This window comes from Staurois parvus, unplaced genomic scaffold (assembly GCF_062004578.1).
Source record: "Staurois parvus isolate SC_StPar_1 unplaced genomic scaffold, SC_StPar_1.0 ptg000390l, whole genome shotgun sequence".
NCBI classification, from domain to species: Eukaryota; Metazoa; Chordata; class Amphibia; order Anura; family Ranidae; genus Staurois; species Staurois parvus.
In genome coordinates, this window is record NW_028318186.1 from 9,426,538 (window position 1) to 9,561,768 (window position 135,231).

At 42.7% G+C, this 135,231-nt stretch overlaps 1 protein-coding gene across 1 annotated transcript; it reads right to left on the reverse strand.

Annotated features, from left to right (window-relative positions):
- Window positions 1–7,921: 7,921 nt before the first annotated feature.
- LOC149455668 (aminopeptidase NAALADL1-like) lies at window positions 7,922–91,436 on the reverse strand. The gene is made up of 19 exons (XM_089686068.1): window positions 91,193–91,436; window positions 81,122–81,294; window positions 77,753–77,874; window positions 61,075–61,194; window positions 57,111–57,300; window positions 48,844–48,937; window positions 45,132–45,230; window positions 42,518–42,606; window positions 37,538–37,657; window positions 35,784–35,869; window positions 33,884–33,947; window positions 28,553–28,620; window positions 25,033–25,121; window positions 24,804–24,894; window positions 21,924–22,005; window positions 20,148–20,318; window positions 15,568–15,655; window positions 12,278–12,370; window positions 7,922–9,314 (listed from the first exon to the last, which is right to left on the reverse strand). Exons 1-19 carry the CDS (start codon window positions 91,381–91,383, stop codon window positions 9,131–9,133), a joined length of 2,214 nt encoding a protein of 737 aa, XP_089542194.1. The 5' UTR covers window positions 91,384–91,436; the 3' UTR covers window positions 7,922–9,130.
- Window positions 91,437–135,231: the final 43,795 nt, after the last annotated feature.

Sequence of the window (135,231 nt, forward strand, 5' to 3'; positions counted from 1 at the left end):
TCCTGTACTGTGTCCGCAGTCTCTGGTCATCCCTGTACTGTGTCCGCAGTCTCTGGTCATCCCTGTACTGTGTCCGCAGTCTCTGGTCATCCCTGTACTGTGTCTGCAGTCTCTGGTCATCCCTGTACTATGTCTGCAGTCTCTGGTCATCCCCTGTACTATGTCTGCAGTCTCTGGTCATCCCTGTACTGTGTCTGCAGTCTCTGGTCATCCCTGTACTGTGTCCGCAGTCTCTGGTCATCTCCTGTACTATGTCCGCAGTCTCTGGTCATCTCCTGTACTGTGTCCGCAGTCTCTGGTCATCCCTGTACCGTGTCCGCAGTCTCTGGTCATCCCTGTACTGTGTCCGCAGTCTCTGGTCATCCCTGTACTGTGTCTGCAGTCTCTGGTCATCCCTGTACTGTGTCTGCAGTCTCTGGTCATCCCTGTACTGTGTCCGCAGTCTCTGGTCATCCCTGTACTGTCCGCAGTCTCTGGTCATCCCTGTACTGTTAATTAGTTTGCACTACTGTACGAGTTGTTTTTTCTAAACCAAAAGCTCGATATGTACTGTCCGCAGTCTCTGGTCAACCCTGTGCTTTCCGCAGTCTCTGGTCATCTCCTGTACTGTCCGCAGTCTCTGGTCATCCCTGTACTGTCCGCAGTCTCTGGTCATCCCCTGTACTGTCCGCAGTCTCTGGTCATCTCCTGTACTGTGTCTGCAGTCTCTGGTCATCTCCTGTACTGTGTCTGCAGTCTCTGGTCATCTCCTGTACTGTGTCCGCAGTCTCTGGTCATCTCCTGTACTGTGTCTGCAGTCTCTGGTCATCCCTGTACTGTGTCCGCAGTCTCTGGTCATCCCTGTACTGTGTCCGCAGTCTCTGGTCATCCCTGTACTGTGTCTGCAGTCTCTGGTCATCCCTGTACTGTGTCTGCAGTCTCTGGTCATCCCTGTACTGTGTCCGCAGTCTCTGGTCATCTCCTGTACTATGTCCGCAGTCTCTGGTCATCTCCTGTACTGTGTCCGCAGTCTCTGGTCATCCCTGTACTGTTAATTAGTTTGCACTACTGTACGAGTTGTTTTTTCTAAACCAAAAGCTCGATATTCAGGTTTCATTGCAGTGTTGGCACTTTGAAAGAAATAAGTTGGTTTTGGGTTGCAGTTTGGGCACTCGAGCTCAAAAAGGTTCGCCATCACTGCTCTATACGTATTTCCTTCCATGCTGGGGATTGTTTTATTTCTGCCACCAGAGGGCTCCCTTATTCCTCCTTCCACACTTTTAGCCTCAATGGATGGTTAGAGATGGTTTAGGTGGTATTTCCTCCTCCCAGTAAACCATGTAAAACAGAACCACAAATAGTGCCTTATCCTGTAGGATAAGGCACTACAGGATAAGGCACTATTTGTGGTTCTGTTTTACATGGTTTACTGGGAGGAGGAAATACCACCTAAACCATCTCTAACCATCCATTGAGGCTAAAAGTGTGGAAGGAGAAATAAGGGAGCCCTCTGGTGGCAGAAATAAAACAATCCCCAGCATGGAAGGAAATACGTATAGAGTGTGAAGATTTTTCCACCTTGTCCTGACAGGACAAAAAGTGTTTTTAGCCACTTAGTCTGGCTAATCAAGGAGGTGAGCGCACATCTATCTACAGAGCACGGGAAGTGTGGCACAAAATAACACCTCACTTGTCACTGAAAAAATTATAAAAGCACAAAGAGGACTGTTTATAAATTATTTAAAGTATTGGATTAGTATTATATTTAAAATAGCACTATATGTGGCACTGGTTTGAAGTAAATTTTATTTATATTCATTTTTACTTTTTCACGGTATCATTTATATTATCACTTATGAGTTTATATGTATATTGTGGAGCACAGCACGTATATATATATTTGTAAAAATATATATAATTCTTTTATATAGTGTTAGACAGTATTATTCTTACTGTATGGTTATGCGCTGTTATCATTCTGTTTACGTATGCTCAACTACATGATCACTATAACTGTTCAGTAAACGTAATTGTTTTAAAAGAACCACTGTCTGTGTCTGTGTGGCATCGTGTACCCTCTGAATCTGTGGGCCCAGCCCTCGGTCTTCTTTCACCAGCACCCATGGAGATCTAACCAGAGTCCCTTTAAAGAAGAGTCCAGCCAAAAAAACAAAAAACACTTATAAATATGTAGTGTATAGTAATATCTGATTAGGCATCTCTCCTTATTTATAGATGTAGCCCCTTACTATTCTATTTATTACCATTTATTATGTTATAATAAGACATCTTCAGTTATTTAATATAATATTTTAATTGTATTAATCATGTATTGCACCAATTTATTCTTAGAGAAGCAAATACCAAACTTTTTTCTTTCATATTCTCATGCATGGAAATTTTTACAAGAATCAATTTATTTTACAGTGGTCACCCAACCAGTACTCTATGCTTATTTTATTTTTGTTCTACTCTTATCTCATCTTTTTAGTTATCTATAACAGTGGCCTCCACACTGTGGCCCGTGGGCCAAATGCGTTCCTTTGCTAGCCTTTATCAGGCACTTGGGGCTCTATTCTTCCTACTGACACCTTCTACTAACCAAAGGTGCTCTATAATTTCTATACTCCCACTGACCACAAAGCCTAAGGCATTGTTTATTCCCACAAAATCCAGAATTTATACCCCCCACTGGCCAGAATCCAGCCCTCCTAAAGACTGAAGGACAGTTAACTGGCCCTTCATTCAAAAAGTATGGAGACCTCTGCTCTATAACATAAATAAGGAATTCTCATTGATTTGTTATTCTGAAGCCATCTTCTGTAATGCTGCAACTACCCTGTCTAATTTATTTTTCTGATATGGTACCCCAGGGGTTTAAAGCCCATATCTGGAAAAAAAAAGTCTTCCCATGCAGTGGGGCTATGCCCACAGTGTATGGGTTAGCTGCTTGTTTTTGTCTAGGGGGGAGGAGAAAGGAGATATAATTACCTAATCCTCTAAGCCTCCCAGCACAAGACTGGTCCGGCACTCCCCGCACTCCAGCAGTCTTGAGTTGTGGACTGTCCCTGATGTTTACAAGCCAAGAGCAGGCTCCATACACCAGGAACAGACCACAGCTGGACCATGGGGGACCGCCGTTTTCCAGTGGAAGGAAGACTTATGTGAGTATAAGCTTTTTCCTCACCCCTAGACAAAACAAGCAGTTGCCTGTGCAGTGTGGGCACAGCTCCACTGCATGTGAAAACATTTTTTTCCTTTTTTTTTTGCTTAGCATTGGGCTTTAAAGAAAAAATAGAGCTCAGGCTGCAGTGCTCACTTTCCTTTTCAGTGTTGTCCACCACAATAATCTCTGCCAGTTGCTAGATCATTAGTCCTGGGGGTTGAGTGTAGGGTGCCACGGTGTGCAGGATGCCAAGGACCCAATGTTGTCACAAGGCCCTGAACTCACAATGGAATGATGAGAGAGTCTGCTGGGTGTCAGTCAACCTGGAAGACTAAGGACATAAAGTAAGTGCAGGGTGTTATGGTTGCCACAGTGCCCAGCACTCACAGTGTAATGATGCAGCGCTGAAGTGCTGATGTCTCCATCATTAAAGTGGAGCTCCACCCAAAAGGGGAACTTTACGGCCTTGTCACCCATTTCCCATTAGGGATTGGCACCTTTGGGGAGTGGGTACCCGATTTTGACAGGTATCTACTCCCACTTCCACTGCGATCACATAGGCAATTTGAAGCGGATGTTGTCCCCCCCCCCCTCCCTCCCAGTAGTCTTCTGGGACACGTAACAGATCCCAAAAGACTACAGGACCATTCACAAGATGCAGCATTACTCGCAATTAGCATTACAAGCAATAAGCTGTCACAGCCGGGTGCCCACACTTAAGATGCGGCACCGGGGACATAGGACGGCGGGTAAACCCGGCTGCGGTGAGTACACCACTGGATCAAGGGACAGGTTAGTGTCTGCTTTTTAAAAGTCAGCAGCTACAGCATAAGCTTGAAGAGGAAGAGAATCCTGCAATGTCATGACTGAACTGGAGACATCTGGAAAAAATTGTTTAGAAAATAAAAAGGTAACATTTTTGTGGGGGGAAGGGGGAATAAGTGCAATTGAGAAAGGGGGAGGAGGGTTGAACCAAGAGTTGGTCTATGGTTTTCATGGTTTCTGTTACTGTACATTTTTCACCTTGTCACACAATGGTTGTACTATGCAGGGTCATTTCTGATCATTTTAGCTCCCTAGGCTAGGCATCTTATATGCCCCCCCCCTTCACCCATACCCAAAGCTACTATCACACATACAGTCAGGTCCATAAATATTGGGACATCGACACAATTCTAACATTTTTGGCTCTATACACCACCACATTACCACATTGGATATGAAATGAAATGAACAAGATGTGCTTTCACTGCAGACTGTCAGCTTTATTTGAGGGTATTTACATCCAAATCAGGTGAACGGTGTAGGAATTACAACAGTTTGCATATGTGCCTCCCACTTGTTAAGGGACCAAAAGTAATGGGACAGAATAATAATCATAAATCAAACTTTCACTTTTTAATACTTGGTTGCAAATCCTTTGCAGTCAATTACAGCCTGAAGTCTGGAATGCATAGACATCACCAGACACTGGGTTTCATCCCTGATGATGCTCTGCCAGGCCTCTACTGCAACTGTCTTCAGGTCCTGCTTGTTCTTGAGGCATTTTCCCTTCAGGTTTGTCTTCAGCAAGGGAAATGCATGCTCAATCGGATTCAGGTCAGGTGATTGACTTGGCCATTGCATAACATTCCACTTCTTTCCCTTAAAAAACTCTTTGGTTGCTTTTGCAGTATGCTTTGGGTCATTGTCCATCTGCACTGTGAAGCGGCGTCCAATGAGTTCTGAAGCATTTGGCTGAATATGAGCAGATAATATTGCCCGAAACACTTCAGAATTCATCCTGCTGCTTTTGTCAGCAGTCACATCATCAATAAATACAAGAGAACCAGTTCCATTGGCAGCCATACATGCCCACGCCATGACACTACCACCACTATGCTTCACTGATGAGGTGGTATGCTTAGGATTATGAGCAGTTCCTTTCCTTCTCCATACTCTTCTCTTCCCATCACTCTGGTACACGTTGATCTTGGTCTCATCTGTCCATAGGATGTTGTTCCAGAACTGTGAAGGCTTTTTTAGATGTCGTTTGGCAAACTCTAATCTGGCCTTCCTGTTTTTGAGGCTCACCAAAGGTTTACATCTTGTGGTGAACCCTCTGTATTCACTCTGGTGAAGTCGTCTCTTGATTGTTGACTTTGACACACATACACCTACCTCCTGAAGAGTGTTCTTGATCTGGCCAACTGTTGTGAAGGGTGTTTTCTTCACCAGGGAAAGAATTCTTCGGTCATCCACCACAGTTGTTTTCCGTGGTCTTCCGGGTCTTTTGGTGTTGCTGAGCTCACCGGTGCGTTCCTTCTTTTTCGGAATGTTCCAAACAGTTGTTTTGGCAACGCCTAATGTTTTTGCTATCTCTCTGATGGGTTTGTTTTGTTTTTTTCAGCCTAATGATGGCTTGCTTCACTGATAGTGACAGCTCTTTGGATCTCATCTTGAGAGTTGACAGCAACAGATTCCAAATGCAAATAGCACACTTGAAATGAACTCTGGACCTTTTATCTGCTCATTGTAATTGGGATAATGAGGGAATAACACACACCTGGCCATGGAACAGCTGAGAAGCCAATTGTCCCATTACTTTTGGTCCCTTAACAAGTGGGAGGCACATATGCAAACTGTTGTAATTGTTACACCGTTCACCTGATTTGAATGTAAATACCCTCAAATTAAAGCTGACAGTCTGCAGTTAAAGCACATCTTGTTCGTTTCATTTCAAATCCATTGTGGTGGTGTATGGAGCCAAAAATGTTAGAATTGTGTCGATGTCCCAATATTTATGGACCTGACTGTAATTACACCATAAATGCCATTAATATCTTCTAGTGCAGTAGTGCGTATAAAGAGTCACCCTCTCTCCCTTGCACACCTTCTAAGAAACCAATCACAGCTGTTATTTTTATGACTACATGATGCTTAGTACCCTGAAAGCCACAGAAATGGTGTCTGAATTCCATTTCTTTTTATTTAATTATTACATTTATTCATTAAAAAAAAAAAAATCTACCCTTAGAGTTATCAGTGAATCCCCTCTTATGCTACACGTGGTTGGTGTGGCATAAAATTATTACACATTGCTTAGTAAACAGCCATGCATTTCTCTTCCTCCCCTTTTGGAACAACTCAGACCTCCCTTCCTATTCTTAAGCAGTGGCACCTTGAAGGTCTTCACTATATCAAATTCTTAGTGGATGTCAACAATAAGCAACCACTTTCTTTAAATGTAGCCCTAGAGAAACTTACGTTTTTATCTAAAAATCCATTTTATATTTTTACAAACGAAATCATACATTGCCTCCATTCTTAGAAAACTTTCTCAGAAGCATTGGGGAAATTCTTTGAATACATTTCTAGGACATTTTAACCCAGGTAAAAAAGCAATTTCCATTCTATACAATTTTTTCAGATAGTCGCTGGACAATTCCTCTTTCCCAGCTGGTCTTAACAAATGGACCAAAAAATTCCCCCAGCTTTGATGCAACCCCCAGATTGATGCTCTTCTAAATATACTGCATTAGGCGTGGGGCACGATCGAGCCCACGGTGTACAAAGAAATGGTGCTTTGACTTTTCCATCACTCTTATATATCTCTGCATTATTCCTATCCTATGGGCCTAACCTCCTCTTCTTGCTTCTTCAAATGTGGACAATTAGATGCAGACCTTTTCCAGGATTTTGGGCCGTGCCCCGGGATTATTATTATTATTATACAGTATTTATATAGTGCCAACAGTTTGCTCAGTGCTTTACAATATAATCAAATGTTTCTGGAACTCTGTGGTACATTATGCTACTACATACTTAGTAAACTACTTACCTCTAATGTGCTCTTTGTGGCCTAATCAATTTCCCAGGCATTAAAATCTCAAGGGGCTGCAAGCCACTCCTTACTATAGTATACCTTGTGGCACGAAAACTATTTTAAATGGATCTACCTGGAACCCCCCACTATCTTTCTATTCATAGCTAAATTTTCCTACATTTTTCACATTGAATGGGTGGAGGCTTCCTTGCATAGGGAATTATTGGTTCAGAATTTCTTCAACATTTGGGAATCCTTCATTCAAACCTTGCCCATAGAAACTCAACACTCAGTGGTATCTACTCAGACTCTTAACTAATGATCCTCCAATTGACATTCCACACCCCCTCTTCCACTGAATTGCACTTTATAACTTACAAATTGAGGCCTCCCCTTCTTCACTTTACTCGCTACCTACCAGCCACCATCCATTCAAATATTTACACAATTAGACCCAGCATTGTTAGATCTCTCTCAGCTTATTACATTCTGTACATGTTAATGGAATTCTCACAATATAAAAATGTAAAAAAAATCTATTAATAAAGGGATTCTGTTGCTTCTGAGGTAATGAACGTGTCCCCCTGCACCAATAATCTTCATTCTCTTGAAGAACATCCTCTGCCTGAAAGATCATGTGCATCTGACACTTCCAGCAGGTTTCAGATTGGCTGCCCTTTCTGGAGGTTCTGGTTCTTCTTCCAATGCCCAAAGTCATACATTACAGGACACATTTTCAATACAAGGAAAGAAACACATCAGACACACCCAGAAGTAGCACTTTAAAAAAGCAAAGATGACAGTTGCCTAATCTGGCCAAGTAAACTGCTCATGTTCTGGAACCTGCTGGAAGACCATTTCACCATAATCTCCATGGTTTCATTAGACTTTCAGGGAAAAAAACTCTACATTTTGCTCATCCATATAAAAAATATCTAAAAACACAAAAAATATACAACTCACAGCATCAGTTCAGATGATTTGTGTAATAAAACCTTTAATGGAAGGATTAAAACAATTTTAGCACTAATTTAGCAAGTAAACCACGGAAATGAAAAGACTTCAAGCATTAGGCTTTTGTCGAATATTGTGAGTTAACTTGACTTGAGTCTTCTTTACTTTACAAGCTTCCAACTTTATTGCCTGATCATAGAAGCGGCATCCCGTTGCAATGTACAAGGCTGCTCTCCAGACCTCAACCCATGCAAGGAATTGCTGCACGTGGACACACTGATAAAATGTCATGTATGGGTGGAAATAATAGTGGACCCTTTGCAAAGATTAACCCTCACTTTCTGTGTGGACAGAAAGTGATGAGAAGTCTCTCATGTAAGGACAAAGACTACAACAAAAAACGTTTTTAGTAAAATAGGGAAGGATTAGAAACTCTTCTGGTTATGTCTTTCTGTATCAGTGATAAGCGCTGCTCTTATTTTTTTGTCCTTTTGTTGCAGGGACAGGAGGGGGAGGTATCAACTGAGAAAGCACATACAATAAGCATTTACTCCTTAAAAATTTACTCAAAACAAAAAAAAAAAAAAGGTAGGAGTTGGTCTTGGAAATTGTTGTTGCTCACTCCACTCTGGTGCTCATTTCAGCCCGTGGCACTCTACGCAGCTGCCTATTCCTAGAAATGGCCCTATTTTAGAGTATACATATTTAAAGGCACTCACTGTAAATATTAAAGTGATTTGATGTTTAAATATGATTGTTTTGAATGCAAAGTTTAGAAGAAAAAAAGAATACCAATAAATGAAGCAAATTCTTCGGTTGGGTCTGGGCATCACACCAGTCATTACATAAAGTGCAGCTTATCCAACATAGAATCACCTGCATCAGCATCCAATCATTACAATACTCTGTAAAGGGATTCGAAAACTTCATTGCAGGCTTTACTGCAGTTTACACTAATAAGAGAGTTCCCGCTGGTTGGCAGTTCGGCTAAACCTCCACAGTACACCGCCGGCGTTCCTGATTATTCTATTGTATCACCATTTTTGTAATATTACGCTGAATAGAGCAAAGGGTTCTTCGACATTTTTGTTTGCATTTGATTGATAGTCGTGTTTGGTTGACCTCTGTGGTGCTGAAATGCTTCTGGATGAAAGATGAAATAATTGAAGAAATTGTGCTGATGTGCTTCCAGTAATAAGAGCATTGCGCTACTATCAAGATCAGCTTCATATATTGGTGACTTCCTCCAGGGTTGAAGCTGCATTGTCCACAGCCTGAATGGCGATGGTTAGATGGTGATGGACAAGATTCCAGTCTTCTTTCAGATCGCTATTCGCTGCTGTCTGATAGGCATCTGCAAGACCTGGGAAAGTGGCCACGCTGGAGGTTCGGGAGGCCCAGAGAACATGGCTACACCAGACACAAAAGAGAAGAGTGTGAACATATGGAGTACCCAGATATTTTACTGCTTCTACCATGGTGAATGGAGTGAGGAGACATAAATGAAAATTAAAATGGACCCAGCGCCATGCTGGCCTCACTGAAACAACAGCCCTAAGTTGACCTGTACTGAAAAAGTGAAGATTTGCTATCTTTTAGGAAATATTTAAAAAATGCTAATTTATGCCTAAGAAGTACCATGAAAAATCAACCATTTGTCATCCTTGAAAATAGAAGTGCACTTCCTGACATGTGACAGTACCTATGCAATCCTGTGTTGTATCCTCATATACCTGCCAGTCCCCCATTGTATTATCACTGTCTGTATTGGTTTTAACTTGGTTCAATAAAGTGGATTGTTTGGAGTGCAGCCGATCGAACTTCCTTTGTTCTCATCTATGCTGCACATGAGCTGGGCTAGTACTTATAGGAGGAGTTGTGCTTGGAAATTGGGAGTCTCTCCACCTTGAGCAGTGGTAAACATAATTTGTATCCTCATAGCTGTATATCTGCAAAGTGAGATCATTGAAGGCTCTACTGCTTCTCACTGCTAGTCTTACAAAATTTTAAGTGAGAACTGGTGAAATCACTACTGCTGGAGGGCAACCTGTACCTGAGGACCTGTAGTTCAAGGATCTCCCTGTGGGGGATCTGTGTTTCCTGCACTGCTCTGACTGCTTCTTAGTCATTGTGCCACCAGTCACCAGATTACCAGTTATCATCTGAAAGTACAGAACATCAAAAGACAATAATGGGGAAAAGAACAACTGCAGGGAGACCAAAGGTCATACTGGTGACTAGTCCTTTGTCACAGATGTTAACAAAAACCCGACAGAGCTTTTAAACCTACCCCATGCTATGCACAGCGCTGAGCAAACCCTTTGGCGCTATATAAATACTGTATAATAATAATAATAATGCACAACAACATTTTGGCAGTGATAGTAATTAGTATTGTGAAATGCTGCAGTCAGTTCTGTTTTCTGTTCATCTTAGAATGGATATATAAAGCAAACCTTGCACTGATAACAGTGTCTGCTTATTTACTAAAGGCCTACATCAAAAACCGCTGCACAAAATGGGGCCTGGGAACCATCCTTCCAACAACATCTTGGGGAATGCTGAGTACCCTAAATCTTGTGAAATGCCTGTACTGCACAGGGTATAAGTGTCTTTTTGTGACATTTTGGCAACTTGGCATGTATAAGGATCTTGCTGGAATCAAATGTAGTAATCATGTAATGGTGGGATTATATTGTGTTATGTTCCTTGGGAAGAAGAGGTTTAGTTATACCTGAACAGAGGAAATATTTCCAATGGTGACCTCTCTTTCAGGAAATACCAGTTCTCTGGTTGTCATGCTGATCTCATGGCTTCAATACTTTCTGAATGACTGACCTAGAACAGGTTTGAATATTGAGAGTTCTTTTCTGGTCTTTATACTTGTTCTGGTTCAGTGACCAACCTCCTTTTCAGGAGGCGAGGTCAGCAATTAACAGCCTCTGGATTTCTACAGGTGTCTTTTTATGCATGACATTTGTGTGCTTTCTTGGCTCATATCTAGTCATTATAAGCAGCTGGGGTTGATTTACTAAAACCTGGAGAGTGCAAAATCTGGTGCAGCTGTGCGTGGCAGCCAATCAGCTTCTAACTTTACCTTGTTCAATTAGGCTTTGGCAATAAAACCTGGAAGCTGATTGGTTTTTATGCAGAGCTGAACCAGATTTTACATTTAGTTAATCAACCCCATCATCTAATGAAGAATTAAAGCCAGAGACAGACAGACAACTATCATTTTTAGAAGGGGCACCTATAATGAATGTTAGCCAGAAAAGTGTCATCTGTGTGCCCCTCTGATACTGATTTCACTTGACTTCAGGGCTAAGTCCTAGCTTCCAATCTCCTTCCAATAAGAATGTCTTCAATAATCACTGAGGAATTCTCATTGGACAGTGGGATAACGATGACTGGGGTATAATTTGCGTATCGTAACTGCTGCTTTAGATCTGGATATTCACTTTACAATTAGATTGCACAATCTCCATCAGATCTACCAATACCATTTAATATATGAGTACCTATCGTAAAGTGGTTCTAAAGTCTAAACATTTTCCACCTTAATGCATTCTCTGCATTAAAGTAAAAAAACACCCCATTACCTGTCCTGTACCCCCCCCCCCCACTTACCTGGCTTTATGTCACTGCCCCAATGGTGTTTCTGGCTCCAGCACAGATCCTCCCACTTCCTGGTGGCTGCAGAGCCATAGGCTCCTCCTGTTGTCAGTACCCACCTGCAAGGAGGGAGTGGGGGCGAGGCTTACCAGTACTGTGTGTATCTATGGACGCACATAGCCTGGTTCAGGAGCGCACACACACGGGTGTCTCCTTAGCACCCTTGGCACAGAAGGCACCCAAAGAAGAGAGGAGCAGACAGCGACAGCAGGGACTGCCAAAGAGGAGGTAAGTGACCTTTCTGTGTAATATTTTAGCACAGTGCAGGTAAATAAAACCTATTTTGTATTTAAAAAAAAAAAAGACTATAGTAACATTTTAAGGCCCCATACACTCTGGGATGCATTGGGCTCCTGTGTTCATCTGTCACACTGCCAGAGGATGACAGCTGCTGCGGCTGGACAGGGCTGGGTAGTGCACTCAGATGTACTTCTGTTTAGGGCAGTATGTGCCCATTGAAGAATGCCCGAAATGAAGACTTTTGTCCTCTCATAGAGTATGACAGGCTTCCGGCAGATAGACACCAGAGCCCCCTGTACTGTGGGCTAAACACCCAATTTGCATGGGGGCCTAACAGTCCAATCAATTTGTATCTAATCATATCCAATCATATGCATAACATTTTGTAGTTTTATGAAGGACAGGTTTGTTTTAAGCACGGTTCATTAAGACAAAAAAACAAAACAAACAAAAACACATACCTGAAATACAACTTGTCTGGAAAAGCCAGATGATTAATAAAAGCTCGTTCCAGGAACATAAGCTGGTCATTAATCTTTCGAATGTTAAAAGGCCTGAAAATAACAGCAGACATTTTGTTAAATCCAAGAGCTCGCAAATTCATTAATACTTATGAGGCGTGTGCATTCTTTCATGCAGGCTCTTTCACACATACCGAAAAGAGTCGTAATATTTAAATAGGTTTAAGAAACTGATTCAGGTCCACCCATGCCCCAACTACTATCCTGAAAGTGATCTTTCTCTGCTGCAGTTTCACTTGCACTTACAGCTCTTTGCCCCACCTCCTGCCTGTAGCTAAATAGTGAAAGCAGAAGCAGTATACTGATGAGTTAATTTCTGTGTCACTCTGCTCTCTTCTCCAGTCTCCATGTACCTCATCTGCACATGAACTGATTGCCTCATTGTGCTGCTTTTCCCTTGCCCAGACTGAGCTCTGCTGTGCAGACACTGCAAGAGGCTAATATGTCAAATTCAGGTACTTACACTACTTGCATTAAAAATGATTCATTCATGAGTACATCATTACATTACTGATCTGCATTACTGTACATTTATATGTGCTCAGAGTTCAACTTTCAAAAAAGGAAATGATGTCTAAATGCTTCAGCCTTGTGTAGGTCTACAATCTTGTCCCTGACATCCTTGGACAGCTCTTTGGTCTTTGCCATGGTGGAGAGTTTGGAATCTGATTGTTTGATTGCTCCTGTGGACAGGTGTCTTTTATACAGGTAACAAAATGAGATTAGCAGCACTCCCTTTAAGAGACTGCTTCTAATCTCAGCTTGTTACCTGTATGAAAGACACCTGGTAGCCAGAAATCCTGCTGAATGATAGGGGATCAAATACTTATTTCCCTCATGAACATGCAAATCAGTGCATCATGTGTTAGACATGCATTTCTTTTTTTGTTTACAAACGATTTTATTGAATATAAGTAGACAGTAAAACAAAAGCACATTTTCAAATAATATTTACAGCAAAAACAAGGCACTTTTGTAAAGTACAATTCAGAAAAGTATATTATAGTAAGAAAGAGAAGAAACAGAAGAAAAGTAGATTGCAAGTACATGAAATACGTTAATGATAAGATAAGTTGAATGATACATCTGTCAACAGTATTTGTCAGTCATTTTTCACTGGAAACGTTGTTAATCATGCAATAAATGTCTATAATCCCTCCATGACTCCCATTTTTTTATCAAATAAGTGCATCTTATCCAGCAGAGTATAATGAATGTGTTCCATGAGCATTACAGTATCAATTCTGTGTAGGATGGAGGCCAAAGGTACAACATTGGACCTCCAGTGTAAGGCAATAGACCATAAAGTGGCAATACATATACAGTGGGGATCGAAAGTTTGGGCACCCCAGCTAAAAATTTGTATTAATGTGCATAAAGAAACCAAGGAAAGATGGAAAAATCTCCAAAAGGCATCAAATTACAGATTAGACATTCTTATAATATGTCAACAAAAGTTAGATTTTATTTCCATCATTTACACTTTCAAAATAACAGAAAACAAAAAAATGGTGTCTGCAAAAGTTTGGGCACCCTGTAGAGTTAATATCTTGTACTGCCCCCTTTGGCAAGTATCACAGCTTGTAAACGCTTTTTGTAGCCAGCCAAGAGTCTTTCAATTCTTGTTTGAGGTATCTTTGCCCATTCTTCCTTACAAAAGTCTTCCAGTTCTTTGAGATTTCTGGGCTGTCTGTCACGCACTGCTCTTTTAAGGTCTATCCATAGATTTTCAATTATGTTGAGGTCAGGATGTCTCTTGATGTAATCCCCCGTGGATTTTGAGGTGTGTTTAGGATCATTATCCATTTGTAGAAGCCATCCTCTCTTTAACTTCAGCTTTTTCACAGATGGCATCAAGTTACCATCCAAAATTTGATGAAATTTTATTGAATCCATTTTTCCTTCTACTCGTGAGATGTTCCCTGTGCCACTGGCTGCAACACAACCCCAAAGCATGATTGATCCAACCCCATGCTTAACAGTTGGACAGAGGTTATTTTCATTAAATTCTGTGACCCTTCTTCTCCAAACATACCTTTGCTCATTCCGGCCAAAAAGTTCAATTTTAACCTCATCGGTCCACAGAACTTGTTTCCAAAATGCATCAGGCTTGTCTATATGTTCATTTGCAAAGTTCAAACGATGATTTTTGTGGTGAGGACGTAGAAAAGGTTTTCTTCTGATGACTCTTCTATGAAGACCATATTTGTACAAGTATCTCTTTATAGTGGAATAGTGTACCACAACTCCAGTGTCTGCCAGATCTTTCTGGAGGGATTGTGCAGTCAAACGTGGGTTTTGAATTGTTTTTCTCACAATCCTGCGAGCTGTTCTGTCTGATATTTTTCTTGGTCTTCCAGATCTTGCTTTAACTTCCACTGTTCCTGATGACTGCCATTTCTTAATTACATTCCAAAAAGAGGATATTGACATCTGAAAACGCTTTGCTATCTTCTTATAGCCTTCTCCAGCTTTGTGAGCGTCAACTATTTTCAGTTTCAGTTTTCTAGACAACTGCTTAGAAGAACCCATGGTGCTGATTGTTGGGGCAAGGTCAGATGAGTCTGGGCATTTAAAACCTTTGAGATTGACATCACCTGGTCTTCCCAGACGATGATTGAGAACAATCCATGACACTGGCAGGTCTCAGCTTTGCCAAGGGGGCAGTGCATGCTATAAATTCTGCAGGGTGCCCAAACTTTTGCAGACACCATTTTTTTGTTTTCTGTTATTTTGAAAGTGTAAATGATGGAAATAAAATCTAACTTTTGTTGACATATTATAAGAATGTCTAATCTGTAATTTGATGCCTTTTGGAGATTTTTCCATCTTTCCTTGGCTTCTTTATGCACACTAATACAAATGTTTAGCTGGGGTGCCCAAACTTTCGATCCCCACTGTAGAGACATGCATTTCTTTTGAATGTTTTGTTGCTATTCTGTCTCTCGGTGTTACAATTCGATTTTTAGACTGATCATTTCTTTGTGAGTGGGCAAACATTCAAAATCAGCAGGGGATCAAATACTTATTTCCTTCACTGTAAAATATGAATGCTAGTAGGAGTTTGTTCAGATAATGCAGATAATGTACATTTTACTAACATTTTTGGGTAAAATGGATGTTTAATTTGTCCCTTTGAAATTTTGAAACACTGAGGACTACACTAAGACCCATTTCTTGTGAATATTACACCATAACCACATTTGCCTAGATATTCATCATGTACTTACGTCTTATCTGAATTCTTCATATTCCTAATCTTTTCTTCCAAATCATCAGCTGCCTTTTTGTATCTGTTAATAGCTGTCCTCAATGGTTCTACAACACAAAGATATCTGTATAAACAGTTGCTAAGAAAAAATTGTATCCTTCTGGATCATATTAGGATGTACAAGTTTGTTTCAGTAGTAATTGAAAATCTTCCAGTATTTGTAATCCACTGATACCAATGATGGGGCAGTGTTCTTTTCACTGATATCAGTGATAAGGCACCATTCCTTCCACTGACACCAAAGATGGAGCACTAATCTTCCACTGATACCAATGATGGGGCACTATTCCTTCCACTAGCACCAAAGATGTAGCACTAATCTTCCACTTATACCAACGATGGGGCACAATTCCTTCCACTGACACCAAAGATGGAGCCCTAATCTTCCACTGATACCAATGATGGGACACTATTCCTTCCACTGACACCAAAGATGGAGCCCTAATCTTCCACTGATGCCAGCAATGGGGCACTATTCCTTCCACTGACACCAAAGATGGAGCCCTAATCTTCCACTGATACCAACGATGGGGCACTATTCCTTCCACTGACACCAAAGATGGAGCCCTAATCTTCCACTGATACCAACGATGGGGCACTATTCCTTCCACTGACACCAAAGATGGAGTCCTAATCTTCCACTGATACCAACGATGGGGCACTATTCCTTCCACTGACACCAAAGATGGAGCCCTAATCTTCCACTGATACCAACGATGGGCCACTATTCCTTCCACTAACACCAAAGATGGAACCCTAATCTTCCACTGATACCAATGATGGGACACTATTCCTTCCACTGGCATCAAAGATGGAGCCCTAATCTTCCACTGATACCAATGATGGGGCACTGTTCCTTCCACTGACACCAATAATGGAGCCCTAATCTTCCACTGATACGAACGATGGGGCACTATTCCTTCCACTTACAGCTATTATGGGGCACTATTCCTTCACTGATACCAATGATGGGGCCCTATTCTTCCCAATGACACCAGTGATTGTTGACCAGGGCATTTTAAACTCCCATTGGTCAGTCTGACCCCCATTAAGTCTGAACCAAAGTAAACTGGCCCTTTGGAAAGTTTGGAGACCCCTGACACAGACTATCCAAATAGTTTTAGCACTTTGTTACGCACAACTTCCAAAGTCTTTTTTCTTGAGGACCTTACCATCACTTCTCTGCAACTGGAAGCTGCCAACCAAAAAATATCTATCCATTCACTACCATAGCCACATTGCGATCTTTGGTGCACTCCAAACCTTGGAAATTTACTTTTTCTCCTGAGGCTTCATATTTGAAATAAGTACCACAGCTGCACTGGCCACCCGACAAACTGTTACCAATAAATAGGAATACCAATCTAAACCAAGGGTCCAACATAGTTACATAGTTAGTCTGGCTGAAAAAAGACAAACGTCCATCCAGTTCAACCATTAAAAAAAAAAAAAAATCCTATACCCACAGTTGATTCAGAGGAAGGCAAACTTCATCACTCCACCACTTTGTTTTTCTATGTAGTTTTTACTGTTCTTTGTGATCCTTGTTGCTGTTCTAGCGACCATTGTCCAATCTGAGATTTTTACCCTCACTTCTTAGCCACCAGGACAGGATGTAAGGGGAATGCTCTCCAGCAGAAATAAAGGCAACAATAAAAACTTGCCAGTGGTTCTAACCTTCCATTTTTTACTCCACCCAAAGAAATAAATAACAGTTTTGGCTACCTATAGGATGGAGCTGTGCCTTGTATATTTTGGTGTTGACAAATTTCCCACTACAAATCCTGGAAAGCAGGTTCCACACATCTATTAATATTTATGTCATCTCATATTTTTTGAGACTACTTCATTTAAAGGATTTGAACAGGCATTATCCAAATATTCACCATAGTTCTATTCCCATGACCCAACATTATTTTCTTTTTTTACCTAGTTCCTGCAGTGAACAACTGCTGTTATTGCTTCATGTGAAGTCGGCACCAGACTTGCAAACATTCTTGAAGGGAACACAGCATGTGGGCAGGCTCCTGGGAAGTCAAGGTTGATGGGAAAGAAATCAGTCTATGCACATACAGTTGCAAGAAAAAGTATGTGAACCCCTTGGGATTACATGGAGTTTTGCATGAATTGGGCATAAAATGTGCTCTGAACGTCATCTAAGTCACAACAATAGAAGAACACAGTCTGCTGAACATAATACTACACAAACATTAGATGTTGCCATGGTTTAATTGCACATAACATGTAAACATTCACAGTGCAGGGAGGAAAAAGTATGTGAACCTTTGGACTTAATAACTGGTTGACCCTCCTTTGGCAGCAATAACCTCAACCAAACGTTTACTGTAGTTGCAGATCAGACCTGCACAACGATCTGGAGTAATTTTGGACCACTCCTCTTCACAAAACTGTTTCAGTGTAGCAATATTCTTGGGATGTCTGGTGTGAATCGCTCTCTTAAGGTCATGCCACAGCATTTCAATCGGGTTGAGGTCAGGACTCTGACTGGGCCACTCCAGAAGGCGTATTCTGTGCTGTTATAGCCATTGTTTTGTTGAATTACTTGTATGCTTTGGGTCATTGTCCTGTTGCATCACCCATCCTCTGCGGAGCTTCAGTTGGTGGACAGATGGTCGTACGTTTTCCTGCAAAATGTCTTGATAAACTCTGGAATTCATTTTCCCATCAATGACAACAATCCGTCCAGGCCCTGAGGCAGCAAAGCAGCCCCAAACCATGATGCTCCCTCCGCCATGTTTTACAGTGGGGATGAGGTTTTGATGTTGGTGTGCTGTGCCTTTTTTTCTCCACACATAGTGTTGTGTGTTCTTCCCAAACAACTCAATCTTGGTTTCATCTGTCCACAGTATATTTTGCCAGTAGTGCTGTGGAACATCCAGGTGCTCTTTTGCAAACTTCAAACGTGCTGCAATATTCTTTTTGGACAGCAATGGCTTCCTCCGTGGTGTCCTCCCATGTACTCCATTCTTGTTTAATGTTTTCCTTATTGTAGATGTGTCAACAAAAATGTTAGCATGTGCCAGAGATTTCTGTAGGTCTTTAGCTGACACTCTGGGATTCTTCTTTACCTCATGCAGCATTCTGCGCTGTGCTCTTGCAGTCATTTTTACAGGACGACCGCGCCTAGGGAGAGTAGCAACAGTGGTAAACTTTCTCCATTTGTAGACAGTCTGTCTTACCGTGGACACATGAACATCAAGGCTTTTAGAGATACTTTTGTAACCCTTTCCAGCTTCATGCAAGTTAACAATTCTTGATCGTAGGTCTTCTGAGAGCTCTTTTCTGCGAGGCATGGTTCACATCAGACAGTGCTTCTTGAAATCAGTAAACCCAAAACAGGTGTGTGTTTTTTAAGGGCAGGACAGCTGTCAGCAACACATCCAATATCATCACAGTGATTGGAGTCAAGGTTGGCTCACTCCTGGCTCCAATTAGCTCTGGGAGAAGTCATTAAGCTAGGGCCTCACATACTTCTTCCTCCCTGCACTGTGAATGTTTACATGTTATGTGCAACATCTAATGTTTGTGTAGTATTATGTTCAGCAGACTGTGTTCTTCTATTGTTGTGACTTAGATGACGTTCAGAGAACATTTTATGCCCAATTCATGCAAAACTCCACGTAATCCAAAGGGGTTCACATACTTTTTCTTGCAACTGTAGAGGCAAAAATGGTCAGAGAAAGATGGAAGTCTGCAGTTCAGCTGACAACACTGCTTTGGATTTTAGTGTAGCAGAGGCAGTGTTGTCACTGCTCACTACAGGAAGTTAGGAGCTCTGCCAAAAAAATTGCATTTGAAAAAACACTGTGCAAATACCATGTGGCATAAACTGCATCACCCACTATTTCATTCTCTAGGGTCTCTGCTTAAAAAAAAATGTAATGTTTCGGGGGTTTAAGTAATTTTTTGGCAAAAAAATTCTGATGTTATGTGAGAAGTGTCGGAATTGGCCTGGTCCTAAAGTGATTAATGCAGGGAATGCATTAAAGTGTTACAAAACCCCGGACCCTGCATTCACTATAACTGGTCTTCCACAGTACACACAAAATGGAAATGCAATTATTTTAGTAAATATAAACTGCTAAATACCTTTTCTTATCAGCAGTTATCCTTCTGCTCTAGGAGGATGCAGAACCCCTGACCTCTGTCTGGACAGTGCTGATTGGCCCTGTGCTGATCACATGCACTCTTCCAAGAAAAAAAAATATCTCTAACAATACACACCAAACTGAGCATGTGCATGAGGCTGCGGGTTCAGTCTGTCTTATCAGGTGGACATTTGAAGAAGAAGAGGAGGGGCAGAGAAGACAGGATCAAATGGCCATTTTACACAAAGCAGAGAATTAACCACTTAGGTTCCACAGTGAGTATAACAAGCATGCTTTAATGCATACACAGACTGATTTTACTGTTGTGGGTTTAGTAACTCTAAGGTAAAAATATCCAGGCTTTAGAACCACTTTATAGCACAGTTTAGAGGTGTTTAGCATTTCCGGCTCTGGTACGTTGCCCACCTACCCAGTGAGATATTGTACTTTTTGAGGTTTGCCTGAAAGTTCTCTGCTTGGCTATAGTAATCCTCCAGGGTTTCCACGTAGTCTCTTACTCCTAGCGGCAGGATGAGGCTGTCTGAGAGTCTCAGTAGAACATTCCCAGCTGTGCGTGCCACTGTCTGATGGCTGACAAAACCTACAAAAACAGTGAGGAGCACAAATTGGATGAACTTCACATTACTGCAGCATTATGTGACCTACATCAAAATACTCATACTATTTATAAAGCATTCATTACACGAATGTCAGAAACATTCATGCAAACTGAACAGAACTTCACCTCATTTATTTCAGTAGATTCATTCCTTTATCGTCAGCTCCATCCAGTGGCCAAAATGTGGTATAGTTTTTTGAAATACCTCAAAGAGAAAATATACTGCATTTTGGCCACTAGATGGAGCTGATGATACAGGAATGACTCTATTAGAAAAATTAAAGGAAAATTTCCTTCAGCTTGCATGAATGCATTTGGCATAAGACAACCCTCACCTGATGTTTGTTTCTTTGGAGGATGACCTGATTTATGGCTTGAGAGCAGCATATTATATGTTTCTGCTTCAAAAAAACAAACCTGACAGGGTTTTCAACATATCCCCACTCAAAACTGAATAACGGAAAATTGAATGACAGATACCTACCATAATTTTCCTTTCCTGACAAGCTCCATGTCAGTACAGCTTGGAGCAGGGCCCATACCCAGATGTGCTGGCATGGAGCCATCAAGAAAAACAGGTTGTCTTTCAAACTTTCACCTCTTCAGCCACCGTTATAATCTCTTCAGAATTTAGTTTTTTTGTACCTGTACTATTGAAATTATGGCTTTTTAACACTTACCTAATGGCAGGACATCAGGGACCAGTAAGAGTTATTTATCAAAGCCTCTGAAACAACTGTCTACTTTGTGCTGTCCTACTCATTCCAGTTAGGCTCGGTTCAAAACGCTGTGTCCCCAAAGTCTTGCGCAGGGGCGGACTGACAACTCATGGGGCCCCTAGGCAATAGGCGATCATGGGGCCCCTGTGTCCTTGCCCAAACTCAAAAAAGCCTATGAAAAAAGTAGCAGAGGCATCTCATGGGGCCCCCTACTGACCCCGGGCCCTCGGGCACTGCCCGAGTTTCCAAATGATCAGTCCACCCCTGGTCGTGCAACTTCCAGTGTGACTTTGTATTGCGATTTGATGCAACTTTCATGCGATTTTGGCCAATCATAACAATACAGAGTGTGACACATATTATTGAACTCACAAAACCCTCCGAAGTTGCAGCCAAAGTGGCAAAGACAAAAAAAATTACTTCCTTGCAACTTTTTGTGATTTTAACATTGCAGTCTATGGCACTCATGCCACAAGGAAGAAGCAGAAAAGTAGTGCAGGAACTTTTTTTTCTGTCATTGTGACTTGAGTCGCAGCATTTAAAATGGTACCCATGGAAATTAATGTGTTTTGACTTATCAGGTGACTTTCTGTGTTGCACATCACAGCAGGTTTGCACGGGAAGTCGCAGCAGTGTGAACCAGGGCTAATATTCACACTTTCATGTTCCAATTGTCAGATCCAGTTGGGCCTCTTTACAGCAGCACAAGCAGTTTACATTTCAAAGACATTGATAAATGAGGCTCAGTAGATTTTCAAAGCATCTGGCTGAACTAGCAGGTATATACAGAATGGGGTACTGTACTCAGATTTTTGGAGGTATTATATGAATGACACCATTATAATATACACCAAACTGTCTGGTTTACCTGGATCAATATATTTAGCAGTATAATCAAATGTGTCAAAGCCTGTATGGTAGGCAGGGTATATTCGAGCTGACGTCACTCTCTGGGGGGTTAAAAACAAAAAACAAAATGAGGGTCTGAAATAATAAATGAACCTTATACAATTGGCACTAAAATGAACTTGTATGGATTCAAATACAGAAACTGACATTGGTGACCATCTTAAAGCTGAAGTCTAGCCGTCCCTTCAGTCTTTCACAGTTGTACCGGCTCCTCTTCTGTACTGATATTGCTTACTCTGATTTCACTGCACACTGTGAGCTTCATAAAATGTACATGAGAAGCTGCAACAAGTCACATACATCCTACCTCATTTCCTGGCTGGAGAACATCCAGCCTCATCCCCTTTCATCCCCGACCTGACTGTCCCTGGCCCACCCCTTTCATTCACTGGATTTCAGTTCTATCAATCATGGAGATCCAGCATCACACGTGGATGCTATATATGGTGATCTGCATAAAAATACAGTCTCTCTAAGACAACCTTTCTGAACCTTGAAATAATTTTCAGGTCTCTGGGAAACCCTACTAAAACCAAATAATTGGAGGTTAATGAGAGGAATGCTCCTTACATAGGTGCCCTTGGGAAGAATGTCCCTGACAGTGGTTGTCAATGGGAAGAATGCTGCTTACATAGGTGGCCAGTGGAAAGAATGTCCCTGACAGTGGTGGTCAGTGGGAAGAATGTGTTCAAATGAATGCTGAAACTCCTGCGCTGGACGATGAGCTCCACAATGTCAGTAACCCCACATGGAGTACTTTTTGGGAATGCAAGCCTTGCTGCCCTCAACGGACCAGGGAAATCCAAAGAAGCTGTGTGCAAAGAAACAAACAGAGGGCGCATGGGCCTAGCGCATTACCTTCTAAAATTGAGATTTATTGAATAAAAAGTAGTATACTCACAAAGGAATAAAATCAAAGGCACATCACAAAAAACACAGCATGGTCCAATCTCCCTAGACAGTGGCTGTTGGGGGACTGTAGGCCTCCAAATTACTGATGCGTTTCGAGGCAGAACCTCTTCCTCAAAGCCAGCTAAAAAGGCGTCAGCCATTTGGAGGCCTACAGTCCCCCAATAGCCACCATCTAGGGAGATTGGACCATGCTGTCTTTTTTGTGATGTGCCTTTGATTATATTCCTTTGTGAGTATACTACTTTTTATTCAATAAATCTCAATTTTAGAAGGTAATGAGCTAGGCCCATGCGCCCTCTGTTTGTTTCTTTGCACACAGCTTCTTTGGATTTCCCTGGTCCGTCGAGGGCAGCAAGGCTTGCATTCCCAAAAAGTACTCCATGTGGGGTTACTGACATTGTGGAGCTCATCGTCCAGCGCAGGAGTTTCAGCATTCATTTGCTCATGCTTTTTATATTAGTGGGAAGAAAGTCCCTGACAGTGGTGGTCAGAATGCCACTCTTACAGACAACCAAAAAAGATCATTAGTGTCATGCTACTGGCTCTACCACGTGGTGTTGGCTCTAGAATTGACACCATCAAATAAAGGTCAATCAGCCACAGCTCAACAAGCTCCTCTCAACCCTAGAGGAACTTTAGTGCCGAGAATAGCTGTCTGGGCACTCCCACTTCTCCGCTGACATCCACCTGTAGGGTAGGTGTCTCTTGTAGTTCCTCTGGTAGACAACTAGAGCCACTATAGCTTGAGCATATGATTTGGCTTAGAAGTTGTTTAAGTTAGGTGCCAACCCTGGGTAAGGATATATTAACCCCTTCATGATGGAGTGTAAAAAAACCTTAACGTCCAGATGCAATTTTGCAACTTTGACATGTGTAAACCTGTATGATTGTTCAGGACAAACTGGGCTTTCATTTGGTGGTAAATGGTAATGGATATCTCCTGATTTTTTTATTAGCAAAGGAAAACGGTTTCAAAGGGGGTCCATTCTTCATCAGAGCTCATGAAGCCAATGGAAAAGGGACCCCCTTCGAAACGCATCAGCCTCACTTTGAGAGTCTACCCTCGTGATGTTACTCGCACTGGTTCTACTCTCCCAAGTTCCTTTGAAGACCTTTAATGCTTGTTATACTTCTTTATAAATATTATTCTTTATTCGATAAAATCACAGTTTTACTGAGGTAATGCGCAAGGCTGGTGCACTCTCTTTTTGTTTCACTTTACAGTATCGGTCGGGCTTCCCCAGCCTTGTTCTAGAGCTGCACAACCTTCCATGGATTAGTGGTCACAATTTCTCAAACTATCTCAAGGTTCCCTTCCATCCTTCCACCCCTATTCTGAGTCCTAGAGCGCAGGAGGTGTTGTTTCTGTTTCCACTGGGGTTCTTGATCAGTACCCGAGTCATCAGATCACTGTTGATCAGGGGGGCAGCTCTGACATGGAGAAGTAAAGCCCTGCCTCTACCAAGATGTCTGTCCCACACAGTGCATAGTGCACAGTACAAAAGCATGGTAAGTCAGCAAAGGGGAAAAGATCAGCTGCAAGCAGACATCAGGTAATAATAGCGACCAGGGACGGACTGACCATTTGGAAACTCGGGCACTGCCCGAGGGCCCGGGGTCAGTAGGGGGCCCCATGAGATGCCCCTGGTACCTTTTTCATAGGCTTTTTTGAGTTTGGGCAAGGACACAGGGGCCCTGTGATCCCCTATTGCCCGGAGGCCCCATGAGTTGTCAGTCAGCCCCTGATAGCGACTATTCCTTAGCCCTGATTGCCTTTTTGGACACAGATTCCACAGTATAAGTCATCTTTTAAAGCTTTGCCTTTGGTGACATATACTGATTTTACATTTAAAAGTGTAATGATTTTATTCTGTCATCTAAAACAGCAACATGAGAATTCTGCAAACGTTTTAGGAAGGGAACTTACCCTGTCATATGTGTATGCCAAGTCCATGCATGTAATTCCCAGGTAGTGTAAAAAGGGAGCATAATCACTTCCAATTCCCAGAGTTCCAATTCTACAAGTACAAAAAGCACAGGTAAGACGATGCAGTGCAGTCACCAATAGGAAGTTCTAGCTATAGATAAGGTCCTACAGGGCAGATATAGCACCCCTGGATCCTACAGCAAGTTGATGCTCAAAATAAAGCACATACTGAGGGATGAGGCCGTACTGCGGGCTGGTGCGATTTGAATGACTCTTCCAGTTATCATACACAGTAAGAGAATTTGATGGAGTTTTCACCTGTGTAAACAAAATATGAGAAAGTTACGTTTCACACTACGGTGCTGCGGTTTGGCCGCAACATGGGTTTACCCCTACTTTTCATAAAGATAACCTGCGATTTCCCATGGACTTTCTATTAGGTCATGTATTTTTGGCACATTTTCTGAAGGCCCACCAAAAATGCAGCATGCAGGACTATAAGTGCGTGTTCAGAAAATGCGGCAAAAAAGTGTGACCTAATAGAAAGTATATAGAAAGCTGCGAATTAACTGCAAGAAAACTGTGGGTACACCCGCGACGGAACCAAACCGCAGTGCGGCACTGAACTGGCCTAAACGTTGATTAGCTTTGAATCTTCCATGAGGATGACTTCATGAGGCAATATGGGCTTTGTGACATGCTCCACTTTTCTTAAAGTGCTAAGAATGAAAGCGTAAATAAACCCAAACACAAACATTTTATATATTGTAGCTCACCAATCATTAGATGTGGTGGCTGCATTACTTTTATTTTTTCCAAGCTTTTATTCCTTTATTTTCACCTGGTTATCCAGCCAATAACACACCTTCTGTGTGAGGATGACTTCATGAGGCAATATGGGCTTTCTGACATGCTCCACTTTTCTTAAAGTGCTAAGAATGAAAGCTTAAATAAACCCAAAAACAAGCATTTTATATATTGTAGCTCACCAATCTTTGGATATGATGGCTGCATTACTTTTGTTTTTACAAGCTTTTATTCCTTTATTTTCACCTGGTTATCCAGCCAGTAACACACCTTCCGTCTTAGAGTGGCTACAGTCAGGGCTGCTGTTAGAAACCACGGAGTTTCTAACAGCAGCCCTGACTGTAGCCAATACAGCCAACCTGACATGGCCCCCCCCTAAAGAAAAACACACACACAGTTTACTATGCTTCAGTTATGAATGAACACAGTGAGTGTTCGGTATAAATCATTGTGTTCATTCAGAAAAGGAAGGGGCTGGTAAATGTGACATATTTACCGGACCCTTCCCCCATTCTCCATTCTGAAGGATCCTATTGTGCACTTGCAGCTGCTAGTGAGAAGGAGAGGAGGGTAGCCGGCAGCACTGTGGGGGGGAATGACACTGGGGGACCTGGGCAGCAGGGGGAAATGTATGTTACACAGGGAGGGTGATAGGTGCACCAGAGGGGCAATTACTGGAACTGATCCCCTGTATGGCTCCTGCTGCAGCAGTTAAAAGATAGCAAGAGGGAGAGGAGAAGAAGCCAGCTTTCAGTTGCTGCAGAGAAAGCCACGCAGGGGATTGGTTCCAGTAATTGCCCCCCCCCATGCCGATCACCCTCCCTGCCCACATCCTATTCACCCAGCTGCCTGGCCCCCCCTGCTGGCCTGGGCCCAGTACAGGAGGACTGGTGGTACCCCTTTATCCACAGCCCTGGCTACAGTCACTCCTGCACTGTATCTATGGAGGAACAATGTAGCCATCCTTGGGCAGCAGCATTTCAGTCATTGTAGGTGGTAGTATTAGATGGACTAGTAGATTTAGATGGACTTCATGTAAGTAGTTAAATTAAAGAAAAACTCCAGTTAAAGTGGTCGTAAACTCTCATTTATATTTTTACCTGCAGTAATAAAGCTTACCTGTAGGTATAATGAATATCTCCTGAATGTACACCGTTTAGGAGATATTCTACAGAGCTGCAGCACATGCGTTCTGAAGGAACGGCATACTCGTACCATTCCTTCAGAGCTGTGTGCCGTGGCCGAAACTCCTGCGTGCATGCACGGGAGTGACGTCATCGTCAGCTCAGCCATTCAAGCAGCTGCAGCCCGGGAACCCAGGAAGAGGAACGGGTGAAGATGGAAGCCCTGTCAATGGTGACAACGGGCCACTGGAGGGCTTCATTTTAAAGTACGTTTCACATAATGTGCTAGTATGCAGGGACTTCATGTATGCTCTGAACCCATCCATCACAAGGTGTTGGAGTGGTGGCGGAGTATGGGAATGGGGGAATCATGTGTTCAGGGGCAGTGTTCTTCCAAAAGACTCTTTCACTTTCCTATAAATAGGCCAATGAGCAAATTTCCAGAATATATTTATGGAAGGTGACCCGGTCATCCCACATGTAAAAAGCTTTGTGAATTCTGACATTCAATGCCAAGTGTAAAGTTTGGTGAAGGCGGGATTATGGTGTGGGGTTGTTTTGCAGGGGTTGAGCTTGGCCCCTTAGTTCCAGTGAAGGGAACTCTTAAGGCATCAGAATACCAAGATATTTTGGACAATTTCATGCTCCTAATTTTGTGGGAAGAGTTTGGGGATGGCCCCTTCCTGTTCCAACATGACTGCACACCAGTGCACAAAGCAAGGTCCATAAAGACATGGATGAGCCAGTTTGGGGTGCAGGAACTTGATTGGCTTGCATAGAGTCCTGACCTCAACCCGATAGAACATCTTTGGGATGAATTAGAGCAGAGACTGCGAGCCAAGCCTCCTCCCCTGACATCAGTGCCTGACCTCACAAATGTGCTTCTGGAAGAATGGTCAAACATTCCCATAGACACCCTCCTAAACCTTGTGGACAGCCTTCCCAGAAGAGTTGAAGCTGCTATAGCTGCAAAGGGCGGGGCCAACTCAATATTGAACCCTACGAACTAAGACTGGGATGCCATTAAAGTTCATGTGCGTGTAACGGCAGGCGTCCCAATACTTTTGGCAATATAGTGTATGTATACACACATACAAACATTTTGCTTTCTATTTCTTTTTTAAACTGAATGGCTTGTTCACATATACTTTAAGTGATATTATGCAGCAGGGGCGGACTGACCATTTGGAAACTCGGGCGCTGCCCGAGGGCCCGGGGTCAGTAGGGGGCCCCATGAGATGTCCCTGGTACCTTTTTCATAGGTAGGCTTTTTTGAGTTTGGGCAAGGACACAAGGGCCCCATGATCCCCTATTGCCTGGGGGCCCCATGAGTTGTCAGTCCATCCCTGTTATGCAGCTTCTTCATTTTGTAAGCCTAGCCTATGTTGTACTTTAAACTGTTGCTATGACTGCTGCCCAAGGTTTCCTGGTTCAAAGTGGCTCTTTTCTCTTGCAGTATCTTTTGGAGTCACACTTGCATGCAGGGACTAGAGTCATGTCTCCATATACCTACAGACATCATTAGAAATGCACAATACAAATACACGTTCTAGGATGGCAAGGTACTGATCTTTCCTTCTCCCCCTCCCTTCTCCATGCTAATAGACTGACTCAAGACTTCACTGTCAACTGGTAACTCTTTTCTGTATTAAAAAAAAAAAAAAGTTCAGGGAAGTAGCACTAAGGGAGCATCAACCAACAGTATTGAAAATTGGTAATTTTACTGTGCGCAATGTGTTATACTAAAAATGTTGAGGATTTAACACTACCTTAAGAAACAAGTTTTAGCTGAACTTGGGTTTTAAGTTTTTAAGTTACCTGTTTAGATGCAGCAAAAACAACATTTTGTGCAGGAGGTGTTCCTTGTACCCTCAAAGTTGCATTAGCTAAACAGAAAAATGGTGAAAGGACAAAGCATTAAAAAGGGGATACTATATGTAAGTCTTATCTGAACAAAGCAAGCAAGCAATAAACATAGCAAGAAACTACTCTGCTGCTCATTGTTCATTTTGAGTGGCATAAGACTCCAATAAAAATAGATCCTTCATTTAACCATAACCTAATCTGATTGATTAAAATGTTGCAACAGGTTTGGTGGGAAGGAAATCCTGGCTGGCTCATGCATATAATAAGGGTTAATGCGCCCTTCAAGCAGCACCTGATGGAAATATGTCAGTGGAGGATGTCCTTGTGTACAGGGGGAAAACTGATCCAGAATACAGTAGGAAACAGGGCTCTGGAGAGGAGTAAGAACTCATCTGTATGAAACATGGGTGCTCGTGTAAAGGCATATAGGTGAATCATCAGAGATGTTCTAGGAGGCTCAAATAAGACTCTAGAGCAGTGATGGCGAACCGCTGGCACGCAGAGCCATCTCAGTGGGCACGCCAGGAAGAAGAGGAAGATGAGCGCACACAGACCACGCACACTGACCGGCCATCCAGATCTCGTCCACACTGGACCCCCATCAAACTACATCTCCCACATGTCTCTGGGGCCAGGGTGGGTGTGGACGAGAGGAAACGGCTCCTATGTGGATCTGGCATCAAGGGTGATGTAGCCGGGGATGGGTGTGGAAGAGAGGAAGAGGCTCCCACACTGCTCCGGGGCCAGGGGCAACGTGTTCAGCATGGATGGGAATGAGCTGCTGGGTTGGAAGCCACACCGACACTGCCAGAAGTGAGATTAACTGCTTGCCAACCATGCTATAGCCAAAAGATGGCTACAGCATGGTTGTCTAGTTCTGGGAGGGCGTCCCAGAACGCAAACCCAGTGGCACACACCCTGCGCTGCCAGTGATCACTGTGTCCTACGGATACAGCTGATCACGTGATAAGGTAAAAGGCCAATCACAGTGTTGGCACTTTGAAATAAAAAAGTTGGTTTTGTGTTGCAGTTTTGGGCACTCGGGCTCAAAAAGGTTCACCATCACTGCTCTAGAGGAAAATTCTCTGGAGTGAAGCTCTGGAGTGAAGAACTGAGGCTCTAGAGAAAAGAACATTTCAGTGTGTGCAAAGGTTCTGAGAGGCAGACCTGAGACAATAGAGGAAGATACATTGTATGTGTTAGTCTTTGGAAACATTCTGGAAAGAGTAGCTGAAGTGCTACAAAAGCTGTTGTACACGTGTGGGTCTGTGGGGAAGTTCTGGAAGGAAGAACCAAGGATCAAGAGGAAGACATGTGTAGCACCCTCCTAGATAGGTGCTAAATTAGGTAAATTTAGTTCTTGCTCACTATAATCAGGGCAGCTGCATGTGATTAAGTAGGTCTGTTCTGTGTTTCACTGGCTGCAGGGTTGATTCTTATGACTGTCTGGCTGGAAATATTCTAGTAAATAGAGAGCTGGAAAAGTCAAATTGGCAGCTGAATATTTATGCATCCTTGGCCAATCCCTGGGGAGAGTTGCCCAAAATGGTGGCTGGGAGTGTGTATAAATACTCTTTTGAGATCTGTAACATAGGTGTCCTGTCCCTGAGGAGGAGATCACAGCCTAGGGGGGCTATTTGCCCCATAAGCAACTCTGCCATTGTCACGTAGCTTGGTTGGAAGCCAAGCTGACAGGAGGGCTTCCCTTGTAGCTTTGGTCTGAGCACCCCTGAATGTGATAACAGAGGGTGCTGGTAGCTTGGTAGCAGGTGACTGCCAGGGTCAGAGCTGTAGTCAGGATGAGCTAGGGTCACACACGATGGGGCAGATATGTGGTCAGGTAGCAGGCCAAGGTCAGTATCTAGGAAGCAGGCAGAGCAAGGTCTAGTAACAGGCGGAGGTCAGCACACAGGGAAGTAGGCAGAGAATAGTTAAAGACAAGTCAATGTCAGTATCCAAAATCCACAGAGCAAGTTCAGGAACTAGCTGGGTCAGCAATGGGAAATCAGTCAACATAAGCAGGGACACAGTAACTCAGATCACGGGGAAGCAGGGGCGGGCTGACCATTTGGAAACTCGGGCACTGTCCAAGGGCCCGGGGTCAGTAGGGGGCCCCATGAGATGCCCCTGGTACCTTTTTCATAGGCTTTTTTGAGTTTGGGCAAGGACACAGGGGCCCTATGATCCCCTATTGCCTGCGGGGAAGCTGAAGAACATCCAATGATTAGCACACACTCCCCTTTAAATAGACAGCTTGGCGCCAATGCTTGTGGATGTACACGCTGGCTGACAGAAATGTACCTACATGTCAATGCATGCTGGATATTAGTCTGTGCTCATCTGTGTGGTGGAACATGTGCACTAGCATTAGCTGCAAAGGAATGAGCATTTGCCGCGCAGGAATGATCTTTAGTTGTAACATTATTATTAGCATTAGCTGTGTGAATATTTTTCCATGACAGTTTGCACTTCATCAAGGCCCCAGCTGGGCTAGCTGGAGGGCCTAGTGTGCTGAAAGTTGGTGGAGCTTACTGAAGGGCTTTTCATCTGAGGATCTAGTTTGGTGTCACTGGGAGAAAGTGTCTGGAAGATGTTGGAAGGAGGCAACAAACTATCTAAGGACATTAGTGAGTACAGACGGGTGTGAGAGATCCTAGAGACTTTGTGCTGTTTCCACCCCTTTGGTGTTATAAAGTCAGCTGTGTGTAAAGAGGGCATTGTGTCTGGTGTACTGAAGAGCTCGCTTTATTTAATTCCTAAAGAAAGGGTTCTGCTCAGATTTCTAAGAGAAAGATTATTATCCTCAAGTTGATACTACTAAGCTTAGTCCACCATGTACTTGTGCAAGGATTTGGCTTATAGTTCTGAAGAAGAATGTTTAGTGTCCTCAAATTGCTACTAAAGGTTGCTGGTGTATTGCTCAGTTAGCCTATACACACTATAGTTCAAGTTCTACAATAAAGCATCAGAAAAGAATATCCCTAGTCTGTTCATTGAGCCAAATAAGTGATTGTGACTGTGTGTCTGGCTGCAGGGCAATTCCAGGAAAAGACCTAAGTGACTTTTAATACTGCAGGCACCTATGGGGGTACCACTACACATGCATGTGAGGTTGTAGGAAGGCTCTGGAAGGAAGAGCTGAGTCACCCATGTAAGATACATGTGTGTCTTTGGGGAGGTACTGGAAGGAAAAGCTAAGGCTCTAAAGAAAAGCACATAGGGGTGGCTCTTTATGGAAGAACTGAGGCTGTAAAGATAGACATACAGTATGTGATGTGTGAATGAGTGGGGAGAGTCTAGATGGAAGATCTGGGGTGCTACCAGAAGACAGATTTGTAAGTAGCGAAGGTTTGGAAGGAAGAGCTGAGCCAATAGGAGGAACAGGGGATTCTTTAGAGGTCAGGGTTTGGAAGAATGAACCTTACCACTAGAGGAAAACACATGTCAGTCTGTGGGGAGGCTTTTGCAAGGAAAGTTGATAAACAATTGTAAGACCCATGTGTAGGTGTGTGGGAAGGCTCTGGGAGGAACAGTTAAGCCACTAGAGGAAAACACATCATTTATGAGTCTGAAGGGAGGTTTAAAGAGGATAAACTGAGCTACTAGAGTAGAGGAAGACCCATGTGTGCATGTGTGTTGAGGTTCTGGGAGGGAATGTTTAGGTACTCGATTAGGATATGTGCATCTGTGGGAAGGCTTTGGGAGGAGTCACTAAAGAAAGACATATGTGTGAGTGGGTTGAGAGGCTCTGGGAACTAATGCTGAGGTTCTAGACCAGTGGTCTCCAAACTGAGGCCGGATGCGACCCTTTGCTTGCCTTTATCCAGAATTTGAGGCATTATTCCTGCCACTGACACCAACGATGGGGTATAATTCCTTCCACTGAAACCAATTATTTCTCCCCCTAATACCAAAGATCGGGCATTGTTTACTTCCAATAGGAACAGTCCAGCCCCTCTGAAGTCTGAAGGACAGTAAAGAAATAAAGTTTGGAGTCTCCTGTTCTAGACGAAGAAGTGTGTGGGAAAGCTCTGGGAGGTAATACTGAGGTACTAGAGGAAGACCCATGAGCGAGTCTGTGGGAAGGCTCTGGGAGGGAATGCCGAGGTCCAACAGTAGGGCCTGTATGTAAATGTGTGGAAATGCTCTGGAAGGACAAGGTGAGTCACTAGAGAAAGACACATGTGTAAGTGTGGGGAGGCTCTAGTAGGAAGGGTTGAGTCACTAGAAGACACAAATGTGAGCTTTTATGCAATTCTCAGAAGTAGAGCTGACATATTAGGAGGATCAGGGCCTCAGACTGGACATTCCTAGAGGTACAGGTTGCAACCTATCCTCCCTGAAGAAAGCAGATAAGACATTCCAACACTGCCAAAAACTTGGCAATTTGGTGGTCATTTGGTGACTTTCAATCTGCTTTAAAACAAATGATTCTTTCTGATCACTACTTCCTTTTGCAGCAGCCAACTTATCAAAAACTGGGTGGAAATCAATGGATCTCCAAAATGTCACACAAGGTATTTTCGGATTTTATTCAGTTTTTATCACACAATCACCTGAAATGTTAGATAGAAAGCTGACTGGAAATAACAAAATTATTTTGTGTATGACCAAAAGAATAGTGAGCAAAGTAATACCTATTCTCAAATCAAACTTAGAAAGCTCCAAAGGCTCTGCCTGTACAGTTTCTACTCTTCATTGAAATGATTCAGTGCAGCTCAGACTATACCAATTGATATGCATTCCCTGTCTTCAGTAAAAACTGTCAATATCTAAAGTAAAACTATAGGCAATGCTTTATTTTCATTTTAGATAGAATAAGGGAGGGTTATAACCCCTGTCAGTTTTTTTCCCATCTGTGTCCCATTGGGGAGATTTAGCTTTTCTTCCTGTCCCATAATCAAAACAGGAAGTGAAAGAAAATCCCTGCAAATTAGAGAATTCCTTGGGGCCCCCAGATCACACCCCCATTGGAAGATTTCCCCTCTATTATATTTCTGGGGACAGCCCACAATTTGGGAGTGTCTTTTACTTTCACCTTCAATGGTAATGGTAAACTGAAAAATTAGAGAAAGTGACTCTCCCTAACGTGAGCACAGAGCAATAAAAACCTGACAAGTGTTCTAATAAAAGTGCAAATTACATGCACTTTATTTCCCTGCAGTTTCTTAATATGAAACGCCAAGAGGCCATGGCCTGTCTATGTACATATAAACGCCTGAGGATTAGATAGCATTTTACCATACAGACACAATTTTGTTAGAAAGTTTAGCTATTTCTCACCAAACACAGAGATATCCACATTAATGTAGGCTACAGTCCTGTCTCTTAATTTGCTGTAGTAGTCCTAAAATAAATAAAGAAATGTGCAGTCACACAGCAATGCATGAAATGCCATTCAAAATAAATATAGTAATTTAGGAAATATTAATCAAAAGGTCACTTTTTCTGTTGATGGAGCAAAATGTTTGTGGACACTTGACCATCACGCCTACCTACAAGTATGTATTTATTTCTCCAAACTGAGTTCTAGTGTGTAAAGGATGCTGCTATTGCTATAGCATACTAAGACATTTTAGACATTTCTATGCCTTCAACCCCTTGAAGGCCTTTTTCTGTTCCAGCATAGCTTTCAGAAGTTAAGCACAAAGCCAGCTCCATAAAGACATGGCTTGATGAGTTTGGTGTGGAGGAACTCAAGTGGCCTGCACAGAGCCTTGACCTCTGTCTTGCTGAACTGTGCTGAACCCTATTAGTAATACCCCTATCAGTTGTAACCCTATCAGTATCTATTAACCCTATCACTAGTAACCTTACCCTATCAACTCTACTGAACCCTACCTTAACACTACTGAACTGAACTTTGGTATGAATTGGAATACTGAGCCCCGTCTTCTTGTACCTGACCTCACACATGCTCTTTTTGCTGAATGAGCCCAAATTCTCATAGTCACACCCTTGTGGAAAGCCTTCCCGGAAGAATGGAGGCTGTAATAGTTAAAACAAGGGGTCCAACTCCATATTTTAGCTCGGTTTGAGAATGGGTTATTGAACAAGCTCATAGAGGTGAGATGGTCAGATGTCCACAACACTTTTGGCAATAACATGTACACTTACTGGCCACTTTATTAGGTACACCTTGCTAGGTTGGACCCCCTTTTGCCTTCAGAACTGCCTTAATTCTTCGAGGCATATATACAACAAGGTATTGGAAACATTCCTCAGAGATTTTGGTCCATATTGACACGAGTTACTGTTGCCTTTCTATCATCTCAAACCAGTCTGCCCATTCTCCTCTGACCTCTGACATCAACAAGGCATTTTCGTCCACATAACTCCCAGGTACCTGTCAAAATCGGGTACCCGCTCCCCAATGGTGCCAATTCTTAATGGGGAACGGGGGATGAAGCATTAAAGCGGAACTTCCCCTGTTGGGTGGAACTCCGCTTTAAGTTCCTCTCAACTTCCTCCCCATCTGCATTGACGCTGCAGTGAAGCATACAAACTGCACCTACCTTTAAGTTGGGAACGTTTATAAAAAGTGACCGTTCACCACTCATTCACTTATCTAGTCCTCTGTCATTCACGTTTATTATATTAGTGGTGCTCTGCAAATAAGGGTTTTGTTTTTCCATGAAAACCTAAAGAATAAACACAACTAGATAATGCAACAAAGGTCAACCCACCTCCAATTCAGAATTTGTTGAACAGGAGCAGCGGTTTTACCTCTTCCCTTCACTTTCTCTGTTAGTCCTGGCGACTATTGTGAGAGAATATCCATAATTGTGAGTTGGTACCAGAACAATAATAGAGGGGATATCTTCCAATGGGGACACATTTCCCAGTGACAACTGTCTAAGAGGGGATTTCTTGATTTGGATACATCCTCCTAGATTGTAAGCTCTAACGAGCAGGGCTCTCTGTTTCCTCTTGTACCAAATTGTATTTTAACTGTAATGTCTACCTTCATTTTGTAAAGCGCCGCGCAAACTGTTGGCACTATATAAATCTTGTATAATAATAATAATAATTTCCTCATATTTCCTGTTGTGTCTACAGGCAAAATAAATCTCCCCAATATGGTGAAAGAAAACATAAAAATCTTTCCCTACTTCATCTAAAAGAAAATAATCTAACCCTTCCCTACTTCATCTAAAAGCAATAATGTTGCTGAAAAACTTACCTCAGCAAACTCAGTTGAACCAATGAGTCCAAATTCTTCCGCACCCCAGCTGCCAAAAATGATGGATCTTCGAGGACGCCACTTTCCTACAAAAATACCATTCATGAAGAACAAGACTGTAATCGCCCCTGACAACGTGACCCTGAAGGCCACCACCACTGTTCATGTACTTTTTTTGGCTTTATATGGCGCCATTCTGTCAGTTGGCCACTAATGGTTTGCCATATATTTTGACATGATGTACATTAGTTCACACACATAATACCATTGTTAAAGCCCAAGCCTAGATAAAAATGTTCAGTTTTGAGAACAGAGGGAAAGGCTTAGTCTTTGGCAATTTTTATTGCTGTCTGTTGGGGAGATTTACAATTGTATCTTGTCAGGCACACTCTGTAAGGTACAAGTGAAACCTAGCGGGGGGGTGTTTCCACACGTTTCTGTGCATTTTTCGCACATTCCCACACACCTCATGTAAGGCAGCTCATTCAATGGGCTCCCCTACACGCAGAAAACGTGAAGAAGTCCTTGACTCTTTTCTGAAAATGTGCTACACCAAACCGCATGCGTGGGGGTGTCATTAACAAGTAACCACTTCATAAGTGGACACTTTCACCCCCTTACTGTCAAAGCCAATTGTCAGCTTTCAGTGCTGTTACACTTTGAATGACAATTGTGTGTTCATGCAAAACTGCACCCATATGTAATTTTTATCATTTTTTTTTAGAGAGATAGATTTTTTTGGTGGTATTTAATCACCACTTGGTTTTTTGCTAAACAAACGAAAAACGACAGAAAATATTGAAAAGAGCCCCAAAAACGTTTTTCTTAGTCTGTTATAAAATGAACGCAGGTCACCACACATGTGGGGGAAAGGGCAGATTCATATGAGATCTGGGCTACACAAAATTCTCCAAGATCTGGCCAGAAGCAATTTGACCTCCTTAGCCTAGGTGCTGTGGTAGTAAGCGGGCTGCTCTTAGAAACCACGGGGCCCCATACAGCCAATGAAAACAGTGACTGATCAGTACTGATCACTCATTGTGTTCATCCAAGAAAGAAAAGAGCTGGTAACATATGACATATTTACCGCACCCTTCCACCACTCTCCATCCTGAAGGACCCTTTTGTGTGCTTGCAGCTGCTGGTAGGAAGGAGGGGAGGCTAGCTCGCTGCACTGTCGGGGGTGGGGGTACACAGGGGGCCTGAGCAGCATGGGGAAACATATGGAGCACAGGGAGGGTGATGGGTGCGAAACGGGGGCAATTACTGGAACCAATCCCGTGTATAGCTCTGTATGCAGCAGCTGAAACCCAGTGGGAGGGAGAAGAGAAGAAGCCAGATTACAGCTGCTGCAGAGAGAGCTATACAGGGGATCGGTTCCAGTAATTGCACCCCCACCGTGCTGATCACCCTCCCTGCCCACATCTGATTCACCCAGCTGCCTGGGCCCCTCTGCTGGCCTGGGCCCCGTACAGGAGGACTGGTGGTACCCCCTTATCCATGGCCCTGGTAGTAAGTCAGGGAAAGGTAGGTATATTTTTTCAACTATATTTCCCCCTACAGGTACATTTATTCAGTGGTTTACAGGAGTTGGAGGGGGGGGGGCTTGAATAAGCAAACCTTGCCATGGAGACCCACTGCCACCGTTTAGTATAAACAATGGAGAGGCAAGATCCCAGAGTGGACAGGAACATTCGAAGCTCCATGGTGGACAGGAAAAGGGGTAGGAGGTACAGCTGGTGTATCGTCATTACCTTGTTTTAATTTGGTGCCCAGAATTCTTGTTATCTCCAGCATTACGGTGGTGCCACTGCTTGGATCAATGGCTCCATGTACCCAGCTGTCCCTGTGGTTGCCGTACAACACATACCTGTCTAATAATACAGAATACAAGAGGGGTGAGTACAAACAAACAAATATCTACACATACATAAAGGGTCATGTACTCCATGCTGCTGTACAAAGCATCCATAGACAGCACATGGAGATTGGATGATTAACTGCTTCAAGAGCTTTCTCCAAGTATAGATGGTTATGGCTATGGAGCAATACAAATTTCCAGGACTTGATAGTCTACTAAAGGTTGTCTGGAGCCCCAAAGTCCCAACAGATAAAATATAATTCCCTGATATGGCCACAATTGGTAACAGGCAATGATCACCTTACATCTATAGACACCTTAGCAACTTAAAAGGTTGTTCTGACAGCGTCCAGGAGAACCATTTCCATGCATTAGCTTTCTACTACGCCTCCTACATGATCGGAATTGGTGAAGGTTATAGCAGAGATTAGAAGAATGGAGTACCTCACTGCTTTGCATGCTAACTCTGTCCCCAACTTTGAGCCAGCTTGGGAACCGTGGGATCTTTCCATTACTGATCTGCCTACTCAATTGTCTGTAACTGATGACTAATTCACTGTTATGTACTGACACTGTATGTACCTACAGTTGTGTTCAAAATAATAGCAGTCAGACATCACTAACCTGATCAATCACTGTTTTTGGTAGAAATGATATTTCTACATGGCAAATAATTTACTAGCAGGTGAAGTAGAGTAATAGAAATCCAACAGACCCAACAGTCATGACATGCATGCTGCTGATTCTGTGTAATTGAATCACTAATTGAAAGGGGCATGTTCAAAATAATAGCAGTGCGGAGTTCTATTAGTGAGGCCATTCATTCTTTGAAAAACAGGTGGCAATTATTGCCCTTATTTAAGGAAGGAAGGCAGCAAATGTTGTACATGCTGGTTACAGTGCATTTCTCTCTGAAATTCTGAGGAAAATGGGTCGTTTCAGACATTGTTCAGAAGAACAGCGTACCTTGATTAAAAAGTTGATTGGAGAGGGGAAAACATATAAAGAAGTGCAGAAAATGATAGGCTGCTCAGCTAAAAGGATCGCAAATGCTTTAAAATGGCAACCAAAACCTGAAAGACGTGGAAGAAAGCGAAAAACTACCATTCGAATGGATAGAAGAATAGCCAAAATGGCAAGGACTCAGCCAACAATCAGCTCCAGGAAGATCAAAGAAGGTGTAAAGTTCCCTGTGAGGACTGTTACAATTAGAAGACGCCTATGTGAAGCCAAGCTATCTGCAAGAAGCCCCCGCAAAGTCCCACTGTTGAAAAAAAGACATGTGCTGAAGAGGTTGCAATTTGCCAAAGAGCACATTGACTGGCCTAAAGAGAAATGGCGCAACATTTTGTGGACTGATGAAAGTAAGATTGTTCTTTTTGGGTCTAGTGGCTGGAGACAGTTTGTCAGACGACCCCCAAACACTGAATTCAAGCCACAGTACACTGTGAAGACAGTGAAGCATGGTGGTGCAAGCATCATGATATGGGGATGTTTCTCATACTACGGTGTTGGGCCTATTTATCGCATACCAGGGATCATGGATCAGTTTGAATACATCAGAATACTTGAAAAGGTCATGCTGCCTTATGCTGAAGAGGAAATGCCCTTAAAATGGGTGTTCCAACAAGACAACGACCCCAAACACACCAGTAAACGTGCAACATCTTGGTTCCAGACCAACAAGACTGACGTTATGGAGTGGCCAGCCCAATCCCCAGATATTAATCCAATAGAAAACTTGTGGGGTGACATCAAAAATGCAGTTTCTGAGGCAAAACCAAGAAATAGAGAAGAACTGTGGAATGTAGTCCAATCATCCTGGGCTGGAATACCTGTTCACAGGTGCCAGAAGTTGGGTGACTCCGTACAACACAGATGTACAGCAGTTCTCAGAAACAGTGCTTATACAACTAAATATTCATTAAGTGATTCAAAGGAAAGCAAAATCTTCAAACATTTTTCAGTTTATATAGTGAATGTTTGAGTTTGTAAAGAAGAATACAAACACTGCTATTTTTTTGAACAGTCTAATATTCACGTTTCTTAATTTTTTTTTAGAGGAACAACACAAATTTGATCTATTTTTCTTCATGTTTTGATTTGGAATAGAATGTGTCGTGTTCCCAATGCATTTGTGTGTATGGAAAAAAAAGCTATTAGAAGGATTTTGAGCTTTATTCACTTTTTTCAACACACTGCTATTATTTTGAACACAACTGTATATGCCTCTCATCGATGAGCCTATCTCTTTGTTCTTTCATTGCTTTGTGATTGTTATTTCAAGATCCTATGCAACTGTTTCTTGTAAGCGTTTTAAAAATAATAAAAAAGTAAATTATATTTAAAAAAGGTTGTTCTGCAAAAATATTAAAGTATAGCTAAAGGCAAGACTTTTTTTTTTTCGTTTTGGATAGAGTGGAGAAGAATTTAAATGCCTCCCACAATTTTTTATCACTGTTTGTGTCCCCGTAAGGGTGATTCCCCCTCTCTATTTGCATATTTACCATTATCACTGCGATTGAAAATGTAAGAAAATCACAAATTTCGAGTTGTCACTAGAACAGGAATAAAGCGGAAATCTTCCAATGGGGACACTCGTTTTGGTAACAACCAGGGATTTTCTCACGTTGGGGGGATTTCTTCTAATTTCCTCTTTTGGCTATGGAACAGGAAGTGAAGTGAAATCTCTCCAATGGGACACGGATGGCAAAACCAAAACTGACAAGGATTATAATCCTCCCTTACGCTGTGCAAAATGAAAAAAAAAGTTCTGCCTTTACTTTTACTTTAAGATGTATTGGAACTGGTGATTTCACAGCAGCTCGTGACTTCTTTTAAAAATGCTAGTTGCCTGGCTGTTAAGGTGATCCAAAGGCTTCCATACTTTTTGGGTCACTGACCCAGAACACAAGCAGTCCAGGAGTTCTGTGTTTCCTGACCTGAACCAGACACTTGCTGCATGTTTGATTGAAGCAATGGCTCAAGAGTTAAGGACATCAAGGCACCATTTAGAAGGTCCGCAAAAGCATGCTCTGGATTGCCCTCACATATATGCGGCCGTGCGGGCCGCGTTTTGCGCGGGCACGAGAGACCATTTGTTTGAATGGACTCCCGTGCCCCGTGACACGCAGAGAAGAAGTCCCTGTACTTCTTCCAAAAACACAGCCCACACGGGAACCTCGGTTCCCAGTACAGTTGCACTTTCCAGTGCAGGTGGCGCGCCATTAGAACTATTGTCACCCGCCCGCTGGTCCGCATTTCTCTGTGCGGGTGGTGCGGATGCATGGATTTTCATGCGGATCCGCAGCGGCACCACCCGCACATATGTGAACCTAGCCTAAAGGTTTCCTATCTTGTTTTAAAGTGGAGTTTTACAAGTCTGTATAAATGCTTTATAAAGCAACAGTATCAATTTTTTTAAAAGCCACACTTTTTTTTTTTTTATCAAAAACCACTCCAGTCCTGCAACTTTGCCTAGGTTAAAATGATAGCATCCGTTTACTGCAGGGAGAAGGAAGCATTTCCTCAGTCTCCTTTCCCCCAATGATCACACTACAACTTTGTAGCAAGTCACTAGGTGGGAGTCTGCAGCAGATGGCTGATTTGTGTCAGACATTTGTGAACACAGCTAAAAACTGCACAGACACCAGAATTAAAAATGTTTTATAAAGCAACAGTATCAATTTTTTTAAAAGCCACACTTTTTTTTTTTTTACCAAAAACCACTCCAGTTCTGCAACTTTGCCTAGGTTGAGATGACAGCATCAGTTTACTGCAGGGAGAAGGAAGCATTTCCTCAGTCTCCTTACCCCCAATGATCAGACTACAACTTTGTAGCAAGTCACTAGGTGAAAGTCTGCAGCAGAGGGCTGATTTGTGTCAGACATTTGTGAATACAGCTAAAAACTGCACAGACACCAGAATTAAAATGAGTAATTTCTAACCTGGCATCTTAGTCCAGGAAGGGGATCTTGACCCTGGATAATGGCTGAATAAAGATGGAGCTACAGTATACTGCTAGAGAGAAAAGTAGATGACGATATTGGGGGAGATTTACTAAAACTGGGCAGCACAGTGGCTAAATGGTTAGCACTTCCACCGGTCAGTACTAGGGTCGTTGGTTCACATCCCAGCCACGGCACCTCCTGCCTGGAGTTTGCATGTTCTCCCTGTGCCTGCGTGGTTTTCCTCCAGGTACTCTGGTTTCCTCCCACACTCCAAAGACATGCCGGTAGGTGAATTGGCTCCTGTCTATATTGGCCCTAGTATGTGTATGTATGAATGTAAGTTAGGGACCTTAGATTGTACGCCCCTTGAGGGTTAGGGACTGATGTGAATGTACAATATATATGTGTAAAGTGCTGCATAAATTGATGGCGCTATATAAGTACCGGAAATAAATAAATAAAACTGGAGCACTCAGAATCTGGTGCAGCTGTGTAACCAATCAGCTTCTAACTTCACCTTGTTCAATTAAGCTTTTGGCAATAAAACTTGGAAGCTGATTGGTTTTTATGCAGAGTTGCACCAGATTTTGCAATTTTAGAAAATCAACCCCCCTTGTCAGCAGAAGTACTGTGATCTGTGTGAAAGGTTTTAAATACCTCTAAGCATTACACCTACACATCACCTCGAATATTGTACATGCATTTCTTGGGGAAAATATATCTGATGCTAGGTCCACTTTCAAGAATATAAATAAAAGGTATTTGACAGTCATTGAAGAATGGCATTATGTGACAACCACATTATCCATGAATACTAGTGACACAGCAGTGGTTGCTGCATGCATACAAACATGACTTATAATGATAGCAAGATATGTTATCTTCATATATGGTGACAACAGAACAAGCCAAAGGTGACTCACCAGGTTCTACAGCTCCTCTGATAATCCCCATAACATTCGCCGATGATTTTATTGTTCGTTTATTGTAAATATTAACCTGGACATCATCACTTGGAAAGGAAGAAAAAACTGTTATCTTGGTTATATGATTGTTATGAAACATACACAGACTCTTATGCACATACATGCACACACAGAAAGTGTCATGTATAGTCACCCAACCATCACACATACAGTATATGAACTTGTTGGACTTGTCGAACTTGTTGCAAAGTCTTACAGTTTGCTTTCTTTTGAAAGTAGCCACAGCCTGAGTAGAAGAGCCTGTTTGCTGCCTACAAGAAGTACCCTTGCTCCCTGTGTGGAAGCAGTGATCTCTCTGCATAGGCCCACCATGCTCACTGCTGATTGGAGTTTGGACTGAGCAGTAGACATGTCAGGCAGGGGTGTATTTACCACAAGTCAAAGAAGGCATTTGCCTAGGGTGGCATTCTTCAGGGAGGAGCAGCACTGCCCCACAGAAGAAAGGACAGAAGAAGGGACACACCTGGCATGGGGACCTGGTGGGTTCTGAGAGAGGCTACGGGTTTCATGATGGTGTATGCACAGCCCGACTGTCAGGGTCCTGTCCACAGCAGAAGTTCTGGAAGATCTGGCACTTCTGCCAATACTCTGCATGGCCGCAGAAGTACACATCAGCCTCAGTCTGATGCCAGACGGCCTTTATAAGGAGGCTCATCACTTCCTCTGGTTGCTGGATGATCTCTAGCTCCCCATGCCCTGTTCCTGGTTCCTGTTTCCTGTGTTCTGACTTGTGATCTCCTGTTACTGACTCGGCTTGCTCCTGGACCTGTCTACTCTGATTTACCCCTGACCTGACCTCGGCTTGGCTTACGGATACCCTCTCTCTATCTCTCGCTCCTCTGTGAATGACCTCAGCTTTCCTATCTGACTACATCTGCTCTGATTCCCACCTGGTACCTGACCTTGGCTTGAACCGACTATCCAGTCAACATCCAAATCCCAGAAGGGCTTGCATATCACGCACAGGCGCCTCCTGTCTGCAGACCTATCTTCGTGCACCAGCTGTGCTTCTGAGTGGACCACCAACCAACACTCCTACAGGCGACCTGTGCAACTTTGAGTCTGACTCCCGCTGTCCGACTCTCAGGGGAGTCCGGAACTTAGCTGCAAGGGAAGCCCTCTCTCCATTGGCCTCCATCACCAGGTACGTGATACCGATTCTCCTTCCCGGGGATGTCCAGAGCTGTGAAGATGAGTGTCTTTCTCTCTCTCGCCATGGGGGATGGTGGCTGGTGTATGGAGGGCAGTTGTAGTGGAAGGCTTTCTTAGGTGGGAGGCAGGGGTGTTGTTGGTCAGTGTCAGGCTCTCTTTGTGGGGGGGCGCCGATTTTTGTGTTGCCTAGGGTTAGCACAAAACCTAAATACACTACTGAAGTCAGGTATCTGCAGAGGGTCCCCTGCTGCTGTCACACTGAGACTGTAAGGCACAGAAAAGGCTTTCTACTCAGACTGTGGTTGCTTTCTAAAGAAAACATAATGCAAGGGTTTGGCAACCTTTTGTTTTGATGCGCTTGCAATGGATTTAGCTGATTTAAAGTGACATTTCAGTTGGGCTTTAATATGCTCCATTGCAACTACTATATCCTTTACTTTTATGGGAAGACTTTCCCCAAGGGTATGTGTGTCTATGGGAATTTGTACCTAGGCAGTAAAAAGAGCATAGGTGAGGTCAGGTACTGATTTTGGAGAAGACCTGGTGCTCAAATGATGTTCCATCTCATCCCAAAGGATTTCAGTAGGGTTGAGGTCAGGATTCAGTGAAAGCTACTTGAGTTCCTCCACAGAAAACTCATCAAACCATGTCTTCATGGAGCTGGAGTTCTACAAAGGACACACTCATGCTGGAACAGCAAAGTGCCTTCACCAAACTGCTACCATGGTGTTGAAGGCAAACTATTGTCTAAAATATCTTTGCATGCTGCAACATTCAAGTGGACCTTCCATTGCAGATGAAAGGTCTGATTTATTTTGCTGGCCACTGGCCCCCTGCTCCCCGAACATTTAAAAAGAAAATTGCTTGACCCCCACCTTTCCCCCAGCAAAAAAAAAAAAACCCTCAGCCCTGGCCTCCTGTGGATGACGCCTCCCCGCAGGGCTGGGGACTTGAGATCTAACAAGAATGCCCTTCAGCCCATTGTAAGAATATTCCCACAGGAATTCAAGCTCCCGGTTCTGCTGAGAAGAATAGTGACATCACCTGTGCCCCCTGGATGCACCAGAGGTTAGGGTCGACTTTTCTTTTTTCTTGGGCTTAATGGTCTGTTTGAAAATGGCCTTTAGAAATCGTACTGTTCTCTATGGAAGGTCCGCTTTAATAGTACCCTCCACTCAATCATTTTAGGGAAGTCCAACATGGTCATAGAAGTGTGGTGGTCATAAGTTCATATGCTTCTGCTCATATAGTGTACTTTTTATTTTACATTTTGGGGGTGCATTATTCCTTATATTGCACATAGTATAATTTTAAATAATTTTTGTTAATCAGTCCCAGTGAGACAAGTCCTCAGATCTGATATCACACACAAAAGGAGATTTTATGTTCTGCAGATTACCTCTTACTGAATTTGTTCTGTCTGAATCCAGGTCCTATGTTATAAGGACAACCCAGAGACCCTTGCCAGTTATCTGGAGCTTTAGGTTCATCCAGCTCACTGTGAATAAACAGAATATGATTTTATAAGACCTTCATTAAATTATTTTTAATATATGTGATTGAAATGGATAGCGCCCTCTGGTAAGTAATGACTGAACATCAATGCTGGGGAGGTCAGTGTTCATCCCACTGGTACCCATGATACCTCTACCTCTGGGAGTCTTGCCTATGGATGTCAGAGTCTTGCAAGACCTCATGGGACTAGCAGTTCCTCAAAACCTATTTGGAGACCCTTTCTTTAGATGGAAAAGAGTCAGAAAAGCATATAGTTCATCTTCTAAAATGGATCCTTTAGCTCATCCACACCATCATGTAAAACTATCGGGGATAGATGACATGTTCCCATCACCTTCCCGGCGCTTCTCACATCATATCATGTCCAAAATGCAAGAGTGTTCACAAATGACATGAAAAGGAAACACACTGAACTTTATATCCGATGTTGGAAGTGACATAGTCCTGGCTCCTGTATTCTGCAAGCTACCGTATGATGTACATTACATATCCTGGGTCAAAGGGGTGATTATCCTAACAATTACTAGCTAACAAGTAGTCTCCATTTGTCTTCTTTAAGCCCCTTTCACACGGGAAGCATGATCAGGTCTGCCTCTCAGTTTTTCAGGCAGAGCTGATAGTAAGGCTAAGGGCAGGCGGATGTACATGGACATGGTCCTGTTTACACCTGATCACCACTGCCTCCGTCCAGAAAAGTTAAAATCTACATCCTTTCTCAGTTTTTCTAAACTAAACGTGATGGATTGTTGGAGGTAGTCCTTGTATGCAAGTTGATTTTCAGCCAGCTCCCCATGGATCCAACATGGGTCCAGAAAGCCCTGGTTTGTAAATGCAAAAAAAAAATTGAGTGGGTCTAGATGTCACATAGCATCACATGGTGTGAAAGTGGAACTAAACTCAGAAAGTGAAGATTTGCTATGATGTAGGGAACATTTAAAAGTGTTAACTGTGCCTAAAAGGTACCCTCAAAAATCCAGAATAAAGCAGTGCATTACCTACTATGTGAGGGTGACTAGGCACTCCTGTGCCTACATCCTTATCTGCAGTGAGAGATCAAAAGCCGGCCATAGATGGAGTGATTTTATTTCTTGCCACCACCTTTTGCAGGAATGAAAATTGCTTGATTCCCCCATCAACACAGTCAGGGTTGATAGGGGAATCCCTCCCATAGAGCCATTGTGTTCTCCCAGCAGAAGGATGGGGAAGCCGCCCCTGCCAAGAGAACACAGTGATTGCTGGCAGCTATATTAGCTCTAAAATTCTTATTACTATACAGGATTTATATAGGGCCAACAGTTTGCACAGTGCTTTACAGCATGAGGGCAGACAGAACAGTTACAATACAATTCAATACAGGAGGGATCAGAGGGCCCTGGTCGTTGGAGCTTACAATCTAAGATCAGACTGGTTGGTTGTACCCAAGTTGATTCTGCCTGCTCATACATGTTTTGAATCTTGTCCAGTCCCTGTTGAACTGGCCGAATTTTAAAGCGCCTATGGACGGATTTAGGCACTGCTACCTCTGAGTGCTAGTCTCAGGAGATTTGGAGTGAGATTTTGTAATGTAACTATTGTATTGCTCACTGATCTCCTTGCTGGAGGAGATGCATGAAGCTATAAAACCTTCTGTGTGCTGCTCCCCATGCAGCCCCCCCTTAAACTCACCTGAGCCCCCTCTTGATCCAGCATTGTGCATGAGAGCCTTGGCTGTCCCAGGTCTCTCTCCTCATTGGTGGAGACACAGTAGCAGGAGCCATTGGCTTCTACTGCTGTCAATCATAGCCAGTGAGATAATGAGGGGTGGGAGCGAGCCACAGCTTTATGGATGCATAGAGCGGAGCTCAGAAGGAAGCACACACCATTTCCCCCATATCAAGTGACTTGCTATTGGGGGCACTGGTCAAGAGGGAGGGGACCTGAGAAGAAGAGGAGTGGATCTGTTCTGTGCAAAACCATTGCACAGAGAAGGTAAGTATAACATTTTTTTCTTTTTTTTTTTTTTAAAGTCAAACCTTTAATATAATTTTAAAAGCAAACTATACTTGGAAGCACTTTCAATGTCCTAGCAACAAGGCAGAATGGGATGATGCCATTTCTGGGAGTTTTCTGGCCAGGCTTCAGGAGGCATGTACATTGCCTACACCTATAACAGGGGCATTATTTAACTTTTGTCAGATCTGCACAGTTTTTTTTAATCTACAATCCTTACTTGCATAGGCAGTTTTTTTTCGGTCAAGGTGATTGTGACGAATTGTCCCTGTGTGATCACATTTTGCCCTTTCTGTTCCAGTTTCATCCCCTTTGTAAAGCTGGACATGTTTCACAGACATTCTACACTGTTTGTTTAGGGAAATGTGACCTGGTAGTCTTTCACTTCTAATAGAGTTCATACTGTATTGTTAGTTGTAGGGTTTGTTGTGGGTGGGGAAAACCCGGTGCCAGGCTGTCTGGTGGGGGTGGGGTTGAAGCTGTATATACTGAGATGTGTTTAATAAAGAGTCAGTCATTATTCACCCTACACGAAGTTCCGACTCGTGGTTTTGGGTAGAGCAAAAGGGAGGGTTTCTTAGCTATAATATCTGCCTTGGGAGAGTGCTGGAAGACTTGCTGGAAAAGAGGACCATTGGGTGTGACACATAGCTCCGCACGAGGAAGCCCAGGCGGAACGGTTCCGCCACAGTGATCTAACCATATAAAGCTATACCAACTAACCATGTGCTCCATAGACCTGACTTTTTACTTTAGATTTAGGCCCCATGTACTCCATACTTTTTACATTTGATTTAGGCCCCATGTACTCCATAGACCTGACTTTTTACTTTAGATTTAGGTCCCATGTACTCCAAAGACCTGACATTTTACATTTGATTTAGGCCCCATGTACTCCATAGACCTGACTTTTTACTTTAGATTTAGGTCCCATGTATTCCATAGACCTGACTTTTTTATATTTGATTTAGGCCCCATGTACTCCATAGACCTGACTTTTTACATTGGATTTAGGCCCCATGTACTCCATAGACCTGACTTTTTACATTGGATTTAGGCGACATGTGCTCCATAGACCTGACTTTTTACTTTAGATTTAGGCCCCATGTACTCCATACTTTTTACATTTGATTTAGGCCCCATGTACTCCATAGACCTGACTTTTTACTTTAGATTTAGGTCCCATGTACTCCAAAGACCTGACATTTTACATTTGATTTAGGCCCCATGTACTCCATAGACCTGACTTTTTACTTTAGATTTAGGCCCCATGTATTCCATAGACCTGACTTTTTTATATTTGATTTAGGCCCCATGTACTCCATAGACCTGAAATTTTACATTTGATTTAGGTCCCATGTATTCCATAGACCTGACTTTTTACATTTGATTTAGGCCCCATGTACTCCATAGACCTAACTTTTTACATTTGATTTAGGCCCCATGTACTCCATAGACCTGACTTTTTTATATTTGATTTAGGAGACCGGCCAGGATCCCTCAAAAGTGCAGATCAATTGGAGTCTAGCTCCCCCTAGCTGATTAGGAGGGTGCTACGTTTATTTAAAAAAAAAACAACATTTATTTAGAGGACTTGAGTTAGTTACCATATTAATGTTCGGGCATCCTGGAAACCTATGGGCTGTGCTGGTATGTGAGAAATACCTTTGATCTCAGATTCAGGAATTCTATAAGTGAACTCTGCAGAATAAGTGAAGCAAAGTCAATATCCTGGTAGAATGGAGGCAATGTTAGCAGAAATCTATATACACAAACTGGAACAAAATGAAGAAGATGTGAGAAATGAGGATAGCATATAGGATTCTAATACAAATAACTTGATTAGAGAGCAAAACAGGGTACATGTTATAATGAGTAGGACAAAACATGGGGAGCAATAAAGCGAGCCAGCCAGAAAGGACTCTGAGGCTCCATTCACAGCTGAGCGTAGCGTTTTTCTGTGTTTTTGGATGCATTTTGTCACGTGCCTTTTTGCACGTTTTCATACAGCGTTTTTAGGTGTTTTTGGACTTTGGCACTTTATTAGCCAGTAGAGAAAAATATCTGTTGCATCATTTGTTGCTATAGGTTTTTCTTTTTTTTAGTTTTTCCATCAGCATGAGCTTTTATTATTATTATTTTTTTTTTTAATTATTATTTTGTTTTTGGTTAGGGTAAGGGGTTAGAGTTAAGGTTAGGCTAGGGTTAGGATTAGGGTTTAGGTTGGAATTAGTATTTTAGTTATTATTTTCTTATTATTTTATTTATAATATTTTACTTATAATTTTCTCAGTATTTATTTATTGTTAGGGTAATAATAATAATAATAATACAATGAATAAATAAATGTAAAATAAATACACAAGTAAAAAAAAATAATCATAAATAAATACTAGGTAAGTAAATAATAATTAAACCCTAACCCTCTAACCCTTACAAAATATATATATAAACAACTTATTATTAATAATAATAAACACCTAAACATCTAAACCTGAACAAAAATACATCATTATTATTATTATCCTCTTTTTTTTAGAGGGGAGCACGGTGTGTTACCACAGTTTTTGGTCTGTTTACCACACTTAGGGTGCCTTTGACATGTAATGACAACATAAACACGATGCACATTTGCAGCGTGTTTCTGAAACTCATGGCAAAGTGCGCATTTTCTGTGCAGATTGCCATGCATTCGGAAACACACAGATGTGAATGCAGCCTCATTTTTCTGTATAAACGCACCAATTTCACTTTCAGGCTCCATTCACACCAAAAGTAGAGAGAGCGCATGTGTTTTCAATGGGCTGCGCTACATGTGGCAAAGTAGCTCATGGGACATTTTGGCGTGGTCTCGCATTTTTTTCTGCACGTATTGCTGCATTTGTCATCCCGTTTTTTTCATGTGGCAAAATGTGTGCTTGTTTCTGTGTTTGGTGTTCCGGTAACAATTAATGACACTGAAAAAGCAACTACGTAATTTTAGGTGTATAAATGTGGCCATACACTATACAATCTGATTGTACAATCTCTGTACAATCTCCATTAGATTTACCAAAACTATATAATAGGAGGACACGCCATCTATCCAATCACTTTATATCCAATCAAGCAGGCCCTTGCAATACATCATGGGTGCATGTGGCCCCAGGGAGTCTAGCATGCGGCCTGGGCCCATCTGTAGAGATGTAGAGATGCTGGGGTAGCCAGGTAAATGCAAGTGGGGAAAGATCCCAGGGATGCTCTGAATAAATAGTTGATGAGTGAAGGGTGTGTACTAATGAGATAAGAGCAGGATGTGTGTGCTAATTTGATCAGCTGGTAATCGGCTTCCGGGGTCCTACTGGTTCCTCTGTCCTCTCTCTACATTCCAGGAAGTGAAAAAGCTTTCTAAGAAATTTAAAGTGCTAAGGTAAGGCCTGTTCTCCAGATCAAAGAGGGCTTGTATATTTATGCAACTGAGGTACATTAACCTCTTCCCGTCCGGCCCATGTCAATAAACAGCCAGATAGGAGCACTGCTGATGTTTCCATTGCCTGTGCGTGCTCCCTAGGAGTTCCCGATTCACGTGATCACTGATTGGCCAATCAGTGATCACATGAATAGTAGTAAACAAGATGTCACTTGCTGACATCATTGTTTACTACTAGTGAATCTGTGAATAATCAGAGGTCACATGGTACAAGGCTATTCACAACAGCCTTGTATCATGTGATAAGCTGTGACTAATCACAGCTCATACAGTATTTCTCAATGGCTGCAGGAATGCAGCCAGAGAAAAGGAGCAATGATTGCTTTTACAGCCTTTATGGGTCAAATCATTATCCCCCACAAGTAGTACAGTGTCACTATGGTAACATTGTACTGCTAGGGTGACAGTATGCTTAAAAAAAAAAAAAAAACATAAATAATAATATAAAAAAATAAAATAAAAATGTAAAAACACTTTTGAAAAATTATAATTTTTGGTTATAAACTAATTTGGGTTATTTTTTTTTACTAAAAAGATAGATGAATACATTTTGGCCAAGATTTTTGAAGAAAGATTATTTATTTGCAAAATTTTATAAGAAAAACACTTTTTTTCAAAATGTTTGGACTTTTTCATTTATATAGCAAAAACAAATCCCAGTGGTGAATAAATACCACCAAAATAAAGTTTTATATGTCGCAAAAAAATACTAAAAAATTCATATGGGTACAGTGTTGCAAGACCGCGTCATTGTCATTCAAAGTGTGATAGCACTGAAAGCTGAAAATTGGCCTGGACTGGAAGTCGGTGAAAGTGTGCAGACGTGAAGTGGTTAATGGTATATTGGTGCATAGGGGAGCAGGATTTTAGGGGAAAAAAATGTGAACTTAGCCTTTAAAATAATAAGAGAGTAAGATTTGGTATGTGGAATAATATTATCATAAAATGTTGATAAAGGGGAACAGTGAGAGAGGAAGATATGGCAAATAAGAGAGCAAAACATAGGAACAATAATACAGAAGGACATATGGAACAGTAAGAGAGCAGGACAAGGAAATATTGAAATAGAATGATATGGAAATTCATAACAGAGCTGAACATGGGAAATAATAAAATAGAAAGGGGGAATAATAAAAAAGCAGGGAATTATTAGAGAAAAGTATATGGAGAATAATAATCATAACACAGCCGGTTATAGGAAACAATACAAATGTAGAATATTGGGAATAATAAGAGAGCAAAGTATGGGATAAATTAAAACAAGAGGACATGGTAACCACTTGAGATGGGTAATAATAATATGTGGAATAATATAATATTAAGAGAGCAAGATATATGGAATATTATTATAATAAGAAGCAGGATGTGGGGACCAATCAGAGAGAGAAGGGCGTAGCAAATAACAGAGCAAAACATAGGAGCGATGATAGAGCAGGATATTTGGAACAATAAGAGAGCAGGGCATGGGAAATAATAAGACATCGGGATATGGAAAATAATAAGAGAGAAGGACATGAGGAATAATTAAAGAGCAGGACATGGGAAGTAACGAGACATCAAGATATGGGAAATAAGAGAGCAGGACATGGGAAATAACGAGACATCAAGATATGGAAAATAAGAGAGCAGGACATGGAGAATGATAAGAGACCAGGACATAGGGAGTAATAAGACAGCTAGATATGGGGAATAATAAAAAAGCAGGACATGGGGAAAAATATGAGAGCGCGGTGCATGGGGAATAATAAGAGAGCAGGACATGGGAAATAATAATAGAGCGGGACATGGGGAATATTAAGAGAACGGGACATGGGGAATAATAATAGAGCGGGACATGGGGAATAATAAGAGAGTGGGACATTGGGAATAATAAGAGAGCGGGACATGGGGAATAATAAGAGAGCGGGACATGGGGAATAATAAGAGAGCAGGACATGGGGAATAATAATAGAGTGGGACATGGGGAATAATAAGAGAGCAGGACATGGAAAATAATAAAAGAGCGGGACATGGGGAATAATAATAGAGCGGGACATGGGGAATAATAATAGAGCAGGACATGGGGAATAATAATAGAGCGGGACATTGCGAATAATAAAAGAGCGGGACATGGGGAATAATAAGAGAGCGGGACATGGGGAATAATAAGAGAGCAGGACATGGGAAATAATAATAGAGCGGGACATGGGGAATATTAAGAGAACGGGACATGGGGAATAATAAGAGAGCGGGACATGGGGAATAATAATAGAGCGGGGCATGGGGAATATTAAGAGAACGGGACATGGGGAATAATAATAGAGCGGGACATGGGGAATAATAAGAGAGTGGGACATTGGGAATAATAAGAGAGCGGGACATGGGGAATAATAAGAGAGCGGGACATGAGGAATAATAAGAGAGCGGGACATGGGGAATAATTAGAGAATGGGACATGGGGAATAATAAGAGAGCGGGACATGGGGAATAATAAGAGAGCGGGTACATGGGGCATAATAAGAGAGCGGGACATGGGGAATAATAAGAGAGCGGGACATGGGGAATAATAAGAGAGCGGGACATGGGGAATAATAAGAGAGCGGGACATGGGGAATAATAAGAGAGCGGGACATGGGGAATAATAAGAGAGCGGGACATGGGGAATAATAAGAGAGTGGGACATGGGGAATAATAAGAGAGCGATATACGGGGTATAACATGAGAGCAGGACATGGGGAATAATAAGGCAGTGAGATGTGGGGAATAATATGAGACTAGGATATTGGAATAATAGGAGAGCAGAATACAGAAAGAATTAAGGAGCAGTATATGGAGAATAATAAGGAAGCCTGGACATAGGGAAGAATAATTGAGCAGCATATGGGAAATAAGAAGAGAACAGAATATACTGAATATTTACAGAGCAGGATATGGAAGATAAAAAAAGAACAGGCTATAGGAATAATAGGAGGGCAGGAAAAGAGGGCATAAAAGGTAATAGGAGACTAGTATATGGGGAATAATAAGAGAGCATATTGGAATGATAAGAAAGCTTAGGATAATGGATTATAAGACAACAGGCTAGAGGGAACAATAGCATAGTAGAAAATAAGGAATAAAAAGAGTGGGGCATAAGGAGGAATAGGAAAGTAGGATACAGGGAATAATAAGAGAGCAGCATATTGGAATAATAGGAAAGCTGAACATAAGGAATAATATGAGAGCAGGCTAGAGTGAGTAATTATACAGCAGAAAATGTGGCATAAAAAGAAAGTGAGCAGAAGAAATGATAAGACAGTAGAACCTGGGGAATAATAGGAGAGCAGCAAATACAGGAATAAAAAGAGAGCAGGACATAAAGAATATTAAGAGATAGGCCATTGAGGAAAATAAGAGAGTTGGATATGGGGAATAATAAGAGTGTAGAATATAGGGAATAATAACAGAACAGGACATGGAGAATAATAAAAGTAGAGAGCAGGATAGGAGGGATAAGAAGAAAGCAGGTAATTGCTAAAATATAAGAGAGCTGGACAGGAAGAGCTGTAAAGGGAAAACATATCTGGTACAAAGAGAGAATATGGGAAATTAGGGTTGGGCTTCATGTTCGACACGAACATAAATTCAACTCGAACATGGCCCGCTCGTGTGTTTGGCAAACACTCGAACAGTAAGGGCGTTCAGCAAGCTGTTCACCTGCCACGTTCCATAAAGCACTGTGCCCTGACAGTGCATTGTGATTGGCCAAAGCAATGCAGTGGACTACAGATCAGGTGCAATGCTTTGGCAAATCACAGCGCATGATGATATCACAAGGAGCCATCATCGAGAGCGGAGCGTTTTTTTTTTCTTTTTTATGGTCGGCAGTGTTATCGGGGATGGCAGGCATCGTGAATGATGGTAGATCTACTTCAGGGGATTTTTTTTTTTTTAATTTTTGTTTTTAATAAGGGACTTGTCAAAGACTGTCTCTTGTCATTTTTACAGTACACTTTTTTTTTTGTGAATGGGTAGCGGTACCATTTTCACCATACTCATTCACACGGGGGTGGGGGCCAGTATCTGGTGGCCCCCTTGTTAAAGGGGGCTTCCAGATTCCGATAAGCCCCCCGCCCGCAGACCTCTACAACCACCAGCCATGGTTGTGGAGAAAAGGCCCTTGTCCCCATCAACATGGGGACAAGGTGCTTTGGGGGGGCAGCCCCCCTTGCCCAAAACCCCCCCCATGTTGAGAGCATGTGGCCTGGTATGGTTCAGAAGGGGGGTACTCACTCCTGCTCGGATAAGGGTCTGGTATGGATTTCGGGGGGGACCCCCGTGTCTTTTTTTTTTTTTTTTACATTTTGACTTGGGGGTTCCCCTCAAAATCCAGACCCAAAGGGCTTGGTATGGGTGGGGAATGCCAGCAATTCTTTTTACATTCAGCTGAAACATTAAAGAATGTCTTCACTACTAAAATACCGCATGAGTTAATCATGTAACTCATGTAGTATTTTAGTAGCTGTGCGGTATCTTACCACATACTCAGATGCGGTAAGATACTGCATAGTGAATTGTCCCTGTTCGAACTTCCAGGAGGTCAGAATGTTTGACCGCGAACTGAACAGGGGGGTGTTAGGAGAGCACAATATGAAGAATATTAAGCATGCAGGGAACAGATGTTCAAGAAAGTAAAACAGAGCAAAAAGGAGATGGATTATGTAAGAGGCATTGTACATGCAGTCATGGCCAAAACTATTGGCACCCCCACATTTCTGTCAGATAATGCACCACTTCACCCAGAAAATTGTTGCAAATACAAATGTTTAAGCATTTTCATGTTTATTTCTTTTGTTTGTATCGGTATGACACAAAAAAGTGGAGAAACAAAAAGCCAAATCTGACACATTCCACACAAAACCCCCAAAATGGACTGGACAAAATTATTGGCACCTTCTTAAAATTATAATAAATAATTGCATTTCAAGTTTGTGAAGCTCCTGTAATTTGTAATTAAACTCACCTGTATTAATTAACAGGTACTGATAATATAGAAATCACACTGGCAACATGTTAAAATGGCGAACAATTGACTCTATGTGCCACATGGAGAAGAGAAAGAGCAGCAAACAATTGTCTGAGGATTTAAAAACAAATAGTGTGGAAAAGCATGGACAAGCTCAAGGTTATAAATCCATCTCCAAAGATCTTATTGTTACTGTGTCCACTGTGCGCAACATTGTCAAGACGTCAGACGTTTACAGCCCATGGCACTTTAGCTAATCTCCCTGGACGTGGACGAAAGAGAAAAATTGAGCAAGACTGCAACAAAGGGTTGTTCGAATGGTGGATAAAGAACCTTGATCAACTTCCAGAAAAATTCAAGCTGACCCTCAAGCACAGGGTACAACTGTGTCAGCTCACACTATACGTCACCATCTGAATGAAAAGGGACACTATGGTAGGAGACCCAGGAGGATCCCACTGCTGACACAGAAACATAAAAAAGCCAGATTGGAATTTGCCAAAACTTACCTGAGGAAGCCAAAATCCTTTTGAGAGAATATACTGTAGACAGATGAAACAGAATTACAGCTTTTTGGTAAAGCCCATCATTCTATTGTTTTCAGAAAAAGAAATGAGGACTTTAAAGAAAAGAATACAGTCCCTACAGTGAAACATGATGGAGGTTCACTGATGTTTTGAGGTTTCTTTGCTGCTTCAGGCACTGGATGTCTTGAATGTGTGCATGGCATTATGAAATCTGACGACTACCAAAGAATTCTGGGGTGCAATGTAGGGACCAGTGTCAGAAAGTTGGGTCATCGTTAGAGGTCATGTGTCTTACAGCAGGACAATGGCCCTAAGCACACATCAAAAAGCCCTCAGAAATGGTTTCAGACAAAGCACTGGAGAGGACTGAACTGACCAGCAACGAGTCCAGATCTCAATCCCATAGAGCTCCTGTGGAGAGATCTCAAAACAGCAGTTGGGAAAAGGAAGCCTTCCAATCTGATAGACCTGGAGCAATTGTTGAAAGAAGAATGGTCCAAAATTCCAGTGGAGGTGGAAGTGATTGTAGCCGTATTACATAAACTCATTGATGGTTGCAGGAAGTGATTGATTTCAGTTATTTTTTCCAAAGGGTGTGCTACCAAATATTAAATTGAGGGTGCCAACAATTTTGTGCATTCCATTTTTGGGGTTTTGCGTGGAATGTGTCAGATTTGGCCTGTTGTTTCTTCACTTATTTGTGTCATACCAATACAAACAAAATAAATAAACATGAAAATGCCTAAACATTTGTAATTGCAACAATTTCCTGGGCAAAAGGGTGCATTATCTGACAGAAATGCAGGGGTGCCAATATTTTTGTCCATGACTGTACTGGAAAAGTGAGGGCATGTCCTTTTTCTTTTAGTCCCATATCATTGCTTCAGTTATTACCTTTAGCTGGATAGTACGGGGTGAGCTGATCACCAAAATTCTCTTTGAATGAGCCTCGTTCTACTCCAGAAGGTGGCATATACCAGGAATTAGGGTATGTGTCTGCAGGATTTGACAATCCATCATTTATGTCTTTCGGGTCAGTGTAGATTATTACACCAATCACTCCAAATTTGGCAGCATTAATTGCCTAAAACACAAAGATGATGAAATCAGCAAGTATTCTGTATACATAATTCCACATGTTACACATGTACAAAATGCCAGTAAACACACGTACAGCATGTAGAGATGTACAAAATCAGAACCAAACGTTAGGGTACTAAAAATGCAATAGTGAAGAAATATGAATAACTTTTTATGAGATTGCTATCCTGTGGAGAACAGAATCAAAAATAATAGTTGATCATGTCACAGATGGTTGTCAAAAAAAACTACTTCAATTCAAAAGCTCTGAGAACAGGCTGTAGCTGAAACTTTGAACCCCAATTCTACGAGAGAGAGAGAGAGCTATGTACTGCCTAATGGCAACTTATCTGATTCTCAGAGAGACAGCTATGTACTGCCTAATGGCAACTTATCAGATTCAAAGTTTTAGATCTCAGCTGTAATTTTCCAGCACAGGTTTGAATCTAGTAGATGCGGGGCAACGGAAATCGTCCCGATTTTAGTTCTTTTCGCTTTTACTCATGAGCATAGATGGGGGCGCTTTTTAAAAAAAATATTATTAATTAGATTTTTTTTTATTTTTACACTGCTCCTTTAATTTTTTTCTTCACTTTTATTCCTATAACAAGAAATGTAAACATCCTTTGTGAAATAAGGGATGACAGGTCCTCTTTATGGAGACATCTGGGGTCTATAAGACCCCAGATCTATCTTCTACTCTGGAAAGCATGAGATTAAAAAAAAAATCTCTTTTTTTTTTTAAAAAAAAGGCAGTGTTTACATCCGCCAGGACTGGAAGTGACATTATGATGTTGCTTCTGGTCTCTTAGACCATAGAGATGGCCGAGGAGCTTCCAGTCCCTGGCCAGCTCTATAATAACCCGGTGGCACCGTCGGATCAGATACTGGTCTCCTCGGTCACAAGACAGAGCCCCAAGAAGTTCCGGACATAACCTGCTGCTGTCTGTAAAAGCAATCCAGAGGCTAATCAGCCACTAGGATTGCTTTTAGAAAAAAAAAGACTGAAAAAAATACCAGGGTTATGGCATACAGGTGCAGCAATAACCCCCGGTATAATCACTTGAACCCACTCACGTACAGTACATGTATGTGATTTGGTGTCAAGTGGTTAAACTAACCAGACTGTATAATGTATGGCCAAGTTTTAAAATATTCTTTGGTAATTAGAGTAGATTGTACATGGATTGGCACAGTTTAATTTCTGTATGTAGCTGAAAGCCCAGGTCCAGCTAAAACATTTTTCTTAGTTTGGGATAGAGTAAGGAAACACTAAACCCTCTGTCGGGTTTCTATGTCTGTCTGTAGCCCAATGAGGAGATTTACCCTCAACTTTTCTCCTAGTGACTAGAGAGATAAAGACTTATTGTGTCCCCTGTGGAGATTTGCCCCTCATTTCCTGTCTTGTTGAGCACACAGCAAGTGAAGGGAAAGCTTCCTAATGAGAGTGAGTTCTGGCTTGTTGAGGCAGGGAGAAGGGGTTAAACATTGTGGTCCTTTTTCACAGGCTTTTTGGACCCAGCCTACCCACCCTGTACAGCTAATAAAGGGGGGAAGACTGGGTACCGAGGGCTTCCGTGTCTAACTCATCTGTGTACCTGCCACCATGCCTGGTTCTGGACCGCGGTATGGTCCTTTGTTGGGAATGTTGTAAACCCACCTTTTTGAAGGGGGGCTGCTATGCCAGAAGATGCCAACTCATTCGGATCACTGCCAAACATAGACTTACCAGTTATGGACTATCTCCTTTCTAAGGTAGGCCTGGGTAACCAACAAACAGACAATTAGGGTTAGGGTGTTTAAGGACCTGTGTTGTACTTTATTCTGTATGCTAAGGAACCTACAGTAAAGTTTGTTAAGTCTTTTCCTGAGCCTGGTCGGAAGTTACTGTAGCATCCTCTTAGTGCAGCTAGGCTGAGCTAGACCCTAATGGTTAGTCAGGAGCTGGTTAGCAGCTCAGGTGTGATAGCCACAGGAGTCAAATTGTTGTCAGGGCTGAGAACCTCTGCAGGCCAGTCCCTCTGGAATTTCACCCAGGCTCTGAGGCTTTTGGAGGAGGGTCTTGGAGGTAGTGGGTGGATCTGAGGAGTGGCTGGCTGCACACTTGAGGGAACTAAGCCAATCCCCAACAGAAGGCTTGGCAAGGAGCTGGGACTCCCTTAAAGTGTAAGAGCCTGCTCAGTAGCAGGAGTGTGGAGGTGGGAGAGGTGTGTGGAGCAGAAAGATGTGAGGTTTGAGGTGGAAGGCTACCAGGAGTCCTAGTGTGATGGGGCCTTCCTGCGAGCCTAGAGCTGGAAAGAAGGAAAACTTTGGACTCGTTGGCCCCCTGAGAGAGGACCACCTGTATGGCAGGGAAGGAGCAGCCCAGCTGATAGGACTGGTAGTAGCAGTCATGCCGCAAGTGGCACAGGAGAGGTTCTGAGTGAGTTCAACGGCACCCCCTGGGCAGATAGGGGAAGGGGCACTCTGGTGGGAAACCAGATTAGCCCTCTACTAGTGACTGTTCAGCTCATTTACGGAACAGGAGCCAGAACTCCTGCTCAGGAATAAAAGTCTCCAGATTGCTAGGTGAAGAGGAGTTAATCTAGAGTCTGGGATGTTACAACTGGGAGATGCTGGGTAGCACTTCAACAGAGACTGCATCAGAGAAGAGAAGCTTGTGAATAGTTCAGGAAGTTGTCCTCAGATATCGGTTCCATTAAGCATCCTATATCCCCCTTACCCTATCCCTGTTCTAATCCCCTCAATAAATACCAACACCAAGGCTCAAAGACTGGATTCTGTCTCCGGATGAAAGTCTGTTTTGAAAATGCTAATTGACTGGCCGTGCAGGACTATAGGGGGACCCAAATTCAACAGCAATCCCTAAGGGGGATAGTGCTACATTACTAAAGGGGTGCATGATGGTCATGGGGCAGACGCACTACATTACTTTGGGTCAGGTAAAGCACATATAGGGTATGAAGCAAGAGGTTCACTCAGTATTGGAGTGAAGGCAGAGGGTAGTTGCTACAGGTAACCAAAACACTAGTGTCAAGTGAATAGCAGGCTGTCATGAAGCTTGGTACCTGGGTATGATGAGGTGTCCCCTGGTAGCAAGGGGGTTGCTGCTTGTCTACCTCCCTAGCATTTCACCTCCCATAGCAACCAGGAGCAGACCAGCATTATGGACACCCTCAGCCTAGCCACATGCTACAGGAGAGAAGATGAGAAGTGAAAGTAGTACATGCATGAGGTCTGCGCTAGGTGCATGGCAGGACCTTGTCACTTTGAATGAAGTGGCAGAGGTACGCTGGATGGATGGAGTGGGCATAGGCCTAGCAGTGTCCCTTCTAAGTGCAACAGTCACAATGATGTGTGTAGTGACATGGTGCAAGGCTAGTGACCCCACCCACACTGCCTGACATGGCCCAAGAACCTGGTGGGCTTACTTCCATGTACACATCTAGTGAGGACCAACCCACCGTAGCAGCCCACAAACAGACAGCAACACAAAACAGACAAGAGCTTAGCTAACAAAAAAGGTTTTGATTGGACAATGGTGGTTTATGGCGGAATCCGGGGCAGCTGTGAGCACATGACCTGGAACTATAGCGCCACCAACCCTGCTTTTTAGATAATTTAATTAATTAAAGGTTTTAAAAAAATTCACTACCCTTGGCTTGCCTCAGAATTTCTATTAAAAGCGACATACAGTAAGTGTACACATTTCTTACATTCACATAGGTCTACTATTTTCATTATTGTAGACTGTAGTTTAATTTAGGAAATACCCCACCTTGTTCACTCTTCCTATTCCTCCATAGCGCACAATAGCGATGGTGTCAGTCAGGTTTATATGGTTTGCCAGGTACTGGAAATCACTTACTTTCCCTTCATTGGCATAGACCAGTTTCCCCTATAGGACGGAGACAAAAGAAAGTATACAGAGTGATATAATGATGCAGATAAAAAAACGTAGTCTTCAGAATCAAAAATGGAATTCTGAATCAATAATGGAATTCAGAATCAGTAATGGAAAACAGGTTCAGGATGGCAAAGAGCAAGCATATACCGCAGAATTATGCAGACCAGATTAGGAAAGCTGCACAAACATGGACTCTTCACAGCAATGTCTCTGTGGCTCAGTCATGGTCACACGAGCAGACTCTACCAAGCGGATCCACCTGTTCCGTTTACATCTGACTGTCATCCGATCCACTAGATAGATGGGGAACGGAACCCCATCTGTCTGTTTTTAGCAGAATGTATAAATGGACCCATTATTCAGACAGCATACTTGCCAGTGAGACATCCCCAATGCTTTCTACCAATGTGTTTTCCCCTCATCTCTGTCCCCAGTCCAGTGACCACACACTGCCCACAGCACTTCTCTGTTTACTACTGCCAGCTTCTGTCACCTCACTGATGTTCAGATTTTACACATCAAGGCTTTAAGTAGCCAAAACCGGCAGTCACCTCTCAGGACAGACCACCAACAGCTTAAGGACCCCTCTTTTGTCTTCTGGGTTGACAGGATCGTTCAGCATTACAGGAGCCAGAGTAATGATCAATCTCAGGGGAGGGAGCAACCCACAGTCTGCAGAATGGGAGACAGGTATGTAGTCATCACTGAGCACCACTATCTCCTCACTCTACACCCCACTGTCCTCCAGTCTATCCTGCTACCCCCCAGTGCACCTTGCTACCCTCCAGTCCACCGCTCTCCCCCCCCCCAGTCTATCCCAATACCCCCCAGTCCACCCTGCTACCCTCCAGTCCACCCCACTGCCCCCAGTCCACCCCGCTACCCTCCAGTCCACCCCATTGTCCCTAGTCCATCTCGCTGCCCCTCAGTCCATCCTAGTACCCTCCAGTCCACCCAACTGCCCCCCAGTCCATCCCACTGCCCCCTGAGTCCATCTTGCTACCCTCCAGTCCACCACACTGCCCCCCAGTCCATCCCACTACCCCCCAGTCCACCCCACTGCCCCCAGTCCACCCAGCTACCCTTCAGTCCACCCCACTGTCCCTAGTCCATCTTGCTGCCCCCTAGTCCATCCCGCAACCCCCCAGTCCACCCTGCTGTTTTCCTCTCTATGTTTGATGGTGACCAGAGACATGAAGTCAATAAGTCTTCTTTTTTATTAATTACAGCAAATCATGAATACAGCCCTACGTGTACTGAACACTTAAATCAGATGTTCCTATGTTCCTATGTTGGGTAAAACAGCTCCACAATTGAGACTTTATCTCTTTTTCTCTGCAAACCTGCCCCAGGAGGTTGCACTGATCATAACCAAAGGAGATCTGAAGGTAAGCATCTGCTTTCTCATCCCTGCCCTGATTTCCTTTCTAACCATCTTATTAGCTGCTAGACCTATGTTCCCCCTAGGGCAGGGTTTCTCAACCAGGGTTCCTCCAGAGGGTTCTAGGGGTTCCTTGAGCAATGAGAACTTTCTGCCTCTCAGATATGTTCCCACTGACACCATTGATCTTTTTATCTATCTATAAGGGGGTCATTCTTCCCAATGACTAGAGATGAGCGAATCGAACATGACGAAGTGGAATTCGTTCCGAAGATTTGGAAAAATTCTATTCGCGACGAATCCGAAGATTAGCAAACTTCGGATGCACGAATCGAATTTTCCCAAAAATGGCGGCGACAAATGGACAGAGAAGATGGGGCAGGGATCTCTGGGAAGGCGCGCAGACAAGGCGCGCTGACCCATAATGCATTCATGACATGTGATCGCATTAGCCAATCAGCAGCCAGCCAGCACTATAAATCGCGGCCATCTTAGAATTCTCCATTAGCCTCCGGTCATTCAAGAGAGACAGACCTGTGTGTATTAAGGGACAGAGTTAGGGCCACAGAGACTTTAGGGCCACAGAATCGTTACTCAGGGACACAGAATCGTTACTCAGGGACACAGAATCGTTACTCAGGGACACAGAATCGTTACTTAGGGCCACAGCTATCAAAGAATCGAAAATTTAAAGTGACATACACCCTTTTTTTTTTTGGTGGCTGTCGTGCACAGTTGGTGCTGCAGTTTGCCGATTGTGCAAAATAAACTGACTTTCTGCTTCACAACCACTATTGTACGTTCAAAGAGTTAAATCCATTTACACGCCGGCTGGCGGTAATATTTTTTGGGTGATTAGTGCATTCCAGTGACATAAACGTACAGTTTACAGCCAACGGCAAGCTGCAATTGACCGATTGTGTACAATAAACTGACTTTCTGCTTCACAACCACTATTGTACGTTCAAAGAGTTAAATCCATTTACACGCCGGCTGGCGGTAATATTTTTTGGGTGATTAGTGCATTCCAGTGACCTAAACGTACAGTTTCCAGCCAACGGCAAGCTGCAATTGACCGATTGTGTACAATAAACTGACTTTCTGCTTCACAACCACTATTGTACGTTCAAAGAGTTAAATCCATTTACACGCCGGCTGGCGGTAATATTTTTTGGGTGATTAGTGCATTCCAGTGACCTAAACGTACAGTTTCCAGCCAACGGCAAGCTGCAATTGACCGATTGTGCTAAATAAACTGACTTTCTGCTTCACAACCACTATTGTACGTTCAAAGAGTTAGATCCATTTACACGCCGGGTGGCGGTAATATTTTTTGGGTGATTAGTGCATTCCAGTGACATAAACGTACAGTTTACAGCCAACGGCAAGCTGCAATTGACCGATTGTGTACAATAAACTGACTTTCTGCTTCACAACCACTATTGTACGTTCAAAGAGTTAAATCCATTTACACGCCGGCTGGCGGTAATATTTTTTGGGTGATTAGTGCATTCCAGTGACCTAAACGTGCAATTTCCAGCCAACGGCAAGCTGCAATTGACCGATTGTGCTAAATAAACTGACTTTCTGCTTCACAACCACTATTGTACATTCAAAGAGTTAAATCCATATACACGCCGGGTGGCGGTAATATTTTTTGGGTGATTAGTGCATTCCAGTGACATAAACGTACAGTTTCCAGCCAACGGCAAGCTGCAATTGACCGATTGTGCTAAATAAACTGACTTTCTGCTTCACAACCACTATTGTACGTTCAAAGAGTTAGATCCATTTACACGCCGGGTGGCGGTAATATTTTTGGGTGATTAGTGCATTCCAGTGACATAAACGTACAGTTTCCAGCCAACGGCAAGCTGCAATTGACCGATTGTGCTAAATAAACTGACTTTCTGCTTCACAACCACTATTGTACGTTCAAAGAGTTAAATCCATTTACACGCCGGCTGGCGGTAATATTTTTTGGGTGATTAGTGCATTCCAGTGACATAAACGTACAGTTTCCAGCCAACGGCAAGCTGCAATTGACCGATTGTGTACAATAAACTGACTTTCTGCTTCACAACCACTATTGTACGTTCAAAGAGTTAAATCCATATACACGCCGGGTGGCGGTAATATTTTTTGGGTGATTAGTGCATTCCAGTGACATAAACGTACAGTTTCCAGCCAACGGCAAGCTGCAATTGACCGATTGTGCTAAATAAACTGACTTTCTGCTTCACAACCACTATTGTACGTTCAAAGAGTTAAATCCGGTTTTATTTTTGGGGTGCTTATTGAATTAAAAAGTATGTCAGACAACACGCAGAGGAGTGGCAGAGGAGGCAATGTTTCAGGAGCGAGCAGACGTGGCAGCAGAGGAAGGGGTCGAGGCAGCACTAGTCGCAGCCAGAGGCCAGTGCTCCCGGTGTCATCCAGCAGTCGTGTCTCCACCGACAACCCTGCCGTCATCGATTGGTTGACTCGGTCGTCTTCCTCTTCCCAGGTCACCTCTGACACCTACAGCCAACGGTCGGTGGGTACGTCAGACACAACCGTTAGTTGGCATGGCCCGGGAGCAAGCCCACTGAAATCACGTGTCCTCGACCTGCCCCTGTCCTTTGGTGTTCCCTCACCAAGCGAAGTATCGCATGCTGTGGGCTCAGCCCCACTGTACAGTGAGGAAGAGCTAACAGAGGGCGGTCAAGAACGGGGGGAGACATCCGCCTCTTCAGCAGCCAGGCGAAGAAGTACTGGCGAGGAGAGTGGCTCGGTAGCCGGTCTAGAGACAGGTCTGTCTCCTGACCCACACTCAGCCGAGGGGGCTAGTAGTGACGCGGAGACCCTAATTGATGATGATGAGGCTGATCGCACTTGGCAGCCTCGTCGTCATCAGGCTATTGCTTCCGCATCATCAGGAGAAGAGGGTGCCAGCTTGCCAGCGAGCAAAACAGTCGGTGGGTTGCCCAGGAGGCAGCAGGGTCGCAGCAGTGTCAGTGGAGCCAAACGGCCACGGAGTAGAGCACCAGCTCCACTGCAGCCTACCACCACGGCCAGTAGTGGTGCCGGTGTGCACAGAGGAAGTAGCAGTCAGCCAGTGAGGAGTAGCGGGGGCAAAGTTTCCTACTCGGCGGTGTGGCAATTTTTCGTCAAGCCGCCCGAGGAAGTAAACGTAGTCGTATGTCGACTATGTGGCCAGAAAGTCAAGCGTGGCCAGGGGGCCAATGTTGGGACTACAGCGTTGCGTCAGCATATGCAGCGTCGCCATTCGGTGGCCTGGGAAAACCGTGATAAAGATACGGCGGTTCTGCCTGCCCCAGCCCCCGCTCCATCACCCGCTCCGTTACTTGCTCCGTCACCCGACGTCAATCGCCCTCTATCAGCCAGTCAAGGCTCCAACACCTCTGCTGAGGGGAGTTGTCGCTCGTTGGCATCTTCCGCTCGTTCAGATGCTCCTTCTCCTGCTACTCCTCTTCACGGATTCCGTCAGCAGTCTTTCTTGGAATCCGTTTCCAAGAGACAACAGTTTGCGAGCACGCACCCGACGGTGCAGAAACTGAACGTCCTCCTGTCCAAGTTGCTGGTGCTGCAGTCCCTCCCTTTCCAAGTGGTGGACTCAGCACCTTTCCGAGAAATGATGGCTTGTGCCGAGCCGCGGTGGAGAGTGCCAAGCCGGCATTTCTTCGCCAAAAAGGCAGTGCCAGCCCTGCATTCACATGTAAAAGAGATGGTGGGCCAGTCTTTGAGCATGTCGGTCTCTGCCAAAGTGCACGGCAGCGCCGATGTGTGGAGCTGTAACTACGGTCAGGGACAGTACATGTTATTTACGGCCCACTGGGTGAACGTGGTGCCGGCACAGCTGCACCAGCAACTTGGACAGGTCACGCCGCTTTTGCCTCCACGTTTGCACGTCCTTGGTCCAGCAAAGATGTCCGCCTCTACCACCTCTTCTTCCGCCGTGTCCTCAGCCGCCACCCCCGTGCCAAGTCCCATTACCCGACCGGCATATCACATGTGCAGGGCGCAACGGTGTCACGCTGTGCTGCACCTGGTATGCCTTGGCGAACGTAGTCACACAGGGGAGGAACTTCTGAGTGTAATGAACAGAGAAATTGACAGATGGCTGTCTCCGCGCAAACTGAAAATCGGAACCATGTTGACTGACAACGGAAAGAACATGGTGTCTGCTCTGCGTCAAGGAAGGTTGTGCCATGCGCCATGCATGGCTCACATGTTCAATCTGGTTGTCAAGCGGTTCCTAAAATCCACCATCCCACTGCAAGACATCCTTAAAATGTCACGTAAACTTTGCATGCATTTCAGCCATTCCTACACCGCAAAGCACACCCTCCTTGAGCTGCAGCGGCAGAACGGAATTCCACAGCATCGCCTGATCTGCGACGTTGCAACAAGGTGGAATTCAACCTTACATATGTTAGACCGCCTTTACGAACAGCGAAAGGCCATCACCGATTTCCCGATGTTACAAGCGGATAAAGGTACTCCCCTGTGTAACTTAGATGTCAGCCATTGGCAGCTCATGCGTGACACCTGCCGCTTGCTCAGGCCCTTTGAGGAGGCCACGCTATTCGTGAGTCGGCAGGACTATGGGATGAACGACGTCATTCCTCTGTTGCACGTCCTGGAACAAATGCTGTTAACAATGGCTGGTCAGGGTGCGGTAGATGTGGCGCACAGATCTCAACGCCACATGACCCCTGTGGGGGCAGGACAGGAAGAAGAGGAGGAGGTAGAGGAGGACATTGGTGCTCAGGAATTATTGAGTGAAATGGGTGGTTTTTACACTCAGCGGACAGGAGTGGAGGAGCAGGAGCATCTGGTAGAGGAGGAGGAGGAGACAGAGGACCCAGACGCACCGTGGCAGTATGCTGTGGAGATGGAGGCAGGGAGTCCCTCGCATTCCTTGGCACAAATGGCCCATAGCATCCTCGGTTGCTTGCGTAGCGACAGCCGAATAATAACCATCAGACAGAGGGATGACTTTTGGCTGTCCACCTTGTTGGACCTTCGCTACCGTTCAAAAATGGTGGCCTTTTTCACACCTGCTGAGAGGGAGGCCAAAATAAAGTACTATAAAAACCACCTATGTAGTCAGTTGGTCTCTGCCTTTCTGCGCCAACGTCCATCCTCAGACACTGTGGGCCCTGTGTGCTCGCGTTCCGCTGCCATGGCAGCAGGGGAGGGGTGGGGTGGTAGGAGCAGTGGCAGCTCCACCAGCAGCGGCTGCCTCAGTCTGCAGTCGATGATGAGTAGCTTTCTTCACCAGCGCAGTGAGGAAACTACTAACCAGCTGCAGCAGCAGCAGCATCAGGTGGACCTGGAGCAGGACCTCAAACAACAGGCTTGGGCCTACTTGGACAGCACCCTGCCAACCGAGGTAGACAATCCCCTTGACTACTGGGCAACGAAACTTGACCTTTGGCCCCAACTAGCTGAATTTGCCCTTGAAAGGCTGTCATGCCCGGCCAGTAGCGTGGCATCGGAGCGCGTGTTTAGTGCGGCAGGAGGTATTGTAACTCCGCGGAGGACACGACTGTCCACCCAAAGTGTGGAGAGACTCACGTTTGTGAAAATGAATCAGGCGTGGATTAGTCTGGATTTCAAACCACCAGTTCCTGACACAACTGACTAAATCCGCCATGAATCATGCCCCAAACATGTTATTAGGGACAAATGGAAGACCTCCACCTGATCCGTACATTTGTATATATATTTTATTGAGAGGCTGCTGGTCGGCCGACTCATGTTTTGCACATTTTTAATGACTTATACTCTGCAGGTCGGGCCCCTCATGAATTGGGGTTTTTAAATTATTTATACTTCGCTGGATGACCGTCACATGAATTGAACCTTTTTAATGACTTATACTCTGCTGGTCGGGCCCCTCATGAATTGGTGTTTTTAAATTATTTATACGTCGCTGGACGACTGTCACATGAATTTAAACTTTTTAATTATTTATAGTCGACCAGTTCCAGACCGATGGAATAGCAATTTTTTTAAATATTTACAGTTGTGTCCAAAATTATTCAACCCCCAATGCTGTAAAGGGGTTTAGGGACTATAGTGTACATTTGGAATTGTATTCAGAATCAAATCCTACAAGGACGTTGTAACTACCCAAATGCAACTAAAATGACATCAATTGTTTATGTAATACAGTAGTAAATGGTTCTTATGTGGTTTCTTCATTGCCACAATTATTCAACCCCTTAAAGACTACCACTCTGAAGAACAGAGGTTCATACAGGTGCTTTCCATCAGGTATTGAAAACACCTGTGGATGTCACCGAGCAGCAATCAAGCATAATAAGCACCAATTAGGCAGCTTTAAAATGACTGTGATACTCAGCTCCTTCTAGACATTTACTGGTGTGGTTACAAACATGGTGAAGGCAAGAGAATGGTCCAGGAAGACAAGAGAAGAGGTGATTTCTCTTCACAGGAAGGGCAATGGCTATAAGAAGATTGCAAAGATGTTAAACATACCAAGAGACACCTTAGGAAGCATCATTCGCAAATTCAAGGCAAAGGGCACTGTTGAAACGCTACCTGGTCGTGGCAGAAAGAAGATGCTGACTTCGACTGCTGTGCGCTACCTGAAGCGTAGAGTGGAGAGAAGTCCCCGTGTGACTGCTGAGGAACTGAGAAAAGATTTGTCAGATGTGGGTACAGAAGTTTCAGCCCAGACAATAAGACGCACACTGCGTAATGAAGGCCTCCGTGCCAGAACTCCCAGGCGTACCCCCTTGCTGTCTCCAAAGAATAAGAAGAGTCGACTGCAGTATGCCAAAAGCCATGTGGACAAACCACAAAAGTTGTGGGATAGTGTTCTGTGGACTGATGAAACAAAATTAGAACTGTTTGGGCCCATGGATCAACGCTATGTTTGGAGGAGGAAGAACAAGGCCTATGATGAAAAGAACACCTTGCCTACTGTGAAGCATGGTGGAGGGTCAATCATGCTTTGGGGCTGTTTTGCTTCTGCAGGTACAGGGAAGCTTCAGCGTGTGCAAGGTACCATGAATTCTCTTCAGTACCAGGAGATATTGGATGGAAACGTGATGCAGTCCGTCACACACCTGAGGCTTGGGAGACGTTGGACCTTTCAACAGGACAATGATCCCAAGCATACCTCCAAGTCCACTAGAGCATGGTTGCAGAGGAAAGGCTGGAACATTTTGGAGTGGCCATCGCAGTCACCAGACTTAAATCCGATTGAGAACCTCTGGTGGGACTTAAAGAAAGCAGTTGCAGTGCGCAAGCCTAAGAATGTGACTGAACTGGAGGCCTTTGCCCATGAAGAATGGGCGAAGATACCCGTAGATCGCTGCAAGACACTTGTGTCAAGCTATGCTTCACGTTTAAAAGCTGTTATAACTGTAAAAGGATGCTGTACTAAGTACTAAGATTGAATGTCACTTGGGGGTTGAATAAAACTGATAATGCTGTGAGCACAGAAAAGACATTTGTGGTTATTTCATTATAACTGTTATGTTATATTTGTCTGACCTACAAGTGCCTCTTTAATGTAAATGTAAGCAAGATGACTGAATGATCAAAAGCAATGTCAAACTGGCCAAAACACTCAATTTCAGTGGGGGTTGAATAATTTTGGACACAACTGTATTTGACACGTGTTGTCCATCTCATCAATGAGGTGGACTGTTTATTTATTGGCCACGGTTTGGCCCCCTCCTGTTTCTTACATTGTTAACTTGTTGTATCGGTCACGGTTTGGCCACATGTTTGGTTGTCTTGTTAAGATTTTCTGTAATGTACACAGTTACGCTTGACTTGTCGACTTTCCACAATCTACTAAGGTATAGCATCGCATCAAAGTTTTTTTTTTTTTTTATTGGTCTAAACCATTTTTTATAATGTCAATTTGTAGGATACGCCGCTGTAAGGCGACCTACTTTTTTGTCACTGTGTAGACATCTATTTATAGGCCGATGTTTGGCCAGAAAGATATATTTAGTAATAACCTAGCCGTTCAAGCCGCTCACTGAACACCTCGGGAATTGCTTTGTATATCTGTCGCCTTAGGGGCCGCTGTCTGGCGACATAATTTTTTGTCACTGTGTAGACATCTATTTATAGGCCGATGTTTGGCCACAAAAATATATTTAGTAATAACCTAGCCGTTCAGGCCGCTCCCTGAACACCTCGGGAATTGCTTTGTATATCTGTCGCCTTAGAGGCCGCTGTCTGAACAGCTCATGAATTGCTTTCTATATGTGTCGCCTTTGAGGCCGCTGGCTGGACAGCTGATGAATTGATTTGTATATATGTACTTATTGTCCGCTGTCCGGACAGCTCATGAATTACTTTTTGTATATAGCCTTCATGCTGTGTATAGCCTTATAGGCCAATGGTCAATCAAGTCATGATTGTTATAGTGTGTATAGCCTTATAGGCCGCTGTCTTTACAACTTTATAATTCCATGCAGTATATAGCCCTATCGGCCACTTTCTGGCATCCAGTTGCTGTAGCCCCCATCACCACACTGTGCCACGGGCCCCTGTACCGCCTTCTCATACTGCTGCCAGATCCATCCTCTGCCATGTGCGTCTTTGTCGTCTGCTCACGCTGCTGGGTTCCAGTTTTAAACCTAGGCCTGTGTATGGCTTCCGAATACTGCTGCCTCCACCGCCACCCTGCGCCATGTGCCTCTGTTGTCTGCTCACGCTGCTGACGGCTTCCGCTTTTTAACCTAGGCCTGTGTATGGCTTCCGAATACTGCTGCCTCCACCGCCACCCTGCGCCATGTGTCTCTGTTGTCTGCTCACGCTGCTGACGGCTTCCGCTTTTTAAATTAGTCCTGTGTATGTCTTCCGAATACTGCTGCCTCCACCGCCACCCTGAGCCATGTGCCACTTTTGGGTCTCCTCACACTGCTGCCAGGTCCATACTGATTCATGGCCCCCTGTACCGGCTCCTCATGAACGTGGTTCAGCGGGTTTGCATCACTTAACGGCAAATCGTTGACAAATGCTGGGACGTTCAGTGTTGTGCGCATTAAGCCAGACACCAAAGGGCAGCACAGACCTGTTATTACTCGCTCAAGCATGGCTGAACAAAACCAGTCTCTACCACAAATTGGACCCAGACCTGCCCAGGGTCTCGTAACTAGATTGCACGGAGGAGTAGAGTCCATTATCGGAATTAAATAGACAAAACGCCACACCAAAAAGAGTGGCCATTTCCAACACTTATTCCAGAAAGAGGAACAACCCGTTTCATATACGGCCCGTAGACGTTTCACGTCTGCCACATTCAGTCGATTTAAGACGCAAGCTCCACTTCCTATGGTCTCTGACCGTCGATATACCTTTAAGTGTCAGCTTTGAAGCTATATTCCCTCCGGAGCACTGACACTGGTGCCCTTCCGTCAACATGCCTTTAAGTTTCAGTTTTCAACCATATTCCCCACAGAAGCCAAACTCTTGGGTGTCCCAGAAGCTGCTCAGCGGGTCAGGGCAATAAAGCTCCCGGTTCGCAGGTTGTTCCGTCTTATGGATGGAAGAACGACGGTATATGATCTTCTTCGCACCCACGGCATTACCTCATAAAATTTCTGCATTGCATCTGCAATCACAACGCTGACTTCCCGGATCGCCACTCAGCCATTGGACTCTTGATAGTCGTCTCCCCACACTGCTGCTGGGGGGACTTTTTAACCTAGGCCTGTGTATGGCCTTCAATTGAAGCTGCTTCCGCTCCGCCACTCTGCCATTGGACTCTTGATAGTCGTCTCCCCACGCTGCTGCTGGGGGGACTTTTTAACATAGGCCTCTGTATGGCCTTTAATTGAAGCTGCTTACGCTCCGCCACTCTGCCATGGGCCTCTTGGGTATCCCAGAAGCTGCTCAGCGGGTCAGGGCAATAAAGCTCCCGGTTCGCAGGTTGTTCCGTCTTATGGATGGAAGTACGACGGTATATGATCTTCTTCGCACCCACGGCATCACCTCATAGAATCTCTGCATTGCATCTGCAATCACAACGCTGACTTCCCGGATCGCCACTCAGCCATTGGACTCTTGATAGTCGTCTCCCCACACTGCTGCTGGGGGGACTTTTTAACCTAGGCCTGTGTATGGCCTTCAATTGAAGCTGCTTCCGCTCCGCCACTCTGCCATTGGACTCTTGATAGTCGTCTCCCCACGCTGCTGCTGGGGGGACTTTTTAACCTAGGCCTGTGTATGGCCTTCAATTGAAGCTGCTTCTGCTCCGCCACTCTGCCATTGGACTCTTGATAGTCGTCTCCCCACACTGCTGCTGGGGGGACTTTTTAACATAGGCCTCTGTATGGCCTTCAATTTAAGCTGCTTACGCTTCGCCACTCTGCCATGGGCCCCTGTACCGCCTCCTCTTGCTGCTGCCAGGTCCAGAGTGTGTCATGGGTCCCTGTACGGCCTCCCATTGCTGCTGACTTCATCGCCAGACTCTGCCATGTGCCACTTTCAGGTCTCCTTACACTGTTGGTGGGTTCCATTTTGTGATAGGGTGCTGTATGGCCTTCCATTGCTGCTGCCTCCACCGCCACCCTGCGCCATGTGCCTCTGTCGTCTGCTCACGCTGCTGACGGCTTCCGCTTTTTAACTGAGGCCTGTGTTTGGCTTCCGAATACTGCTGCATCCACCGCCACCCTGCGCCATGTGTCTCTGTCGTCTGCTCACGCTGCTGACGGCTTCCGCTTTTTAACCTAGGCCTGTGTATGGCTTCAGAATAATGCTGCCTACACCGCCACCCTGCGCCATGTGCCTCTGTCGTCTGCTCACGCTGCTGCCAGGTCCATACTGATTCATGGCCCCCTGTACCGGCTCCTCATGAACGTGGTTCAGCGGGTTTGCATCACTTAACGGCAAATCGTTGACAAACGCTGGGACGTTCAGTGTTGTGCGCATTAAGCCAGACACCAAAGGGCAGCACAGACCTGTTATTACTCGCTCAAGCATGGCTGAACAAAACCAGTCTCTACCACAAATTGGACCCAGACCTGCCCAGGGTCTCGTAAGTAGATTGCACGTAGGAGTAGAGTTCGTTATTGGAATTAACTGTGAGGGACTTTTAAACCTAGGCCTGTGTATGGCCTTCAATTGAAGCTGCTTCTGCTCCGCCACTCTGCCATTGGACTCTTGATAGTCGTCTCCCCACGCTGCTGCTGGGGGGACTTTTTAACATAGGCCTCTGTATGGCCTTCAACTTTAGCTGCTTACGCTCCGCCACTCTGCCATGGGCCCCTGTACCGCCTCCTCATGCTGCTGCCAGGCCCGTAATCTGCCATGGGCCCCCGTACCGACTCCTCATGCTGCTGCCAGGCCCGTAATTTGTCATGGGCCCCTGTACCGCCTCCTCATGCTGCTGCCAGGTCCAGAGTGTGTCATGGGTCCCTGTACGGCCTCCCATTGCTGCTGTCTCCATCGCCACACTCTGCCATGTGCCACTTTCAGGTCTCCTCACACTCCTGCTGGTTTCCATTTTGTCATAGGGTGCTGTATGGCCTCCCATTGCTGCTGCCTCCACCGCCACACTGTGGCTCCACACTCTGGTTTTGGCCCCGTGACTGCCCAAATGAGTGAAGTGTGCGGTGATTCTAAGATCGACGGCACTCATCTGCATGTCATACTGACTGACAGTATTATTTCTCTTCCCCAGCAGACTCCAAGGGCATTTAAATTAAAGGTACAGTGTTCTGCACTAATATAAAGGCTCTCTGAAGCCTAGAAACACCCTTTTTATAAGTTAAATTCGCAGCGAATATATTCGGCTCGAAGCGAATTTATGCGGCGAATTCGGCGAATCAGCCGAACCGAATTTTTGAATAATTCGCTCATCTCTAGTACTGGGCATTAGGCTCCATGCACACCCCTGTTTTTTTCATAAGCTCAAAAAACGCTAGAAATACATGTTAGATGATAGATGTTAGATGATAATAATTCGCTCATCTCTACCAATGACCACAAGTGTAAGGAACATTCTTCCCACTGACCATCACACTAATCTATCATGAGTTGTAGGTATAGTTCCCTGAGACTGAAAATTATTATATCAAGGGTTCCTCTGTATTGAAAAGATTGATTAAGACTGTCCTAGGTTTTTATAGATTATATTCATAGAATTGCTCAATAACAAGTCTCATTACCTTGAAAGATCCATTTGGAGCAAAAGCAAACAATGGCTGAAGAATGGTTGGATCCTTCTGGTCTTCTGTGAGCTGATCCTCACAGAAGGCCACATACAGAATCACAAACAGTATGTTATTTTGGGCACTAACTCAGTTTTGGGTATATATTTTTTTGCACTGTTATTTATCTTATAGTTTTATAGCTAGTAAATTTGCACATTTTTATTTATGTTGCATTATACACTTAGCTTTGGAGTTTTTTTTGTCAAGCAGATAAATACACAGATATAATAGAGTATATGGTACAGAAGCTGTTCTACTTGCCAAAGGATTTGTCTGTCTGTCTATCCATTTCTGAGTTTTGCACACCATTGCTGATTCTACTTCTGTTTCTTTTTGGTTTTCCTCTCTATGTTTGATAGTGACCAGAGACATGAAGTCAATAAGTCTTCTTTTTTATTAATTACAGCAAATCATGAATACAGCCCTACGTGTACTGAACATATAGATCAGATGTTGCTATGTTGGGTAAAACAGCTCCAAAATTGAGACTTCATCTCTTTTTCTTTGCAAACCTGCTCCAGCTTTGGAGGTCCACTGCGTTTGCACTGATCGTAACCAAAGGAGATCTGAAGGTAAACATCTGCTTTCTCATCCCCACCCTGATTTCCTTTCTAACCAGTTTATTAACTGCTAGACCTATGGTCCCTGTCAGGAAAGGCCTGCCCATAGCGCAGGTGAAGTTCCATGGTGCACAAATATGCACATGCGCAGAGTCCTTATGAGCCAAACAGATCTGCAGGCACTTGGACATAGGCGTGCACACGTGCACGCGCGCATGCGCACTCGCGCATACAGACACGCGCCTGTCACTAATGCTGGCGCCAAAAGGGCTATTTAAACTGGCTGCAGTAGTTGTCCCAGTGCCCGATGGTCTTTTCCCTGCTCGTGTTCCCTGATTCCTGTGATTGTCTCCTGATACCGAACCAGTCTGTTCCTGATCTCCACTTGATTGCTACCTGCCCTGACCTCTGGCTTGTCTTGGATTATTCTTCTGTCTCCGCTCCTGTCTGATTGATCTTCTGTTGCTGACCTGGCCTGTGACTTGACTACTCTTCCTCCTGCCGCTGTAAGCCTAATCTGCCTGACCAATACCGAACCCGGCTCGTCTGATCCTGCATCCTCAGCACGCTGCTCTCGGGTATCCATCCATTCAGCAAGGCTACATCAGAACCCTGCTACCTGCCTAAAACTCATCAGCTTACCCGCTACTACTGGACTGATCACAGGCACTCACACCCCACCGTGCCCCTGTGCCCGCTGTCTCACCATCAGCGGTCCTTGAGCCAGAGTTGTACGAGAGGTTAGCCTCTTCACGTCAGGCTCACTATCCAGGTACGTGACAGTCCCCCTAGGCCAGGGTTTCTCAACCAGGGTTCCTTCAGAGGTTTCTGGGGGTTCCTTGAGCAATGAGAACTTTCTGCCTCTCAGATAATTTCCCACTGACACCCTTGATCTTTTTATCTATAAGGGGGTCATTCTTTCCAATGACCACAAGTGTAAGGAACATTTTTCCCACTGACCATCACACTAATCTATCATGAGCTGTAGGCATAGTAATTTTTAGCGGGGTTCCCTGAGACTGAAAATTATTATATCAAGGGTTCCTCTGTGTTGAAAAGATTGATAAAGACTGTTCTAGGGTTTTACACATTATATTCATAGAATTGCTCAAGACTCCGCTCTCTCCTGGCTCTCTTCCTATCTATCACAACGCTCCTTGAGTGTTACCTATAACGCTGCCACCTCCTCCTCACTCCCCCTCTCTGTTGGGGTCCCCCAAGGTTCTGTCCTTGGGCCCCTTCTCTTCCCCATCTACACCTCCTCACTTGGTCAACTGATACACTCCCATGGCTTCAACTACCATCTCTATGCCGATGACACTCAAATCTATCTCTCTACCCCTCACCTCACTCCTTCAGCCTCTGCCCGAATCACTAGCCTTCTGAACGATATATCAGACTGGATGTCACTCCACTTCCTCAAATTAAACCTTTCCAAAACCGAGCTCCTAGTTTTCCCCCCAGCCCGTGCTCCCCCCTCCGACCTCTCCATCATGACCAACAACGCCACCATCAGTCCCCACCCCGCAAGCCAGAGTACTAGGTGTCATTCTAGACTCCAATCTGTCTTTCTAGCCCCAGATCCAATCGCTGACAAATTCATGCAGACTCCACCTCCGTAACATCTCCACAATACGCACGTTCCTAACTCCAGAAACTACAAAGCAACTTGTGCACTCCCTTATCATATCACGACTTGACTACTGTAACTCCCTCCTCGCTGGCCTACCCCAACACAGGCTATCCCCGCTTCAGTCTATCCTGAATTCTGCAGCCAGACTCATCCACCTTACCAACCGCTCCGCATCCGCCACCCCTCTCTGCCAATCCCTCCACTGGCTTCCGATTGCCCAACGCATACAATTCAAAATACTAACATTGACGTACAAAGCTGTTCATAATACTGCCCAAACTACATCACCGACCTGATATCCAAATACAACCCAAAACGCACTCTCCGCTCCTCACAAGACCTCCTACTCTCCAGCTCCCTGGTCTCCTCTTCCCATGCCCGCCTCCAGGACTTCTCCAGGGCTTCCCCCATCCTCTGGAACTCACTACCCAAATCCATCTGTCACCTACCCTCCTCATCTTTAGGCGCACCCTGAAAACCCATCTCTTCAGAGAAGCCTACCCCGCCCTCACCTAACTGCTGATCTCCTCCGCTCTTCCCACCACTCCATCCCCCACAGCTATTTCATCCTGTACCACTATCCCCTCCCTCCTAGATTGTAAGCTCCAAGGAGCAGGGCCCTCGAACCCCTCGTGTATCGCATTGTATTGTTACTGTACTGTCTCATGTATTGTCTCCCGTTGTAATGTAAAGCACTGAGCAAACTATTGGCTCTATATAAATGCTGTGTAATAATAATAATAAGAACAAGTCTCATTACCTTGACAGATCCATTGGGAGCAAAAGCAAGAAACGGCTGAAGAATGGTTGGATCTTTCTGGTCTTCTGTGAGCTGATCCTCTGTAGGATTAGCTGTAAATGGGTTGTTACCATCCGGGGTCACTGTGGATAACACAGCAGGATTTCATTTAGAAGTTGAGGACCACTGGCCCTGATCAGGCCAGAAATACTAGAAACACAAGGGCAGGGGCGGACTGACAACTCATGGGGCCCCCGGGCAATAGGGGATCATGGGGCCCCTGTGTTCTAGCCCACACTCGAACCACACCCAAAAAAGCCTATGAAAGGTACCAGGGGCACTTCATGGGGCCCCCTACTGATGCCGGGCCCTCGGGCAGTGCCCGAGTTCCCAAATGGTCAGTCCGCCCCTACACAAGGGGTGTTCTACCAATGCTTTCTAATTCCTGACAGACATACAAAATAATTTGCTGAACTATCCAGCATCATCCAAAAAAGAAGGCATTTGTTTTTAGGTGGACTGATACCTAAAGGTAACTTGTGGGCACTTGAATTCATGTAAACCATTTTTGGTTGAAGCTGAAGTCTGGGTGCAAAAACCTCTATTTAAATGTATTACTTAGCCACAAAGGATATACCTCTGTTTACAAACGCCTCGGTTAATGTAATTTTCGGCTTACGAATGAAAATTCCTTGAAAATAATGCCTCGGTTTACAAATTTTTTTTACAATACGAAGTAAGTTTCCCCAGGATGCCTTGCACCTGGGAGATTTATATAGCTGACCCCGTGCCTTTAAAGTGCACCTTATAAAGAGTTTTGAACAGATAAAACTTTTTTTTACTTTTTTTTTACCTCCGTAACGGAGTAATTGGTTTTCAATGCATTTATGAATTTTTTTTAATCATGTCCCTGTATAGTATTTATGCCTTTACATTGCACTTTGAAAGGAGTTTTGAACAGATAAAATATTTTTTTTTACTTTTTTCTGACCTCCAGAACAGATCAATTGGTTTTCAATGCATTCCTATGGGAAACCTTGTTTCGGTTTATGAATTTTTCGCAATACGAAACATCCCTGAGAACGCATTAAATTCGTAAACCGAGCTACGCCTGTAATTATATTCTGTGTGCCTTTGCAAACCCAGGTTTCACCTTTTTAAAAGTAGCAGTGACATCACCACTGTGCTGTACATAGCCTGTGCCGAGAGCAGAGATGTGGCAGAGCCCCAGCAGCTCCACCCACTAAAGGCTGCCTGCAGAAAACAATAGAAGAGGGCGGAGACAAGATCAGTCACCCTGCCCAAGCAGAGATAACAGCAGTGACTGGTCTTTATTACAGGAAGCTCCTGCACAACAGGGGCGGACTAACCATTTGGAAACTCGGGCACTGACCGAGGGCCCGGGGTCAGTAGGGGGCCCCATGAGATGCCCTTGGTACCTTTTTCATAGGCTTTTTTAAATGTGGGCAAGGACACAGGGGTCCCATGATCCCCTATTTCCTGGGGGCCCCATGAGTTGTCAGTCCTCCCCTGCTGCACAGATGAAGTTTCACACTGGATTACTGCACAGATCTGAAGGAAATACACAAAGTACACCAAGATTCAAGGAAGAATACACAGGACTCTCGTATTTAGACAGTGTTTGCTCTTCCCGGAGTTAAAGCAGTATTAAACCCAGAAGCAAACATTTATTATATTACAACTTACCAATTCTTAGATGTGGTGGCTGCATTAGTTTTCTTTTTTAGGCTTTCTTTCCGTTATTTTCACGTGCTGATCCAACCAGTAAGTCTGTTCTTTTTCAAAAGTACAAGCTCTTTTGCAGATATAGCAGTTAGAGGGATGAAAGCAACCACTTAACACTGACAGGGGTGCTTACAATGATCAACTTTTATTTACTTATGTAAAACCTTTATCCCAAAAGGAAAATGTTTGCTGTAACTGCTTATAAAGTTTGAGCAGGAGTTCAGCGTCAATTTGTATAGTGTATTTAAATCTTCTAGTAAATCTACCACCCCCACCCACCTTCATGACTGACAATGCTGCTGTCCAAAGGTGCCCCTGTACTCCTTCATCCAAAGTGGGGGCACTCTAATACAGGAGGCGAGTTAGTGGCCAAATCACTAGGTGAAAACAGATGGGAAAAAGCCTAAAAAAGACAACAAATGCAGCCACCACATCTAATGATTGGCAAGCTGCAATATATTACATTTTTTATTTGGGGTTTATTACTGTTTTAGCTTTTATGTTTGTAACACCTCGGTATCCACAATGGGTGCTGGAAACAGTGACCAGATCTATCATACTTGCCCCATTTGCTGCCTCCTTTTCCCCATTTCCAAAGAGTGGATTGATTACCTCGGTAACCAATATGGAGTTGAAAGGAACAGGAAGGTTCAGGCATGATTGTGAGACGTGATCATTGCTTTCATAAAAAAAATAAAAAATCACACCTCCCTATCCTTGCCAGGTTCTCTGATCGCACGGGAGAGCCCAGTAAAGGTGACGGTGACGGGAGGGGGGTGGGACCACTTTTGCTGCCTGTAAAAGTAATCCAGCCGCTTGTTAGCCACTCAGATTACTTTTATTTTGTATGAAATTGGGGCTTTGAAATGATACCTTGATCATTGCTGCACTGATGACAGTGATATCACTCTTTATGCCTGAGGACGTTTATAAATGTACGTCTGATGGGATGTGGTTAATTTGTGTTTTTTTATGTCTACCTGGAGTTCACCTTTAATTGCAGTTAGTATAGGTACCTGAATTTGACTTTTTATCAGCCTCCTATCTTTCCAGCATTCAGTCAAGATAGGGGGGCAGAAGCTTTAGGAATCAATCAGGTTTGCTGCAAAGAGTACATGGACTAACAAGGAGCAGGCCAACAGAAGGAGAGAGGAGGGATGACCTCATTAGTCTTCTGCTGTTCTTATGCAATTCAATTCCAGACTAAGCGCAAGGAGGTGACCTGGCTGTAATAACTGCTGTAGAGAAAATCAGGTCTCTAGTCTGACTCTGCAGTCTGTTAGGGCGGGTTGTGTATTTTCCAGGACTGGCTAGACAATAAATACAAATCTTTAATCTCTAATACACTCCTTATCAGGGGCGGACTGACCATTTGGAAACTTGGGCACTGCCTGAGGGCCCGGGGTCAGTAGGGGGCCCCATGAGATGCCCCTGGTACCTTGTTCATAGGCTTTTTTGAGTTTGGGCAAGGACAGAGGGGCCCCATGATCCCCTATTGCCCGGGGGCCCCATGAGTTGTCAGTCCGCCCCTGCTCCTTATATACATATTTCAACGGTGTGTCAAACTGTTAGCCTGGTTCAGCTTTAGCTGAATAAATTGTCGGGGCTGATTTGCTGCCTGCAGTTACACATCTATCCACTTACAAACTTTGACAGTGTTTGGATTTGCTTCATCTGGAAAAGAGAGGAACACATCATATCGCTCTTCTCTAGCGTCATCCAGGCCAGAATTAGGATCCTTCCAGCGGGAGAGCATCAACTGCACCAACTCCTCATCTGCTGCACTGGTAGCTACATGGGGCTTCTTGGAGAGAATTCTGTAATGACAGGTATAGATATACATAAAATACAAGATGTATGGCGAGCGCAGTGTCTAAAGCTGCTAGCACAAATTGGGCAGAGGTAACAAGACCTACAAGACTAGATATAAATAAAAGTGCAGCGCAAAATATTAAATCTCAAATTCAATCATAAAGTGCTATAGGGGAATATAGTGAACAGACGATATCATGTGATATAGACTTGATAAAATGCACATATACTGGGTGGCACAGTGGTTTAGTGGTTAGCACATCTGCCTTGCAGTAAATGGGTCATGGGTTTGATTCCTGACCATGGCACCTCCTGCTTGGAGTTTGCATGTTCTCTCTGTGCTTGCGTGGGTTTCCTCCCACACTCCAAAGACATGCTGGTAGATTAATTAGATCCTGTCTAAATTGTCCCTAATATGTGTATGTATGAAGTTAGGGACCTTAGATTGTACGCCCCTTGAGGGTTAGGGACTGATGTGAATGTTCAATATATATGTAAAGCACTGTGTAAATTGACACGCTATATAAGTACCTGAAATAAATATACCTAAACAAATAGTAAATAAAATGTCTTTGTTACTACAAGTCTTGGCAATACTTGTGTGATAGACATAAATGTCCGTGGTACTGCAATCACAGCAATGCCAAGGTGATAGAAATCGAAGCACAAGGTACAGCAATACCAAGTGGGATGCTTAGAAGATGTTCATGATCCAAAGTGGGAATCCACCACCTCTTATGGATATGCACTCACCAAAACCATGCTGATCCTAATGGGAGATGTCAGAAAGCCATAAGCAGGGACCGGACTTCTCCAAAGATAGGTTTACGGAAACCAATAAAAGGATCCTCCTAGGGGGAAAAGCTCACCACAGGAACCGAAGGTATGGCATATAGTGTCGTATTTATTAAAAGTTTAAAAAAACAATCCACTTGGATGCAATCATTCATATGTGTTGAAAACTCATACCAAGATGGCCGCCGCTCCGAGCTCTGGCCGCGGCAGCGTGACTACAGTACGTAAGGCTCCACCCAACGCGTTTCATGCGCATGCACGTCCTCAGGGGTATGGCCACTAGCTAACGTCATGCACAGACTCCATTTGAATAGCCTGCAAAGTGCCATGTTAACTAGTCGGCGCCATTTTGTTGAAGTGTAAAGATCAGGAAGTGTTCACTGCTTAGACTGAATTGCAGAAGCCATGATTCCATGGAATAAACACAACAGGAACAGTCATTTAATGCTGTTAGATCATTATAAAAAAGGAGAAATCACTCTTAAAAACAATCCTTAAAAGAGAATTCACAAGGGAATACCCGCTATGATGGATCATTCATGAGATGAAAAAAACGTTCTATAAGAACCCCAGCAATATATTTACTGTGTATAAAAATTCCATAGTTCTAGGTATAGACAGAGACTGAGCATTCTAACTGCCATACATGGTGTTCAATGTACCAGTCACCAATAAGACACTTCCATAAGGAGGGCTGCAGTAACAGTCACCAGAAATTACACCAACCTATCAGAAAGTGACTTTTCTTGTGAATTATGCTAATTCAGGGTGTCTTAATATAACTGAAGGGACTTTTCAGCAGCCTATAAAAAAAGGAACTATGTCCCTGCAATAATAGGGCTCTTGTACTCGCCTGTGCATCTGCCGGTTTGTAGTCAGAGTCTAATCAGTGTATTCAAGAATTGATTCAACTCATAGGGATGCTTAAAGTGTTACTAAACCCACAACAGTATAATCAGCCTGTACAGTATATGCAGTAAAGCTTGTTTGTTATACTCACATGGAACCTAAGGGGTTAATCATCCGCATTGTGTTAAAAGGCTGTTTGATCCTGTCTTCTCTGATTCTCCCCTTCTTCTACTGTCCCCATTCCAGCTGCTGATAGTACAGAACCTTGGGGGCAAGCTGCACATGTTCAGTTTGGTGTGTATGGCTAGAGTTTTTTTTTTTCCTGGGAGAGTGCATGTGATCAGCACAGGGCCAATCACTGTCCAGCCAGAGGGTCAGGGGTTATGCAGCCTCATAGGACAAGCAGGAGAGAATGAAAACTCCTCCTACAAGCTTTAACCAGTGCTCTGCGGGACACTGATAGAAGTCACAAGACTGCTCTAACTGCTGATGAGAAAAGGTATTTAGCAGTTTATATTTATTAAAATAATTGCATTTCCATGTTCTGTGTATTGCTGGAGACCAGATATAGTGAATGCAGGGTCCTGGATTTAGTAACACTTTAAAATTTGTCTATATTGTAGAAATTGATTGTTCACAGAAATAGGGCAATTTACAGCAATGGTACCCCACAGGTCATATACTTCTTCATACAGAAGACGGCGCTGTTTCCAATAGTAATATATCAGACACTTACATACCAGAGCATGCCGGAGGAGCACCTCCTTAGGAGGGGACTATGATACAGCTTGTTCACACTGTGATACCCAAATGTCCTTGCAGATCTCCATCTGCCAGTTAGAGACTGTTCCATGAAGCTGACAGAGGAGACACCCTGTAAGGTGAAACCTGCTCTTTCTCTCCTCAGCTAGTACCTCTCCATAAGGCCCCTATCACATGGGAAGACAGTATTTCCCTACAGCAGTTTCTGATTCACAGACACTGTGGCTGCCTCTATATCCTCCCACCTTTTATGATGGGTCACAGCGGTCACATGGTATTGGCAACGGGCCAGTACACAGATCACAAGGTGGCAATCTGGTAGGATGTCATATGATTCCCACCGAAGAGAGCCCCGCTCGGCCATCATTTTCCAATAGGCCGGGCAGGAACTGGTTAAGGTTAGCAGTTACTTTTAGCTGCTGTCCCATCCAAAACCAACTCTTTATGCCGCTGCAAAGCTTTTCTTAAAAAGAGCTTTTGATTTAAGGGGTGGTATTTTGGGGTTTTTATATATTTTGCAGGTTTATTGTATATTATTTTGTAGCACCCTCTTAGTTAGGCTGCTAGGCAAATTTCATTTTTGTTTTCTGCTGTAATCACAGAAGCAGTTATTATTTGGTCTACTCAGAGCTTCACAGGCTGAGAGTTTGATTGCTTCATCCTGCCTCTAGAAGAGATTCCTAGAGTTTAGGGTGGGAGGAGTCTGAATATTCAGCAGGGCTTAGCCAATCCCTGGGGAGGTGTGTCCAGATGATGCTAGGTTACTGTTTAATAGTCTGAGGAATTGGTCTTTTTGCCCCTCTAGGGATGGAATTGTGAGCTTAGAGGAGAGGGGCTGCCAGCTCCTGGAGCCCTGAGGACTGAGTACTGGACCACTTCACAAGAGGCTGCACCTATGGACTGTCTATATACCAGGATCCAGTAAGTAAAACATTTAAGTGCCTTTATTTGTGCTCCTACTGTTTCGTGGTCCTCAGCAGTGAACCATGGAATGTTCCAGTCTGCCTTGACCTGTGCTCATACTGCTCCATGGCCCCCAGCCATGAACCATGGACTGTTCCAGTCTGTCTAGACCTGTGCTCATACTGCTTCATGGCCCCCAGCCATGAACCATGGACTGTTCCAGTCTGCCTTGACCTCTACTCATACTGCTTCATGGCCCCCAGCCATGAATCATGGACTGTTCCAGTCTGTCTAGACCTGTGCTCATACTGCTTCATGGCCCCCAGCCATGAACCATGGACTGTTCCAGTTTGCCTAGACCTGTGCTCATACTGCTTCATGTCCCCCAGCCATGAACCATGGACTGTTCCAGTCTGCCTTGACCTCTGCTCATACTGCTTCATGGCCCCCAGCCATGAACCATGTACTGTTCCAGTCTGCCTTGACCTCTACTCATACTGCTTAATGGCCCCCAGCCATGAACCATGGATTGTTCCAGTCTGTCTTGACCTCTACTCATACTGCTTCATGGCCCCCAGCCATGAACCATGGACTCTTCCAGTCTACCTAGACCTGTGCTCATACTGCTACATGGCCCCCAGTCATGAACCATGGACTGTTCCAGTCTGCCTTGACCTGTGCTCATACTGCTTCATGGCCCCCAGCCATGAGCCATGTACTGTTTCAGTCTGCCTTGACCTCTGCTCATACTGCTTCATGGCCCCCAGCCATGAACCATGGACTGTTCCAGTCTGTCTAGACCTGTGCTCATACTACTTCATGGTCCCCAGCCATAAACCATGGACTGTTCCAGTCTGCCTTGACCTGTGTTCATACGGCTTCATGGCCCCCAGCCATGAACCATGGACTGTTCCAGTCTGCCTAGACCTGTGCTCATACTGCTTAATGGCCCCCAGCCATGAACCATGTACTGTTCCAGTCTGCCTTGACCTGTGCTCATACTGCTTCATGGCCCCCAGCCATGAGCCATGTACTGTTTCAGTCTGCGTTGACCTCTACTCATACTGCTTCATGGCCCCCAGCTATGAACCATGGACTGTTCCAGTCTGTCTAGACCTGTGCTCATACTACTTCATGGTCCCCAGCCATAAACCATGGACTGTTCCAGTCTGCCTTGACCTGTGTTCATATGGCTTCATGGCCCCCAGCCATGAACCATGGACTGTTCCAGTCTACCTAGACCTGTGCTCATACTGCTTCATGGCCCCCAGCCATGAACCATGGACTGTTCCAGTCTGCCTTGACCTCTGCTCATACTGCTTCATGGCCCCCAGCCATGAACCATGTACTGTTCCAGTCTGCCTTGACCTCTGCTCATACTGCTTAATGGCCCCCAGCCATGAACCATGGATTGTTCCAGTCTGTCTTGACCTCTACTCATACTGCTTCATGGCCCCCAGCCATGAACCATGGACTCTTCCAGTCTACCTAGACCTGTGCTCATACTGCTACATGGCCCCCAGCCATGAACCATGGACTGTTCCAGTCTGCCTTGACCTGTGCTCATACTGCTTCATGGCCCCCAGCCATGAGCCATGTACTGTTTCAGTCTGCCTTGACCACTGCTCATACTGCTTCATGGCCCCCAGCCATGAACCATGGACTGTTCCAGTCTGTCTAGACCTGTGCTCATACTACTTCATGGTCCCCAGCCATAAACCATGGACTGTTCCAGTCTGCCTTGACCTGTGTTCATACAGCTTCATGGCCCCCAGCCATGAACCATGGACTGTTCCAGTCTGCCTAGACCTGTGCTCATACTGCTTCATGGCCCCCAGCCATGAACCATGTACTGTTCCAGTCTGCCTTGACCTGTGCTCATACTGCTTCATGGCCCCCAGCCATGAGCCATGTACTGTTTCAGTCTGCCTTGACCTCTACTCATACTGCTTCATGGCCCCCAGCTATGAACCATGGACTGTTCCAGTCTGTCTAGACCTGTGCTCATACTACTTCATGGTCCCCAGCCATAAACCATGGACTGTTCCAGTCTGCCTTGACCTGTGTTCATATGGCTTCATGGCCCCCAGCCATGAACCATGGACTGTTCCAGTCTGCCTAGACCTCTGCTCATACTGCTTAATGGCCCCCAGCCATGAACCATGGACTGTTCCAGTCTGTCTTGACCTCTACTCATACTGCTTCATGACCCCCAGCCATGAACCATGGACTGTTCCAGTCTGTCTCGACCTCTACTCATACTGCTTCATGGCCCCCAGCCATGAACCATGGACTGTTCCAGTCTACCTAGACCTGTGTTCATACTGCTACATGGCCCCCAGTCATGAACCATGGACTGTTCCAGTCTGCCTTTACCTGTGCTCATACTGCTTCATGGCCCCCAACCATGAGCCATGTACTGTTTCAGTCTGCCTTGACCTCTGCTCATACTGCTTCATGGCCCCCAGCCATGAACCATGGACTGTTCCAGTCTGCCTTGACCTGTGCTCATACTGCTTGATGGCCCCCAGCCACAAACCATGGACTATTCCAGTCTGCCATTATTATGCTCATACCACTTCATGGTCCCCAGCGTAGATTGTTCCAGTCTGCCTACAATAGTGCTATTGCTACCAAGAGAAATGTCCTCTGCCAATAATACCTGGAGTTTTGGAGTATCCTGCATCACCCCAATCCCCTTCCAAGTTCTACTAGCAAAATAAACTTTAGAAAAACAAAACCATCCCCTGTACTGATCAATGAGCCAGAGTGAGTGGACTGTTGTTGTTGTTGTGTGCCTACAGCCTTTCTAATCTACAGTTGCTCCTACAGGGATAATGCTACAATTTTATGTTGATAGGACCTTTATTTTAGGTAAACTTCTTTTTTGCAGCAAGGCTTCCCTTGCTTTTGTTTCAGAGGGTATTATATTGGGGTATTTTTATTGTCTGTTGATAGGGCGTATTTTAAGCTTGGGATGCTTTAAATAATGAAACATGATCTATGAATAGAGGGGGCAGACCTTTAATTCGTCCACCTGTCCTCCTCCATTCATATATCAGGTATTGCACCTTCTATGAATGGAGTAGCTGGTCGGGAAGGACGGGCTTAGTTGGCGCTATTGACGAGTGCCTGTCACAGCTTCCTTAATTCTGTTAACCCCAGTGGCAATTGAAGATTACAGCAAGCAGGGGTGAGGGAGGGGAAAGGGGAAGTTTTCAAGAAAAGCAGGAGCCAGAAGCACAAGGGACATATTGGATTGATAGTAAGCAATATCCCTTGTGTTGATTTTTTTATACTTTAATTTCACTAAAATTAGACTTTAATTCTTGTAGTAAAACACCTGTACTCCTTTCAACATTTTTTCTTTTTATCCCTGACTAAAAAATGTCCTACTGCTGGCCAATTTTACCCTGCTGTGTTGTCTGCGGTCTCTTAATTTTTAAGGAGATTCTGATAGAAATTGTCCAGCAGATGGGGTTCACAAGTACAGGGACAGCCACAGTGAACTACTGGCCAATGGATCTGAAAAAAGCCTTATTTTACAATGGGATATCTTACATGGCATTGTCAAGCTTCCAATGCCTTTTTGACAATAGTTACCTATTAGTCCTAAAATTGGGCAAAATTGACCAACAAGATTTGCCTCCAATTGGCTAAATTTTGAACAAGATTCACTGAGCCCTTGGGCTTCCAAATTTGGGCATATTTTCCCATTACTATAAGTGACCATTACAGCTTTCTTATTAAATGGACCTGCTAGTTGGATTTTTAAAGGGTTACTTTAATAAAGCACTGCTAAGTGCAAGCAATCAGATTTTGATTTGCTGAAATTGTATTAGTGAAAGGAACAATTGAGTACTGTTCGTGATACTTTTTTTATTTGCACTAACATACAATTTTGAGGACAAGCTTTTGGGGAATGTCCCCTTCTTCAGGTCCAAGCAGTACTGAACACAAAGGTTTAGCAGAATGTTAGAAGAGATGTAGGGGATGGAAAAAAAACAGAGATAAGACACAGCAAAAGCCAAGTCTGGGGGGGGGGGGGAGACAACACTCACAGAGGCAGTCATGCTTGAGGTGATAGTCATAAAACTGTTGAATAATGATTGAGGAATCCCATGTCCAAATTCAGGCCATTATCTCTTGTGTCATATAGAATTATCATTCTTAGTTCAAAAGTTTTTCTTTCCTGAATGGAGCGTTTCTTCAGGAGACTAAGGCTCAAAGAATATTTCCACAGTAATGAAAGGAATCCTAGGACAATGGAGTGCTACATAAAGAAAAAGAACAGCTGCTTCACACTTCCACAAGGACGCAACCCCAAACTGGACACCTATATTGACAGTTTCAGATTGCGAGCTACATCCCTAATAGCTACCCAGCAAAAGAAAATTCTGTACAATCTTTCACCACTAGAAACCAGCGGATAAAGGGGGAGCAGTTGTTGTGATGGATACAAACAAATACATACAAGAAGGCCAGAGGCAGCTGGAAAGTGCCATCTACTATAAAAAACTGGATTATGATACGACCCAGGACTTTACAAAGCAATTAAAAGGTCTCATTAAAACACTTCCAGCCCACCTACATTCAGAACTTCTAAATGCGATTCTGAATCATCCCGAAATCGGGGACTTCTACATGCTACCCAAAATCCACAAGCCAGGAAATCCAGGCAGACCCATCATTACAGGTATGAACACACTCACCGAACAAATCTCAGGCTTTGTAGAAAATTTTTTAAAACCGTTAGTCAAGAATACTGATAGTTTCCTGCAAGACACAACTGACTTTCTGAACAAGATCAAAAACATACAGCAATTACCATCTAATACACTTCTAGTGACTATGGATGTAGTATCCCTGTATAGTAATATCCCTCACAAGGATGGATTAGCTGCATGTCACAGATCTTTATCATCCTCACCAAACCACAAATACACTGCTGAGGATGTTACACAACTCATTGAATTCATACTTACACACAACTACTTTACTTTCAATAAAGACATCTATCTTCAATGCATGGGTACTGCGATGGGAAGTAAAATGGCACCCCAATATGTCAATTTATTTATGGCTGACCTGGAGGAAAGATTCCTGAACAGCATGGAACAAAAACCATACAGATACTATCGCTATATTGATGATATTTTCATCATATGGACAGAAGGTGAAGAATACCTAAAACAATTTTACTCATTGATCAACACTTTTCATCCATCAATCAAACTAAAAATGGAATACTCAAACCCACACGTCAACTTCCTAGACACCACAGTATACATCAGGGATGATACGCTTCACACCTCAATATACAGGAAACCTACTGACAGATGCAACTACCTCCACAGTTCTAGCTTCCACCCCCAACACACAAAACGTGCCATCATACACAGTTAGGTCATTAGATACCACCGAATATGTTCTGACCCAAGAGACAGAGATAGACATCTCGGGACACTAGCAGACTCCTTCCATAAGAAAGGTTACAAGGACAAACCTATCATCAACAGCATAAACACAGCCTTGAGGACCCCAAGAGAAAACCTACTTCAGTACAAGGAGAAAAAAACAAACAACCGTGTACCTCTAGTAACCACATACAACCCAACACTAGAAGGAATAAGAAAAATAATCAAAGATTTACAACCCATCATAACAGAGGATGGAACTCTGAAATAAATATTCCAGCGACCACCAATACTGGCCTTCAGACAACCCCCCAACCTCAGAAACTCAAAGGAGTGGATGCTCAAGGAACAGCTGACGCGTTTTGAAGGGCGAACCTTCTTCATCAGAGCTTGGTGGTTTCAGTAGTTAAAAAGGGATGAATTTTAGAGATGATACGGAAGTGAAGTCTAGTTCCCTTCACTTAATCGGATAACTGATGTAATTATGCATTCATTATATTGAGTGAAGATTCTCCATCTAGCACAATCCTTCTCAACCTTGTCTCAACCTTGTCAACACAGAAGAACCCTTAAAATAACAGTCTCAGGGAACCCCTGATAAAATTTACAATATCCACAACTCATGATACATTAGTGTGATGGACATTGAGAAGAATTATCCCTTACAGATCACTGAAAAGTTGAATGATGTCAGTGAAAACTTATCTGAGAAACAGAAATTGCTCATTGCTCAAGGTACCTCTAGCAACCTCTGGAGGAACCTTAGAATTCCATGGAACCTTGGTTGAGAAACGCTGACCTAGCAAAGTAGCCTTGTAATCTCAGGTTATGAGCATCACTTAATAACAACTATCTGCAAACATCAGTAGTGCTCTTGCATATATTTTGCAGAATGTTTCAAAAATTCTTCCTTTTTTTTTATTTAGCTCCACAGAAAAGGAGGCATTGTTTTACTATATGTGTCAACCTGGCAAATGTTGGCCAGAAGACATGTAGTGCAGCACAGTTGACAGCTGGCAGATTTTCCATCACTCAACCCACCACTCTTATAAAAAAAAAATATTTTTGGATAAAACAAGAGTCAGCCTACTGCTAATAATAACAAGATCTCAAGATCCCAGTATTCTTTGCCCTTCCACAAATCCAAGCCTGATTATAAGAACAGAGCATGTCTCACCTCAAATTATCTTCTATCTTTTTGTTATCAACTTCTTCCATGAACCGGTTAATAAATGTTTCATCAAGATCTTGAGCAAGGTCCTTCACCCATTTTGGCTCCCCTGGAATGCCAAAATAGCCGATCAGAAGACCAATGGCCAGGATGACTGCAGCCCCAAGAATACTTGCCACCACCTTTATCCAGTTCATGATCCCTCATAACCTGGTACTGGGCAGAGACTAAACCTGGCTGAGATGACTTTTTATACCTGCCTTGCAAGCAGGAATCCTAGCCTAGATTATAGGAATGATTAGAATTCCTTATTTTTTTTAACTTTGAATTTATTGCAGTTAGGTTAAAAATTATCAAAATTATTACAGGGTGTCTTCTCTGACCAGTTGCCCTTTGCACATTGGCAGTGGAATAATATATTGCACATTTATTCTAGGGTAATTATTTTTTATTATATGGTGGTTCATAAACCAGTAAGTTATTTGATCACTGTTCAAAATATTTTTTTTCTACAGTTTTAACCACTTCCACTACAGAAGGTTTAACCCCCTTCATGACCAGGCCATGTTTTGCTACACCACACTGCGCTACTTTAACTGACAATTGCAGGGTCATGCAGCACTGTACCCAAATGAAATTTATACTGTATAATTTTTTTTCACTAATATAGAACTTGTGATATGAAAGAAAAGAGACCGAAAAACCCCTATATTTTTACTTTCTGCTACAAAACATATCCAATAAAAAATTATAAAAAAATCTAATTTCTTCATAAATTTAGTCCAAAATGTATTCTGCTACATATACTGTATTTGATAACAAAAAAGTCCCAACAGGTGTATATTGATTAGAGTACGTGAAAGTTATAGCACCTACAAACTATTGTATATATACTGATTTTTTTTTTTATACTTCTAATTGAGGTGATCAGTGACTTATAATGGGATGGTGGGAGTGTTGAAGGCAATCTGACACTAACTGACATTTATTAACTGAAACCCAGTGACATTAATACAGTGATCAGTGATAAAACTGTACATTTTCACTGTAGTAATGACATTGCCTGGGAAGGGGTTAACATCTAGGGTGACCAGGGGGTTAATATGTGCCTAACTATGTGTAACATGTATAAAGTGTCTTGCTTTCACTAAACGATCTCTAAGTTTCTCATCCTTTCTTCGCAGGGATGAGAAACCTACAGATCACTCTCTCTGTACAGAGCTCTGTGTCAGCACAAGATAAAGAGTTGCAGTACCTTGAAAAAGTATTCATACCCCTTGAAATTTTCCACATTTTGTTGTGTTGCAACCAAAAACGTAAATGTGTTTTATTGGGATTTTATGTGATAGACCGACACAAAGTGGCACATGATTGTGAAGTGGAAGGAAAATGATAAATGGTTTTCAATTTTTTTTTCAAGGAAATATCTCAAAAGTGTGGCGTGCATTTATATTCAGCCCCCTTTACTCTGATACCCCTAACTAAAATCTAGTGGAACCAATTGCCTTCAGAAGTCACCAACCTAGTAAATAGAGTCCACCTGTGTATAATGTAATCTCAGTATAAATAGAGCTGTACTGTGAAGTCCTCAGAGGATTTTTAGTGAAAAAACAGCATCATGAAGTCTAAGGAACACACCAGACAGGTCATAGATAAAGTTGTGGAGAAGTTTAAAGCAGGGTTAGGTTATAAAAAAATATATCAAGCTTTGAACATCTCACAGAGCACTGTTCAACACATCATCTGAAAATGGAAAGAGCATGGCACAACTGCAAACCTACCAAGACATGGCTATCCACCTAAACTGACAGGCCGGGCAAGGAGAGCATTAATCAGAGAAGCAGCCAAGAGGTCCATGGTAACTCTGGAGGAGCTGCAGAGATCCACAGCTCAGGTGGGAGAATCTGTCCACAGGACAACTATTAATCATGCACTCCACAAATCTGGCTTTTATGGATGAGTTGCAAGAAGAAAGCCATTGTTGAAAGAAAGCCGTAAGAAGTCCCGTTTGAAGTTTGCAGGAAGCCATGTGGGGGACACAGCAAACGTGGAAGAAGGTGCTCTGGTCAGATGAGACCAAAATTAAAAATTTTGGCCTAAATGCAAAACGCTATGTGTGGCGTAAAACTAACACTGCACATCACCCTGAACGCACCATTCCCACCGTGAAACACGGTGGTGGCAGCATCATGTTGTGGGGATGCTTTTCTTCAGCAAGGACATGGAAGCTGGCTAGAGTCGATGGGAAGATGGATGGAGCCAAATACAGGGCAATCTTAGAAGAAAACCTTTTAGAGTCTGCAAAAGACTAGAGACTGGGGAGGAGGTTCACCTTCCAGCAGGACAGTGACCCAAAACATACAGCCAGAGCTACAATGGAATGGTTTAGATCAAAGCATATTCATGTGTTAGAATGGCCCAGTAAAAGTCCAGACCTAAATCAAATTGAGATTCTGTGGCAAGACTTGAAAATCGCTGTTCACAGATGCTCTCCATCCAATCTGACAGAACTTGGGCAAAATTTCACTCTCTAGATGTGCAAAGCTGGTAGAGACATACCCAAAAGACTTGCAGCTGCAATTGCAGCGAAAGGTGGTCCTACAAAGCATTGACTCCGGGGGCTGAATACAAATGCACGCCACACTTTTCAGATATTTATCACTTGGTGTTGGCCTATCACATAAAATCCCAATAAAATACATTTTCGTTTTTGGTTGTAATATGACAAAATGTGGAAAATTTCAAGGGGTATGAATACTTTTTCAAGGCACTGTAAAGAGACGAAGTAGCTAAACCATTCACTTCAACAAACATCTTCCCATTAGAATATACAGTCATGAAAAAAAAAATTCAGTTCACCCTATGGATATTGTTGATTTTTTTCAGCATATTTAAAAATGCAAATATTAGATCTTTATTCAAACAGTGCTTACAGATACAGGTGTTATACTTGAATAAAAACACAAGAAAAAAATGTGCCATTTTTAATTGTTTATTCAACAAACATATCTATAGATGTAATGGTTTACTATGTTGAGAAGATTTCTCTAATCTACAAGAGAGCTTGCCTGAGTATAGATCTTGGTGAGTGAATGAAGGAACATTGCCTTTTACTATGTAGTCTACTAAGAGCCAATGTATGTGCATCCATCTGCACTGGAGGTTCAGTGAATTGTATTGAGGGATTTTGAATTGTATTGTAAATGTGTTTTCTCGTCTTAAAGTGCTGCACAAACTGTTGTTGCTTTAGAAATCCATAGTATTATTAATAATATTGTAAATCTTGGTAAAAAAATCTGTAAGCTGACCAATGACCAGGGTGATGTTGGAATGATGTTATCTAGTGTGTGAAGGAGGCAACTTAATTGGCCAGGCCATGAGTCTGGAGATTTCTCTGTTGACCCACAGCTGTTGGTGAGGTCTCCGGGTAGGGTACCGCCTTCATTTTTTGGGCCCTCATGCTGTTCCGGCTGGAGGGGGGTTGGGGATCGGCTTCCTGCTACTTGAAGGAGGAACCTTCCTGGAGGAATATGAACTTAACCCGCTCAAATATCAGTATCAGGATAGTGAAAGAAACCTGGAGCAGCTGGATGTTAGTTAGCACCTGGAACCCTCCCGGAGCTGGACGCCACCAGCTGGACCAGAATGAGAAGCGCTGAATTCATCTTCTCTCATATTTAGTTAGAGTGTGAACTTTTGTAAAGCTGGATGATTGTTGTATAGGCTTTGTCCTATTCCTTTCAATTCCTGGTTGGGGACCTGTCTCTGATCTCTACGTAAACTTATCTGTCTATAGGTTTGGGATTTAGATCACATGATCCTTGAGGGTTAGGGACTGATGTGAATGTACAATATGTGTGTGTGTGTAAAGCGCTGCCAAAATTGATGGCTCTATATAAGTACCTGTAATAACAAACAAACATAAGACAGGAAAGGACAGTGCCTTTTATTAGGTAGGCTAGTAAGAGAAAAACTGTACGTGCATCCATTTACATTAGAGGATCAGTAGGTAAAAATATGTGTGGAAGATCGTTGGCAATACCCCTAGTGTCTCTTTAAATCTAATCAGGTAATAGACACATCTTGGGGGCTCTCCCATCTTGTACACTTCACCTGCATTATTCCAGGCTAATGTGGATGGAGTTATATAGAAGGGTGCTCAACAATGATCAAAGAAGGGGAAAATGTGTAGGGAAATTACAGATGATCATTGCTGACCACCACATCACCCGCCATATTGTAACAGTATCGGCCATTTGAAATCTCTTCTCCATTTTGTGTAAGAAAAGGGTTGCTCTTATGTAGATCTTAGTAAAGAAGTCTGGAAAGGAAGAAGGCAGGTTATAGGATGAGGTTTATTACAAACAGGAATCCAACACTAAAGAAACCATGACTAGTATGGAGAAGGGTAGCGTAGTGTAGTGTAGTGTAAGTCCTGCCCTAAAAGAGTCTACCTTATTGTGGTGGACAGGCTTGCAATCTTTTGGTTAACCACTTGCCCTCCAGAGGATTTACCCCCCTTCCTGACCAGGCCATTTTTTTTGCATTACTGCGCTGTTACTATAACTGAAAAATGCACGGTCATGCAACGCTGCACCCAGATGAAATTTGCATCCTTTTTTCCCCACAAGTTGTGCTTCCTTTCGATGATATTTGATCGCCTGTGCGTTTTTTTTTTTTTGCACTATAAGCAAAAGAAGACCGACAATTTTGAGCAAAAAACAATATTTTTGACTTTTTGCTATTAAACATGTTCAGTAAAAAAATTTAAAAAATCAAATCTCGTCATAAACTTAGGCCAAAATGTATTCTGCTACATGTCTTTGCTAAAAAAAATCCCAAATACGTGTAAATTAATTGGTTTATGTAAAAGTTATAGCATTTACAAATGGCAGTATAGATAATGGGATTTTTTTTCTACTAGTAATGGCGGCGATCAGCAACTTTTAGCAGGACTGCGGCGGGCATTCTGACATTGGGAGGAACTAACTTGGTGTCACTGACATTCCCAGTGACACAAATACAGTGATAAGTGCTAAAAAGAAGCACTGACACTGTACTAATGGCATGGACAGGAAGGGGTTAACATGAGGGGCGATCAAAGGGTTAACTTTGTGCAGAGAGTGTTTTACTATGGGGCCGTGTCAGTGTGCTTAACAATGTGCACAGCCATCCAAAGCAGTGTGCCTGAGCTGACAGGGAGGAGAACTGTTAGTGAACAAAACAGTCCTCCTCCCTGTCGGAGGTGCTCGGTAATCACCGGGTGCTGCCGGGTAATCACCGGCCGGGACTTGGTGATTGACAGCCATGTCCAAAAATGCAGAAGAATACAAAACCTCATAAAACTATGGTCAGAAAAACCCCTTTATACCCTATATCCACAAGTTGGGATTGTTGAATATTTACCAGCAAATGTTTGTGAGAAGACATTTGAAAGGTTTGAATCTGGAGGAATGCTGGCGATCAGCTTGCATTTGTTAACTGTAATGGGAACCAAACCTTGCAATTCTGTCTGACAGGAAGTTGGCTAAAAAGAATTTCAAATTCTTTGACAGATAAGATGGTTATGTATTTGTATTACGTGTGTAAGATTAAATTCCATCCATTTTTATAGTTTTGGATAGCATAGGGTTAGAACTTCTATTATGTTTTTACTTCTATTCAAGGCAAGAAAATGAGAAAATTCTGCAACAGGGACACATGCAACAATAAAAATGTGACTGGAGTTCCAGCCTTCCCCTAGTCTACATTTCCAGCCATAATTATGCAATATAATAATCACTTAAATTAAATACACACTCCCTAAAATACATTACATTACATTGCCATGGATTGTAGTGCTTGCAACAAGAACAAAAAAAACAATTCCAAATTTTTGCATCCAGAAAAGACGCTGAGACATCTGATAACACCAACCTTGGGTATGTTACATAGTGAAACTGAGTCTCATCTCCTTTATTTGAATAATGATCAACCCAGCAGGACAATGTTTGCATTTCTATTTGCAACATGCATAAAAGGGTGTAATTGTCCAAAATTAGGCTACATTAATTTCCTTTTGAAAAGACAGTCTTGCATATGACTGTAGAGATGTCCAATTCTACAGAGGGAGAATATGATAATGTTTGGCTTCCAATTGTTACCTCTGCAATTTCCATCTTGACAGGTCTATTGATACAATCATTCATTGTGGCTGCGAATGTTATTGACTGGCTGAAGGGAATGTTGATGAAGGCTACTGACCAAATCATCACTGCTATTGGGATATTCAGGCTCCTCTATGTAATTCTTTGCCTGTTGGACATGCTTATGTTATTGTACTCTACAAAGTTTCATAAAATATTTAGTGTATTTATTTTATTCACATGGCAAACCTGTGAAATTTCTTCCATCTTATTATCAACCCTGCTCTCCATCTTCTTCTGCTTCAGCATCTCCACCTTTCACAACGTCTTCTTCTTACGTCTGAAGGCCATCATCTCAAGGAAGGTCATCTACCTAATTGTTGCCTCTGTGCTGCTGGGATTTGCGTACTCTTTTATGTATATTTTGGCTATTTATATTAAGTTTAGGAATTCATCTGAAAATTTCATTTCAAGCTTTGAAAAAGATACTAAGATAATAACTTTCTTTAATTTGTTTAGCTTGTTTCCACTCCTCGTGTATTTTGCATTTTCGATCCTTCTTGTTGTTTTCCTTGGTTTTCAAATGAGCAGACTCAAAAGCTGTAGAAATATTAAGAGCAGTACAGACACCTACCATAGGGCAATAAAGTTTATAGTGGTTTCTTTTCTGATTTCTGCTTTGTGTATTATAGTAAATGTCACTGATCAGCTTGGTATAGGTTTTTTGGGTATTTTCTGGATGCATTTAATTTGGAACATTTTTCCAGTTTTATATTCTGTCTGCTTGGTTTACATGACAACCAAACTAAGGAATCGACTCTATACAGTCATTTGTTGTGGAACTGCCTGCTTGTTCAATGGAAAAGCTTCTAATCCCAAGTCTGGAAAAGTGGTTGAAACCATCCCTTTGTGATTCAAGGAAAGACAATACAACTATGAAGGGTCTCTTCAAGTGTATGTCCTGACACAACTCTTCTTTTTAGTGTTGGATAGACTAGGGGAAGTTTAGAACACCTGGGTTTTACTGCTATCTGAGGTTTTGCTATAGAGTTTCCTTCAATTACCATACTGGTGACAACAATTGTAACAGACAGGAATTCAACATAAATCTGCAACATCGAAATCGGCATTAAAAACTTTTTAGTTGAATACAGGAAGGCCCTACTAGTTGATTAGGGGAAGGCCCCTGTCATTTTTTAAATGTTTTTCTAACCACTATCACATTTTGTGGAGTTGTTTGTTCTCCATTTACCAGGATACTACACTGCTCAAAAAAATGAAAGGAACACTTTGAAAACATATCAGATCTAAATGGGGAAAAATATCATGCTGGATATCTATACTGATATGGACTGGGTAATGTGTTAGGAACGTAAGGATGCCCCATCGTTTGATGGAAATGAAAATTATCAACCTCGAAAGGACTGAATTCAAATACTCCCCGAAAAACATGCAGCAGGTTTGTCCATTTTGCTGAAATTTCATTGCAGCAACTCAAAATGGTACTCAGTAGTTTGCATGGCTCCCATGTGCTTGTATGCATGCCTGAAAACGTCAGGACATGCTCCTAATGAGACGACGGATGGTGTCCTGGGGTATTTCCTCCCAGATCTGGACCAGGGCATCACTGAGCTCCTGGACAGTCTGAGGTGCAACCTGGCGGCGTCAGATAGGCCAAAACATGATATCCCAGAGGTGTTCTATTGGATTTAGGTCAGGTGAGCGTGGGGGCCATTCATTGGTATCAATTCCTTCATCCTCCAGGAACTGCCTGCATACTCTCACCACATGAGGCTGGGCATTGTCGTGCACCAGGAGGAACCCAGGACCCACTGCACCAGTGTAGGGTCTGACAATGGTTCCAAGGATTTCATCCAGATATCTAATGGCAGTCAGGGTGCCATTGTCTAGCCTGTAGAAGTCTGTGCATCCCTCCATGGATTTTGTGTCTTTCCTCCCCTGATGCAGGCTGCCAAATGATAGTTGATGTAGCAGAGGTTGCTGTGAACTGGTTTTATGTAGAAAGAGATATATCCTTATTTTATGCCTCAATCAAAGTTATTGTTTGAAAGTGTACCTTTTATCCTTTTACTAATGAAAATAGGTTTTATCTACACTATCTCATATGATTTGTTCTGCTTTTGTTTTAAATGTTCAGTTATCAGGCCTTTGGATACATACAGAGTTTGCAAGGATAGGCATTTTTTTGTCTGGTTACTAGTGAAGCACGGAACATTTGGAAATTCATACAATTAGAGAAGTATCCAATGTTTACCATGTTTTCACATGGTAATCTTATGAATAACGTTTTTCCTGTCCTGGGGTTACTACACTTACTCCTCCACTGTATCTATAGAGGGAGACATGATTGTCACCCAGGCTGGACTGCACACACTTCTGCCTTGGTTCACCCCCATTACATGGGGGTTCAGAAGGATTATTTGTTTTTTACAGAAGGCATTTACTATTGCTTTATGCTTCAAGTTCATCTCACAGGCAGTGACCAGGGCATTTTATTTTTGGCATGATCAAGAGGTATTGTCTATACTTGTTGAAAATGTCCTTAGCGTGAAAAAAGAAAACGAATGCAGCTACCACATGTAACAGCAAGCTGTAATACATTTTTGTCCTTGGATGTAGTTATCCTTTAACCACTTGAGTCCCAGGTGTGTCTTTTTTTTGGTGCAGTAATGTACAAGGAGCTTACAGTTCCTGTACCCCATAAAATATTTTAGCCATTTGCCTTAGTATCCTAGTTGCAGTTCTAGGCTGCAAGTAGAGTGGGGAGAATGCAGTAATAGGTGGTTACTGGAAAACAGCCTAATTCTGTGTCTCCTGTACAGCCCGCTGTCTCTGTTGTGTCCCCTTGTTGCTCTCATCCCACTTTTGGCAGCAGAGACAGTGGAATGTTCAAGGGAGAAGAGTACCAGTGTCCAGTGTGGAGAATCCTATATTCACAATGGCAAAGTGTAGGATCAGTAAATATGTGTGTCATATTTCCTGATCCTTTGGCTGTCCTGAATGAACACTGAGGTGATCGGTGTTGATCACTCGGTGTGCATTCATAAATACTGAGTATGTTGTAAATACACCAACACAGTGCACACATGGCACAGCAGATCGAACATTAGCACAATGCATAAGTGAGAAGCCAACCTCCAGATTTATATTGCAAGTTGCCATTTTCAGCATTTCACAAGAAAAAAAATTTTGTAACTCAGTACAGTTTTAGCTTTGTGATTTAGTTAGAATTTAGAAGGAATTTTGTAAGTTGTGTTTGTGAGTGCTAATTATGATTTTAGAAAAATACTATTTTGGTAAATACTTGCACAAATATAATAGGATTTACAAAATCAGCAGCACCATCTTTTTATTCTAACAGTCTTGCTTTCAGAAAATGTATGGTTTGGGGGGTCTTTTAGAAACACTAAAAGCTGTAAATGAAATCTTTTTTTTTAGAGTAAAGCAGGCCATAGACGAGTCATAAACCAAACAATTTTATTTGTCGATAGCCAGTTTGTTCGTTTTTTCCTACTACAATGAAATTTTCTTGCCACAACTGAGTTGTGCCTGATTCAACGTGGTGGATTTTTTTGGTAAAAATGAATGAATTTCTAATCATTGATGTGTGATTCATGCATAGTATGAAATAAGTAAAATAAAAATGAAATGAGTATGAACTAGGAAAGTATGAACAGGAGAGAAAAGAATGACTACTGCCAAAAATGTTTTTTCATACATTCAACATGTATAGTGTGCTCCCAGCACCAGGACACATCAATAGTACACATCATGTACTTAAAATTGCACTACTTGTGTATGATTTCAGCGCAATTTCTGGTGCGATTTCTGAAGACTTCATTGTGACTTTTCAAGATTTTCAATGATTTGCGTTTTGCAGTGCAATTTCCTTTATATTCTGTGTATGTGATATTGTAATAAACTGCAATTCGCAAATCACACCTGAAATCTCACCGGTATGACCGGGCACTTAGACACATTTTGCAGACTGCAGCAGCCAGACTCACATTCATCTGTGTTGTGTTTTTTTGTTTTTGCCTGTTGTGCAGAGTTTTTATTGTTATTTGCTATTTATTGCCTCAGTGCAGTCTTACTTTAGATTTTGTAGGAATTGTATAAGTTAAGTTGTGTTTGTGTGCATTAGTTATGATTTTGGTGTAATTTTATTGAAAATATTGGTTTAATAAACTTTTGTGCAACTTTCATGAGACCTACAAAATTATTTTCACCATATTTGTATCCTATCGGTCCTGTGCTTTCAGAAAATGTTTAGTTTGGGGGTCTTTTACAAACTCTCAATGCTGTCCATGAAAACTAAAAAAAAGTGAAATATTGAAATAATGGTCTGGCCACGAGAGGTTAAATGTGCAGCACAGGACCTGGCAGCGAAAGGGTTCAATACCCCACAGTGGACTGCCCTGGCATAAGTGAGCCCTGAAGGTCCCCACAGTACTTCACATGCATTGGTAGTTATTAAATTACACCTGCACCCCCTTCTGAGGTGGTGGTCAAGGTAGGTCCCTGCCCCCACATTAATGGAAACAAGGGCAACTTGCCCACAACTCTGGTCTGGTGGTTGGGGGACGTTTTAGAATCTAGAAACCCCTTTAAAAATAATGAATTAGGGGTAACATTTAACACATCACACAATTTGATAAGTCCTTTACAGTACTAATTTTTTTGTTATTAAAAAATATTAAACAATGTAAATCCATCATGGATCCTGTTGTCCAGCAATGAAGATCCTCATCTATCACAATAAACTGTGCCTGCCCAAAAAAAACCCTTTAAGCTGACAGATAAATGGCCAGGTGAGAATATGTAACTGGTTGCTAGGAAGCTGATGGCCACTGACTTTCTAACAACCAGCCTGAGCAGGAAACTGTCACATTTAGCAGCAATATTAAGTCCCCATTCACACCGTCCAGTCCAAATTGCATGACAAGTCGCACCCAATGATCGACAATGAATCCATTCTAAATGGTGGGATCCCGAGGAAGTCCTGCACTACTTTTATAGATTTAGGGTGTGACATGCATAGACATCTGTGTATGAAGTCAAACAGAAGTCTTCCAAGTTGCACCTGAAGTTGCACTGACATCTGACTTTGAAATTACGTAACTTCAAGTGAAGTCTCACGATTTCAAGGTTGTATTCAGTGTGAACCCAGGACATTACCCCATATAGTTTGTTCAAAATAGACAAATGGAATACTCATGCAGCATATAAGGAGTGGGTGAGCCTGGAACAAGCCACAGTAGACCAGATCCTATAATCCAGGCCTTGGCTCAACCCCAAACATACCCATGGGCCTACCTGGGACCATGTGAATAAAGATTCAACTTTGAAATGCTTTCCTGCAATTTGTAAGTCTCTTTCTGTTTCTTCTATGCCTGTCCCACTCACCCTATACTCATGAACCCAAATTTCAAACTGGGAACATCTGCAAACTTCTAAAAGGCCTGCTAGCAACATACATGAATCCTAGCATACAACAACAAAAATGCAACCTTTTGTAACAGATCGGTCGAATTCCTCTATGGTCCTACCTACTTAAATATGCCATTTTCTGGATGCTTCTGAATCTGTTTGCTAGACCACTTACCCCACTGAAGTCTCTGTGCAAGCAGATGTAGCACTACCTCCTTAGGAGTCACTGAATGTTGGGTTCACCTATAGTCCTGCACAGCCAGGCAGTGAAGTTTTATCTGGGGATTTAGAACTTGGATGGGGTAAGGTGTGTATAGGACGCCCAAGGGTATGGCAACAGAGGACAAATTCCTTAGCAACTATGTACAACTCTTTACAGCAAACAGTTTCTTGTGGCTAGCAAGCATATCCTGTTGTACTTCCCAAGATGACTCTCCTAATCCAGCTATCAGAGGGAAATCCCTGAGCAGGGCATGCAGAGCCTGCCATATCAAAGTAAGACAGTCCTGGGTAGTTGCTAATCTGGTTTCTCACCAGAGCAGGGGCGGACTGACAACTCATGGGGCCCCCACGCAATTGGGGATCATGGGGCCCCTGTGTCCTTGCCCAAAATCAAAAAAGCCTATGAAAAAAGTACCAGGGGCATCTGATGGGGACCCCTACTGACCCCAGGCCCTCGGGCAGTGCCCGAGTTTCCAAATGGTCAGTCCACCCATACACCAGAGTGCTCCATCCCTTATCTGGCCCAGGTTTACTCACTTAGTCCTTCTGTTGTGTTGCTGGTGGGTCGGTGACTGCTACCAGACCTTCTAGATGGGCTGCTTCTCTCTCAGGGGGTCAGTGAAGTTCCATGTTTTCCTCCTTCCAAGGTTCCTGCCTGGAGGTGAGCCCTTCTCCCATCTGGGCCCCCTCCCAGGCTCCTGCTCTCCAGCCTCACTTCCTCTCCATCTTCTACCCGAACGCTCCTGCTGCTGGACATAACTGTCAGGTAACTAGAATTTACAGAAGAAGGTCAACAATAGCAGTCCGCTGACAGCTCTGATGAAGAAGGTCTGGCCTTCGAAACGCGTCAGCTGAACTGAGTGCTTACCCCCACGATGGGACTCGCGCTGGCCCTCTATCTCTGAAGTCCCTGTGAGGACTTACATGCCTGATTTTATTCGCTGTTTGTGAGTACCTTTCTTTTTAATAAACTTCTGTTTACTGAGGTAATGCGCAAGGTTTGTGCGCTTCTCGTTTTTATTTCGCTTTCCAAAATGTGAGATGTCAGGTGTCTGTTCAGACTCCTGATATCTCACCAAAGGGGCTTCTAAAAAACTGGAAAGAGTAATAAAAAATAAAACTGTAAAAAAAAGGGTAAAAAATAAAATACTACTGACATCAGTGGTGGAACTACCAGGGTTGCAAAGGTCGCACTTGTGACTGGGCCCTGGAGTTCTGTCACTGGGTTCCAAGGGAAGGACCCCCAGGCTCAGGGCTGCTCATTCTAAAATGCTTGGGTCTATTTTCATCACAGTCTGGGTCTGGTGGTAGCTTTTCCCTAATGTACCAAAAATAAGTATTTTTATTTTCACCTCTATTGATGTTCAAGATTTGAGCTTTTAGTTTGGTAAAATATTGTCAGTAAGACAAGAAGTGAGGGGGAAATCTTTCTAACTGTGCTCTGGATAAGACCTGACAGGGGTCCTAATCCTTCCCCATTGTTTCAAAAACTAAAAAAGTTGATAATGTATGGTTTTTTTCACAAAATTATTTAACTATAGCAGTGAGTACTTGATACAAGCTTTTTACTGTATAGTATGTGCATAACAAATTTAACAGCACTTCCATAGACACCGACCCAAAAAGCACATCACATTTTTATTTGTAAGCATGCCACAGCTTGACTGTCCTAGGTTTGGATGCTGGAACATCCACATGCTGGAGCATCCTGAAGCAAACTGCATAAATATATCTATTTCTTTCCAAATCAATATATAAATCATTCCTACTCAACTTCTCTAACTAATGTATACACCATAGAAACATTAAACATGTTTAAAACAATGAATTAGTCAACTCTAGCCAAAACGTAGTGTTGTATAAAATCAGGAAAGGTTAGAACCTTTGACAGTTTTTTGGTTTGGTTGTTTAGGTTGTTTAGGTTGTTGTCTGCATCCCTGTGATGGAGATTTACCCACATTTCCTTTCCTGTAGAGTACAGAAAAGTTTGAACAGCTTTGTTTTTTTACTTTTTGTTTTGTTTATTTATTTTTTTTGCTCATGCACTCTTACTCTCTTTTTTTGTCCTGGTATCTTCTGGACAGAAAGTAAGTGGAAATCTCCCCAGAGAGGACAAAGGCATCAACTAAAACTTCACAGAGGTTCTGACTTAAAAAAAAAAGAAACAAAGTGGCAGCGGAGTTGGGCTTCAAGGCATAATTTTTTAATCACAGTAGGATGACTTCCACCACTTCATTGCTGTTGGGCCTTCTTGGTGAAAGAAGCAGTCAATTCCACAGCTGACAATCATAAAGAGCTGATTCCTTAATTTTGTTGAAGCATAAATAAAAAAAACAGAATGCAGAACTTCAAAAATGTTAACAAAAGTATACATCCACAAATTTCCAAATAGTTCCCACCCATTAACTGAAATCATCATTACAATATTTGACAAAGTACTGGTGAAGAAGAAGACAACTGTAAAATATATAGTTCTATAGTAAGTGTCTGTACTGTTTTTTGCAGTTCTACAATTTTGCATTCGGCTAATATGGAAACCCATTGAAACAAGAAGAACTGCATTTACAAAGAATAGGAAAAGTGGGAAAATAGTCCACAGCAAAGTAAAAGGTCCTACTATCTCCTGTCCAAAATCTAAAATGTGTTCTTCTTCAGTTGAATTATTACAAAACTCAATAGGAATGAAACAAAATTGAAACTGAATCCTGACAACAGCAACACAAATGAAATAATCAGATATACAACCTGCCGTGGTAGGATGGCCTTCAAACGTAGGAAGAAGGCATTGTGAAAGGTGGAGATCTTGAAGAAGAAGAAGATGGAGAGCAGAAATGATATCCAGATACTGGTAAAGCCCGAGGTATTCCGAATAAAAAGAAGCAACAAGAAAATACTTTGATGTAACTCAGTGGGGATCAAATACAAAAGGAATGTCAATAAGCAAACTGCATGAAAGATGAACCATGTTTGAGTTGATAATGTAGTCAACTGATGTTATGGACCAGTCAAAGAAATTCACAGCAAAAATAAACAACTGTATCATCGTTCCATCCCAAATCAATATTCCAGTTGTGACCACTTGAAGCCAAAGACATGAGAGAGGCAGCACAGGGAGCCAGCCAGCTGTACTGTAATGCTCATGCTCTAACAAGGGACATGCTGATAGAAGGCAATCTTATTATTATTATAATACAGGATTTAATAGCGCCAACAGTTTGTAAAGCGCTCAGCACTTTACAATATAACGGGAGACAATACAGCAACAATATAGTTCAATACAAGAGGGATAGGAGGCCCTGCTCCTTGGAGCTTACAATCTAAGATTGGACCAAAAAGTAAGAGCAACAGCCAGTGGTGCTATACTAATCAATTATATGAGGCAGTGCTGTGGGGCATGAGCCATCAGGAAAAGTCACAGGGACAAGCAGGGGCGGACTGACCATTTGGAAACTCGGGCACTGCCTGAGGGCCTGGGGTCAGTAGGGGGCCCCATGAGATGCCCCTGGTACCTTTTTCATAGGCTTTTTTGAGTTTGGGCAAGGACACAGGGGCCCCATGATACCCTATTGCCCGGGGGCCCCATGAGTTGTCAGTTCGCCCCTGGGGACAAGTGTAAATTATGCACTTACTTATGCGATAGGATGCCATAAAGTCTTTATAATAATTCCTTATAATAAGTCCATCCATACTAATTGCTGCCTCAGGCGATTTCTGTGGGATTAAACAAGAAGAAAGAGGTGCCTCTAAATGTAGCCTTATGGGATGTACACTGCGCAAAGCAACTGACTTTATTAAATCATATAAAACCTAACAATAACACCACACTCACATGTATATGTGACGAAGGACCGACACCAGGTGTATACAGCACTTGTGGTTAAGATGGCTGTCGCCAAGTCCAGCAGTTGGTTTGCCCTCCAGGCATGGGATGTGATGTATCGGTTTTGGAACACTGCTTAGGCACATATACATGTGAGTGTGGCGTTAGTGTTGGGTTTTATATGATTTAATAAAGTCAGTTGCATTGTGCAATGGGCCTTTTCCCGGTACTGTTTTTTGAGTGGCGGTGTATTGCATAGGAAGGAATTACATTCTTGGTACATATGAATAGTCAAGTTGGTGACAAGACACACAATGGGTCCAACCAAAAAATACGCAGTGAAACCTATCTAGTAATAGAAGGTCCATCCATTGTGGTGAGTGCAAATCCATGTGGAATCACCTGGAGCACCTGGAAGTAATCACCTGTTTTTTTCTGTTACTAATGACACCAGCACTTGTTCACCTATCTCTTGGTTTTCAAGCAATTATCATTTGAATGGGACTTACTGATACATCGGACATTACTTGTATTTTCTGGTGTTGTTCATTTATTTTATTTATTTTTTGCATTTTCACATGTGGCAAATTGTTTAGTCATTTTGATTCACATTTTGTGGTAGCGCAGTCTATATACACTTTTATAGGACTCAATAACGTGGAAGTTAGACACATTTTGAAGACTGCAGCAGCCATAATCACATTCATCCATGTTTCCTTAGTTTTGGTTTCTTTAGGTTCTATCTGTGGCGCAGAGTTTTCATTGTTATTTGATGAATAAAGACTATTCGGCTCTGGGCAGGACCACACAATGAAGATGGCTGGAAAGGAAAGGAAGGGAAGCATTTTGCCAAGCAGGCTGCATGTTAGAGGGATGGGGGGAATAATTAAAGGACAGCCATACTAAAAGATGACTTCCCAAGTGAGTTGATAATTTGGTTTGTGTCTCTGCACATTAACTGTATTATTGACTGTATTATACAGTTACAAGAAAAAGTATGTGAACCCCTTGGGATTACGTGGAGTTTTGCATGAATTTGGCATAAAATGTGCTCTGAACGTCACCTAAGTCATAACAATAGAAGAGCACAGTCTGCTGAACATAATACTACACAAACATTAGATGTTGCCATGGTTTAATTGCACATAACATCTAAACATTCACAGTACAGGGAGGAAAAAGTATGTGAACCTTTGGACTTAATAACTGGTTGACCCTCCTTTGGCAGCAATAACCTCAGCCAAACGTTTCCTGTAGTTGCAGATCAGACCTGCACAACGATCTGGAGTAATTTTGGACCACTCCTCTTCACAAAACTGTTTCAGTGTAGCAATGGCAACAGCTAATGTTTGTGTAGTATTATGTTCAGCAGACTGTGTTCTTCTATTGTTGTGAATTAGATGATGTTCACAGCACATTTTATGCCCAATTCATGCAAAACTCCACGTAATCCCAAGGGGTTCTAATACTTTTTCTTGCAACTGGAAGTTATGGAAATGAATGAAAAGAAGGGGCAGGGTGCTGTTGCTTGACATGCATCACTAGTCTGCTGACTTTGCTGTGCTTGGAGGCTTTTGCTAAGACATACTAACTTCTTTAAAAGGCACTTCCATTGATATGATTTCTTACAGCCCCAGGGTAGATTTTCAGGGTGACAAAGGTAATAGAGGGTAATGAGTGCATTAGTTTGGTTGACTATGTGGCTGCACAGGTGGAGCCTTGCTTGGCTGAAATATTGAAGATTTCATAAAGCATGTTTTATTAAATCTCAACTGAGCTTTTTGAGTAGTAGCCCTTTGAGTATTTGGGGAAGATGTCACTTAAGGGTCAACTACCTTTAATTTAGATACAGGTGTTTTCAAATTACAGGCGTACCTCGGTTTACGCATTTTATGTGTTCTACGGGACTTTTCGTATTGTGAAAAATTCCTAAACCGAAACGCAGCACTGAAAATCAATTCATCCTTTCCGGAGGTCAGAAAAAGTCGAAAAAAGGCTTAGCTGTTCAAAACTCTTTATAAAGTGCATTTTAAAGGCATAAATACTGTTACATGATTAAAAAAAAATTTGTGAATGCATTGAAAACCAATTAATCCGTTCCGGAGGTCAAAGATAAGTAAAAAAAAGTCTATTTGTTCAAAACTCTTTATAAAGTGCACTTTAACCATTACCTACCAGGCACTTATACCCCCTTCCTGCCCAGGCCACTTTTCAGCTTTCAGCGCTGTCGCACTTTGAATGACAATTGCGCGGTCATGCAACACTGTACCCATATGAAATTTTTATCATTTTTTTAGACAGATAGAGCTTTCGTTTGGTGGCATTTAATCACTTCTGGGTTTTTTATTTTATACTAAACAAACCAAAAACCACTGAAGTTTTTGAAAAAAAAAAACATTTTTCTTAGTTTTTGGCACTGATGGGCACTGATGAGGAGGCACTGGTAGGTGACACTGATGGGCATTGACAGGCATCACTGATGGGCACTGAAAGGCAGCACTCATATGGCACCGATAGGCAGCACTGATAGGTGGCACTGATAGGCAGCACTGACTGGCACTGATAGATGGCACTGACGGATACTGTTAGGTGGCACTGACTGACACTATTAGGCGGAACTGATTGGCACTGATAGTCGGCACTGACTGGCACTGATAGGCGGCACTGATTGGCAGCACTGATAGATGGCACTGACTGCCACTGATAGGTGACACTGAATGGCAGCTCAGATGGGCACTGATATGTGACATTGATGTGCACTGGTAGGCACTGATATGTGGTATTGATGTGGCACTAATGGGCACTGGCAGGTGGCACTGATGAGCACTGACAGATGGCATTAATGGACACTGACAGGTGGCACTGCTGGGGCTACACTGATCATCAGGGCACACTGTTCATCAATGCACTGATGATCAATGTACATGTCCCCTCTGAGGAATGCCGATTACCGACTCTGCTCTCCTCTGTCAGCGTGACAGCTCGTGGGGAGAGAAATGCTGATAACCGGCATTTCTCTATTTACATGCGATCAGCTGTGATTGGACACAGCTGATCACATGACCGAGCTGACATCTTTGGCTCTTTCCGTTGATCAGTGATCCGCTGTGTCCAAGGGACACAGCGGATCACCGATCGCCGCACTGCGCGCTCCTGGAGCCGCGAGCGCAGTTAGATTGTAAGAGTGTAGAGTCCCAGAACGAGAGAACTGCTTTGAGCCTGTCATTTCCTTATATAGCGGGTGGGAGGTGGTTAAAGACATAGTACTGTACAGGGACATGATTAACCACTTCCCGTCCAGCCCATGTATATAAATGGCCGGGCGGGAGCAGTGCAGGGGCAGGTTGCCGTTCATAAACTGCGCCCGCCATTTTGGCCTGTGTGCGCTCACTAGGAGTGCACGGCACCGATCAGAACATTGATCGCTGTATGGGACCTCTGTGTGAGGTCCCGATCATTTGATCACTGATTGACCAATCAGTGATCACATGAACAGTAGTAAACAAGATGTCACTTCTGACATCATTGCTTACTACTAGTGAAATCTGTGAATGATAACAGAGATCACATGGTACAAGGCTATTCACAACAGCCTTTTACCATGTGACAAGCTGTAACCAATCACAGCTCACTCAGTATTTCTCAATGGTTGCAAGATTGCAGCCATAGAGATATAGAAATTATTGTTTTTACAGCCTTTATGGGTGTAAAAGCAATCAGTGTAAAAAAAAAATTTTTCAATACCCCCCACAAGTAGTAGACACTGTACTGCTAGGGTGACAGTATGTTAAAAAAATTAAATAAATAATAATATAAGAAAATAAAATAAAAATGTAAACTTTTTTTTTAAATTATAATTTTTGGTTATAAACCAATTTGGGTTTTTTTGGGTTTTTTTTTTACTAAAATAATAATTGAATAAATGTTGGCCAAGATTCATGAGGAAAGATTATTTATTTGCAAACTTTTATAAGAAAAACACTTTTTTCAAAATTGTTTTACTTTTTCAGTTATATAGCAAAAAAAATAAAAATCCCAGTGGTGAATAAATACCACCAAAATAAAGTTGTATCTGTTTTAAAAAAATGCTAAAGAATACATATGGGTACAGTGTTGCATGACCACGCAATTGTCATTCAAAGTAGGACAACACTGAAAGCTGAAAATTGGCCTGGACAGGAAGGGGGTAAAAGTGTCCGGACTTGAAGTCGTTAAAATAAAATCATAAATGCATTGAAAACCAATGAATCTGTTCCGGAGGTCAGAAAAAAGTAAAAAAAAGTCTTATCTGTTCAAATCTCTTTATAAAGTGCACTTTAAAGACATAGTACTGTACAGGGACATGATTAAAAAAAAATTTCAAATGCATTGAAAATCAATTAATCTGTTCGTATTGTGAAAAAAATTCATAAACCAAGCCATTATATTCAATGTTATATGTCTATATTTATAGAAAAAAGATACAGACAGTAATCTGTACAAAACATTTTAACGTGGCTTTGTATGTTGTCAGCATTTTTAATGTTACACATTTATTCCTTCTATTTCCTTCCGGCAACATTTCTCTGATCTAATGTTTAAAGGAGGAAACTTGCTGTCCACGACACGACTCTGGAGATTTCTCTGCTGACCCACAGTTGTTGATCAGCTCTCCAGGTAGGGTGGCGCCTTTCTCTTTGGGTCCTCATGCTGCTGTTAGGTCTGATGTCATAGGACTGCCTTGGCCATTCTTCTCTTCTGGTCAGTCCTCAGTGTTACCAATTCCAATTATTTTCATTCGTAAACCGAAAATTATGTAAACCGAGGTACGCCTGTATATAACCTTAGGAAGCAAGGTGGGACTAGTTGGGACTTATGGTGGTGTCACGGTAGAAGGTAATAGATTGTTTTGTAAACAAATTTACATATTTTGTATTCTATTTGCATTTTTGATACTAATAAAATACTAAGTTTCTTTACCACATGTGTCTGATTTAACCTCCCTAGTGGTATTCCCGAGTGTAGCTCGGGGTAAAATGTCAGTACCAAAAGTGGTAACCCCGAGCTACACTCGGGCTTACCATGCAGCGTTGCACAGGGAGTCCCTGCAGAGCTTACCTTGTCCTTCGCTCCCCCGATGTGTCCCCTGCAGCGTCCCCGGCCATCTCCTCCAGCCGGTGCCGGCATCCGGCTTCTGTGTTCCGGTCCCTGTGACGTCGGGACGTACGGGCGCCGGTGGCGGCGGGAAATTTGAAAATTTTAAAAAACGTCATTTTTTTCCAAACAAATTTTACATAGTAAAACATTGCTGTTTCAACCCATTTCACATACATTTTGTCCCTACTGCTTTGTCCTCTGCCCTGCCTGCATTTTGTCTGTTCTTTCTGCCTGGAACTGAGAAAAGACCATGGCGTCCAAAAAGTGTCCCTTTAGGTCAAAAGCAGGTTTAGATCAGCTAGAGAACAGCGATAGTAAATCAGAACCACTTGCAGAATTGAGTGATAATGATTCGTGGGGAAATTCCTCATCAGACACTGAAAACGATTCTCCGACTTTGCTCAGCAATGTGCGAACTTGGAGCTATATTTCAAATTTCAGTGTTTTCGGTTTGATTATATTATTGAATTAAATTTATTATTATTATATTATTTTTTATGATTATTTATTCAATTATAATTTATGATTTCGTGTTTCAAATTTTATCATACCCGGGATGTTTAATAGACTCTTGTTCGGACAGATTTCAGGGAGTTATTCCTAAAAATTATAGGCCTACAATAAAAAACTACATATTTCCATGCAAAATAATGGTACTGCTTTCAGCACCAAAAATCTGAAATAATCAGACCGCTAGGGAGGTTAAAAACAACAAAAAACTTTGATGTGTAACCACTTATGTTAGTCATAATAGTTTATATTTGATAATTTGGTCAGCAGTAGTCATCAGCTCTTCATTCAGCCAGTCAATGACATTCATGGCTATAATAACAGACTAAAGTACCTTGTAGAAGTCTTACTACAAAAAAAATTCCTGAAGCACATTCTTGCTGGTGGACTTGATATTCTATATCTGTAGAGGGCATCAACTTTCTGGTGGTTCTCAAAATGCAAAGTGATACAAATGAGGACAATGGGAAAAAAATAAAGAGACAAATGTTTTTTTAAGGCAAAACTTTAATTCATTGAAATGAAGAGTAAATTATTATGATCATCTTGATTGTAATAGACTAGAAATAAACAATTCAGGACAGATGATTTTATATTGAAATAAAAATAAAATTAAAAATAACTGTAATGTCACAGCACAGGGATCGTACCTGAAAAATCACCTGCGGTGTATGAAGTTTATCCATCTTTAAGTCTAGGTCAAACACCTAGACTGCTTCATACAGTCATGGCTAGTTTGAGTATATGGTGTTATTCAAAACTAGACTCTTGTGTTTTGACTGGTGGTATTACTAAATTTCTCAAGTTTTTCCAGTTTAACTTTCTACTTTTACCAGATGCTATTTTGATCCCAATTATGGTCTCTAGAGACTGTCATAGATCACTACACAACATGGATTTTATTTTGGAATATGTCTATGACCAACCATGATACATCTATTACTCTCTACAAGTTAAACTGATACATCAGAAGGGTTGATAAAGTCTCCAAACATCTGATTTTGCATTTTCATTTATACAGTATGGCAGGAGTCTTTGAAGGTTACACCATATTCCACTTTGTCGTTATAATATTTGCATCTTCTATGCAATACAATAATAGTGATCATAGCTCCATTGGTTCCAATACAATAAGTATCCTATTTTATATGTTAGTATGAACAGGAGCCAGGCGCTGTGTAGGTTTGTGATAAAAGTAATACACCTTATACGGAGGTGTACCTTTAATAATTCATATGGTAAAAAATAGATCACCAGCCTGTGGCTTTAAGAAGCCAGGTTCCAAGATGGACGGCCCGTCCGCTCAGAGGGAAGCAGTGGAGAGTTTCTCTAAAGGTGTCACTTTAGAGAAAGAAAACTGTAAAATGCACCAAAGAAAGAAAAATTAAAGACAAATGTAGCCATCTCATCGGTGATATTAAGATCTATTATGATGAAAGGTGATACGGTTGCCTCCCTGGAGCTTAAACCAGCAGTTTCCAATGAATGATTGTTCAAGAGGAGTAAAGAAATTATTTGAATGGATCTGCTCTTTATGTTGATGTTAATGGCTATTGCTTTTAAATGGGATGTCCAACAAGTTCACATACAGGGGTTGGCCAAAATTATGAAAATACAAGTTAAAAGAATAAAATCATTACTTAATATGGTGTTGAACCACCTTTGGCATCCAAGATGACCCGAATTCTCCTAGAAATGGTCAAATATAAGACTTGGATGGTGGATAATGGAATTTGACACCACTCTTCATGGAAAAACCATTCCAGTTCACAAAGAGATGCCGGGGGCGGAAAACAAGCCTGAACCTTGTTCTTCAAAATTGACCATAGTGGCTTTATGATTCTGAGGTCCAGCGATTGCGGTGCCCAGGGAAAGTGCAAGACATTGTCTACAAACTCATCTAATCACAATTTGACAACACCAGCTTTGTGAATCAGAGCATAATCGTCTTGGTAAATGGTGCTTTCTTTGGGAAACAATGTCTGCACCATGGGGTGCATGTGGTCAGCCAAATATGTACATAGTCGCTAGTATGACATTTTCCTGGAAACTGTATATGCTGTCATATCATTTGATACTGTACCTTGAGACCCGGAAAATAAATTGACAACTTGTAGGTATGAATGTCAGTTGCACAAAAACTTTTGGTCATACAGTATAGCAATTTTTTTTAAAGAGACAGTCTATCGATTATTTGCCTTTTCCTATATCACTGAGCACTCCTTTGCACTGGATCTCCAGATTCTGATTCAGAACCTATTATGCACATAAAGCATTTAGCTCCACATTGGAGAATTGTACAGAAATGATTTCTTAATCTGACTGTGGCATAGATCAAATAAACAGAATGTAATAGTGGAAAAGTATTCCAAATGATGAACCTTTGTACACTGTCTTTATCAAGATCAAACTCTAGAGTTACACTGAATATAAGATAGGCAGCACACATCAAGAAAGACACAATGCTAAAAGTTATTGTCTTGATGTAAGTGTCCATGCGACATGTCAAATTCTCATCAGACTTCATCCTCTTCATATGCAGAAAGAGGGGGGTAATAAGAAGAACTGTCGACACGAAATATATGAAAAGAGGTACAGTATACCACAGGATAATTGCAGATGTTAGTATTCCAGTATGTTGAATGTCATTAAATATTTTAGCTACAGTTGAGTTGTGAGGATATTCAATAACATCGATTATGACATAAAATGTTGTGTAACCAAAGGACCACAGCACAGATAGAACTATCAGAGGAATGGGTTTCTCTGACATAATCACCCTCAGACGCAGAAAGTGGACATTGTGGAAGGTGGAGATCTTCACGCAGAAGATGACTGTTAGCAGAGCTGTTAACCAGATGCTTGAAAGGACTGATGTATATCCAATCATGGCTAAGATGCAAGAAAAAGCATTAGGTATAGTTTTAAAATAAACAAAAAGAAAGATGCCCCAGATGCAAATAAAATGAAAGACAAGTCTTGACATCCCAAGTGAGGTTATAATTTGGTCAGCAGCAGTCCTTGGTCTTCCTTTCAGCAAGTCAGTGATATTCATGGCTATGATAAAGGACTGAGTTATGAGTCCCAATACAACAAAGCTCACTGCAGCAGCTATTTCTAGTTGGTGGGCAATATGCTCTGTGGCTGCAGAAAAAGTCATCTCTCTGATAATACACAAAATCTCTACTGATGAAAGGTGATACAGATGGTTTCTTGTATATTGAAACATGTTCCTTTTCAAATGGAAAATACAAATCATAATGCAAAAATGTTACTGTCATTATTCTTGATACAAATGAGGACAAATTTGACTAAGCAGTCGGCTCACAGATGTTATTTTAAGGTAGCGTAACATTTTAACATATTGAAATGTAGAACAAAATTATTACCAGTAAAAGGATTAAAACAGATTATGGGTAAACAATTAATGCACAGCGATTTTGAGTGTTAGAAAAAAAAAATATATATATAACACACTAAATTATTAGTACCGTATATACTCGAGTATAAGCCGAGTTTTTCAGCACATTTTTTTGTGCTGAAAAACGCCCCCCTCGGCTTATACTCGAGTCAACGTCTGCAGGTGTGGGCGGGATGACATGCCGTCCCTGTCATCTGGACACACCCCCGGGATCAATCCTCGCCGGTGATTGGCCGCCGGAACTGTAGCTCAGGAGAGGCACACAGGCGCCCAATCCCCGGCGAGGAGGTGGAGCTTGGAGAGGAGGAGCCGAGCGGCACCGCGAAGATCGAGCGAGTGAAGAGGAGGAGAGCGGCCGGAGAAGGAAGACATCTGACCAGTAAGTGTGTACCATGGGAGAGGGAGGGAGCGAGCGAGCCCAGGCTGGAGCAGGGGTCAGCAAGGTAAGTATCATTCCTCCCCCCACTGACACCAACGATGGGGCACTATTCCTCCCCCCACTGACACCAACGATGGGGCACTATTCCTCCCCCTACTGACACCAACGATGGGGCACTATTCCTCCCCCCACTGACACCAACGATGGGGCACTATTCCTCCCCTCACTGACACCAGCGGCTTATACTCGAGTCAATAGTTTTTCTGAGTTTTTTGTGGTAAAATTAGGTACCTCGGCTTATATTCGGGTCAGCTTATACTCGAGTATATACAGTATTCAAAATAAATACAGTAAGTGTGTTCACAGCTGACCTGTATTCATATTTGTTCTCTAAAAGCTACCACATTAACTATTATAAAAGGGGAGAGAACAACCACGTGCAAGGGCCACCATAGTGTAGTATTAAAAACCAACACTTTATTCTAAAAAATTGTAAGTTGTACTTACAAGAGCAAGTAGGAGACATCTGGAAATGACAAGATTCACAGCAGTGGGGCTCAATGTCCGACCTTGAGGGAAGCCTACAGATGAGAGCCAAATAGATGGTATAGGGCAGTGAACTCCAAACTGCGGCCCTTTGCATGCCTCTATCTGGCCCTTGGGGTACCTTTCCTCCCCCTGACACCAACAAGGAGGCACCATTTCTTACACTTGCACCAACAGTGGGGAACTATTCCCCTCACTGACACCAACAATGGGGCATTTTTTTTCTTCCACTGACACCAATGATGGGGCACGATTCCTCCCACTGATATAAACAATTAGGCACTATTCTTACAACTAATATCAATGATGGGACACTATTCCTCCCTCTGATACCAAGGATGGGGCACTATTTGTCCCACTGTCACCAATGATGGGGCACTATTCATCCCACAGACACCGATGATGGGGCACAGTACCTCCCACTAATATAAACAATTAGGCACTATTCTTACAACTAATACAACCAATGATGGGGCACTATTCCTCCCTCTGATACCAATGATGGGGCACTATTCCTCCCACTGATACCAATGATGGGGCACTATTTATCCCACTGTTACCAATTATGGGGCACTATTCCTCCAACCAATACAATTAAGGGGCACTATTCCTCCCACGGATACCGATGATGGGCCATTATTCATCCCACTAATAGAAATGATGGGGCACTATTCCTCCAACAAATACCAGTGATGGGACACTATTCCTCCAACTAATACCAATGATTGGACACTATTCCTCCTACCACTGACTACAAGCACTATGTCATTTTTTTTACTCCCATTTTTGCAAGGACATTTTCTACTCCTACTGGCCACTACAACCCCCCTAAAGTCTGAAGCCCTTTATTTAGAAAGTTTGAAGACCCCTGCTTTAGGGCACCAGGTGTCGTCATATAGAAGCCAGGACTCATCTGTCCAATTGAGAAGTGGCCGCGATAACAGGGATTGTCCTCCCCCACCTGGTGCAAACGTTACTCAAGGAACATGCACAGTCAATGAACACATTTCCAGGCATATCTGCCTCTTCATCAGCAAGATCAATAGATCCCACTGTGTAACAACAAATCCATCTAAGCAACAATAGACCCCTGCCAACAACAATAGATCTCCCAGCATCAAAAGACCCTCCAGCAGCTAGCAAAAATAGACTGTTCTTTCAACAGTAGATCCCACCCAGCAACATAAGACACCCCAGCAACAATATGGCACCCAAGCAACAATAGACCCCCCAGCATCAATAGACTCTCCAGCACACCCCAGTACCTCTTGCCTTTACATACATTTAGTGTAAAAGGTGCCGGAACTGTGTTCCCCTGCATTCCCGCTTAAAAAAAGCCCTGGTCATCATTGTCACTTGTAGTCCTCACCAAGGGCACATGCAATGGGATGACAGTGCAACGCAATGCAACAACAGAAAGTGCCTTAACAAATACTTTTATGGCAGGATCACCAGGTATTATTTGAATGAAATCTCCAGATTTACATAGTTGCATAGATGGTAAGGTTGAATAAAGTCACCAGTCCATCTAGTTCAACCTATGTGGATGGGTGTTTGTATATGTGTGTTTATGTCAATACCATTTCCCATATCCCTGTATACTGTGTTTACCAAGATGCCCACCTAAGAGGTTTTTTTAAACTTTTGACCATTCCCACTGATATCACTGATTGTGGAAGGGAGTTCCACCTCCTTACCGCTTTAACGAAAAGAGCCTCTTATGCAGTTTAAAGTTGAACCTCTTCCCCTCCAATTTCACTGAGTGGTCGCGTGTCTTCTTAAAGTGATACTAAAGACTTGATTTTTTTTTCTAAAAATAAAAACATGTCTTTACTTACTTGCTGTGTGTAGTGGTTTTTCCGCAGAGCATCCCAGATCCTCCTCTTCCTGCGTCTCCCATAGGTTCTGGCCTTCCCTCTTGTCGGGTTGCCCCCACAGCATTGGCTCACTGGCTGTGATTGACAATAACCAATGAGGGGAGGGAGTCAAGATAGCCAAGACTCCAGTGCACATCACTGGATCGAGAGGGGGCTTAGGTGAGAATTAGATGGGGCTGGGGGGGATGCTGCCCACAGAAGGTTTTTTACCTTCATGCATAGCATGCATGAAGGTAAACAATCTTGAGCCTTTACAACCACTTTAACCACTAGCCTACCGGGCACTTATACCCCTTTCTGCCCAGGCCAATTTCCAGCTTTCAGCGCTGTCGCACTTTGAATGACAATTGCGCGGTCATGCAACACTGTACCCATATGAAATTTTTATCATTTTTTTGTGACAGATAGAGCTTTCTTTTGGTGGTATTTAATCACCTCTGGGTTTTTTTTTTCTTAAACAAACCAAAAACCACTGAAAATTTTGAAAAAAAAAAAAACATTTTTCTTAGTTTTTGTTATAAAATTTTGTAAATAAGTGATTTTTCTCCTTCACTGATGTGCGCTAATGAGGCTGCACTGATGGGCACTGATAGGTGGCACTGATGGGCACTGATGAGGAGGCACTGGTAGGTGGCACTGATGGGCATTGACAGGCGTCACTGATGGGCACTGAAAGGCAGCACTGATACATGGCACTGATAGGCAGCACTGATAGGCGGCACTGACTGGCACTTTTATGCGGCACTGACTAGCACTGTTAGGCGGCACTGATGCGCACTGATAGGCAGCACTGACTGGCACTGATAGACGGCACTGACTGGCACTGATAGGTGGCACTGATTGCAGCACTCATAGGTGGCACTGATTGGCATTGATAGGTGGCACTGACTGGCACTGATGGGTGACACTGAAAGGCAGCTCAGATGGGCACTGATATGTGGCACTGATGGGCACTGGCACAAGGCACTGACATAAGGCACTGATGGACACTGACAGGTGGCACTGCTGGGGCTACACTGATCATCAGTGCCCTGATGATCAGTGTACATGTCCCCTCCGTGGAAAGCCGATTACCGGCTCTCCTCTCCTCTCGAGCTGTCAGCGTGACAGCTCGAGAGGAGAGAAATGCCGATAACCGGCATTTCCCTGTTTACATGTGATCAGCTGTGATTGGACACAGCTGATCACATGACTGAGCTGACATCTTCGGCTCTTTCCGTGATCGGTGATCCGCTGTGTCCGAGGGACACAGCGGACCGCCGACCGCCGCTCTGTGCGCTCCCTGAGCCGCGCATGCGCAGTGAGAATGGGAGGATGTCATATGACGTCCTCCCAGAAGAAGAGAATCACCTTGCGCCCATCATATTATTATATGGCGGGCGGGAGGTGGTTAAGCTCCCTAAAACTGAATAGTTTCCTCCCTATGCTAGAATCACCATTGAGATATTTGTATAACGCTATCATATATCCTCTCAAGTATCTCTTCTCCAGGGACCATAAGTTTAATGTTAGTAGTCATTCCTCATAACCTGTGTCCTCCAATCCCCTTCTTTGCTTTATTGCCCTTCTCTGGACCCTCTCCAGTTCCGGCACATCCTTTCTGAGGACTGATGACCAGAACTGGACAGCATCCTCAAGCTGTGGCCAAACCAGAGTCTTCTGAAATGGTAGAATTATAGTTTTATCCCTTGAGTAAATACTCTGCATACTAATATTCTGCTTGCTTTGCTTGCTGCAACTCTACTAGGACCAGATCTTTTTCCATCCTGGAATCCCCCAATGGTTCTCCCCCTAGTGAATAGCTTGTGATCATGTTTTTGGACCCCAAGTGCATTATATAATAATTTTGTTTTATTATTTTTTTTAAGAAAAGTGGAATAAGAACCTCTCTTACTGTAGTTATATACAGCTGGAATACATGTACAAAACCTGTCCTTCAGGCACATTGCCGCACAGCCATGATCTTCTGTATGTTTCTACTCTACTGCAGCAACAGCATACAGACACATGCCTAGCCTGCTAACAGGACAATGAGGGAGTAGCACTACAATAAAATAATACAATAGCTGATTTTTGAGAAAAAAAACTACATGTTGGAATGATCAGTAGTTCCAGAGATATAGACAGCTGAAGTCAGAAACCGCTAGAGGTTTTTCTGTTTTCTAAAGGATGACAGAACTTGGTTGCCTGAACACTTACTGACACACCATAGGGTCTTTTTTTTTAGGTGTCTCAGCCAAGCAGAAAGCACTGGCCAATAATAAATATTATGATAAAAACATGATATATGATGATAAAAACAAAGTATTTTTTGTAAAACTGTTTATTTCTGCATTTGTGTAAGTGTGGGGGTTGTTGGGGCAGGAGAGAGAACCTTAGCAAAAAGGGATGAAGGTCCACTTTAAAGACACTTTTCCTGTTAACTCTGTCCAGGAGAGTAGTGCAATGCAACAAAAGGGAATGTTCTGCAGCAGGCCAACAGTCTCAATCCAGGCTATACACTCCCTCTAAACACCAAAAGTCTTTTGTCCCCAAAGACCTGGACGAAGTGAAACTATGAATGGGTTAAGGAACAAGTCATCTAGAAACTAATCTATTTATGTGGCATTTTCTAACAAACACACCAGATGAGGGAAACTCCCACTAGAATGTGTCAGGAGAGGAGAGCCAAGTGCATTTACACCTGGTGCTAAAATGGACACCTTAGTGTCAGAGTATCTAGGCACAGTGAGAATGATTTCTTCTGAGCTGCTGCCCTGAGAATCATGGGTCAGTCCCTTCCCGCATGGAAGAAAAATATATTTTGAATATATTCTAAAAAATATTCTTCCCAAATATATTGCATACATTTGAAATACTACAATTTTGGCCATAGTCAATATATTTCAGTATATATATATACTGTATATATATATACATACTGTATGTTGAAATGCATTCTTTATATATTACAAATATATGAAAAATATTTTTAAAAATATATATTTTTTAAATATATTCTTCAGCTTTTTTTTAACATATAAAAAGTCATTTTAGCATCTATTTTTACATATATTTGTAAATACATTCAAAAAATGTAGATTAAATGTATTTTTAAAGACATACAGTATATTTGAAAATGTATTTTTTTAAATATTTTTCATATGTTTTGTAATATATAAAAAACACATTTCAACATACAATATATATATATATATATATATATATATATATATATATACCGTAAATGTATTTTGAAATATATTGAATATAGCCAAAATTGTAGTATTTCAAATATGTGTCAATATATTTTGGAAGAATATTTTTAAAATATTTTTTTCTTCCATGTGGGTTAGGGGGGTTGTATTAGTCTTTTGACCCTCTGCTCTTTTGCCTCAGGGTGGCTTTCATCAAAATGTTGGCTGGAAGACCTCCCCTCCCTACTTTATTTGTTATAGAGGAGTCTCCTCCATTCCATCCCTTCTTGCACCTGGATCAAGAACTCAGGGGTGTTGTGTCCAGGGGTGGACTGACAACTCATGGGGCCCCCGGGCAATAGGGGATCATGGGGCCCCTGTGTCCTTGCCCAAACTCAAAAAGGCCTATGATAAAGGTACCAGGGGCATCTCATGGGGCCCCCTACTGACCCTGGGCCCTTGGGCAGTGCCGAGTTTCCAAATGGTCAGTCCGCCCCTGAGCGTGACCACGTGGCAGCCACGGAGAAGTGTTGGGAAGGAAAAAGCCGGCCAGCGTCCTAAGGAGTTGGGGAGATGCCGGCTTGAAAGAAAAGCATCCTGCCTGCTACCTGTAAAAGAGAGCGGGTAAAGGAAGAGAGCGGGACACGGAGGAATCCCCCCAGAGAGGGAATAAAGACAGGAGAGAACTCTGAACAGCGGATAACAAAGCTGAAACCGCCTCACTGAAAAAGCAGTAGGAAGGAGGGTGAGTGAGAGTGGCTGGACTGTATATTAACCCTGTATGTTGATCCTTAATGTTGAAGCAGGGGAGGAATATATAGAGGAAAAGGGGGATTCCCAAGGGGATGGAAGAAACTTGAACTTTCCCAAGGGACTAATCATAGCACATTCCCTAGAGCTTAAAGAAGAGGAACTGGATCTATAGGAAATATGAAGAGTAAAAATAGTAAAAGGAGTGGCCCCAAGCACTCCCAATCTGGAACGATCATGAAATATACGTCCCAAGGAAATGTGACCCCAGAAAGATCTCAGGGGGCATGTGAAAGGAGTATAATGGAAACCAGTTTGGATAAGAGCGTCAGGTCTTCTATGGAAATCGATAATAATAGCCAACAAACATCAGAGGGAACAGAGCTAAGAGAAAATGAAGAACTACAAATTCCAAATAAAAAGGAGATGGCAGAAATGTTTAAAAATTTGGAAAAATCCATTAAACAAGAGATGGGGATTATTCGGAATGATCTGGGACGTTTATTATCCAGAGTAGAAGAAACGGAAGAAAAAATTAAAAAGCATGCCCAAGCTATTCCAGAATTAAAAAACCAGATAATGGAGATGAGGAAAGAACAAAAAAAGCTGCTATATAAGTTGGAGATACAAGGAAATAAGCATAGGAGAAATAATCTTAGGATAAAAGTCCCGAAGCTCACACAAGGAGAAGATCTAAGAGGGACAATATGTAAAATTTTAAACTCCATTATGGATAAACCCAGTACTGAGATATTTGAATTGGACAATGTACAGTTGCAAGAAAAAGTATGTGAACCCCTTGGGATTACGTGGAGTTTTGCATGAATTGGGCATAAAATGTGCTCTGAACGTCATCTAAGTCACAACAATAGAAGAACACAGTTTGCTGAACATAATACTACACAAACATTAGATGTTGCCATGGTTTAATTGCACATAACATGTAAACATTCACAGTGCAGGGAGGAAAAAGTATGTGAACCTTTGGACTTAATAACTGGTTGACCCTCCTTTGGCAGCAATAACCTCAACCAAACGTTTCCTGTAGTTGCAGATCAGACCTGCACAACGATCTGGAGTCATTTTGGACCACTCCTCTTCACAAAACTGTTTCAGTGTAGCAATTTTCTTGGGATGTCTGGTGTGAATCGCTCTCTTAAGGTCATGCCACAGCATTTCAATGGGGTTGAGGTCAGGACTCTGACTGGGCCACTCCAGAAGGCGTATTCTGTGCTGTTGCAGCCATTGTTTTGTTGAATTACTTGTATGCTTTGGGTCATTGTCCTGTTGCATCACCCATCCTCTGCCGAGCTTCAATTGGCGGACAGATGGTTGTACGTTTTTCTGCAAAATGTCTTGATAAACTCTGGAATTCATTTTCCCATCAATGACAACAATCCGTCCAGGCCCTGAGGCAGCAAAGCAGCCCCAAACCATGATGCTCCCTCCGCCATGTTTCACAGTGGGGATGAGGTTTTGATGTTGGTGTGCTGTGCCTTTTTTTCTCCACACATAGTGTTGTGTGTTCTTCCCAAACAACTCAATCTTGGTTTCATCTGTCCACAGTATATTTTGCCAGTAGTGCTGTGGAACATCCAGGTGCTCTTTTGCAAACTTCAAACGTGCTGCAATATTCTTTTTGGACAGCAATGGCTTCCTCCGTGGTGTCCTCCCATGTACTCCATTCTTGTTTAATGTTTTCCTTATTGTAGATGTGTCAACAAAAATGTTAGCATGTGCCAGAGATTTCTGTAGGTCTTTAGCTGACACTCTGGGATTCTTCTTTACCTCATGCAGCATTCTGCGCTGTGCTCTTGCAGTCATTTTTACAGGACGACCACGCCTAGGGAGAGTAGCAACAGTGCTAAACTTTCTCCATTTGTAGACAGTCTGTCTTACCGTGGACACATGAACATCAAGGCTTTTGGAGATACTTTTGTAACCCTTTCCAGCTTCATGCAAGTCACCAATTCTTGATCGTAGGTCTTCTGAGAGCTCTTTTCTGCGAGGCATGGTTCACATCAGACAGTGCTTCTTGAAACCAGTAAACCCAAAACAGGTGTGTGTTTTTTAAGGGCAGGACAGCTGTCAGCAACACATCCAATATCATCACACTGATTGGAGTCAAGGTTGGCTCACTCCTGGCTCCAATTAGCTCTGGGAGAAGTCATTAAGCTAGGGCCTCACATACTTTTTCCTCCCTGCACTGTGAATGTTTACATGTTATGTGCAATTAAACCATGGCAACATCTAATGTTTGTGTAGTATTATGTTCAGCAGACTGTGTTCTTCTATTGTTGTGACTTAGATGACGTTCAGAGCACATTTTATGCCCAATTCATGCAAAACTCCACGTAATCCCAAGGGGTTCACATACTTTTTCTTGCAACTGTATATAGGATAGGAGGGTTCCAACGGGATCGGGTGGAAGAGGGATCGAGAGATGTAGTTGTACAATTCTATAAATATGGAGACAGAGAAGAGGTATGGAAGTAGATAAAAGGAAGAACCAGTATTATATATGGAGGAAAAAATATACAAGTTTTTGCAGACCTGACAGCTGAGACATTGTGGATAGAGATGAGCGAATCGAACCAGGCGAACCGGAATTCGAGTCGAATTTCAGGAAATATTCGATTCGCGGCGAAACCGAAATTTTGCCTACTTCGGGTGCGCGAATCGAACATTTCCCGATCAGCCGGCAAAAGTGTCCCTGCAGTGAGCTCCGCTATTTCTGACAGTTCTCTGACAGAAGGAACACATGTTTAGCGGTTGAAACATTGTATCTATTAGTTTACATTTAGGATACAGATGTTTCAACCACTGTTCATGTGAAGAAGCTGTGAGAGAACTGTCAGAAATAGAGGAACTCTGCACATACACTTTTTGCCGGCTTGGAATTATTCTTCTTTTCATCCTACTTCTTCTTCTTCTTCATCTTCATCCTCAGAAGAAGAGGATGAGGATGAGGATGAAGAAGAAGAAGAAAAAGAAGAAGTAGGATGAAAAGAAGAATAATTCCAAGCCGGCAAAAAGTGTATGTGCAGAGTTCCTCTATTTCTGACAGTTCTCTCACAGCTTCTTCACATGTACAGCGGTTGAAACATCTGTATCCTAAATGGAAACTAATAGATACAATTTGTATCTATTAGTTTCCATTTAGGATACAGATGTTTCAACCGCTGTACATGTGAAGAAGCTGTGAGAGAACTGTCAGAAATAGAGGAACTCTGCACATACACTTTTTGCCGGCTTGGAATTATTCTTCTTTTCATCCTACTTCTTCTTCTTCTTCTTCTTCTTCTTCTTCATCCTCATCCTCATCCTCTTCTTCTGAGGATGAGGATGAGGATGAAGAAGAAAAAGAAGCAGTAGGATGAAAATAAGAATAATTCCAAGCCGGCAAAAAGTGTATGTGCAGAGTTCCTCTATTCTGCAGATACACTTAGAGGAGCTCTGCACATACACTTTTTGCCTGTTTGGAATTAATCTTATTTTCATCCTACTTCTTCTTCTTCTTCTTCTTCTTTATCCTCATCCTCAGAAGAAGAAGAAGAGGATGAAGAAGAAGAAGAAGAAGAAGAAGTAGGATGAAAATAAGAATAATTGCAAGCCGGCAAAAAGTGTATGTGCAGAGTTCCTCTATTCTGCAGATACACTTAGAGGAGCTCTGCAGATACACTTAGAGGAGCTCTGCACATACACTTTTTGCCGGCTTGGAATTAATCTTATTTTCATCCTACTTCTTCTTCTTCTTCTTCTTCTTCATCCTCATCCTCATCCTCAGAAGAAGAAGAAGAGGATGAGGATGAGGATGAAGAAGAAGAAGAAGAAGAAGTAGGATGAAAATAAGAATAATTCCAAGCCGGCAAAAAGTGTATGTGCAGAGCTCCTCTAAGTGTATCTGCAGAATAGAGGAACTCTGCACATACACTTTTTGCCGGAAACCGCTGTATGGAGGGAATGTCCCAGAACTGTCATAAATAGTCTATTTCTGACAGTTCTGGGACATTCACTCCATACAGCTGTTTCAACCGCTGTATGGAGGGAATGTCATAGAACTGTCAGAAATAGACTATTAATGACAGTTCTGGGACTGTCCTTCCATACAGCGGTTGAAACATTGTATCTATTTGTTTCCATAAATGGATCCATTTATGGAAACAAATAGATACAATGTTTCAACCGCTGTATGGAAGGACAGTCCCAGAACTGTCATTAATAGTCTATTTCTGACAGTTCTATGACATTCCCTCCATACAGCGGTTGAAACAGCTGTATGGAGTGAATGTCCCAGAACTGTCAGAAATAGACTATTTATGACAGTTCTGGGACATTCACTCCATACAGCGGTTGAAACATTGTATCTATTTTTTTCCATAAATGACATTCTGCAGATACACTTAGAGGAGCGCTGCAGATACACTTTTTGCCGGCTTGGAATTATTCTTATTTTCATCCTACTTCTTCTTTTTCTTCTTATGAGGATGAGGATGAAGAAGAAGAAGTAGGATGAAAATAAGATTAATTCCAAGCCGGCAAAAAGTGTATCTGCAGCGCTCCTCTAAGTGTATTTGCAGAATGTCATTTATGGAAAAAAATAGATACAATGTTTCAACCGCTGTATGGAAGGACAGTCCCAGAACTGTCATAAATAGTCTATTTCTGACAGTTCTGGGACATTCACTCCATACAGCTGTTTCAACCGCTGTATGGAGGGAATGTCATAGAACTGTCAGAAATAGACTATTAATGACAGTTCTGGGACTGTCCTTCCATACAGCGGTTGAAACATTGTATCTATTTGTTTACATAAATGGATCCATTTATGGAAACAAATAGATACAATGTTTCAACCGCTGTATGGAAGGACAGTCCCAGAACTGTCATTAATAGTCTATTTCTGACAGTTCTATGACATTCCCTCCATACAGCGGTTGAAACAGCTGTATGGAGTGAATGTCCCAGAACTGTCAGAAATAGACTATTTATGACAGTTCTGGGACATTCACTCCATACAGCGGTTGAAACATTGTATCTATTTTTTTCCATAAATGACATTCTGCAGATACACTTAGAGGAGCGCTGCAGATACACTTTTTGCCGGCTTGGAATTATTCTTATTTTCATCCTACTTCTTCTTTTTCTTCTTATGAGGATGAGGATGAAGAAGAAGAAGTAGGATGAAAATAAGATTAATTCCAAGCCGGCAAAAAGTGTATCTGCAGCGCTCCTCTAAGTGTATTTGCAGAATGTCATTTATGGAAAAAAATAGATACAATGTTTCAACCGCTGTATGGAAGGACAGTCCCAGAACTGTCATAAATAGTCTATTTCTGACAGTTCTGGGACATTCACTCCATACAGCTGTTTCAACCGCTGTATGGAGGGAATGTCATAGAACTGTCAGAAATAGACTATTAATGACAGTTCTGGGACTGTCCTTCCATACAGCGGTTGAAACATTGTATCTATTTGTTTCCATAAATGGATCCATTTATGGAAACAAATAGATACAATGTTTCAACCGCTGTATGGAAGGACAGTCCCAGAACTGTCATTAATAGTCTATTTCTGACAGTTCTATGACATTCCCTCCATACAGCGGTTGAAACAGCTGTATGGAGTGAATGTCCCAGAACTGTCAGAAATAGACTATTTATGACAGTTCTGGGACTGTCCTTCCATACAGCGGTTGAAACATTGTATCTATTTTTTTCCATAAATGACATTCTGCAGATACACTTAGAGGAGCGCTGCAGATACACTTTTTGCCGGCTTGGAATTATTCTTATTTTCATCCTACTTCTTCTTTTTCTTCTTATGAGGATGAGGATGAAGAAGAAGAAGTAGGATGAAAATAAGATTAATTCCAAGCCGGCAAAAAGTGTATCTGCAGCGCTCCTCTAAGTGTATTTGCAGAATGTCATTTATGGAAAAAAATAGATACAATGTTTCAACCGCTGTATGGAAGGACAGTCCCAGAACTGTCATAAATAGTCTATTTCTGACAGTTCTGGGACATTCACTCCATACAGCTGTTTCAACCGCTGTATGGAGGGAATGTCATAGAACTGTCAGAAATAGACTATTAATGACAGTTCTGGGACTGTCCTTCCATACAGCGGTTGAAACATTGTATGTATTTGTTTCCATAAATGGATCCATTTATGGAAACAAATACATACAATGTTTCAACCGCTGCATGGAAGAACAGTCCCAGAACTGTCATTAATAGTCTATTTCTGACAGTTCCATGACATTCCCTCCATACAGCGGTTGAAACAGCTGTATGGAGTGAATGTCCCAGAACTGTCAGAAATAGACAGAAACTGTCACAGAACTGTCCTTCTTCTCATCCTTCTCCTTCTTCTCATCCTTCTTCTCATCCTTCTTCTCATCCTTCTTCTCATCCTTCTCCTTCTTCTCATCCTTCTCCTTCTTCTCATCCTTCTCCTTCTCCTTCTTCTCATCCTTCTCCTTCTTCTCATCCTTCTTCTCATCCTTCTCCTTCTTCTCATCCTTCTCCTTCTTCTCATCCTTCTCCTTCTCCTTCTTCTCATCCTTCTCCTTCTCCTTCTTCTCATCCTTCTCCTTCTCCTTCTTCTCATCCTTCTCCTTCTCCATCTTCTCATCCTTCTCCTTCTCCTTCTTCTCATCCTTATCCTTCTCCTTCTTCTCATCCTTCTCCTTCTCCATCTTCTCATCCTTCTCCTTTTCCTTCTTCTCATCCTTCTCCTTCTGCTTCTCCTTCTCCTTCTCCTTCTTCTCATCCTTCTCCTTCTTCTCATCCTTCTCCTTCTTCTCATCCTTCTCCTTCTCCTTCTTCTCATCCTTCTCCTTCTTCTCATCCTTCTCCTTCTTCTCATCCTTCTCCTTCTTCTCATCCTTCTCCTTCTCCTCATCCTACTCCTTCTTCTCATCCTTCTCCTTCTCCTTCTTCTCATCCTTCTCCTTCTCCTTCTTCTCATCCTTCTCCTTCTCCATCTTCTCATCCTTCTCCTTCTCCTTCTTCTCATCCTTCTCCTTCTTCTCATCCTTCTCCTTCTCCTTCTTCTCATCCTTCTCCTTCTTCTTATCCTTCTCCTTCTCCTCATCCTTCTCCTTCTTCTCATCCTTCTCCTTCTCCTTCTTCTCATCCTTCTCCTTCTTCTCATCCTTCTCCTTCTCCTCATCCTTCTCCTTCTCCTTCTTCTCATCCTTCTCCTTCTCCTTCTTCTCATCCTTCTCCTTCTCCTTCTTCTCATCCTTCTCCTTCTTCTCATCCTTCTCCTTCTCCTTCTTCTCATCCTTCTCCTTCTTCTCATCCTTCTCCTTCTTCTTCTCATCCTTCTCCTTCTTCTCATCCTTCTCCTTCTTCTCATCCTTCTTCTCATCCTTCTCCTTCTTCTCATCCTTCTCCTTCTCCTTCTTCTCATCCTTCTCCTTCTCCTTCTTCTCATCCTTCTCCTTCTCCTTCTCATCCTTCTCCTTCTCCATCTTCTCATCCTTCTCCTTTTCCTTCTTCTCATCCTTCTCCTTCTGCTTCTCCTTCTCCTTCTCCGTCTTCTCATCCTTCTCCATCTCATCCTTCTCCTTCTTCTCATCCTTCTCCTTCTTCTCATCCTTCTTCTCATCCTTCTCCTTCTTCTCATCCTTCTCCTTCTTCTCATCCTTCTCCTTCTCCTTCTTCTCATCCTTCTCCTTCTTCTCATCCTTCTTCTCATCCTTCTCCTTCTTCTCATCCTTCTCCTTCTCCTTCTTCTCATCCTTCTCCTTCTTCTCATCCTTCTCCTTCTTCTCATCCTTCTCCTTCTTCTCATCCTTCTCCTTCTCCTTCTTCTCATCCTTCTCCTTCTTCTCATCCTTCTTCTCATCCTTCTCCTTCTTCTCATCCTTCTCCTTCTTCTCATCCTTCTCCTTCTTCTCATCCTTCTTCTCATCCTTCTCCTTCTTCTCATCCTTCTCCTTCTTCTTCTCATCCTTCTCCTTCTCCTTCTCATCCTTCTCTTTCTTCTCATCCTTCTCCTTCTTCTCATCCTTCTCCTTCTCCTTCGTCTCATCCTTCTTCTCCTCATCCTTCTCCTTCTTCTCATCCTTCTCCTTCTCCTTCTTCTCATCCTTCTCCTTCTCCTTCTTCTCATCCTTCTCCTTCTCCTTCTTCTCATCCTTCTCCTTCTTCTCATCCTTCTCCTTCTCCTTCTCCTTCTCCTTCTCTTTCCTCATCTCCAAGGGCATTTAAATTAAAGGTACAGTGTTCTGCACTAATTTAAAGGCTCTCTGAAGCCTAGAAACCCTTTTTATAAGTCATCTTCGTAGCGAAGAAATTCGCATCGAATCGAATTTCACACTGGAATTCGCCGAATCAGCCGAATCGAATTTTTGAGAAATTCGCTCATCTCTAATTGTGGAGAAAGAGATCACTGAAACCACTACTAGAACAGATGAAAAAACAGAATATACAATATAGATGGAGTAGCTCAGCATGCTTAATTGGATGGCAGAATGGAGTCACTGCATATCTAAGATTCCCTGAGGAACTGAGAGACTTTTTTGATAAACTTAATATCCAGAGAATAGAGATTCCAGGATGGGAGGAGGAAGAAGGAGGGATATATGCTATGGGAAAAGAGGAATGGCAGCTAGTTAGAAGGAGAAACAGAGAACTGACAGATAGGGGGACATTGGGGGAAACGGGGGGAAGGTGAGCTGTACATGGACAGAGCTCAACCCCAGGGCTGAAATCAAACGTGGCATTAGGGCCACAAATGATTAGAAGGTAAATAGCAGGCCTAGTAGGGAGGGGGAGGGAATGAGAAGAGGGAGGGTGGGTGGGGGAGAGGGGGGTTGAGGAGGTTGTTGGGAGGGGGGTGGAGGGGAATGGTTTGGGAAAAGAGTAGTGGGGTAGCAAGGGGGTGGGTATTGGGAGGGGGTATTAAAGTTAACACTCTGCATAAGGAAGGGAAGTATAAGGGAATTGAGGGTGGAAAAGAGGAAATCGAGGAGAAAAAAAGAGACAAAAGAAGTATGGAAGAGTTACAGTTTATAACATATAATGTAAATGGGTTGAATTGTCCTGGGAAAAGATTCAAGCTATTCAAGGAGTTGCAACATAGAGAAGCTTCGGTGGTCTTTTTGTAGGAGACACATCTTGAGATTAAGTCAAATATTAAGTTGAATTCTAGAAACTACCCAACATGGTTCTACGCAGATTCCCCCAATTAAGAGAGCTAGGGTTTGCAAAAAACATAAGGCTTGAGCTGGAGGAGAGAGAAAGAGATCCTGAGGAGAGATTTTTGTTTTTGAGGGGTAGATTGCAAGAGATGGAATGTACAATTGTGAATATTTATTGCCAAAATAAGAGCCCGGAGTTATATTTGAAAGGTGTTTTGAGAAAATTGATGGCCTTCAAAAAGGGGCGCTTGATAGTGGCAGGGGACTTGAATTTCTGTATGGATCCACAATTGGATACGACCTCTTCTGCGCAGTGAGAGGGAGGTAGGTCTCTGAGAACTTTAAAGAAGGTGATGCATGAGTGCCAACTAGTGGATATTTGGATAATAATACATGGAAAAGAGAGAGACTATACCTTCTTCTCTAATGCACACAAGATGTACTCGAGATTGGACTATATATTGGTTGACCATCAGCTTACTGAGATGGTGGTTAAATTAGAAATAGAGGCAATGTCTCTTTCTGATCATGTGCCTGTTACATTGAAAATGGGGTGGGGGAGGCGGTTGACAGGTGGTATAGGATGGAAGTTGAATGAGGCTCTTCTCCTGGATCAGGAGATTGATCAGAAGATTAGGGAAGAGATTGAAATATTTTTTCAGGAGAATGAGACAGGGGAAGTGTCGGTGGCTACAGTATGTGAGTCCCATAAGGCCTACATAAGAGGTATATCGATCGTGTCCGGGGCAAAAAAGAAAAGAGAAAGAAGAGAGAAACTTACTGGGCTGTTAAAAGAAATATTTGACCTGGAGCAGATACATAAAAATAGAATAACAAAAGAGATAAGACAGAAGGTTACAAAAAAGAAAGAACTAGAGATACTGATGGAAGAGGAGAGAAGAGTTTTTAATAAAGTGGCAAGTGAGAGGTATAGATGGGGAGATAGACCAGGAAAATGTTTAATGAGAGCCTTGAGGAAAAAGAAACACAGGAATTATATAGAAAAAATAAGAAACCCAAAGTGAGAAATTATTTATTCTACTAAAGAGATCGCCAAGGTGTTTAAAGAATATTATAGCAAGCTGTATAATATTACTTCCCAAGATTCAGTAAATAAAAGTGGAAATGCGAGTAGAGAAAAAAGAAGGGTATATCTAAAAAATGCAGGACTATCGAAGTTAAGTGAAGATCAACTGAATTCCCTTGATTTAGAAATTACGCAGGAGGAAATAAAAATAGCATTAAAAAGTACCATGACGGGGAAAAGCCCAGGCCCAGATGATTATACTGTGAGGTACTATAAAAAATAGTGAATTGTTAATACCGAAATTGAAGAAATATATGAACGCCCTAGGTGGGGAGATGGAGATGAGGCGAGAATCCTTACAGGCCCATGTGGTGCTTATTCAAAAAGCAGGGAAAGATGCTTCTCAGTGTTCTAGCTATAGACCAATCTCACCTTTGAACATAGACAATAAGTTATATGCAAAGGTCTTAGCAAATAGGTTAAAAGATTTAATGCCAGAATGGATCCATGGAGACCAGGTGGGATTTGTACCAGGGTGGGAGGGTAGAGACAATGGGTTGAGAACTTTATTGCTTATCCAGAAAGCTAGGAAGGGGAAAACTCTGGTGGTGGTACTATCAATCGATGCTGAAAAGGCATTCGATAGAGTAGGTTGGAGCTTCATGATGGACACTCTGGAGACTCTAGGATTGGGAGTTAGAATGAGAAAGTGGATAGGAAAATTGTATAGAGAGCCCTCTGCGATTATTTTGGTTAACGGTAAGAGGTCGGAACCTTTTGGGATGTCAAATGGCACAAGACAGGGATGCCCATTGTCCCCATTGTTGTATGTATTGTCACTGGAACCTCTACTGGCAACAATTAGGAAAAACATGGACATAAAAGGAATACAGATAGGAGGAACTGAACATAAAGTGGCTGCCTTTGCAGATGACTTGTTGTTCTATGTAGGGAATCCTAGGCTAACACTCCCAAATTTAATGAAGAGCCTAAAGGATTATGGGGAGTTATCAAATCTGAAAATCAACCCAACAAAAACTGAGATCTTAAATGTAAATCTCCCAAATAATGAAAAAGAAAAGATACAAAAAGAATTCCCTTTTATATGGAAAGATGGAGAGATAAAATATCTAGGGGTTAAACTCACTGCTTCATATACGGACTTGTATAAGTTAAATTATATCTCACTTTTAAATGAGATTAAGGAGGAACTAAAGAAATTGGGAGGAGGTAACCTGTCCTGGATAGGGCACATAAATCTGATAAAAATGGTGATCGTACCTAAAATCCTGTATAGATTCCAGATGATCCCAATTAGACTTCCGGAGGTTTTTTTTTAAGGTAATTAAAAAGATGTTAACAAGATATATATGGAAAAATAAAAAACCTAGAATATCTTATGATTTGTTGAGTAGAAATAAAGAGAAGGGAGGATTGGGAGTGCCAGATTTCAGGAGGTATTATAGAGCAGTAGTTCTAGCAAGAATTTATGACTGGACACTTAATCCAGAGGGGAAAAGGTGGGTCAAAATTGAAAATGAATTAAGCGGAGTTAACTTGAGTAAAATCATATGGGTACCAGCACAATACAGAGGATTAAAAGATTCCACGAGTGTTTATACATTAAATGTTTTAAAGGTGTGGGATAAACTGCACAAGCTTATGAAATGGGATTTTAATTCACAATTAATGTCACTGAGGAACACAGAGTATTTCCCCCCAGGTAGGGAGGAGAGCACAGGAAAATGGTTTAAAAAGGAGGATATTCAACTGAGGGATAATATGGAAGGGCAGGAATTGAGAACACTTAAGGATTTGAAAAAGGACAAAAGGGAACTTTTCATTAAGATAGACGAGTGGAGATATCACCAATTAAAACACTTTGTCGGGAGTCTTCCGAAACCTTTGAGATTGAGAAAGGATTGGAATTTGTTTGAGAGGTTGTTGGAATCACGTGGAGATTGGAAACGGGGCACGGCAAAAGTTTATAAGATTCTCACTTAGACACACACACAAAGCCAATGTACATAGTAAAATGGGAAAGGGATTTGGGAAAAGAGATGGATGAAGAAAACAGAGGAAAATATATGGACTAACACATGAGAACGTAAGCATGAGAGAGGTGGAGGTAAACTATAAGTGTTTAACAAGATGGCACATTTCACGAAACGTTGAATATAAGATGAGTGGGGAGAATACACCAGAGTGTTGGCGGGGGTGTGGAAAGATAGGTACGCTACATCACATATGGTGGGAGTGCCCAAAGATTCAAGGTTATTGGGAGACAATGGTTTATTTGATTGGGAAAATTTCTGGGATAAAGATAGGATTGGATCCAGAGTTGTGTCTATTGCATAGTACAGAGCTATCTGTGAACAAATATAAGGATTCGGGTATATGGTATTATCTACTGTAAATGCGGCAAAGGGTCTGATACCTAGGTTTTGGCATA

What these genes read in the sequence shown, in the direction of transcription:
- LOC149455668 (XM_089686068.1), bottom strand. Translation starts at nt 91,383, where the DNA reads ATGAACTGGATAAAGGTGGTGGCAAGTATTCTTGGGGCTGCAGTCATC. An exon ending in GATGCCCGAACATTAATATG is followed by an intron (nt 45,231 to 48,843) that starts GTAACTAACTCA and finishes GTTTATTCACAG; the next exon opens with TGAGCTGGATGAACCTAAAG. An exon ending in AAAGTACAATATCTCACTGG is followed by an intron (nt 15,656 to 20,147) that starts GTAGGTGGGCAA and finishes TTTGTGTTGTAG; the next exon opens with AACCATTGAGGACAGCTATT.